General features: G+C 34.7%; 3 protein-coding genes across 4 annotated transcripts in view; 2 read left to right on the forward strand and 1 right to left on the reverse strand.

Moving 5' to 3' along the window:
* The first annotated feature begins 4,239 nt into the window (after positions 1–4,239).
* On the forward strand, positions 4,240–5,205 carry LOC148949451 (mechanosensitive cation channel Tmem63-like). Its single transcript, XM_089092703.1, has one exon. The coding sequence runs from the start codon at positions 4,240–4,242 to the stop codon at positions 5,203–5,205; it is 966 nt and encodes a 321-aa protein (XP_088948829.1).
* Positions 5,206–19,333: 14,128 nt separating this feature from the next.
* Positions 19,334–115,758, forward strand: LOC148949452 (ubiquitin carboxyl-terminal hydrolase 25-like). 2 transcript variants are annotated; one of them, XM_089093485.1, is made up of 17 exons: positions 19,334–19,462; positions 40,358–40,587; positions 49,089–49,335; positions 56,505–56,666; positions 59,729–59,915; positions 67,009–67,336; positions 73,955–74,182; positions 76,741–76,798; positions 81,725–81,910; positions 90,619–90,850; positions 93,178–93,284; positions 95,125–95,343; positions 98,040–98,230; positions 99,529–99,696; positions 103,184–103,307; positions 108,478–108,658; positions 114,208–115,758. In XM_089093485.1, exons 1-17 carry the CDS (start codon positions 19,406–19,408, stop codon positions 114,360–114,362), a joined length of 3,060 nt encoding a protein of 1,019 aa, XP_088949611.1. In that variant the 5' UTR covers positions 19,334–19,405; the 3' UTR covers positions 114,363–115,758. The 2 variants fall into 2 exon arrangements, with proteins under 2 accessions (XP_088949611.1, XP_088949612.1); XM_089093486.1 differs by having other exon boundaries at positions 49,098–49,335.
* Positions 115,759–126,801: 11,043 nt separating this feature from the next.
* LOC148949453 (pikachurin-like) overlaps positions 126,802–144,179 on the reverse strand; it is a 293,057-nt gene continuing 275,679 nt past the window's right edge. Inside the window, exons 12-13 of the mRNA XM_089093487.1 lie at positions 137,230–137,333; positions 126,802–132,895 (exon numbers count right to left, since the gene is read on the reverse strand). Of these exons, the coding sequence (XP_088949613.1) occupies positions 132,747–132,895; positions 137,230–137,333 (253 nt within the window). The 3' untranslated portion in view covers positions 126,802–132,746. The remainder of the gene's footprint in view (positions 132,896–137,229; positions 137,334–144,179) is intronic.

Here is a 144,179-nt window from a genome sequence, read left to right on the forward strand (position 1 = left end):
GAATCCTCAATGATGTAGAGAATTTTATTTTGTTATTTATTGTCGGCTGATAGGAGGGTCGCTGTTTCGTGTGGACGGTCGGTGAGTTGACTTCTTTTCCTTATAGATTTATAAATTAGACATTGTTTAGTATTGTTTATGCCATGTTTTAATATTAGTCTTTTTTTTCTATGTCGTTTCCCAAATAATACATAAGGGATCGATTAGTTATAACTGGGAATTACGCAAGTTTCATTGGTATCATGACTGCAGAGATAGCTGAAACCTAGTAGAGAACAAACCATGGCACATACTTGACTTAGTTAAATGCCTCTTTCTCTCACCCGCGTTGCAATGGTAGCTAGTCCGGGTTGCAGCGGTAACTAGCAACCTAGTAAGAGATGATCCTGTCCCATATTAGTTAAGAACTAGTGTAACCCATAACTCCTAAAAATAGAGTCAGATCAAAACAAAGAGTGCAATATTAGAACTGCCTTGCCGTAAACCTCTATATAGTCGTCCAATGGCTTGAACAACAAGAAAAATATATTGGCTTGAAGAAAAGAAAAGTGGCTGAAACCACGATATTTTCCATATATGTTATCGTTTTTTCTTTCCGTTTTTTTCCTCCTCTGCTAGCTGGGCACTGGAAAATCATAGAGAGCTGTATAATAGCTCATTTTATAGGAAATAGCAACATCTAGTGTATTTTATAATCCGGGTTGCAGCGGTAGCTAGCAACCTAGTAAGAGACGATCATGTCCAATGTTAAGAAATAAAAAAACCCATAACTCCTAAAAAAAAGTCAGATCAAAACAAAAAAATACACCATTAAAACCACCTTGTCCGAAACCCCTGTATAGTAAACTTTCTGTTATTTGGCTTGAACAGCAAGGGAAATATATTGGCTTGAAAATCAAGAAAAGTGGCGGTTACTACCACGTTCTGCCTAAACGGCATATTATTTTCTTTCTTAATTCTCTTCCACAGAAAGCTTGGCACTGGAACATCGTAGAGAGTTGTTCAATGGCTCATTTTAAAGGAAATCTCTAGATCTAGTGTCATTTGTACTTAATTTTTTTTTAATTAATCATTTTTTTACGAAAAACATGATTTTTTGTATACAACATTGATCAATGACGTCATAGTCGTTGGATGTAGTTAGTACATAAAGGCTCGGTCATCGAATTTAAGCTGAAACTAGGTAAAGGACAATTACGCCTCCATGTATTCACAGTGATGTATAAGATTTCCCATTACATCTGTAAACTGTTCCACAGTTGACGGTCCATACCTTGGAAACTTTTCATTAAACATGCAACATTTCTTTTGGATATTACTATTAAGTTTTGCGAAAGCATCTCTAGCCGACTTTTCAACAAAATCCATTCTTTCAGAGATAATTTTAATCTTTAATTTTTAATATTTTTTCGTAATCTCGGTAAAACATTCGTAAAATTTTTCTCAATTTACAAAGATGAGCCTGCATTGTTGTCATCTTTTTGGACTTCTGAATATAATTTTTAATTTTGTCTTTATGCGTTCTTTGCAGCTTGTGTAAACTGCAAAAATATCCATGGTATCCGATCAATAGTTTGAATATTTCAATTCAAGCTAGAAAAATACCTTGAAATGCTAAAATTAGTTTTATTTTTGGTTAGGTTCTAACTACCCGATGTGGGATTTAATATGTATTTTCAGACCGAAAATTCAATTTTTTAATATATTTTTTTTTTACAATACGCGAGAAAGATCTCTCGCCCATAGTAACTGATACATGGTGGTTCCAGGGGTAGTTACATAAATTATTAGGGTTGCAGCGGTATCTGGGTTGCAGTGGTAGCTAGCAATCTGTGTTGCAGCGGTAGCTAGCAGCCTAGTGAGAGACGATCACGCCCCCTTGTAAAAACTAAAGTAACCCATAACTCCTGAAAAAAGATTCTGATCCAAACAAGAAGTACACTATTAGAACCGTCTTTACCAAAACTTCTATTTAGCAAACTTACCGTCCTTTGGCTTGAATAACAAAGAAAATAAATTGGCTTGAAAATCAAGAAAATTGACTTTAACCACGATATTCTTCACAAACGGCATCTTTTTTTCCCGCTTTTTCTTTCTCCTCAGCTAGCTGGGCGCTAGAAAATCTTAGAGAGCTGTATAATAGCTCATTTTAAAGAAGATTGCTACATCTAGTGCCTTTGTAATTAAAAATAAAATATTTTAGAAAGTAGAATCAATTTTGTCAAAAAACCGCATTTTTGATGTATTTTCATACTGCAGTCTTTTCAAAGATGTTTGATTTTTGTTTACATAAAGTTTATAATAAAGAACGAATGTTCTACCGAGTGTCTACTAATATCCATATATGACGTAATAAGGGACAAGACGGATTATCTAACTCCAATTGTGTACTAATAACCATATATGACGTAATGAGTGACGTAAAACTTGAAAAAATCAATTTTTATTTTATTTTAGTGTTCAGTTCAGAATCGCTAAGGTTATAAACTGCAGAAATATTTATGGTATCTGAGCAACAACTTTAATCTTTTAATCTAAACTAGAAAAATACTTGAAAATTTTTAGACTAGTTTTATTTTTTGTTAGGTTTTTGTTACTTGATACGGAACTAAACACGAATTGATTATGTTAGGTGTATAAAACATGAACAAAAGTATTTTAGAACACCCTTCTAGTATGAATAATACTCTAAATAATTCAACTATAGCAAGAACGTCACAAGCACTTGGTCATACCTTTAATAGTGAAGTGATCAGTGATTATTCATGTGGAGTATTGGTAAGCAATCGTGCACTGACCCTATTTGATCGGGGATACCAGGGAATCCCAGAAAATACAATTATAAATTTTATAACGTGGACTGCTTTAATTCTTCTATTTTGCTGGTTGAGAAACATATACAAATCTTTCTATATATGTGCTGACAAAAGAAAAACAGAAAACGAAACTGATACGTGTGTCTTGAAAAATACTCTAAGCACGGCATCAAACACTGAAGGTATGAAACCCTCAGAGAGTAGTAACTTGGAAGATACATGGTTTGCCTGGCTGCTCAGATCCTTTTCTTGGATTGGGTCTACTATCAAACTCAGCGAAAATGAAATATTGTCTCGTTGTGGCGAAGACGCTATTAACTATCTCAGATTCAAAAAAATGTTGATTCTATATTTGTTTTATTATATGGCTATAAGTATGCTTGTCATATTACCCCTGAACTCCTCGGGTGAAAGGCATGACAGAGCTAAAAATCCGTTTGCGGTGACGACAATTAGCAACATTGAAGACAAATATATTGGTGCACAAATAGGTTTATCTATTATTTTCTCGGCGATTGGCCTTTTTTTAATACGAAAGCTTTCGAATCATATAAAGTTACGGAAATCGGAAGAGCAAGTAGCTAATAAGTTAATGGTGACGAATATACCAGTGGATGAATGTAATGAAGAAGCATTACAGCAGCACTTTAGAGAGGCTTATCCCGAGATTTCTGTACATATTAAAGCACCACGTAATAAAGTAAAAGTCTATGAGCTAAAATCGAAAATAAAGCGAGTTGAAAAAGCTATTCAAAATGTACAGGAGCATAATACTCAAACGAAAGAGCGAATGAAGCTATGGCCCCACAAATTTGGCTATTTGTGGTCTATCGTCGATTATTTTAATATATCTACAAAGGTTTATGCTCTTACCCATTAAGCAAATAAATCCGCGGATATCACAGAAAGTCTTAAAAAATAAATAGAGAGAGCTAAAAATAATTCACTAGGGATGTTTTCTGTTACACTTGAACGTTTGGGAGATGCGAAAAATGTTGAGTATGATTATACATTTGGAAAACTTTGTGATAGAAAATCAAAAACAGAACCAAGAAAATAAAGTAAATCAATAGTGTTAAACTCAGACAACTGGAAAGTCCGTTTCGCCCCTCTTTCTAATAGAAATATTTACTGGGAAAATATTAGAGTGAGTTCGACAAACCGGCGTCTTCGTCATATGGTAGTTCACATTATTCTTTTTTTTATTTTTATGTTCATTTCCACTCCCCCCTTGGTTGTTAGATACCTCGGGTATAAATGGACGGACCACCTGAAAAATGAGCTAGCAAAGGTAGACCCCATCCTCTCTGAGTCCCTCCGTAGCCTTTTCTCGCTGGGAGCTGCTGCATTGCTGCCTTCGCTGATATTGTTATCGGACAAATTTTTAAATCATTGGACCCGCTCAGAAGCACACATAGCTTTGATGATCAAGACGTTTGTTTGGCTTCTTTTCATGGTTCTTCTTCTACCATCACTTGGACTATTAAGTATAAATGCGTTGGTGTTCGGCAACACACTTCAATTCGGTGACACACTCCACAAAACTACGGATTTTCTCCAAAGATGGAAAAATTGTGTTTTCTTGTCAGACAACAGCGCCTTCTTTGTCAATTACATTGTTACTGCTTCTCTCATTGGAACTGTAATGGATTTATTTAGAATTGGTACATGGATTTATTACATCTGGTGTTTAGCTTATGCAAAATCAAAAGCTGAGCATTCGGAGGTATTTAAATATATAATTGGGTTTGAATTTGATTACGGGACTCAGTACGCTTGGATTTTGTTGAAATTCTGCATCATTATCTTTTACGGCCTTTCCTCCCCATTTATCACGATACCAGGTTTCGTTTTCATCGTACTAAAATACTATGTTGATAAATACAATGTTTACCATGTATATCCTGAATCTCGAGTCACAAAGAAAGTTCATTACGTTGCCATCTACATGATGATAGCCACATTAGTGTTGATTCAACTTAGCTTCTTTTCATTGTCATTTTCACGACAAGGAATGAATGGTGTCACTCAGTTTTCACTTGTTGGTTTAGTGCTTACAACACTTTATTTGTGCTTAGTATTTTTCTCCAAAATATTCAAGAAATTTGGACCAATTTTCTACACTGATTCAAGAAATCAGAGTTTAGAAGAACCACAAATAGTATTGGCAAAACCAGAGAATGTCAACCAATCTGATGAAACTGAAGGAATTACTAACACCAATGGAGCTTCTTCTGTTATCGATGAGTCGAGTTGTTCCTTTGTGTCCGATTATGATCTTGAAGATTGTCAAAGCGTCTTATCAGACGGAGATAATGTGTCCAAAAGCTCAGATTGTGGTAGCTATTATTACAGTCTTGAATCAATTAAGTCTCGTCTAAGTGACTAGACAGAAACTGAAGAAGTCAAACCCAAAACCATGCAGAGATGGCCTATGGGTTTAATTCAAAAATAGTTTTGATCATTTTTATGTGTTATAGGTGTTAGTATTTTTATGTGTTATAATTATTAGTATTTTATTTCTTATAGTTGCTATTATCTTATGTTATGTAGAATTTTGAAAGCAAGGAATATATTCTGTTCTAGAATTTATAGTTGCTATTGTTTTATAGTTGCTAGTATTTCTCTGTGCTACAGTTGTATTGTTGTAGCATTGTTGTGTGTTATAGCTGTTTGCATTGCTATGTGTTATAGTTGTTAGCATTTTTATACGTAAAAGTTGCTAGCATTTTAATTTGTTACAGACATTGGCCTTTTTGTATGTTATTAATTAAAAAAAACTTTCCGAAAAATAAGTTTTTCAAACAAAAGTAAAGGAAATTTTAAACTTAATATATGGAGAAAAAATAACCTGTATAAATTCAAGAAAAACACGACACGAAATTGCTATTCAAGAATAACTAAAACCTAAAGTGAAGAGAAACTAAACAAACAATCATGGCAAAAAACATACAACAATCGATAACATAAATGAACAAACAGATCTTAAAGAGAGTAATGCTTAGATTGAATATGAAAATCTAGCTTAAAACGAAAACAAATATTTTGCTATTAAAGTATAAATGAAACTTAAAACGAACCTTAAAACAAATTGTAAATCAAGTTTGAATCGAATAAAAATAACTACAAACAAGAGTTTGGGTATCGTCTCACTGCAGAAGCCTAAAACCTACTGCGTCATTGGAGCTTTACTTAAAACAATTCTTTGAAATATTCTTACTTTTGTAAATTGAAAAAATGCAAAATTAATTAAGATTTTACGGAATAAATATCTGCATATGTATATTAAATTGACATTTCAAATTTTTTTTCAGTAAACTCAGTTGAATTTTTTTTCAGTGAAGTACAAATTATATTCTGGCTTTTAGAAAGCATAGGGGTTTTGAACCCTACTCACATTAATTTATGCTCGTTTTGAGTTTGACTCTAATATTTATTTTAATTTTTGTTTGTTTTGGGTTTCATTTATTTATTGATACTGATTTGGGGTAGTTGTATGCTTGGTAGATTATATGATAGTCCGGACGCCAGGTGTTGAAAATGTGAACCGTACCACGACGGAATCGGGCTGCTACGAGAATAAGCCTACCTTCCACCCCCTAAATTGACCATGTGGATTCAAAAATACCAATGGCACTTGCTTGCGAGTGGTGGAACACTCTGAAACTTGACATTTTATTATATTTTGGTGTTTCATGCAAGAAAATACATGTTTCACAAAGTTTGAGGTGCAGTTTTCTGCTCAAATAGAAATGCCTAGAAGCCATAAAATGTTTTCATAACAAACTAACACGATTAGTTAAAAAAGAATGGTACATTTAAAAAAAAAAATGGCAAAACTTTATGAGTCTTGAACAGTCTTGGAAAGTATAAACAAAATCAAATTGAATATTAGATATATAATGATATTAATTGTTGAAAGATCAATCAGTTCAAGTTTTTTTTTCACTGTAATTTTTATTTGCATTTTCAATGCTGTAAGAACTAAAAATAATAAATTTGTAATATACGAGTAATTCGTTTTCGGTGAAGCACCAATGACGCAGAAGGCTTTAGGTTTTTACAGTTAAAGAAGGGGGCAGTACCCAAATTTAGCTTGTAGTGAAACTATATTTGTCTTGACCAATCTTGAAAAGAACTAATAAATTAAACTGAATATTTGATGCATAATGATATTAATTGCTAAAAGCTCATCAGTTCAAAATTTTACTGCAATTATAATATTTATTTTCAATATTAAGTACAAAAGAAAACATTTGTAATATAATTCGTTTTCATTAAAGTGCCAATGTCGCAGTAGGTTTTAGGCTTCTGCAGTGAGACGATACCCAAACTCTTGTTTGTAGTTATTTTTATTCGATTCAAACTTGATTTGCATATTCAATTTAAGTTTCACTCGTTTTAAGATTTATTTATTCATTTAAATTAATATATATTGTATATTAATGTAATTAATATAAAGTGATTGGAGGGCAACTAGCCCCCCCCCCTCCCTACGCCCATTATTCCCATAAACACATCCAATCAAAATTTTGAGATAGTCATTTTTGTTCAGCGTAGTTGATTTCCAGATGGAAAATATATTTTTGAGGAGGCCACTCCCCCACAACCCTCAGGGCAAGGGTTTTAAGTTATGCCTTGGGGGCATATAAGGTTTATATAGAAGGCGGTGTCGTAGAAACAATTTAAGTTTCACTCTTTTAAAGATTTATTTTTCCATTTACATTAATATGTATTGCACGTTTTATTTGCATCAATTTTTCATATAATTTCTTCATGTTTTAAATCTCATTTATACTTTAATGGAAAAGCATTTGTTTTCCCTTTAAGCTTTATCTCGTCATTCAGAATACGAGTTAATCGATTTAAGATCTATTTATTAATTTATATTATTACTTGTTGTATGTTTTTTGCTATGATTGTTTATTTAATTTCTGTTCGTTTTGGGTTTCATTTATTCTTTAATGATAATTTCTGGTCGTTTTGAGTTTGAATTTTAACAGGTATTTGTATCTCCTGAGCTTAATTTTAAAATGGCCTTTACTTTTCTTTGAAAAACTTATGTTTCGGAAATTTTTTTTAATTAATTTTTGTTCGTTTTTATTGCAAAAATTTTCAAGTTTTTTTTGGCATGGGGGGGGGGGGGGTGCGTACCGTCCGATTATTCTTGACTTTAAAAACGTATCTAGAACTTTCAATTTAAATCGAATGAGGCTTTTTTCAAAGTCTATACCATTATCTCTTTGAAAAAAACCTTATATATGACCAATAGACAGCTTGCATAACTTGTGGACAGCGATTGACAACAATGAATGTATTGAAAAAATAGCTTCAATAAGGGAGTTTAGACCATTTCACTTGCTGACACAAAGGGTATCACGGCTGTTTGGAATTGACCTTAATAGGAATTTGTGTGCCAAAGTAATTTTGCATCTATCACGGAGAATGTTATTTAAGCTTATATTTGGATAATTATGACAGTTTTCCTATGCGTTCCTCCATGCAAAACCCCTTCCCATAAGTTGAAAGACCCCCTTAATAGGTTATGCCCCAGGGCATTACTTCCAATGCCGACCCCCGGGTCCGGGTGGGCTGTGTCGACACCGGAGTTTTTGTTATCAGAACTTTGAACAACTTTAATAAAATGTCCATCTCAAAATTTTTATCTGATGCATTGAGGGGGTGTAGGAGGGAGAGGGGATAGCTGCCCTTCAATCTCTTTTGACTCTTAAAAAGTGAACAAGAACTTTCAATTTCCAATCAAACGAGCCCTCTCTAAAGTTTATACGAGCATCCTTCCATAAGAAATAATATGAAGGATTCGGAGAGTCCTTAAATTACAACCCTTGCCCTGAGGGCTTTGGAGGAGTTGTAATCCTCAAAGACCTAATTTCCAGAACTTAAAACTACGTTTAAAAAAATGGCTGTCTTAAAATTTTGATTGGATGTGTTTGGGGAAATGGTGGGCGTGAGTGGGGGGTTAGTTGCCCTCAAATCACTTTCGACTATTATAAAGGGCACTAGCCCTCGGAATTTCCAATCGAATGAGCCTTTATTAAAGTTTCTACGACACCGCCATCTATAAAAACCTTATATGCCCCCAGGGCATAACTTAAAACCCTTGCCCTGAGGTTTTTGGGGGATTGTCCTCCTCAAAAACATATTTTCTATCTGGAAATCAACTACGCTGAACAAAATGGCTATCTCAAAATTTTGATTGGATGTGTTTGGGGGACTGCTGGGCGAAAGGGGGGGGCGAGTTTCCCTCCAATCGCTTTCAACTATTACACAGGGCAGTAGCACTTTGAATTTCCGGTTGAATGATCCTATTTCGAAGTTTCTATGATAACACCTTCAATAAAAACATTATATGTCCCCAGGGCAAAACTTAAAACTCTTGCTGAGAGTTGTGGCGGAGTGTCTTCCTCAAAAACATAATTTCTCTCTGGAAATCAGCTAGACTGAACAAAATGGCTATCTCCAAAGTTTGATCGGATGTGTTTGGGTAAATGATGGGCGTAGGGGGTAGTTGCCCTCCAATCACTTTCGACTATTAAAAACGGCACTATCCCTTTGAATTTCCAATGGAGTAAGCCTTTTTTGAAGTTTCTACGGCAACGTCTTCTATAAAACCTTATATGCCCCCAGGGCATATCTTATTGCCATCAAATCACTTTCGACTATTAAAAAGGCCACTAGCCCTTTGAATTTCCAATTGAATATGCCTGATTTTAAGTTTCTACGACAACGCCTTTTATAAAAACCTTATATGCCCCCAGGGCATAACTTAAAACTCTTGCCAAGGGTTGTGGGGGAGTGTCTTCCTCAAAGACATATTTTCTATCTGGAAATCAGCTAGATTGAACAAAATGGCTATCTTAAAATTTTGATTGGATGTGTTTGGGGGAATGATTGGCGTAGGGGGGGGCTAGTTGCCCTCCAATCACTTTCGACTATTAAAAAGGGCAGTAGCCCTTTGAATTTCCAATTGAATGTGCCTGTTTTGAAGTTTTTTGACAACGCCTACTATAAAAACCTTATATGCCCCCAGGGCATAACTTATAACCCTTGCCCTGAGGGTTGTGGGGGAGTGTCCTCCTCAAAAACATATGTTCTATCTGGAAATCAACTACGCTGAACAAAATGGCTGGCTCAAAATTGTGATGGGAGGGGTTGGGGGGACGGCGGGGCGGGGGGGGGAGCTAGTTGCCCTCAAATCACTTTAGACTATTAAAAAGGGCACTAGCCCTTTGAATTTCCAATTGATTGTGCCTGTTTTGAAGTTTCTATGACAACGCCTTCTAAATATACCTTATATGCCCCCAGGGCATAACTTAAACGTCTTGCCGAGGGTTGTGGGGGAGTGTCTTCCTCAAAAACATATTTTCTATCTGGAAATCAGCTAGGCTGAACAAAATGGCTATCTCAAAAGTTTGATTGGATGTGTTTGGGGGAATGATGGGCGTAGGGGGGGGGGGCTAGTTGCCTTCCAATCACTTTTGACTATTAAAAAGGGCACTATCCCTTTGAATTTCCAATCGAATGAACCTTTTTTGAAGTTTCTACGACAACGCCTTCTATAAAACCTTATGTACCCCCAGGGTATATCTTAAAACCCTTGCCCTGAAGGTTCTTGGGGAGTGTCCTCCTCAAAAACATATTTTCTATATGGAAATCAACTACGCTGAATAAAATGGCTATCTCAAAATTTTGATTGGATGTGTTTGGGGAAATAATGGGCGTGGGGGGGGGTGCTACGGGCACGCCAACCACTTTCAAACGTTGCAAATTGTAGTATCCTTTTAATTTCAAAACGAATGGGTCGGTTTTTAAGATTCTAAGACAATACCTTCCATATAAACCTTGTATAACCCAGGGCTAAAGTTAAAACCCTTGCCTTTAGAGTTCTGGGGGATTGTCCTTCTCAAAAACATATTTTCTATCTGGAAATCAACTACGCTGAACAAAATGGCTATCTCAAAATTGTGATTGGATGTGTTTGGGGGAATGATGGGCGTGGAGGGGGGGGGGGGCTAGTTGCCCTCCAATCAGTTTCGACTATTAAAATGGGCACTAGAACTCTTGATTTCCAATCGAATGATCCCCCTTTGAAGTTTCTACGAACACCCCTTCCATATGAAGTGCCTCTGGTAAAAAAAAATAATAAATAATAAATAATAAACCATTGGAGCCGTATGGCCTTTACTATAGGTATCGCTACAGCGTTGCCTCTGATAGTTGTGAGTATTTTTTTGTTATAGCTGATGGCAATTTTATGCAGTATAGTTCTTAGCATGTTTATGTTGTTTAGAATTTCAAAAGCAATGAAGAAACTCTGCTATAGGAGTTATAGTTGTTACAGTATTATAGTTGTTAGAACTTTTATGTGCTATAGTTGTTAGCAATGTTATGAGTTATAATTGTTAGCATTTTTATGTGCTTTAGTTGTTAGCATTTTTATGTGCTATAATTGATTACGTTTTAATTTGTTATGGTTGTTAGTATTATATATGTGAAAGTTGTTATTATTTTTATTATTTTTACGTGTTATAGTTGTTAACATTTTGATGTGTTATATATGGACGAATGGATGATAGAATTATCTATAAACAAGTGAAATGACATGGTTTTTTTTTATACAATCCTAAAATGGGCTTATGCCAGATTTGCCTCTCATTCACTCGGACTATCTGTCTTGGCTTTTTCTACAATTAGCCATGGCTTGATGCCCCCAACTTCTTGATTTTAATTTAAAATGAACGGACTTTCGTATTTCAATTGTTATAATTTTTATGTATTATTGTTGTTTGCACTTTTATATACTAAAGTTGTTATAATTTTGTCGTTGTTACAGTTGGTTAACGTTGTTTGCTTTCTTATGTGTTATAATTGTTAGCAATGTTATGTGGTATTGTCGTTTGCATTGTTACTAGTTATAATTGCAATTTTATGTTTTACAGTTGCTCGTATTTTATGTAATGTAGTTGCTAGCATTTTTATGTGTTATAGTTGTTAGTGTTTTTATGTGTAATAGTTGTTAGCATTTATATGTTATGTAGAAATCAAATGCAATGAAAATTATACTTATTATTATTTTTTAGTTATTAGAGTTTTTATGTACTATGGCTGTTAGCATGTTCAAACAGTTCGTGGTAACGAAATGTATAGTAAGAGTGACTCGTCTCGATAGTAACCGAAACTCTAAAAAGTGGAATTTTAATATCAATAGATACATCAAAAGAATTGGATTATTATTCTAATTTTAAATATATAAGTTTCGTCAAGTTTACTCATATTCATCAAAAGTTACGAGCCTGAGAAAATTTGCCTTATTTTCAAAAAAAGGGAAATACACCCCCTAAAAGTCATAGAATCTTAATGAATCACACCATCAGATTCAGCGTAACAGAGGGCCTTACAGTATAGGTTTCAAGCTCCTATCTGCAAAAATGTGGAATTTGGTATTTTTGTCAGAAGAAAGATCACGAATGCGTGTTTATTTGTTTGCCTTTTTTTACCTGGGACCTCTGGGTCGTATCGACCCAGAGGTCCTAGAATTCTCTGCCTGTACGGAATCTTTTTTTTCTTTTTTCTTCTGTTTCTGTCAGATGGCTTGGCACTGGAACATCGTAGGGAGCTGTTTAATGGCTCGTTTTAAAGGAAATTGATAGGGTTAAAATTTTTCTAATTAAAAAAACTAATTTTTAAACTAAAATCAATATTTTACGAAAAACTGCATTTTTCATGTACAAGATTCATCAATGATGTCATAATCATAGATTGTAGCCAGGTCGTCTCTTACATTTCCACTTAAGAAAAAGCCATAGGCTTTTCCTGTTTGTAATTTTACTATCAGAGGCAACGCTGTAGCGTTGCCTATAGTAAAGGCCATACGGCTCCAATGTTTTACTATTTATTATTTTTTTCCCCAGAGGCACTTCATATAGAAGGGGTCGTCGTAGAAACTTCACAGGGGGCTCACTCGATTGGAAATCGAGAGTTCAAGTGCCCATTTTAATAGTCAAAAATGATTGGAGGGCAACTAGCCCCCCCCCGCGCCCCTCATTCCCCCAAACACATCCGATCAAAATTTTGAGATAGCCATTGTGTTCAGCGTAGTTGATTTACAGATAGAAAATATGTTTTTGAGGATGATACTCTCCCACAACCCTAAGGGCAAGGGTTTTAAGTTATGCCCTGGGGGCATATAAGGTTTTTATAGAAGGCGTTGTCGTAGAAACTTCAAAACCGGCTCATTCCATTGGAGATTAAAGGGCTAGTGCCCTTTTTAATAGTCGAAAAAGATTGGAGGACAACTAGCAACCCCCCTCCTCCCACGCCCATCATTCCCCCAAACACATCCAATCAAAATTTTGAGATAGCCATTTTGTTCAGCATAGTTGATTTCCAGATAGAAAATATATTTTTGAGGAGGACACTCCCCCACAACCCTCAGGGCAAGGGTTTTAAGTTATACCCTGGGGGTATATGAGGTTTTTATAGAAGGCGTTGTCGTAGAAACTTCAAAACAGGCTCATTCGATTGGAAATTAGTTAAAGGGCTAGTGCCCTTTTTAATAGTCGAAAGTGATTGGAGTGCAATTAGCCCCCCCCCCCCCCTACGCCCATCATTTCCTCAAACACATCCAATCAAAATTTTGAGATGGCCATTTTGTTCAGCGTGGTTGATTTCCAGACAGAAAACATTTTTTTGAGGAGGACACTCCCCCAGAACCTTCAGGGCGAGGGTTTTCAGATGTGCCCTGGGGGCATATAAGGTTTTTATAGAAGGCGTTGTCGTGGAAACTTCAAAACAGGCTCATTGGATTGGAATTTCAAAGGCCTAGTGCCCTCTTTAATAGTCGAAAGTGGTTGGAGGGCAACTAGCCCCCCCCCCCCGCCCCTCAATCCCCCAAACACATCCAAAAAAAATTTTGAGATAGCCATTTTGTTCAGTGTAGTTGATTTTCAGATAGAAAACATGTTTTTGAGGAGGACAATCCCCGACAACTCTCAGAGCAAGGGTTTTAAATTATGCCCTGGGGGCATATAAGGTTTTTACAGAAGGCGTTGTCATAGAAACTTCAAAAAAGGCTCATTCGATTGGAAATTCAAAGGAATAGTGCCCTTTTTAATAGTCAAAAGTGATTGGAGGGCACCTAGGCCCCCCCCCCCTCTAGGCCCATCATTCCCCCAAACACATCCAATCATAATTTTGAGATAGTCATTTTTGTTCAGCGTAGTTATTTCCAGATTGAAAATATATTTTTGAGGAGGACACTCCCCCACAACCCTCAGGGCAAGGGTTTTAAGTTATGCCCTTGGGGCATATAAGGTTTTTTATAGAAGGCGTTGTTGTAGAAACTTCAAAACAGGCTCATTCGATTGGAAATTAAAGGGCTAGTGCCCTTTTTAATAGACTAAAATGGCTGGAGGGCAACTAGCCCCCCCCCACGCCCATCATTTCCCCAAACACATCCAATCAAACTTTTGAGATAGCCAATTTGTTCAGTGTAGTTGATTTCCAGAAAGAAAATATGTTTTTGAGGAAGACACTCCCCCACAACCCTCAGGACAAGCGTTTTAAGGTAGGCCGTGGGGGCATATAAGGCTTTTATAGAAGGCGTTGTCGTAAAAACTTCAAAACAGGGACATTCAAATGGAAATTCAAAGGGCTACTATCCCTTTTCATAGTCAAAAGGGATTGGAGGGTAACTAGCCCCCCCCCTCCCCCCCACGCCCATCATTCCCCCAAACACATCCAATCAAAATTTTAAGACAGCCATTTTATAAAACGTAGTTTTAAGTTCTGGAAATTAGGTCTTTGAGGATTACAACTCCCCTGAAGCCCTCATGGCAAGGGTTGTAATTTAAGGATTCTCCGAATCCTTTATATTATTTCTTATGTAAGGGATGCTCGTATAAACTTTAGAGAGTGCTCATTTGATTGAAGATTGAAAGTTTTTGTTCACTTTTTAAGAGTCAAAAGAGATTGAAGGACAACTAGCCCCTCTCCCTCTTCCGCGCCCCAAATGCATCAGATAAAAATTTTGAGATAGACATTTTGTTTAAATAGTTGAAAGTTCTGATAACGAAAAACTCCGGTGTCGACACAGCTCACCAGGGCCCAGGGGTTGGTGTTGTAAGTTATGCCCTGGGGCATAACTTATTAAGGTGGGTTTATAACTTATGGGAAGGGGTTTTGTATGGGAAGAACACATAGGAAATCTATTATATTTATCCAATTATAAGGTTAAAATACATACTCTGTGATAGATGCAAAATTGCTTTGGCACACAAATTCCTATTAATGTCAATTCCAAACAGTCGTGATCCCTTTGTGTCAGCAAGTGAAATGGTCTAAACCCCCCTATTGGATCTATTTTTTCAATCCATTCATTGTTGTCAATCGCTGTCCACAAGTTACGCAAGCTGTCTATTGTTCATATATAAGGTTTTTATCAAAGAGGTAATAGTATAGACTTTGAAAAAAGCCTCATTCGATTTAAATTGAAAGTTCTAGATACGTTTTTTAAAGTCAAGAATAATCAGACAGTAAGTAACCCCCCCCATGCCATAAAAAGTTGAAAACTTTTTGCAATCAAAAACGAACAAAAATTAATTAAAAAAAAACTTTCCGAAAAAAAAGTTTTCCAAAGAAAAGTAAAGGCCATTTTAAACTTAAGCTCAGGAGATAGAAATACCTGTTAAAATTCAAACTCAAAACGATCAGAGATTACTATTAAACAATAAATGAAACCCAAAACGAACAAAATTAATTAAACAATCATAGCTAAAAACATACAACAAGTAATAATATAAATGAATGAATAGATCTTAAAGTGAGTAATGCTTCGATTGAATATGAAAATCAAGCTTAAAACGAAAAAAAATATTTTGCTATTGAAGTATAAATGAAACTTAAAACGAACAGAAATTAAATAAACAATCAATGTGAACAAACATACAATATATATTAATGTAAATGAATAAATAAATCTTAAAACGAGTGAAACTTAAATTGAATATGCAAACCAAGTTTGAATCGAATAAAATTAACTAAAAATAAGAGTTTGGGTATCGTCTCACTGCAGAAGCCTAAAACCTACTACGTCATTGGCGCTTTACTGAAAACTAATTATATTACAAATGTTTTCTTTTGTACTTAATATTGAAAATAAATATTAAAATTACAGTAAAATTATGAACTGATGAGCTTTTAGCAATTAATATCATTATGCATCAAATATTCAGTTTAATTTATTAGTTCTTTTCAAGATTGGTCAAGACAAATATAGTTTCACTGCAAAGCAAAATTTGGATACTGCCCCCTTTTTTAACTGTAAAAACCTAAAGCCTTTTGAGTCATTGGTGCTTCACACAAAACGAATTACTCATATATTACAAATTTATTATTTTCCAGTTCTTACAGCATTGAAAATGAAAATAAAAATTACAGTGAAAAAAAAAATCTGGAACTGATGGATCTTTCAACAATTAATATCATTATATATCTAATATTCAGTTTTATTTTGTTTATACTTTCCAAAACTTTTCAAGACTCAAATAGTTTTGCCATTTTTTTAACTCTGCCATTTTTTGGAACTAATCGTGTTAGTTTGTTATGAAAACGTTCTATGGCTTCTAGGCAATTCTATTTGAGCGGAAAACTGCACCTCAAACTTAGTGGAATAAGCATTTTCTTGCATGAAACACCAAAATGTAATAAAATGTCAAGTTTCAGAGTGTTTCACCACTCGCAAGCAAGTGCCATCGGTATTTTTGAATCTGCATGGTCAATTTAGGGGGTGGAGGGTAGGCTAATTCTCGTAGCAGCCCCATTCCGTCGTGGTATGGTTCACATTTTCAACACCTGGCGTCTGAACTATCGTATAATCTACCAAGCATACAACTACCCCAAATAAGTATCAATAAATAAATGAACCCCAAAACGAACAAAAAATAAAATAAATATTAGAGTCAAACTCAAAACGAGCATAAATTAATGTGAGTAGGGTTCAAAACCCACAAGTTTTCTATAAGCCAGAATAAAATTTGTACTTTACTGAAAAAAAAAATTCAAATGAATTTACTGAAAAAAAATGTGCATTGTCAATTTAATATACATATGCTGATATTTATTCCCTAAAATCTTAGTTAATTTTTTATTTCTTAAAGTTACAGAAGTGGAAATATTTCAAAGAATTGTTTTCAGTAAAGCACCAATGACGCAGTAGGTTTTAGGCTTCTGCAGTGAGGCGATACCCAAACTCTTGTTTGTAGTTATTTTTATTCGATTCAAACTTGATTTGCATATTCAATTTAAGTTTCACTCGTTTTAAGATTTATTTATTTATTTACAGTAGTATATATTGTATGTTTGTTCGCATTGATTGTTTATTTAATTTCTGTTCGTTTTAAGTTTCACTTATACTTTAATAGCAAAATATTTGTTTTCGTTTTAAGCTTGATTTTCATATTCAGTCTAAGCATTAATCGCTTTAAGATCTATTTATTCATTTATATTATTACTTGTAGTATGTTTTTTGCTATGATTGTTTATTTAATTTATGTTCGTTTTGGGTTTCATTTTTTCTTTAATAGTAATTCCTGGTCGTTTTGAGTTTGAATTTTAACAGGTATTTGTATCACCTGAGCTTAAGTTTAAAATGGCCTTTACTTTTCTTTAAAAAACCTTTTTTTCGGAAAGTTTTTTTTTAATTAATATTTATTAAAAGACGATGAAAAATGCAATGGTTTTTTCCCTTTCTCCTTACATAGCTAGGCACTGGAACATTGTAGAGAGCTGTTTAATGGTTCATTTTAAAGGAAGTTTTACATAAAGGTTTGATATATTTCATTATAAATGGGGAGTATTTAAATTTTATCAGATATAGCTGAAACCTAGTCAGGGTAGCAGCAGTACCTAGCAACCTAGTAAGAGACGATCATGTCCCATTGTAAAAGCTACAATACCCATTAATTCCTAAAAATAGTGTCCGATCAAAACAAGAAGTGCACTATTAGAACCGGTTTGTTCAAAACCCCTATATAGGAAATTTACCGTCCTTTGGTTTAAATAAGGAGGGAAATCTATTGGCTTGAAAATGTAGTAAAGAACGACATCTAGCCCATGTTAACTGAAATAATATACTGACAAGATAACTTGGAACAAAATTCTTTTGAAAGCTGCTTCAATAAAATACAAGTTCAAAATAGGGATAAAATCCTTTTTAAATGACAGTGTATAGAAAATTCACCAAAAATACCAGATATTTCGGTCACATATACAGTGACCGTCATCAGTAGTAAAACTACTGATGACGGTCATTGTATATGTGACCGAAATATCTGGTATTTTTGTGATTTTCTATACACTGTCTATACGGTCACTGTATATGTGACCGAAATATCTGGTATTTTTTGTGAATTTTCTATACACTGTCTATTAAAAAGGATTTTATCCCTATTTTTAACTTTTATTTTATCGTCATGGAAAGGCAGTGTGGTCTCCGAAATTATCTACAAAAGCTGCTTCTCTAAGGAATGTTATACAAAGGATCAGTCTAGTTAATCATAAATAGGGATTATGTAAGTTTATCAGTATCATGGGTATAAAGTTGGCTGAAACCTCGGAAAGGAAAACCATGACGCATATTGGACTTAGTTAGCTGCCTGATTCTCTGCAATTTTACATAAATGATTGATAATGTATACCACAATATCTATTGAAAAGTTTTATAATAAAAAAAGAACGCTAGCTCATAGTAACTGCAATATGTAGTAGCCTCAGCTTTGTTGGCAGCATTATCATCGGTAAACTTTTTTTGGGTATGGTGCTAAGTTTGATTGTTTAGCTGCTTGATTCTCTGAAATTAGTCTCTTACTATTGAAACTAAAAAAAAACTGTAGGCTTTTTCCTGTTTGTAGTTTTTACATAAAGGATCGATATGGTCCATAATAAATGGAGAATATTTAAGATATAGGCTAAAATTATTAAATAACAAACCACGGCACATAGTAACTAAAAGTAATTGGGGAACAGGTAGTTGTTGACCAAAGACAAAAAGTATAGGATACAAATGTCGATTTGCCCTATTCTACAATATTAAAAAAAAGGCCGGTTATATGGGTGCCTTTTGGCGATGTGGGAGACATTGATGCACGCTAGAAGTCTAGAACGATAGAAGGAAGCTAAACGGATATGTGAGCACAAGCACTAAATTGATGGGTACCATAATATTATTTGATTTGGACGTCAGTATTACATACATTTTGTCTGTGTTATTGACTTAAATTGGTTGGTATGAGACAAGCAAACCTTACAAAAACTGCTGAGTGAATTCGCTCCTCCTATTTTTTCTATTTCTTTTATTGTTTTTTTCATTTTTAAAATTGAACTAACCAACATAATTATTTCACTTTTCCTAAACATAAAATGAGCAAGATAAAAAACTGCCGAAAATATTCTGGTGGTAAACTTTGACATTCACGGTCTACTACTTTTTCATCATCAGTCGTAAACAAAATTTGCTAAGTAATTTAAAAATATGAAAAAAAGACTAAGATCTCTAGGTACTCGTTTATAGTATGGTCCCTAAGCCTGCGATTCCTGCACGTATTTCTAGTTCAGACGGAGAAGACAGAGTATGTATTCGTTTTGTTTCCTCTTAGTTTTGCAGTATAATAAAACTTGACTGCAGGTCAAAGTAGGGCCTATTTTGAAGTAGAGTTGTAGCCCTATGCAAAATAACCAATACAAAATTAAGCTTGCATTTAACAGATTTAACTTCAATGACTTTTTGAGTAGGAAAGTTCTAGTCTAGGGGCTAAATTTCTTATCAAGAATTCCAGTTTAGGTTTATTTTGCTATCTTTGAAAGTTCTTGATTTACATGAAATATATGTAATTTTTCTATAGACTTTTTTTTTTTTAGCTAGATTTCATTTATAAATTAAAAAGGAGATAATTTTTTTGCAGTTCATATTATTGACTTATGAATAAAGTAAACATAATGCTTGATGCCTTTTTTATACTCTTTCCAAATATAGGCTAGGGTAAGACACCCAGTAGTTGGACACTTTAATCACTTTGAAAATTTTTTGACATTTAAACTACTCTAATTACTGTATTATACCACCTAGAAACTTAATTTTTGTATCAACAAATTTCTGAAGAATTTCTGAACAAGTAGGTTACTAATTCAAATAGTTTCACTTGTACAGCACCTCCTATTTTTGAATTTACTAACAAATGACCATTCTGCCTAAACTCGGACACACAAACGGCTCATTGTAAATTAGTTATTAAAATAGTATAAAAGATTATGTCCGAGAATAGGCAGGTGGCCGACTACTGGGTGTCTTACCCTAATAATAATTTTTGTCAGAAATGGATTTTACCTCCACCCCTATATATACCAATTCAGGGTATATATTTACACATTAGGGGGAGGGGGATGGGGGTAAATTGTATTTCTGATGTAAATGAGAGGTAGGCTAAGTTTAAACTTTACCCCCACCCCCTAATATGCAAATATATACTCTGAATTGGTGTATATAGGGGTAAGGGTAAAATTTATTTTTGACAAAAATGATTATTATATTTAGAAAGAGCATAAAAAAAGGCATCAAGTGGTATGTTTACTTTATTCATAAGTAAATAATATGAACTGCAAAAGATTTACCAAAAAGGAAAAGCATCTCTGCTGCATAGTCATCATAATTTTGCTTGTTTTTTTTCAATTTTGCTTATTATTTTTTTTAACTTGTTTGAAGTGTCAAAACAGTTTATGGTAAATATGCAGTTTATAACATGAATTAGATAGGATGAAACTGAATACATCATTTGATGCCTTTTTAAGCTCTTTCATAGGCTAGTTCATAATTACTTCTGGGGCAAATTGCATCTTGAGCCCTTAAAGGGGCCCCAAAGGTACCTTATTTTTGTAACCACAAAATGAAGCTATCAACACTAGTAAAGGCTTTGGAAAGTGGTTAAATACATAGCCTACCATTATTCTAGAAATAAATTGTCCAAAACTACTATGCTCCAAAGATACTTCAATAGGTTTATCATTGCCTTCATAATTAAAATGTTTTTTGTTTTTTTTTTCTCTCTGAAGCCTTTTATATCAAAGTTCTGTTGATATATCCAAATCTTCTGCAAGAGTTTTTGTCTGAACTACTACTTGTTTGAATCCAGTACTTCTGAAGTTGCTTGATCATTTTAAAAGTTTCAAATGAAGATATTACAATGGATACATCTAAAGATTCACTTTGAAGTGTATATAGCTAACATAATCAACTTGGAGCAGTAAATCATATCAAAACACCAGTGATGCTAAAATTTTTTAGTCTTTCATTAGATTTCCCAGATATCCTGTTTTACTACTACTACTACTGCTAACAACTTGCCACAGCACAAAGCCACCTGAGGCCAACACAGCTACACACACTCTTCCTTCCCAATCTATTCAAAGCCCCCTGTTTACACCCTCACAGGAAGTTCCAATTTCCTTGAAATGTTCCTTTATTACATCCTCCTACCCCAGACAAGGACAACCTGCTTTCTGTTTAGCCCTAGACAGTGGGCCAAAAAGGACAAGTCTGGCATCCTCCATCCACCCAACATGTCTTAGCCATCTCAGCCTTTCTTTTCTTAGAGCCCTAGAAAGTGGGATTAAACCACATTTTTTGTACAGCCTACTGTTACTGTAAATACAGTCAGTCAGCTGGATATCCAGAACAATCTGTAGGCAGTTTCTCTAGCAAATTATCATCTGATTTTTGGAGCACCTATGCTTCATTTGACCACTGTCATTGATGTAGCTTCTAATATTCTATTCTTTGTTCTTTTTTACTTATCTTCCTAGTCTTCTAAACTTATTTTAACTGTGAAAAAACACCATGAGCTTTGACTATTCTACTTTTAACATCTGCACTGCATCCACTGTTTTTACTAATGATACTACCAAGGTAAGTGAAGCTGCCCACCTGATCAATATTTTTGTTACCCAACATCACATTTTCATCTTGACTTATTTCTAGGCTTAGTCACTTAGTCTTCCTAACAAATATTTGCAAACCTTTTCTAGCATCCTGAACTTGCAAAACCTTTAAAAGCAATTATTTTGCTCACACTTTCATCTAGGATGCTTAAATCATCAGTATAATATTAGTTCAGGAGAGTTTTCCTCCACACTTGATTCCTTGGTCTCCCATTGCCTTTCCTGTGCTCCTTAAGACAAAGTCCATTAAAATGATCCATATAAAGGGGGGTAGAAAACAACCCTGCTTAACTCTGGATTTAGTACAAAACCAGTTGCTAACCTCATTTCTTACCTTAACTCCAGCAGTGTTATTCTTGTATATAGCACTAATCACTTTAATGTATTTGTCTGGTATACCATACAAGGATAACACCTTTACTAAAGCTCATCTATCAACAGAATCAAATGCTTGCTCATAATCTATAAACCTGAGGACTAAAGGTGTTTGACAACTCAGGCCCTTCTCAATTATTAACCTAAGAATGAACATTTGGTCAACACATCCTCTAGCTTTTCTAAAACCCACTGTTCTTCTCTTAAAACTTTGTCTACAGCATCTCTCAGTCTAAAAAGTATCATATTACTAAGTAATTTGCTATCTGCAGAGACCAGACTAATGCCTTGGTAATTAACACACTCACCCCTATCATCATTCTTATACAGTGGTTTAATAAAGGTTTTCCTAAAATCTCTTAGATATTTCCCCTTTTTCAAAAAATCATATTCATAATCTTCAGTAACATATTTCTAACCTCAGAGCCACCATAATTAAGAAACCCATTTACCACACTAACAGCACCTTGAGCCTTATTATTTTTAATCATTTTAGTATTTTTTGCTAATTCTTATTTCACATCCAAGGTATCACAAACTTTTTGATATCTTTTCCTGCAACTCTATGTTGGTTTAGCACATTCTCAATATGTTCTGCCAATCTCTCTTTAACTCTTTCCTTATCACTTATTGTGGCCCTGTTCCTTTCTTTAACTGGTACAAACCCAGATTTACTACTCCCTCTCAATTTGTTAACATGCCAGTACTATATTTTACTATTATCCCATCTAGCTGCATCTTCCAGATCCTTGACAATTTTATCCTTGGCCTCCACTTCATGCCTCTATAGTTCATATTTTAATGCTCTCTCCACTTTCTTTACATTCCTTTTGTTTTCATATGATCTATCACTCAGATAATTCTTGTACAAGACCCTTCTCTTTATTAAACATAAAGCTTTTTCACTAATATTCCTTGCTGCAGTCCTAACTTTTTTCCCTAAGACACCATCAGAAACAAATTGTTTTTCTGAAATTATTCCAACTATCTTCCACATTGTCAAATTTTAAACTCTGAAGCTTTGTATTCAACTGTTCCTGGAAAGTTTCTCTTAAGTTCTCATCCTGGAATCTATCAACATCATAACTTCCTGGGAGGTAGCTACCCTTCCAAAATTTCAGCTTTAAATTAACCCTAGACACTATTAGAGGGTGATCTTTACTTTATTATCAATAACAGCACTCCTATATACCCTAGTATCTTGTATTGATCCTGCCAGTCTTTGGTTTACTATAAAATTATCAATAAGGTCTGCTGTCTTACCATCACATGAATACCATGTTAACTTATGGTCCATTGTATGACTAACCACCATATTGGTTATAATTAGATTGTTATATGTACAAAATTGCAAAACTCTGTAGCCATTAATGTTTTCTTCTCCTACACCAAATTTACTTAGGCTAGGATATCATATATCCCTATTTCTACTGACATGGGTGTTAAAATCTCCTAGTAAAAACATCATATCTCTACATGGGACCCTGTGTATTTGTTCCTGTAACTGTAAGTTAAAGTCACTAGTATCTCTGTCAGTTGATTCTACAGAGGCATATACTACTATAACTGATACCCTGAACTTTTTAGTCATAAAGGGAGCAAATAGTATTCTATTATTACTACCTTCCCAGCCTAAATAAGACTTAATAGCTTCCTTATTCATCATGAGCCCTAACCCCTGTCTATGTACCCCATCCTTCCTGCCTAAGAATACAAATTCTATATTATCTAATTTCATGCTTCTTATCCCTGGGATATGAGTTTTTGAAACTCCTAGTAAGTTGAGCTCAAATTGTCTGAATTTGTCAGTCAAAATGTTGATACAATAGTCATTTTTTAATGGTTAACATTCCAAGTTCCAATTTTCATGTTCTTTAAATCATTAAAATTATTTTGGCCTCAGAAAAGCAATGCTCCCAAATACTAGTGCAGGACAGGGATCACATATCTTGTCAAGTCTACACCAAAGCATTTAAGAAGGCTTAGAACCATACAGCAAGAAGTCCCTGGGACCTCCAGTATGAATGGAGGCTTTTTGCAATCCTAGGCCCATCTTGGTCACAACATGGTTTTCAGCTCTTGGTGATTATCTTACCTTAAATTGCAGCTAGGAGCAATCTAAGGATTTATCCTTGTAGAGCTCTGGAATGATGACTAGTTGTATGCAAGAATCACTGGTGACCAGGTGCTGCTCCATCTTTGATAGCATCCCAATTGAATTTACACTCTTTGGAGGACCACCCAGGATCTAGCCTTTGTTTAGATTTATCAATGGATTCAGCAGCAACAGTTTCATTAGATAATTTGTTCCAAATGTTGACAATACATGTTGAGATGAATTGAGTATGGACTCTTGATGTTGTAGACTGCTTGACAAGTTTCAGTTTATGACCTCTAGTTCTAGAATTGGTGCTAACAGTAGGGAATAATGCTGGGACAATGTTAGCCCTCAATAACTTAAAGGCTAAACTGGCATCTCCTCTATTTCTCCTGCATACAAGTGTAGGGAGATTCAACTTTGATAGTATTACAGGATAGGAAAGCTCTTGTATGTCAGATATCACTTTACTGGCACGTCTCTGCACATCTTGAAGAACTTTTTATATCTTTTTTAAAATATAGAGAGGCAAGTGACATTCCAACTTCAAGCTTAGGATGCACAAGTCCCTTTTTAAAGAAGACTGATGACTTTAGAAGAATGAGTGGAAATGGTATGCTTAATCAAACCCAAGGTTGAACTAGCCCCAGCAGCAGACCTCTTAGCATGTGTAATGACTTTTAATTCATTGTCAATAGTGACACTAAGATCTTGATCATTATTTACAGAGGAGAGTGGGTGGCCTAAGAAAAAATAAGAGCAGCATGGATTATGTTTGCCAAAGAGAATGATATGGCACTTGGCAACATTGAATTCAAGAAGCCAAGCCTCAGCCCATTGACCCAGCAGTTGAAGATTATTTTGTAGAAGGGCATGATCTTCACAGGACAAGGCTGGTCCAAGAATCTTCAGGTCATCTACATAAAGAGTTGAATTACTGCTGTTAATGGAAGGAACATCATTGATGAAAATATTTAATAATGCTTGTTGATAGTGATGCTCTTCTATCAACATGAGTTGATATCCTGCATAGACAGTCTCAAGCCTATTACCTCCAACTCACTATATATTCATGCCTACAAATATTATGCTGCTACAGGGAGGCAGCCTATAGTAGATAGCAGGAAGTAGTAGGAAGAGGTTTTTCAGCCCAAAAATGTCAATAAAAACAGACCAGGCCCAGAAGAATTATCGATTAATAAGAATCCCATGCAAATGCTGTGTTGTTTACTAGGCTATAATATCCTCAAGGGGATCTGCTCCTCAAGTGGGAATAGAGGTGACTGCAAGGTCCCCAGTCTTGCAGGTATGCTGAAAGGGTTGAGGCAGCCCTTTGCAGAGGTCATTGTCCATAGATTTGGATCTTATGCCCTGCCACAATTGTCCTCCTATAGAGGATCCTCCTGCAATGGTGTTCTGCATCACCATGCAATTTAACCCATTACTGGGAGAAGGTTTGTAACTCACAGGATGCGTGAACATGCCAGGAGGCCCTGTTGAGTGTACATTTGAGGGTTGTTCTTCCTCTTCCAGCTGTATTTATGGCCTGGGAAAGGGTGCCCCTGTTTCTATAATGGACCCCCAGGGACAAGGTCCCCCCTTGGCCTGTGCCTCTTATGGAGGTACCCTATATATCTGTAGGGCATTCCCCTATCACCATCTGGGGACATGCTGAGTGGTCTAGGGGAGGCTCTTAAAGCTGGCAAATGGTAAATACATTTTCTTATAATTACAATTTAGCTGTCCCAAATAGTAATCAAATATTAATGTTGCTCTGTAATCAGGGAAACAAAACCAAACAATATGCATATTTCAAAATAGATTTATCTCTGGAAAGGCATGAGATCAAGGGGGGGGGAATCTCTAAATAAAATATCTATCTTATTGTCTTTGCTAGAAAAATAATATTAGATAATTAACTTTATAAGCTAATAATAAAAATAATGTATTGAAAACTGACAATAATATTAGATAAATTTATTATTTCTCTGTTTTTACTATTTTTAAAATTAATCTTTACTCATCATCTTTTATATTCCTTCAAAGCAATTTACTTATAATATTAATACAAAGAAAGGATAAAAAAAAAAAGCAAAGTGGTAATGAGATGAAAAAAGAGCCAAAACAAAAATAGGGCTAAACATTTACAAATCCTAAACATTGAAATTCAGCAACTACAAAATTAAATTCAAAGTCACAAAAAAACGCATTACATTTACTATTTTAAAAGGAATCACCATGGATGTCCCATCTTTTTGAAGATGCCAAAAACAAAACATATTTGTCTTGGAGAATACAAAAGAAGGTTAATGTCAAGTCCTAAACTTTGGATTTCTTTTTTTCTACACAACAAATAGATCTTTCTCCTGTGCTGCTACCTTTATAGATTTGATGAATTTTTTGTATATAGCAATGTCTAACCCTGGTAATGTTCCATCAAAAGGAAATTTGATGCTAAGAGACATTTGTCCATGATAACTGACATTTAGAGTATAACCAAGAACCATGGCAAAATATTTTCAATATTTTTTACTATCAATAATTTTTTTGTTGTTGTTGCCTTTTAAGTTTATTATTTCATTTTGTATTGTTTTGCTTAAATAACTTAGGAGTAGTTGTTTTATTGCAGTTCTTTGTATATGATGCTTTGTATAGGATCAAATTTTCCAAGTAATTCAAGTATATCTTGTGCATTACCTTAAATTGTAGCTTGGAGCAAATCTAAGGATTTTCCATCCTTGTATTGCTTTGTTATGACTTCTGTAAGTTGTTTGATGTGGTTGCCTAGGTTTTCAATGGATCCTCTGAACACAATATTACATTCTGCTAAAAACCAAACTAATCTTTCAAATATCTTATACAAATGAATTTTTTCTTGGCTCAACAACTTCTGTTGAATGTTATCTTTTGTTTGCTCAGCAGAAAATTTATTTGAAGCTTTGTACATTTAAGCATAGCTAGCAAATTATTTTTGTATTTTTCACGCGTCTTTAATTTATTGTATATATTTAGTCAGTTATTATAATTCTATAGTGTCTGGCTAGTGGGATTAAGGCATCCATACTCAATGACCAACAATAAAAACAAAATATTCTGTCTTTTGATTCAGAATATATTAACCAAAGACAGATTATTATTTCACAATTTGTAAGCTCTCTATTACTGTTGTAAAATTACCATAAATAAAAACCCAGTCAGTTAAATTGGTATAATGGGTAAAATAAGATACTCCCTCGGAAATATAGGGTAATAATATAGGAAATATAGGGTTGCCGTTTTAGAGTTGCCCTGTAGCTAGAAGATCAATTGAGCAATTTTTTTTGTGTATCATTTTTTGAGCTCTTAATGAAAATTTTTAGAGATTTTGATTTTCCTATGCCTAAAAAGGTAATACCTCTCATCTGTTTTGAAAACCAATCAGTAGAAATTTTGTATTGTAAATGAATCTAAATTTTATTAAAATACTATTTAGTTTAGGGCACATAAATTGGATTAACACTCATTTGATTTATTTATAATAAATAGGCTTTAATTTGCTTAGGGTTGGAGGCAGGGGCTAATTTGGGCCTAATCCCCTGATGCTTCAATTTTCTTTGAGTTTCTGGACACTGCCTAATCAAATTGTCTAGCTTCTTTTTTTTTGTACAATTGTCCTCTCCCATCCCTGGGAAAAAAAAAAAAAAAATCATTTACAACTTCCAATCTATTTTTTTATATGATACACCCTCTGCAAACACATGCATTCATAAGCAGCAAAAAAAATTGCTGGTGTCATTGTTTGTTTTGCCAAGTGTGTGTGTGTTTTATATATATATATATATATATATATATATATATATATATATATATATATATATATATATATATATATATATATATATATATATATATATATATATATATATATATATATATATATATATATATATATATATTTTTTTTTTTTTTTTTTTATATTTTTATATATATATATAGATATATATATATATATATATATATATATATATATATATATATATATATATATATATATATATATATATATATATATATATATATATATATATATATATATATATATATATATATATATATATATATATATATATATACTGCCCTATGAGTCCATTGCAATACTATCCTCTACACAATTCTAGGCATTTACCCTCCCCCTCGGAAAGTATTTCCCCCGGTGATTACCCCTCCCCCCCCCCATGGAAAATAAGGCTTTTCAAATTTGGTAATTTAACCAGTTTCTTCTTGAGTTTTACACAGCACAAACTTGAGTGAGTGGCCTATACAGCAAGTATGAAATATGTCAGGGGATTGGGCCCAAATTAGGCCCTGCCTTTAACTCTAAGCAAATTAAAGCCTATTTATCACAAATAAATAAAATTAGTGTTAATTCAATTTATGTTACCTAATTTAAACAGTATTGTAATAAACCTTTTGATTCATTTATGTTAAGAAAATTTCTATTTGTTGGTTTTCAGAATAGTTTCTAGTTTAACTGCTGCCCCCTCCCAATGCCTGTACATGTAGCCTAATTATTTTTTCCAAATATAGAGGTGGGATGTACAATGTATTTTATAATGAGTAGGGGAGAGGGGAATTGTCTTTTCAATTGTTTTCAATGAAAATACAAAAAGGCTTATTATTCTTTCATAATTAAATATTTAACTATTGTTATTATGATTCAGATCTTTGATTCAGGCTTTGTTTTTTGGCACTGCTTTTAGCAGCTCAGTGGGCAAATAAAAGTGCCCTTTACATAAGATGTTCAAAACTAAAAATCATGGACACCATTAGTCAACTGCAGATTATCTATAGTTGCATATTTGTCTCAACTTATTATTTAGTTCTGTTGTTTTTATAATTATAAAGTTATTTTATTACTAAATTTTTTATTATTTTTAAGTATTTCTTTCATTAAAAAGATTTAATTAAATATCAAATTCTTTCATAATTAAATATTTAACTATTGTTATTATGATTCAGATCTTTTGATTTTCATGCTGAAGAGAAAGAAACAATTGAGGATTTATTTTGTTATGATGATCACAATGAAATTCTGTGCTGTTTTTGCAAATCAGCACCAAAAACTAGAAATTTCTGAAGCTCAAATTGGGATCGTTTTCTTTGCAAATTGGCACCAATTTGCCAAACTCATGCCAAAAAGAAGCTATTTATGTTCTAGGCTAGAGCCTGGGTAACATTGCTACAGATCTAGAGGTTGCTGATGATATTGCAGCCTCTGATATGCTTTCTGAATTTGATATTGCTTTTTAATTTTTTTTTTTGTGGAAATATTACTTGAACTGTTCATAAAAAGAGAATAAGCATATGTCAATAAGGTGATATGCTGTAAGAGAAGGGTTTGTTGATCATAAACACTTCACAATGGAGTTAATGAGTGCAATTAGCAATTATATTGCTTTCTTTTGCCCTGCTGTGTATCCAGTAAAAATCACAATAACAATATCATATCCAACGCTGTTCCTCCCAGCCTTTGGGTAGTTTTGCTTGATAATAACAACAAGGTGCTGTAAAATATGCCGTAAAATATATTAAATATCAGTAAAATAGGTAAAATACTAATTTTATGGGGGTCTTTAAAATTACAGTAAAATATATAAAATACCCATTTTTACTATTTACAACACTACTCTTTATGCAAATGCATGTTTAAAAAATGTGTTCCATCCTCTTTGCAAGGAAAATCATTTAAGGTAATTTTTGCAAGACCTTTTATGACTAAACAATCTCTTATTTTTTTTTGTAATAATCTATGGCCAAGATGTTGGAATATCAATTATACTCTGTGGTTCCAATTTCATTCCAAAATTTTCTTCTTCCTGTTCCAGCTATGGTCTGTGTAATTGTGTTTCTTGTTAATTTTTACTTGTTCTTCTCAATGTTTATCATCAACTTCTTCAATTATGTCATTTTCTTCTTCATGTTTGTCAGTACTTTTTTCTTCAACTTTGTCATTAGTTTTTTCTTCACCTTTGTCATCATATTTTCCTTTTTGTACTTAATTTCATTTTTAGACTACCACTATTATATTTTCTCCCACAACTCTTTCTTGTTTCAGTGGATTCAACATCTAATGATAAAATTATAAGTTGGGTATTCATTTTTAATCAAATAATATACTTAAATTTTTAATTTTCAAAATAATTGCTTGTTAATCAAGATTATGTATTATTACTTCCCTTACTCAACTATTAGTAATTGTAGTCACAAACACAACTCTAATAATTATAACAATTTGAAGAATGCAAACTACAAATGCAAGAAACAATTGACATTTGATTCTAGCTGTACATCCACCACTGGCTGGTATGGTTGAACAACTAGTTGCATGTGCATATACCTCCATAGTAGTTTACATATGTAAAGGTGTTCACTTACATAGGCTAGTACAAAATCTCTCTCTAATGCAGGACTATCCTGATTAAATTCAATACACTTGACATGAACTTTTATGGGTATCAGTTTTCTACATTATAAAGTGTATATTATATAATAATAAGCACAATGTAAATTTGAAATAAATGTGTTGTTAATTATTTTAATAATTGATAATTATCTATTATTGTCAAAAGTAGTTTGCTTTAAATTCTGAATTTTTGTTTTCATTTTGAAGGTAATGTGGGAACCTTTCAAATGTTGGCTCCAATTGCTCTAATTGCCCTTTATCTGGCCCTGTTTGCAATAGACAATCTTTTATGATTTTTTCCAACAGCAGAGGTGATAGTGATTGGCCAATAATTTGAACTTTTGCTCTTGTCTTCTCCTTAATGTATAGGGTTGATTTGTGCTGCTTTTAAGTCTATTGACATGACTTTGGTGTCATTTGATTTTTGGAAGCGCTTTGATAGTGGCAGTGATAGTTGAGTTTGGACTTCCTTTGAAAGTTGTGGGTGCATGCCATTGGGCCCACTATATTTATTTGGATAATTTTTTTATGACTATTATAGGAGACATTTGAGAGTTAATTTTTTAGTGTGGTGAATTTGGGCGAGAGAGTATTATCAGAGGGTGTGAATAGAGAAAGGTCAATTGGTTGTTCAAGGCATCAACAATGGTTTTGGAGTCATTTGATTGGATTCTATTACAAGCTTGCTCTGTAACTGTGTGTCTGCCAGGGTAACCATGACTCTACTAGGACACTGCTTTTAAACAAATATGGTGTGACTGTTTAGTTCACTGAATATTTATCCATCAGGTGGAGGTGGTGAGTGATGCCATTTACTTCAAGGAATGAGATGAGAAAGTGTCTATGACTAGTTTAAAGTAGTTTTAAGAATGTTTTAAGGTTACATTGAAATGACCCCTGTTTAAATTTTACCTATATTTCCTAAATATGTACTGTTTAGTAAAATTAATTTGGGTATGCTATATGGCTAGATACTTTTAGATAAGGCTAAGCTAGGCCTAGATGGAAGGGACTGACCACAACCTTGGAAAACTTCTTTCTTCAATATATATATATATATATATATATATATATATATATATGTATGTATGTATATATATATATATATATATATATATATATATATATATATATATATATATATATATATATATATATATATATATATATATATATATATATATATATATATATATATATATATATATATATATATATATATATATATATATATATATATATATATATATATATATGAGAGAGAGAGAGAGAGAGAGAGAGAGAGTATGAGAGTAGTAGTAGTAGTAGTAGTAGTAGTAGTAGTAGTAGTAGTAGTAGTATATATATATATATATATATATATATATATATATATATATATATATATATATATATATATATATATATATATATATATATATATATATATATATATATATATATATATATATATATATATATATATATATATATATATATATATATATATATATATATATATATATATATATATATATATATATATATATATATATATATATATATATATATATATATATATATATATATATATATATATATATATATATATAATGTATATATATATATATATATATATATATATATATATATATATATATATATATATATATATATATATATATATATATATATATATATATATATATTATAATAATAATGATAATAATAATAATAATAACATTTATTCATCCCCTATCTAGAAAAATAAATTTTTGTCGATCACTACAAAAAGAAAAGAAAGAGAAACCAGTTTTATAAAGATAAAGATAAAACACTCAATGTAGTTCATGACCCACAAATAAATGCAGGTGAGAAATGTTGTCTGTCCAATTCAACTTTTTGCACTGAATTATTTTGAATCCGAGACCGTTGCTTGGCTTGCTCTTTAAGACCATATTTTTCAAGGCTGGAATTCATGTAACGCGTGGGTACGTACAGTAAAATTTTGCAAATTTATAGCATCACTTATTGATGTTTTCAGTTTCTTTCACTGACAGCATGTGGGATACCTCAGCAAATTAGATTGTGTGTGGTGTGCACAAAGAACAAAAAATTCAGGTCAGAGATTTCCTGGAGTAGTATCTAAAATTCAGTACTACAGGCGTATAAGCATATTTATTAACTTTAGTTTGTTGCTGATCAATTGCTTATCTATTTTAATAATTGCTTCCGCAATCGTTATACCAAGATATCTCAGCTCCGATACTGTACGGACAACATGATTTCCGATAGTGACAGAATCACTTTGCGGTGCATTGAAGGACAAAAATTCGCACTTATCAATATTGATGGAAAGCCCAGTAGATTGAAAGTCACTTAAGAGTCGATTCAGGTTCTCTTGTAAGTCTGCTTTGGATCTATTGAGCAGAAGGACGTCATCAGCGTATGTCAAGTAAGATAGGTAAGTGTCATACAATAGGAGAGAAGGTGAGATGCGGTGCAGAATCTTGGAGATGGCACGTTTGAAAATTAGAGGACTTAGAACACTGCCTTGCCTCATACCTTTTCTGATTTTTACAAGATCTGAGATTTTACCTTTCCACTTGACCAGCACACTCGAATTTTCGTACCAAAGTTTCAGAGTACTCACTATACATAAACTTACTCTATTGTGCAGTAGAGCATTCATTGATTGCATGTGATTGACGCTATCGAGTGATTTCGATATATCAATAGTGCACACATACAGAGGCGACTTTCCTTCCGAGTCCATAAGTACGTTAGCCAGAAGGCGGTTAGCCTCTGGGTACCCAAAACCTTCTGGATTCCAAGGTGATTTTCTCTAAAGTGTCCAACATGAAGCCCAGAGAAGATCATATTTTCACACACTTTGTTCGAGGTACACGAGACAGTTATGGGTCTATAGGGTTGATACTTGCTTTGATATTTTGCTGTCTTGGCGACAGATAAGATGACTCCATTTAGGAAAAAACTGAAAACAAAACCCCTGGTGGCATACACTTGGAAAATAAGCTGAAACAGAGGCATTCAGCTATGCACCTGAGGCGTCTTATTAAAAGATCGTCTCTGTCCATCCCATTCTTTGCTTTGGAAAGAACTTTTCTGACAGCTAACTTGGTTTTTTCAAGGGAAATGGGAACAATGGAATGCTGGCCTGAGAAACGTGCGACCAGCTGGAAACTTTCATTTCATATTGTGTTGTTATAGTAAGATTTTCATCTCCATGCATCAAAGCATAGTCAGGGTGCCAATCACGTAATGTCAAGGAAGTATTAGATCGAGTATCGTCTGGTCTGATTAGCCTTTGCCACGATTTTTTATCTCCAGTGAATGGTCGCCTGATAATTTCCCACCTTTCAGTTCAGTTTTATATCTTCGTTTTGTGCCCATTTTTGGCTCTAATACAGTCCCGCATAGCGGTCTACCATAGGTAATCTATGAGTATGATCAGGAGTTTTCATGTCGTTGGACTGGCTGGAGTTCGGCGGATGCGAACCACGCTAGTTTTTCTGTTCCGATTGCTGCTCATTCTGCAGTAACTACTTTCGATTCGACCAATTTCAGATTATGAGCGACTTGATTAGAATAACAGGTAAAATCAACCATGACTGTGACATTGGAAGGGCCAGAGCAGAGTAGATGAAACGGAGCTTTGATGGAACTCAGGACCGAAACAATAGTGGCGACGTAAAGGGTAATATGGCATTTATCCCAATTTCGCTTGTTGACCCACTTTCTGGAACAAGAGTAAATAGGGCTCGGTGTTGGCTGTATCTGAAACGAAAGTCCGGAATGGTCACTAGTCGGATTGTCTGTGCAAACTTTAACGAGAAGACTAGAAATGAATGCACATGAAGGTATCAGGTGAACATTGGAGGTATGACCACTAGTATGGGTTTATATAAAATCCAGGGACTTCGGCCAAATCTTAAAAGTGGTGGAGAGACAATTCATAAAAATATCGGATAAACTTTGGTCCTTGTATGGGTCACAGTTGAGGTCCCTGGCAATTAGCCACTTACACCCACGAAGCTCAAGAGACTCCAAATGTTGTCTTAGGACATCCGCTGCTTTTGAGAACTTTTTCAGAGAGACAGTATTGTTGTAATTAGTAGGCATGTATATGTTTATGAACTCAATTCCTTCAACAGAGACACACAAAAGACTACTGTTTCTAATTGTTGGCTTAGCCAAAAGTTCCTTCCTAGCGTATATTGCCAAGCCTCTGGACGGACGCCCTGCCGTAGATCTCGCTGGCTCTAAAAAGACATCGTGTGAGCGGGATCTGTTCAGGAAGTTTATATTCGTCCCAGGAAGCATATGCTCCTGGATAAATAGCACGTCATAAATTTGAAGGAGATCATCTATGTCTTCTTCTTTGTTGCGACAACCATTGATATTCAGACTGAAAACTTTAAGAGATCTATTTATTGATTATTTTTTTGTTTCCCAGAATCTCTCTCAATTTTGGGCATCATAGGCTGAAGCAGACATGAGGTCTATTGCAAGAAGTGCATTTGAGATCTCCGTTACAGGGTATATCTTTGTTACTAGAGTGTGGTTCGGAACATCTTGCACATCTTGGACTGTTTCTGCAGTTTTCAATAAGATGATCGAAGCTCTGGCATTTGAAACACCTACAAGGGGCCTCCATGTACTTATCTACCCGGAAAAATTCGTATCCAAGCTTGATTCCGTTAGACATTACAAAGCTCATGGTCTGTCTATTTGCTGCTGCCACTTGGCAAATTTGCCGAAAGGACACTAGGAGCTTCAACACAAGACGCTTTAGCTTTTACAACATTGCTGAATTTAACTTGTAGTTTATTGTTTCTTAATTGCCTGACCTCCTGAATCCCATCGTTGGAATGAAGTTGACTAAGTGTTTGTAGTCTAGTCAGGGGATCCATTGGCGGAGCGTTTTCTATAATTACAGTACAAGTTGGAAGCTTGTTGTTCGCTAAAGCTGTAGCTCCAGTATCTGGGCAAGTTGTCAATTTAACACCCGTCGTATACTGCTTTATCACGGACACTGCTCCGTATACTGTTATATATATATATATATATATATATATATATATATATATATATATATATATATATATATATATATATATATATATATATATATATATATATATATATATATATATATATATATATATATATATATATATATATATACTTCAGTAAAAGTTACCCTTTTGCCCAGCCTATTTAAATTTTCTTTTTCTTTTTCACAGTAAGTATATATATATATATATATATATATATATATATATATATATATATATATATATATATATATATATATATATATATATATATATATATATATATATACTTCAGTAAAAGTTACCCTTTTGCCCAGCCTATTTAAATTTTGTTTTTCTTTTTCACAGTACTTGTCAATGATTTAAAGGTTTTTATCAAACTTTAAGATCCTTTGTCCAAGATTAGGCAATGTTTTAAAGATTATGCTAAAATATTCAATTTTGTCGTGCTTATTAAATGAATATCAACAAATCCAATTCCAAAACAGCGTATCTTCTAGGTGGTTTAATAAAGTTTTTTTTCTATAGTAATTTAACCATTGGAATGGTGATTAGCTCTCCAACTACTGAGTATTTTACCCTACTAAGACAGCTGAATCCCCTCCCCCCACCTCCAAAAATAGCCAGATATAAGAACAACTACTTAAATATTTTATCTAAAATGATGGAAAATGTGGATTAGAATCTAAGGAACTAAAAAAATCTGATTAATAAAGTTTCTACATGGGGCACAATTGCCATGGTAGATACCATTATATTTGGAAAGAGTTGAATAGGAATAGCACCAATCTTTGTTTTTATAGTGTTTGTTTCCTTCTTGGACCTAGTCTTCATGCAGGATTATCAAAAATACTATATATATTAGAGGTTCCTGTATTCTAAAGAAGTCCTAGATAAAGCTCTGAAACTATTGTAACCTTAAACTGTTTTTGCCTATAATATTAATGCATCTTGTATGAGAATCAAAATTATTAATATTCTAAAAACTGGGGATTACCAAGCTAGTACTTTCATATTTAGTTCTTGGAGTAATCTGCTTCCCTCTTCTTTTTTTTCTCTATTAGTTGCAATGTTCTTGGGTTATGATCAAACAGTTTATTCTAACAAACTGTAATTAAGGAGTAGCCCTATAGTAACCATAACTCTAAAAAAAGGAAGTTTTATAACAATTGATACATCAAAAGAATTGGCTTTTTATGCAGATTCCAAATATATGAAGTTTATTAAGTTTCATGTTACCTGTCAAAAGCTACAAGCTTTAAAATTTGCCTGGTTTTCGGAAAAGGGGCGAAACAGCCCTAAAAAGCCAAGCAATCCTAACGAAAATCACACCATCAGATTCACCATATCAGAAAACCTACCATAATGTTTCAAGCTCCTATCTACAAAAATGTGGTATTTTCTATTTTTGGCAGAAGAAAGATCATAGATGCATGTTTAGGGCTATTAGTTTGCTGTTTTTTTTTTCATGGGTAATTTTATTAGTCCAATGGTCCTAGAAGATCAAAAAAGAGCTCATTGAAAAGGAAATCGAAAGTTCTAGTGCTCTTTAAGTAACCAAAAAGATTGGAGGGCACCTAACCCCTCCCTCTCATGCCTATTTTTTCCTCAGAGACATCTGATCGAAATTCCAAGATAGCCGTTTAATTCACCATGGTTGAAAGGTCCAATAACCACGCTTTTGATGACATAACCCTGTATAATCTTTGGGGAAAGGGCTGGAAGCTATGGAATTTGCCCATATTGTTCACATACAGATTTGTTATTGGGAAATATACGTAATTTTTTTGGGGTGATTTTCTGCTGGGAGTGGAGGGGGGAGAATTTTTCATGGGGAGGAAAGCTTCTTTGAGAATTTTCTAGGAAAATGTTGCATAGGGGCAGAGGGAGGGGATTTCCTGGCATGATGTGAAAAAAAGTCAGAAATTGAATAAAAAACGAGTTTTTAAACCAAAAATAAGGACCAACATTAAAACTTTAAACAAACAGAAATTATTCTGTATATGAAGGAGGCTGCCCCTTCCTCAACCCCTTGCTCCTTAAACTAAAGTTTGAATTGTGTCCTGATTCTCTAAGAAAGACTACTCAAACACAAGTTGATTTTGAATGAGAAGTATTTTGAAATAGCTTTAAAATTGAAGCATTAAGAGCAAGGGCTGAGGAAGGGGCAGCTCTGCTCATATACAGAATAATTTCTGTTCGTTTTTTAGTTTTAATGTTGCTCTTTACTTTCAGTTGAAAAAAACATTTTTTTTAAATTACATCAGGAGCCTCAAATCTGCCATACACATTGAGTTCCAGATTAAATTAGAAATTCAAGTCATTTGGCATCGTTCAAGGCTAAAGGAACAAGATTTTCCTTACGAAAGATTAACCTTGTAGAGGTGCTTGTGTCCTTTGTTTTATTTAAGAATTTTGTGCAAAGATAATGTGTTCCAACTAGAATGCTCAGTGTTTATGCATTAATCTAGTAGTAATGGGAAGTGGGCTAGTCTAAAAATAGTTTTGGAGCTGAGAAGACTGCTACCCACTATCAACAAGTCCTTTAGGGATTTCTTAGTTGGTGTTGCATAATCTTTTGTATATGTTAGACAAGGTGATGTACCACATACCAGCAGACCAACATAAACACATGATTCTGACTTCAAATAAGGATAGGCTGATTTAATTCGGCTAATTTAATTAGTAACAGTATAGTTTGTTCCCCACTAAACAGAACACTAAAAACACTATTCTTGTTTTAGTGCATTCAAAAAAATTTGTATTAATTGGTTTTTGCAGTTGCTCCCAGTCTAAGTGTAAAAGTTAAAGAAAATCATCATTCACATGTCTCTCTGTACCAAGGTATTTTCCTCATAAATTTCAAAACAAATTTGGAAAAAAATTTCTATCTTTCCGCTGAAAAGTTGTATTAGGTGTTAATGCTGGTGGGGCTTTAGGCCCGCTTTAAGCTTTGGTCATAGGTATTGAAAAAAACTGGTAATATTCTACTTCAAACAAATTACAACCCTTTAGGCATGCAATTGTAAATTGAAGTGGATCAGAATATGTATTTAAGTATTGAACTGCTTGTGTTCTATTGGAAAGGATAGATAACTTTTCTAGTTAAATAGGTGTAAACGTGAAATTCGTTTTAGAGTTTTCTATCAGTATATCATGATTAATTAAATCAAAAGTGTTTTGTAAGTCTATTGCTGTGAGGTACTTCTTCTTTATAAGGCATGAGATCGATGAATGCCAAAGCCAGATAGAGCCAGATATAATGTTTTTAAGCTTATTAAATGGTGTTTCTATAAGATGAAGAAGGAGATAGTGGGTGGAGAATGTAGGTTTTCAAATTGCCCGAGCTTTATATTTGGGGTTATCCTTGCTTTCAAGTCATCTAGAAAGCTCTTAAATACTTTAGACAAAACAGAATTAGTGCAATGGGTTCCACCTTGTAAAGATTTTATTATACCGTGACTGCGACTGAAACTCACTGATACTATTAATAAAAATGTGGTCATGTCCCATACCAATGTTGAATTAAAACTCACTTTATCTGTTTCACTAAGTGGCTGTATTTGCAATAAGAAAGTGGTTGAATCTGAAAAAGAAATGATTTGTCCTGAAACGTGTGGAAAGCATTTATGCTAATGGAATTCGTATTCTGTTTTTTTTTTTTTTTTTTTTTTCAATTTAAAAATCCGAGAGGATTCCTCTGCCCTCTCCTTAAGTCTGCTATAATCTAATCAAGCATGTGACCTGTGGCTTACAGACATCAATGTATTTTTACAGACATAATATACTATTGTATGTATTGTAGGCATTAACCCATGTAAGGGATACTCCGATTTGTGTTAATTGAGTGAATTCAGTCATTGTTTTGTCAGGCTATAGAAAATAAGTGCATTTTTTATTTTAGCAATTTATTGTTTCCAATAAAGTGCAAGCTAAATAATAGCAAAAGGAGCTGAGTTGGCATTTTCCCTAATTTGTGGGGCAATTTTTTTAATCTTTAATGTCAGATTAGTAATTAATTTGTATAGACGTTTTAAGCTTTACATTGTTCCTTACTTTAGTGAAAAAATGTTTGATACAGTTTTAACTTAATGATTTTATGTGTAATAACCCCAGCAAAATACTGGCAGTGCTTGCCCCCCCCCCTCCCCCCATAAGGACAAATTCCTGTGGAAGTCAATCATTGTTATTGTGGCTCACAGTAGACAGAATATACCAGTAAGCTTATCGCAGATCATTTCTGGTCTTCGTGAACAAAAAGCTCCTCCCACTTATTTCTGCCTTATTTCTGCATTAGCTTGTTTCTGCATTAGCTTTATTTACGTTTGTTTAAATGCATTTTGATGTAAACATTCGGAAACAGACTAACCTGCATTCCCGCTAATCTGACTTCGCCTATGTTTATATCTGCCAAAACGGAAATAAAGCTAATGCAGAAACAAGCTAACCCCGGTCCGGGTTTTTATAATGGGTGAGATAGAGAATGATCATACTGCTAATTATATAAACTGTGTTGTGGCTCAACAAGGGGTTTTCATTTTTATTACCTATTAAATTCTAGGGCACCAACATTACAGCCACAGAGTTAACTGGTGGGATGGTGCCAAACTTACAGGTTGCTGAGCCTGTTGGTACCAAGGCCCATGGACCCCAGATTGATCCCAATAAACAAGTAATCGATTTGACTGATGAACCAGATGAAGATTTGCAAAAAGCACTAGCCCTAAGCTTACAAGAGGAACATGAAAGAAATACTGGATTCATATCCCAAGAGCAGGCAGACATTGATAGGTAGTATTTTCCAGAAATTTATCTTTCTCATCTTCAGATTTGTAAGCAGAAATTCAAATATGGTTTATACATATATATTTTTTCATATTAAAATTTACGAATTTGTACAAAACTACAACTTTTGCTTATAAGTACATGGAAGATTTAGTTGTAAATAATTTAATACGTTTATTTCGTAACTATTACAGTTTTGTTCAAAGCTTGATTGCAGCTGAATTTAGCCTCCACTATCTTAGGTATAACCTAGATGTGCCATGCAAGAATTTTAAAATAGTGTTCATCACTTTGATCTGGCGTGGTCGATTAGAAGTTTGGATTCTACTTTTTAAATTTTCAGGAAATTGATCTCGACAAAAAATGAGACAAAATTCACGTTAAATAGCACGTTTGCAGCTATTATATGATAAATAATCTGGGCTCATCTACTGCAGTTTTCTAAAGATCTTAATAGTCTAGAGAGACCAGAAACTTAAGCTTATTTGATCAAACACCTCCCAAGCATTTAACAGCCCTAACTGTACCAGATCACCCATTAAAAGACTATTGGGGTCTAATAGAAATGTAACCAAAACGCAGAACATATTCCAATACACCTACTAATTATGAAAATTGCTTACATTGTTTAAATTGCTCTCTTGGAGTAATCTCTGTAAATCTTTCTGAATCTAGTCTGCTAAAATTCCAAAAGAAACAACATGCCTCTCTTGATAGCGCAAATATTTATCATATTCAGGGTTCGGACTCGCCTATAAATTCAAATAAATTCCTATATTTTAATGCACTCCTATAAAGTGCCTTTATTTTGGCTAAAATCCAATTATTCGTATATTTTCGGCTGAAGAGCACCAAGAACATTGCTCATGATTTGCAATTTTCACCGCTCGTTAACTAAGCCAAGATGTGCTTTTCTTTGCTTTTGACTCTGCTTGGAGACTGTGCTGTCTTTCGGTGTAGATCGATAATTAATTACAACTGTTGAGCTGTTTGAACTTAACTAATGCTTTGTGTTGGGATTAGTAAGCTGCTTCTGCCTGGGCTATGCTGTTGTGTTGACTTAGTAGCCTATGTTTTGTTTTTTGTCATGTTGGGCCTGTCCGAAATGAGCAAAGATCAGTATATAGGCTCTACTTAATGAGACTGTGAGTTCTTGCGACTTATGCGTTTCCTGGCTGAACTCTATAAAAGGCTGATACGAATACAGCCCAGTTTTGGACATATCCACATTTTTTCTTTTTATGGCCTTTTAATTGCGGGATGCTATTTGGCAGGTGATGCTTGGTAATCAAGTATGGGGCCTACCAAGTGCAATAGTTCATGGCTTGCTCAGACGGATTGCAGCGGTAGAAAAATTGGCGAATGGTGTAAGACTGGTAACGACCAGTACTCGTTCTTTTACAAACTCTGCTTGAAAAATCTTGGTTGCACAGCTGGGGTTGCTCAGCTAAACCAACATGTGCGATCTGCAGAACACAAAGCCGCAGTTACTGCTCAACTACATCCACTACAGCTTCACCTGATTGGACAATCTCGAGTTGGATGAAACAACCAAGGATATACCATTAGTTGGTACAAGCATGTTTTGTGAGCGTGATGCCGTTTATAAAGCTGAGTTAATATGGGCACTTCGGACGGTTCAGAGTTCCATGTCTGCTAACTCTTCAGACCATATTGTCGCAACCTTCCATGCGATGTTCCCCGGTAAGATCCCCGACGGAATGTCCCTATGTGCGAAGAAACTCACGTATCTGATCACCGATGCGCTGCATCCTTACTGTAAGCAAATGCTTGTGACGGACATTCACTCATATTTTGTACTAAAATATGACGAGACAACCAACAACGCTGGTATGAAAGAGTTACAGATACGTGTTCGATATTGGTCCTCATACGTAAACGAAATCCAGAGGAGAAATTTATGCACAAGTTTTATGGGCCACTCGACAAGTGACGACCTGTATAGGAAGATTATGTCAGCCATTGAACTGTTCATGAGTGTTCATGAGTTTCACAAACTCAAGAACAGCAGAACTATTCATGAGTTTCACCCAACTGTTCCAGAAAGAAGAGCCTCTCATTCATGTTCTGCACTCAGAGATCAAAAGACTAGTTTTGACGCTTTGCGGACGGGTCTCTACTCCAGATTTTGTGACCGAGACTGAAAATTTCTCACCAGAAATGTTAAACCTTGCTGAAAAATTTGCAGAACAGCCCATAGTTTCAGAAAATGTGGAACGAGCTTTCGGTGAGAAAGCAACACTGAAAGACAAGGCCATTTTCTATGTCAATGTGCGAAAACATTTTATTGTGGGTATTCGCCGTATTTTGAACAAATGTCCTCTGGAAAAGGATGGTTTTCTAGAGGCTTTACGCTGTTTGAGTCCGATCAACATGAAGAATTCAAGAAGACATAGCGGTTGTGGCACGCGAGATTGCGATTGAAGTAAGCTTAGACGTCGCCCAGGCTGAGTGGCTGCTTTTGCGAACGGAAACTGGACCCCGTTAGGACATTACTCGGATTGATCATTTTTGGAGTCATTATTTTGGACTGGTGAATGAGCGCGGGGACACCAAGTACCCGGAACTTACCAAGCTTATCAAAGCGGTGCTGACGTTGTCGCATGGCAACGTATATGTTGAGCGTTGGTTCTCGCGTTCTGGTAGGATTCTTGGTGAAGACCAGGCCTTGATGTCTGAACGCGTTCGGGATGCGAGAATTATGGTATATGACACGTTGAGGCTTTATTGAGGAAAACCAGATCGGTTTGTTATTACAAGAGAGCTGTTGAATCTTGCACGTTCTGCACGGTCTTGGTATCAAGAATATCTGGATGAAAAGAAAATAGAAGAGCTATCCAAGAAGGAGAAAGCAGCTTTCGAAGAGGACAGCAAGCGAAGTTGCAAGAGGTCCACGACAAAAAGAAAGAAATAGAAGACCTGGAAAGCAAAAGGAAAAAACTAAGAGCATCAGAGCAAGAAAAGAGAACCGTAGCAGATACTCTACTTCAGGAAGCGACCGGCAGAATGAAGAAGGCTGCCTAGTCCAAGAGTTCCATAGACATTGCCCTAGCTGTTCTTTGCTCGAAGGAGCTGTGAAGTTCAGAACAAGTGAAAGTGAGCAGATGGTGGAATCTGCGAGAATGGAGCAGTCTCTTGCAAAGAGAAAAACTGACATCGTATCGAAATTGATGCCCAAGAAGCAGCAAGAGTGATTCCAAATATTTTACCTGTATCAGTCAATTGTTCGCACATTATGTGTATCTGATTTTTTACTGTTTTTACAATTTGTACAGTTTGTATTGGAAATAAAAAAAATAAAAAACAATAAATAAATGCAAAAACTCGGGAAATGACGAATTTATGTGACCAGGCATCCCACGCCATCTACCACAGATCTGATCCCGAGGACTTCCGAATCCTATATTGGGCCTATATTTGGGCCCGGTAAATCCTATAAAAATAGGACAGAGCCTATAATTTGAAACGAACCGACCTGTCCGAAACCTGCATATGCAAATTAGGTTAACTATACTTTCAGCGTTCATATCCACAATGTATTTAGATGTTTTACCAGAAAGATGAGAATATTGCGCAGGCTTTTAATTCCCCCCCCCCCCCTTTGGGATGATATTGCTTAATTAAAGTTTCGTAAGAATTATTTTAGATCTGAAATTGTCTAAGGTCTCAGAGCTTTTGAAGCTTATATGAAAAGATCTATTCCATAAAATGGAAACAACTAAAAATCCTATCGTTCGCCTTAGGTGTAGCATAAAAAAAGTTAACTGAACAACTTTCCTCTGAAGTGAGTGGTCTTTCTGTAGCTATTTATTGTTGCAATATTGTGTGACAATTTGGCAGTCAACATTCAAATCATACCCAAAGAGACTTGATTCCATCCATAGACGTGCACTGAAAATAATTGGAAGTATAGATGACTGTCTCTCTCTTGTTTCACTCTGCTGTCTGTCATGCTCAGTTTATGTTTTTAAGTTCTTCTCTGGGTCACTTCCATCTCCTTTCTGCAATCTTTTTAGGTTGACATCTGAACAACATGATCAAAACACATCATCTGCTGTCGACATTCGGTTGAGGCGAACATCAACGGTGCGCTCGGATTTTTCCCCGGATGTGACTTGCGCTATAGAGTGGAACGTGCTTCCGCAAGAGCTGAGTTGTAAGAGCTCACTTGGGTCCTTCAAAGATAATTTAAAGAATTACTTAGTGAAAGGTCAAATAATTAGAAGTTAATTTGGATTAAAATAAGTTTAGTATTTAAGATTATTTCTATTTTTTTACTTTTATGTTTGTTTAGTTAATTAGGTGAGGTGATTGTGCTTCCGGGGAGGGAGGGAGGAACCCGATAGTTGAAGTAATAATAATTAATTTTGGAGGAGGATTGTGGTTGTCTTGGGAGTGAAGTGAGAGCTGTTCTGCGTGATATTGATGAATCTTTATATTTATGGGTCTCAATGTTGATTGTGTGACTGAGCAGTATCTTTTATGTTATTTTATTTCGTTTTCTTTTCAAAATAAAACCGGTTGAACTTGAAAACTTGAAAGTTATGGAAAGAAGGGGTTTCCTTAATAGTATTGTTGAAACATGTCAATAAAATCAAAACTAACAGATTGTATTCGTTATAAGATTGGTTTAGAAACCAGATTGCTTCCAGAAACCTAACTCTTGAAGCTCCCAATATTTACATGAGTTCCCATCTCCTTCCTGCATAATTCTGGTATAACAAAATGTTTTTAAACTATTGACCTCTTGACTAAATGTATCTGAGGTGCAATTATAAGTGTGAGTGCTTGTCATTGTTGGGAATGATTTATTGAATGATCCTGTTTTGAAAGAGGTCAAAAATGCCTAAATATATAGAGATGGGACCGCTGCACCCCAAATGAGGTTCTCAGATTGTACATATTTTCTCTGCTGGTATGATTCTAATCTCAACAAGATGTAGGTTGTTCACCTCTTTACTACTTGTATCTATGAAGTGTGACTGTCAAGGGCCACTCCCTGAACGAGCTTGACTCAAAAGAGTGCTGTGTTGTACCCTATGCGGGTCCCACTAGTTAAACAAGACTAGTTAAATAAGACCCCAATAGAGGTCCTCAAATTATATATATTTTCCATCCTGGTATGATTCTAATTTCAGTAAGGTGTAGATTGTCCACCTGTTTACTGCATGTTTCTATGAAGTGTGAGTCTCTAAGAGGGTGTGATTGCCAAGGGCCACTTCCTAAACAATCTAGGCTCAAAAGAGTGCTGTACATGTGCCCTAGCTGGGTCTCACTAGCTAAACAGGACCCCATATGGGGTCCTCAGATTGTATATGTTTTCCATCCTGGTATGATTCTAATTTCAGCAAGTTCTAGATTTCTCACCTATTTCACCTATTTTTGAGTGATAGTGATTGTCAACTGACCCTCCTTGAACGATCTTGACTCAAAAGGATGCTGTGTTAGTGCCCAAACGGGGTCCTGCTAGTCAACCAGATTTTCCAGCTTGGTTCTAACTTCAAAAAGGTTTAACAAATCCATCTGTCTACTAAATGCATGTATGGAGCTTTATTTTTCAAATACAGGAGCCTATTGTTGTCACAATTTTTTTCCAGGGGGAGGGGAAGCACACACTTTTCATTTACCTAATAAAATGTCGCTAATAAAATTTGCCCTTTTATTAGGTAAATTTCATTTACCTAATAAAATGACGGTAAAATTTATACTTTTACCGTCCAACCTCCTCCAGGGGAAAAGGCTTCAAATTTTGAGGATCTCTTCGGATTTATAGTTTTGGATATCGGAAGCTAGTCAATTCTTTCTGCCGTTTCTTGAAGGATTTTATTTATTTCAAAAGTATAGCTATCATCATGAATGATATAACATTTCAGGTTCAGGTTCAGGTTCATACATTTTTATAAAAAAAAAAACAACTCATTGTTACAACAAGTCGCACTAAACCAAGAAGATGCTTGAAAAAGCGACCGGTTGGATATCATGCATGCCAAATCATCAAACCAATTAAAATTAAAAAAGGGGAAAACAATAATAATAACAGAAAATAATGATAAATATAAAATGGCACAAAAAATAAAAAAAAAAAAAAAAAAATATCTACAAAAAAAAAAGAAAAAAAAGCCTTCTCTCGAACCATTAACACTACCAAATTCCTGAAAAGAAATGATTTTTAATACAGGTTTTAAGTTGCGGCACACTTTCAGCTTGGCGAACGGAATCTGGGAACGAATTCCAAACTGACAGGCCCATGTGTCTGGTCACTTGACTCGCTCTCGTTGTGTTCCGTGGCTCAGATACAAGACTTTCCGCACTCCTAGTCGAATAATCGTGATAAAACGAATTAGGCTTAAAAATATTCATACAAAAATCCGGTGCAAAACCATTCAGACACTGAAATACAAAAACTCCAATTTGATAATCCCTTATTTCACCAACCTTTAAAATTTTAAACTTTCTAAAAAGTGATTCAGTGCTATCAACACCACGATCATACCTTCCAATCAACCTTATAGCCTTATTCTGCAGAACTTGAACTCTTCTAAAATTGCAACTAAAATTACTCGCCCAAATCAAACAACCATAATTTATACAAGGCGCTATTATGGAAAAATACAATAAAAGCAGAATTTTCAAAGGTAAAAAATTTTGAAAACGGTTCAGAACTCCAAGGCCTCGCGCCAGCTTGCATGCTATGATGTCGCAGTGTTTTCTCCAACTCAAGTTTCGATCCAGGATGAATCCCAGATATGGGATCTCTTCAACTTGTGATAGCGGTAGGCCATTGTAAATAATGACACCAGGGAGAGTGGGAGCAGAACCAGTCCTCGTAAACATCATAAAATTAGTTTTTGATGCATTGACGCTAAGTAGGCTAGCACAAACAAATTCATGTAGGCCATTCAGCGCCTTATTAGCCTTGAACAAGAGCTCTTGCAGCGACTTTGCTGCAATCACTAAAGCCGTGTTGTCAGCAAAAGAAGTAACTGAAGCTCCGGGAATGTAGAATCTCATTGTGTCTACAAATATCAGGTACAGGAGAGGACCAAGAACTGAGCCCTGTGGAACACCACACTTTATGGGAAACGGCTGAGAAGAATTGTTACTCAAAGTCACTCGTAGCTTCCTTTCACTTAAATACGATTCAAACCAATTTAAAACACTACCCTTTATGCCTAAATAGCACAGACTTTCCAATAAAATCTTAAAATCAACAGTGTCTAAAGCTTTTCTAAAATCAATAAAAACGCCCATGCACTGCTCGCCATTCTCAAGTGCTGAGTTAATATTTTCCAGGAGATGCTGGACTGCCTGCGTCGTCGAATGTCCTTTCCGGAAGCCAAATTTACCATCGTGTAAAACACCAATTTTCATCAGATACTCGTAAAGCCGGTGATGAACAATCTTTTCATAAACTTTTGAATAAATCGGGAGAATTGATATTGGTCTCCAATTAGATATATCAGTTTTGACTCCACCTTTGTGCAACGGTACAACTTTAGCTATTTTAAGCGCACTCGGAAACATCCCCTTTTCCATAGAAATATTGATAAGGTATACGAGGACAGGAAGCAAATAAACCAGAACCGACTTGAGCGTTCTAAGGTTCATTCCATCAACTCCTGCACTGTTTGACTTAATCGTGCTAACAATTCTGCGTACCTCCAATTTGGAGGTACGCAGTTATACCTCCAATTTGGAGAAGGCTGTTATAAGCTGCCATAAAGACCGCTTTAGACCTAAACTACCTGCATTTTAAAGAAGATGATGGACCTTTGTTTCTTCAGAGGGGACTCCCCTTTTGTGTGGGTAGACAAGGCTATCATGATTAGCTAAGGGTTTAAAATCTTACTAGAAGACAAAATATTGTACGTTTAAACAAGTTTTCTAGAAGATTCCTCCTTGACCATAACATTGCTTTGCATCTGCAATGCAAAGGACAGATTGTTGAAACGAGAGAAAAACCTGGCTTTTTTTCTTCTTTTTTTTATGCAGGTTTCAGCAACTTGACTAGTCTAGCAGTTGCAGTGTCAGGAAAACCAAAATGTTCAAAAACCAGGAGATTGTTCAGTTTTACTCTACTTTCATATTATGAAGTTACTCTTTGACCTTGTTAATGACTGGGTCTCATAATACCAGAATACGCCGTGAGATTTTCCCTTAATTTTGAACATTGCCCTGTTTCCTGGATGCTACAACTACTGAACTAACGTTGAATGAAACATGCAAACTGCCTGCTAAACTACTGTAGCAAAACTTGCAAAGAACTGCTTTATTTTCCATCCTTTTGGTACCAGTTTTAACAATTTAACTTACGGGTGATATGCCTGCACACAGTGGAATATAGAAGAACCCGCCTCCCCTAAGACAGGTTCCAAAGATTTTTTTTTTCTCTTATTCATTTATTTGCCTGATGGAAGTATTTTATTCGGGGTTTACAAAATGAAAATTGTTTTTGTAGAGGTTTATCTTCCTTATTAATTATATAGTAATTTTAGGGCTGTTGCAGCAAGTATGTCTGATGGCACAATCTCAAGACGAACTGTTGCTTTTCGAGAGGCTGAAAACCCAAGGGATAAAATTCGAATCGACAACTGGCCTGTTGGACTGAAAAATGTTGGCAACACTTGCTGGTTTTCTGCTGTTATCCAGTCCTTGTTCTATATTCCCGAGTTTCGTAGACTGGTTTTGGAATTTACACCGCATAAAATGGAAAGCAAGGATTTGGAATCTAGGGTAAAGTAGTAACTTTTCCTATGTAAGTTCAGGTCAATATTGAGGTTAATTTTCCTTTTTTTTTCTGTTTTTTTTTTTTAAATATTTAATGCAGAGTTAAAAGAACTAGTAAAGGAACTTTTTGGTACTGTCTATTGTTTCTTCTATTGTTTCTGTGGTTTTGTATAATACGTTGATCATGTCCCTTTTTCAGCATTATTATATTGGATATAGATGCATCGAAAGAGAAAATTTTGAGTGATTTATAAAAAGTAACTTGAATAAAGCAAGTATATTGGTCTACTTTTCTACTGTCATATGAAGTATATGAAGTTAGCAAGGAAATTTCTGAAGACAGTGAATAAAATATTATATACAACCTATACAAATGTTTCGACCATATATTCAATGCCGTCCTAAGCAAAACAAAAAGTAAAATAAAGGTAAAATTCAACTTGCACTAAAAACGAGAAAACTAAAATTAAAACCATATATAAAATAATTCTAACATCTTTATTTAGCTCAAGTTTAACATTGTTCAAGGTGAGGACAACCATTGTGTGTATGGCCGAAATTTTCGTCTAGGTTGCATATTATATTTTATTCACATTCTTCAGAAAATTCTTGATTAACTACGGTGTATTTTGTCTGATGGAAAGACAGAGTGGTCTTCGTCATTATTTATTTCAACTCTCACTTCCCTTCTTTTTACTATGCATCTTCTGTATCACTGCCTTCAATGTTGGATACCAACGAATAGCAAAGCTAGTATTGACTGACCCTTATTTAAAGTCGATGAAAAATAAAAACTATTGTTTAAAATGTGGCTTGAATTTGTTCGACCAATTTCTGGATATTTGGCTAATCTTAGACGTAAAACTAAAAATGAATGAACGTAATGGAGCACACTGCCGCATGATGGATTTTACTGTTAGTAGGAAGGATGACAAAAATTTATTATTTCTGATACCTTAAACAAGTATATTATGGTTAGTAATTGTCTTCCGCCATCTGCTTGATTTTTTTTGTCCATGAATAAACGCTGGCCCTCTTACCATTCTTGTCAGTACTCTCCTTTCACAGCCCCATATGATACCTGTATTCTCTTCCTTTGTTACTGACGCTGTACGAAATTGAAAGCCTGGGTCAATAAAAAGTGATGATACTTTTAAGTTTAATCTGTCGACTGATTACAACTCACTTATGTTTTACCTTCAGCTTTTATTTCAAGTGTGTCTTATATGCTTCGAACATACCTGAGAATTTTCGGAGGTGGCACAGTTTGTTGATTTTGAAAAAGGTAAATTACATTTTATTATTCTTTATTTAGATCTTCAATTACTTCTTACAATATTAGCAAGGTTTTCCAGTGTATCCTTCTATCTTTTAAAACCAAAAATGTAAATTTAGGTGAGAACCAGTGTGGCTTTTGGGATTTTGGTGGATGTAACCGTAAGCGTAGATCTTCTTGACTTCTTGATAATTCTTCCATGGAAAATTTTCTTTAGTATTTGTTGTTAAGATTTTTCTTAAAAAATTACAAAGAATAGACTACCAAAACGGTAGTTTGGTCTATAGTCAGCTTATTTTTTGTCCTTATGGTTCTGGGATTGATCTTGCTGCCTAGTATAGGTTTGGTCTTCCAATTAATTTCTTCAACTAAAACGTGCGCCAGGTACAAGTGCGAAGAAGAGTAATTCAGAGTAGATCCCATCTACTACATATTCAAGATTTTTATTTCTGGTGTTTTGGTTAAGATTTTCGGTGATTGATTTTGTTTTGCTGATGGCCTTGCAAAAGCTAGCAACCTGCTTCAGATTAGCCGTTTCCATGATAGTCTCCTCCATCTGGTTTCCAATGTTTCTGCTGCTTTTTTTTTATTTGAGTGTCTTCACTATAACTGCGCTTCTGTTACTCCCTTTTATTGTACCAATTTCAAAATCTCTCTTGTAGATTGTACTCGGTGGCTTAGTGTCTCTATTACTGACAGTCTTCCGAGTTTGTGTCACTTGACTGATTCTCATATTAGTATAAAAAAAAGTAAAAAAAATATTCATATTGGTGATGGAAGGATTGTTGCAAACTAAAGATAGTATAGCAGACATGCGCTGGCCAAACCCGAAATTGGTCTTCTGTAACAGTATGTCCTTTCTGCTCTATTATTAAGAATAGTAACTTAAGTAAAATTATCATCATACCCAGGGGCTTCACTAGCCTTTTACTTTGGGGGGAGGGGGCTCAAAATGTGCCGACGGATTTGAGTAGGTGCCGACGACAACCGACATTTGCTACTAGGTATTAAAATAACGTTTATTAGTTGCAGAAAATTGTCATATATTGTAGAGAAATAACTCAGGTATAAAAGCAAAATCAAGGCAAAGAAAATACGCTAAACTTTAAGGCTGGGTGGCTTTTCATTTTCCACTTTTCTACAAGTAAGGTAAGGTCAATTTTTTCCAGTAGGTATTCTTCGGACATCATGAGCGTAAGATAGTCAAGTCAATTGTTTCCAGTGGTTAACCTTAATCTGTTCTTGACGATTTTTATCTTGCTAAATATTCGTTCACCTTCAGCCAATGTCACTGCAATAGTTTCTGCAAAAGTGCATGAAAGTGCTCTATAAACTAAAGGCAAGCATCGTTTGTTCTTTTTCGCTTGAGAGAACAACACGGCAAACTCAATGATACATCTAGTGCTTTTTAATCTCTGCAAAAGTCTCTTGCAAATCTCTGCAGAAGGAACGATAATCTTCCCTCTGTGGACTAATCAGAATGTGGACTAATGCGAATAGCTCAATAATCAGATTCAATTCATGATACCTTTCATCTTTCTGTCTTTGAAACAAACTTCACACACAAGCTTTATTCTAGTTCTGAATCAGTTCATTTGTTCTGCAAACATTTTCATGTACTGATGATCTAAACAAATAAAACAGTGCTCCAAGCTTCATTTTAGGTTTAAATGCAGAATCGCACTAATTCAAATTGCAATTCCTAGATCACTGAAAAACTTGACTCCCTGTAAACTTTCCTTGCGCTTGACAAACCGGTGTGATTTGAATTTATTTCGACGGTTGTATGTATTAAAGAATATTCTTTTGGGAATAGTAGTACAACCCAGGTTAGCGGGCTTGCTTTTTTCTTTTTTTTTCTTTTTTTCTGTTAAATATAGTCTAAAAATAAGTATAATGCCGCAAAGCAAAAAAAAATTTCGAATCTAGACTTAAAAACTGCTTTCCCTTGCAGTTTTAGTTATTCAAACCCTTAGTTATATGTTTGTTATAGGGCTATTGAGAATAAGCTAAAGAGGTCTTGTTCTAAATAAGCTTAGTATAAAGCAGTAAATTTCGGAGTCCTTCGCCCGACGGAAGTTTAATGATATTAGATTAACAAGTTTTGTAGGACTCTGCTCTACTAGTCGTTTTTTAAGGGGCCAAAAGGTTTCTGTCAACTTCGCGCTCATGAAGTAGTAATTTTCGTCGGGCTTCGCCCGACAAAATCCCTTCCAGAAGCTTCACTTTGTGCCGAAAGATAGCGACTTTTGTCGGGCATCGCCCGATTTCGTCGGGCTTTGCCCGACAAAAGTCCTTTCTGAGGTCCTTTAGGAGGGGGAGTTCCTCCCCTCCCCCCCGTAGTGACGCCCCTAATCATACCTTAGTATCAGCTTCGGATGTAAATTCCTTTTTTGCCGATATATGCACCACTTTTTCATTAAACGACAATCCAGAAACTAAGGGTCGCATTGCTGAGGCAGGTTATGATGTAGATTTAGTGGAAATTTCTGAGCCTGGAGTCTGAAGCGTTTCAAAACTGTAGTGCAATTATGCGTCCGACTCTGTCAAGCTTGCTTTAAAGCTATTACGTGAATACACCATTTTCCTTGCCAAGCCGATCTCCTCCCATATTAATCAGTGCTTCTTGAAGTAAGTGTACCCTAGTGTTCTGGAAGAGACCGTTAGTTCGTTTTATTCCCGAAGTAAAGCATTCCAAACCTTGTGACCAGCTCCAACCTGTTTCAGTAAATCTGAACCTTTTTAAGATCACAAAAATTTCTATATCGTGAACTCATGTCATAGGTATGATTGCGATTGTCTAACTTCTTCTAATCGACGTCTGAAAGGCCTTTGATCAAACAGTTCGTGGTAACCAACTGTAAGTAAGGAGCGACCCGGCTCAATAGTAACCGAAACTCTAAAATACGGAATTTTGATACCAATAGATACATCAAAAGAATCAGATTTTAATTCTGATTTCAAATATATAAGTTTCATCAAGTTTAGTCTTACCTATCAAAAGTTACGCGCCTGAGAAAATTTGGCTGATTTTTGAAAAAAGGCGGAAAGACCCCCTAAAAGTTATAGAACCTTAATGAAAATCACACCATCATATTCAGCGTATCAGAGAACTCTGCTGTAGAGGTCCTTTCAAGCTCCTATCTACAAAAATGTGGAATTTTCCATTTTTTGCCAGAAGAAAGATCACAGATGCGTTTTTTTTTTTTTTTTTTTTTTTTTTTTTTTTTTTTTTTCAGGGGTGATCGTATCGACCCAGTGGTCCTAGAATATCGTAGGAGGGCTCATTGGAAAGGAAATTAAAAGTTCTAGTGTCCTTTTTAAGTGACCAAAAAAACGGAGGGCAACTAGGCCCCCTCCCACGCTCATTTTTTTCCCAAGGTCACCCGATCAAAATTTTGAGATAGCCATTTTGTTCCGCATGGTCGAAAATATTATATCTATGTCTTTTAGGATGACTTAATCCCTCGAAGCCCCCAGGGGGAGGGCTGAAAGTTAAATATAGTATTGGTTATTGGGACCCGGCTCAATGGTAACCGAAACTCTAGAAAACGGTATTTGATACAAAAAGATACATCAAAAGAATCAAATTTTAATGCTGATTTTAAATATATAAATTTCATTATGTTTAATCTTATAAATCAAAAGTTAGGTGCCTGAGAAAATTTGGCTTATTTTCGAAAAAAGGGGAAAAGACCCCCTAAAAGCTATAGAACCTGAATGAAATTCACACCATCATATTCCGTGTATCAGAGAACCCTACTGTAGAGGTTTCAAGCTTCTATCTGCAAAAATGTGGAATTTTGCATTTTTGCCAGAAGAAAGATCACGGGTGCGTGTTTATTTTTTTTTTTTTCCCAGGGGTGATCGTATCGACCCAGTGGTCCTAGAATATCGTGGGAGGGCTCATTGGAATGGAAATTAAAAGTTCTAGTGCCCTTTTAAAGTGACCAAAAAAAAATGGAGGGCAACTAGGCCCCCTCCCACGCTCATTTTTCCCAGTCACCTGATCAAAATTTTGAGATAGCCATTTTGTTCAGCATGTTCGAAAATATTATAAGTATGTCTTTTAGGATGATTTAATCCCCCGAAGTTCCCGGGAGGAGGGCTGAAAGTTATGAACTTTACCCAATGTTAACATATAGTATTGGTTATTGGGAAGTATACAGTACAGACGTTTTCAGAGGAGATTTTTCCTGGTTGTGGGGGGGGGGGGGGCCTTGGGGGGCGGATCTTTCCATGAAGGAAGTTTTCATGGGGGAAGGGGACGCCGGACTTCCCAGCATTATTTAAAAAAAGATCAGAAATTAAATATAAAAAAAACAAGTTTTATAACTGCAACAGCAGCAACATCAAAACTTTAAACGAACAGAAAATATTACATATATGATTGGGTTCACCCCCTAGTCAATACCTCACTCTTTAAGCCAGAGATTTTTTAGTACTTTCATAAAAGCTATTTATTCTAATTAACGGCATGTGTTGATTAAGCGGTCAGTTTTATAGAATTGGAACAAAATTCGAACTTTCCCTTAAAGAGCAAGGTATTGAATAAGGGGCGAGCCTCCTAATACACGTATTTAATATATATGCACATAGAAGTTCGTTACGTAAGTTAATTCTTAAGTTACGTATATATATTATTAATATAGACACTCGTAAATAAAATGAAACAAGTTTCGAGGAAGCTATTTAACAAAAAAAAGTAAATTAAAGTGAAAATTTTGTTTGAGTTATTCATTCAAGGTGATCCGAGATCAAAGCCATCATTCATTCACAAACGTTCAAAAAATAAATAAAAAAAACAAGTTTTTTTAACTGAAAGTAAGGAGCGACATTAAAACTTAAAACAAACAGAAATTATTTCGTATATGAAAGGGGCTGTCTCTTCAACGCCTTGCTCTTTACGCTAAAGTTTGACTTTCTCACAACTCTATTTTTTTAAACAATAAAAAACTTTAGCGTAAAGAGCAAGGCGTTGAGGAGGAGAGAGCCCCTTTCATATACGGAATAATTTCTGTTCGTTTTAAGTTTTAATGTCGCTCCTTACTTTCAGTTAAAAAAACTTGTTTTTTTTTATTTAATCATTACGTATAAGTCAGGAATTTACACACTGTGGGTGTACACAAGCTTATTCTCGTTTTAGTGATTAATGTTTTGCTACACCGATACCAGTGCATCAATAGTTTTTTTTAGAAGATAATGACCGAGAATGGGCTGAGCTTCTTTGTGGCACCCCACAGGAAATGGGGCACTAAATGAATAACCCAGGTTTTTTAAGTGACGAACTTCACTAATTATAGAACAGCTCTGTCAGAGTAATTCTGTGCGACGCTTATGCAGGTTATGAATTGGCATTATTTGCCTTTCTACTGGTCTTACTTCACGAGCGTCGACTTAGTTTGATCTGTAAATTTGGCCGATTTCTTCTAAGCAGGGATAAACATATAAACATATTACCACCACTTAAGACGAAATAAGTAAGCACGACATAAAAGCACAAAATGCTTCTCAAATCTTAAGTACAAAATGCTTTTCAAATTGATTTTTGCCTTGTTATATGTCAGTGTCTAATAAGTGCTAGTCAGGTGTTTTTATTTATGTATTTATTTTCCAAGTATGAGTGCCATTTAGTGAGAATTTATTCGTGAGTACGACAGTTTGTGTCAATAAACTGATTCTAATAAATTGTTGTGAATTTTGTAATATGCGCTTATGTTGTTTTTAAATTCTTGTAAGAGCCATGATAATTTGTTGAAGATCCTACTCTCTTTAGTTTCGAATGTCCTTTTCCTAGAGTCTTGAAGAGTTGATTAATCATGGGAAAAACGTGAAACAAATTCCTTTTTCTTCTCGTATGGTTACTCAATGGATTTTATTAACTTGGCTTAATATTTAGGAATTACGAAATGTTTCTTTGGTTACAAATTTAAGAAGACTCTTTGCACTCATGCTTCGCGGCAGAAGAAAATATTTAGATCCATCCGAATGTATCTCTATTCTAAGAAGTGGTCTTGGAGATACTTTTAGTCAGCATGATGTTTCAGAAACTACCCATTTGGTAAGTCATAAACATTTACTGTTTAAAAGATCAGTGAGAAGTCTTTCTTTATTAAACGATTATTCTTATTTGACTTTTATGTTTTATGTGTGGGCTTCTTGAAATGGAGGGGGGCGGGGGCAGGTGTATTTGCTTTTCAAAATGAAATATAATTTTTATAAATAAGAGAAGTGTTCGCCCCCGTCTAGCCCTCAATCTTTACATTTAAGCTCAGCTTTTTATCACAACACTTCGAATTTAGAAAACTAATGTTTTCTGTTAAAACTGTTGTTTCCCCAATACGAGGGAAAATCACCTCAGCGCCCATTGATTTTGCTTACTCCAAATATATTCCTAAAAATAAATTATCTTAAATTATGGTTCACTTTTTACAGACTTTTAATATTTAGGAACGAATGCACCACCGCTCTCTCTGAGAGTAAAGGGCTAGATGATTGACTATTTCATTTTAATTGTAATTAACGGATATCAAGTAATTAGAAGTGACAGTTCTTTTTTGTATTCTCCGCAACCACATAAAAGATTGAATAATTTTAAATAATCAAGAATGAACCGTAAAAAGTGGTTGGATAACTACAGAGCAATTCACTTTGTTTTTACATTGTTCGCAACGGTTTACCTGTAGATAACGTATGTACATATATCTTGTTACACTTACGTGCATGTTTTGGAAAAACATGCACAAAAGTGGTTGGATAACTACAGAGCAATTCACTTTGTTTTTACATTGTTCGCAACGGTTTACCTGTAGATAACGTATGTACATATATCTTGTTACACTTACGTGCATGTTTTGGAAGCCAATGGGGTATATATCCGACACTCTCAATTAAGATCTTTTTATGTCCCCTTTTCTCAAGGCATAGGGCTATTTCCATCCATGAATTTTTATACTCATGTCGTTGGGGTTCCATCCCTTTTTCTTTTGTTTTTTCAGGTAAATGACCTGTTTTCTTTTCTGTAATTACATTTACTTATTTTTGCCTATAGTGTAATTTTCAATGATAAGTTAAAGTCTCGTTGCTAAGCTATAGTTGTTTTGCAACAAATAAGCTTTCAAGCTAAATTTTATTTTGGTCTTCCTGTTCTGGGCCATTGAAAGATAATATTATTCAAAAGAAGCTAGGGATTTGAACTTTAATTTAGCGGATTGGCCAGGGCCAATCTAAGGTCCACCCCTACGCGAAGTTCGTTGTAGAGAACTAGTGATTTAGTTTTTAGTCTGTATTGAGAGTGTACATTGAGACCCCGTTTAGCGAGTCTATCTTGAGAGTTTATAAATGTATGTTTTGTGACCTTTGGAAGAATACAAGTGAGCTATTTTCTACAGCCGTGTGAGATTATTTTTCCAGGAACCCAGGCAGGGTAGGAAAAGAGTTTGCCAGAAATACCGTCATTTAGTATATCGACAGGGGGCCCGTTTACCCTCCAAAGAGATAACTAGAAATATTAGTGGTGACCCGGGTTGGACCCTTGGCCTAGAGAGTGACCGTTTGACCGTTCGATCACGTTACCGTACCCTGGAACAGAGTATACCGTAATAGTTTATTAACATATCCTATATCTATATTACGGTAGTGATAGCCGCGAGGCATTCCATTACAATATTTGGCGCCAGCGAGGCTTTCCCCTCCAATAAGTGGTGCAGAACCATTTCCGCGCCAATACATGTGATTTTAGACCTCGTGTAACAATTTAGTAAGTTGATTTACCAATGTTTTTATTTAGAAGTGAAGTGGGTTAATGATATTCTTACGATTTTGAAAGCCCTGTGTTTTCAGATTAGGGTGTCCAATTGCCAAATATGTAGTTATTCTAGTTAAATAAGTGCAATTTTACCCGAGTATTTGGATAAGGCCCAGAACTTCTTAAATAGTTGAACGTTTATTATTAATCTTTGGTGTATGAACTGAGTAAAGAGGCATTGACAATGAAGGCATTACAATGCTTTTTTTTTATTTTTATGTTTTTGCAATGGTGCAAATGTGATAGAAAACCTATTTTCGACATAAATTAAGCTGTTCAATTAGAAATCAACTCGAAATCTATTTGAGTTGTTTAGAGCTCATTGTAAAAACTTTAGTTTGAATTTTTTGAAATTTAAACGCAAAATCATTTTATATTTAAAATTTTTTAGTTTATTAATCAAAGAAACAAAATGCGAAAAAGAAGTTTTTCAAAGAATAGTGAAGAGTAAAAGAAAAGCAAAAACGAGCGGGCGGTAAGTCCCTTGAAAGGGTATAAACACCCACTTTGCAACTATTCCTTGTGCCTAACTGACGTATAAAAATGTAATAAAAGAATAAGCAAAGGCCTTTTTTAATGTTTTTGTAATTCTTTCGTGACTCGGAAAAATTTTTCTGCAGCCCGGTGCATTCGCCCAAGTTTTTAGAAGCCGTCAACATCTCCATCCATCTAGTTTGAGTTATCGAGGATAAAAATTATATTCTCCTATTATTACCATCTAGTAAGTACAACCTACGACTTTAATCCCCATAAATGTCGACGGGTCGACAGATTCGACTGACTGTACAACTTTCTTTCACTCAAGGGACCTGACTACTAACAAAAATTCCCACAATAATTCAGTATTTAATCACCAGACGACCTTATCCTAAATCTAGCGCTAGAAACATTATGAACCTTCTTCCTCCTCTCCATCAAGTAGTAATCTTTCAAACAAAACTAAGCGTGCCAGAAATCGTTCGGAAGACCAGCAATGCTACATTTATTATCAGTGCTGAAGTAATTGTATCCGCTTGAAAATTGGGCATCGCTAATGTTCAAGTGAATCGCGTAATTGAGTCCTGCACAGCAAATAGGAGTTTGAGGTCCAATTGTGTCTGCATGCAGAATAGACGTGGGGTAATCGCTCAGCTAGCTTTTAGCAATCAATAAAGCTTAATTAGTGTTGATCGCGGAAGTTATTTTGTGTCAGAAATACAAGATCAAGTCGTCATAAATCCCTGTCCATCTGACCCTCTACACATGTTTATTATTTCAATGGTTTGGACCGGTAACTGTTAGTATTTTTGAATTAAATTATGAGTATTTTCTTCCAGTTACTTCAGTGGTTGGAAGAAGCTTTTAGCCTATTGAATAAAAAACTTCTTGAAGAAGAAGGAAAAGAAAAAGGGCAAATGGAGCTGGAAATGGAAATAGAAAGAAAGGGCGAAAATTCTTTTTGCATTCAAAACCCGCTGATTGGTTTGTTTTATGGCCAGTTAGCCGTTGAAACTGTGAATGGTAGTAAGTAATGTTGACAATGTATTTTTCAGCAAGCATGTAGACAATAATAAGGTTTCTGAACGTGGAGGTAATATTTTTGACGTTAAAAGGTTTACAACTTGTTCAAAGTATTCTCATATGGAAGAAATATCTCCGAAATAAATAATATGTCTTCTTTCTTTCAATGATGTGCTTCTCTCTCTCTCTCTCTCTCTCTCTTTGCATCGCACTAGGGTCATTTCCCACTTAATTCCGAGGACTTTCCTATTCCCATAGGAATGAAATTTTTTTAAGAGATAACATATTTTCTCTTACTTTCGAATCTAGTACTATCACTTTCTTGAAACTACTCTCTTATTCCAATGCGAAAGAAATTTTTTCTCCACAAGTAATGAATTTCTTCTCTTACAAAGGATTTGATTTTTTTTTTTTTTTTTTTTTTTTTTTTTTTTTTTTTGAAGTGAAATTGGTTAGAATTGCCATTTGATCGATCTTATTCCCGTGTGAAATTTTTTTTTCCTCAAAAGATAGTATATTCTTTTTTGCAAATAGTTTGCTTCTATGAATGTTTCTTGTAATGGGGGAGGGCCAGAATTGGCACTTTCTTAAAAAAAAAAATCCCCATTACGGTCACCGAAACAGTGTGATTAGAACAAAATCTGAGCTTCATTGGGTTCAACTATTCCTCCAACTATCTTCTCTTGGGGAATGAAAGGAAATATTGAGAATGTTAGGACATGAGGAATATATATTCATCCCCAATAATATGTAGTGTGAATAAAATCGTGTTTCATCTTTTTTATGAGCATAAAACATTGAAGGATTAATTAACATGTTTGGGCATTGGAAAGTTATGGTACTATTAGGCGGCTGGAAAGATTCCTTAGTTTAAGCGTGAAGTACATTTAAAATTTTAGGGTATTTCTGGCTGGGCTTATGTTCTTTTTTTTGCTCCCATGGCTCTGTGTTTTTACTTATAATATATTTTATATGAACATCCAGGTCCTGCAGTTCGCTATGCTGTCCAACTATCTTGTTACTAACTAAAGTATTGATATATCTTACACAAAAACAAGAAACCAAAGTTTTATTTTAAAAAAATGTCCTCCTTCTCCTTCTGTTCAAAAAGATGAATTCTTGGAGATTTATATTTACGGTTCTGCAAGGCCTACTGGAGGCCGCCCAAGTGGGTGCTGTTGCTACATTTGTTCCTATAGTGCTATTTTATCTTGCGCTGATGAATCTTTTCTTGCTTGCAAAGTTTTTTTTTTGTTGTGTTTTAGTCAGTTGCTATTTGCCTACACACTATCGCGATGATTTGTTTTTCGAAGCATTTATATTTGCTTGCCATAGACTTAGTAATTTTATTGCTCCATTAGATTTCGAGCTCAAGTATTTTTTTTTGTGGTTTTATACTATAATCTTGAAAATGTAAGTGAGCGTAGTACAGTTTTATTTTCGTCCAAATTTTAATATTTGCTGCAAGTCACTGCATTTACTTATTCTTGTTGGAATGGGAGTACGAATAATATTGGTCACGTTCCTTTTAATTTGGTTCATCTTTTATGGTAAAGTTTATGAGTAATGACCGCTCAAATAGGCCAGTATGGGGTAATCGATCGCAGAAGTTCCGAGTATGAACGTAAATCTAAGTTTTACCGTAGTGTTCCTATGCGCTTCATATTCAAGATGGCGGTCGAAAAATACAAGTTTTGTTAGAACAAGAAGTAATGACTTCAAATGGGCGGATTAGGAGTAATCGATAATTCAGATTCTGAAAACGCACGTATATACACATAAATATACCTTGGTTGTACCGTTGATCCACTTGGGGTATAAAATTAGTTGACCCGTTGATCCGTTTGGGATCTAAAATCGAAGATGGAGGAAGAAAAGTCATTTTTTCCGAATCGCGCGAGGTTCATGATCCCGATATAATAGGCTGGAGTGGAGTAATTAATGCAACATTTTTAAATATCGTTCTGTTATTCCGACATACGCCTAATAGTAGTACAGGACAAATTGCCTAAGTATGAGACCAAAACGCGTCCAATTTATGGCCTTTGTTTACATTTGCTAAACCAAAATCAGTTAAATACTTGTTAACTCTTCATCTATTTATTTATTGTAAATGAATCAACAGAAGGTGAACGGACGGATCAAAGCATTTAAGGATTATAATTTTATCTCGAACACAAAGAGATCAATCGAATCTTCTGGTAAAAAAAAAATAATCACATGTTTAACAATTAAAGCAGTTTGATTTGCACCAGCATAGTGGGCTACAGTTAAGGTCAAATTTCCTGCAGCGGCACCTTCTTTCACACCCTTTTTTGCAACCACAACGCACTGTCTCGCGACAAACTTTTGACGCTGGCGGAAGGGAGTCTAACCAATTGGGAAGCCACTTTCCATCGGTACCTCTGACCCAGCCAAAGTCAGAAGAACTGGGAAGGGTGGGTATTGATTCCAGGCTGTGACTCCACACATGACCTGACTGCAGTGCAGCTCTCAGGGTATGTTGTCCGCCATTTTGGATTTGAGGCACCTAGTGGCACTATGGTACAGCTTAAGTTTTCTTAAGCTCATATTCAGAACCTATGGCATCAATTACCCCATACTAGCCTATTTGAACGGCCATGTCTTCTCATTTTGACAAATTCGTATTTTTCTCCGCCATCCTGGATTCCAAGCCACCTAGCAGTGTTCTGAGGAAAAATTTCGCTTGCGTAATCGAGCCCTATTAAAGAGCATGCTCGAAAATGCATCTTAACCAATTTTGGTGCTTTCCTCAACACGGAAGCCTTCTAGTGTTTTTCGACGCTTTTCGCCCGCACTACTATCCTTTCAAAGGAAAGCTAAACCTCCTTAAGCTTTTTGGTGCCATGTATTTTTACCTTAATTTTGATGATTTATCGCCTACATTTTTTTCTTATTCTTTTTTTTTTAATTTGGCACCCGCTACTGCCAAAAATTGCAGAAGTTCATATGGAAGTCTTTTCAACAAAAATGGATTTGAGGTTTTTTTCCTAAGTTCTTAAGATACTTGTGGTGTGTAAATTCCTCTTTTTCCTTTTCCTTAGCACTTTTCAGTGAAACTAAAAATAAAATTCAAATTAAATTCTCAAATTTTTAAAACCTTATTTTCCGCGGGGAGGGGGGGGGGGGGCGATATTTTCTGGGTGGGTAAACGCCTAGAACCTTATTTTCAATTATTAGATTGATTAAAATATTTTGCTAGAGAAAAGTTTGGAGTAAAAGAGTGTAAACCAAATAAATAAAAAACTTTTCGGTCGTCAAATCCGTTTCTTGTACATCGCAATCTTGCATCTAAATTGGCTTTTCGTTTTCGGAAAAACTGCGGAAAGCTGCAGGATGGTCACCCGGCTTTTCTGTGCATAAAGGAAAAGAAAGCGATTTTTACCGTCGGAACTTCGTCGTCATAATAGAATTTTTAAAATGGACGCCTCGTATATAAGTTTGACGTGAATACAAAGAAAATTTTGAAAGCTCTATTTTTACCAAAAAAAAAAAAAAAAAAAAAAAATGAATGAACTTTCCAATAACAGAAGACCTTCACTTGTTGAGCGGGAGACTCATTTTTGGTGACCTTTCGAATTCTTGTGCTGATCTTAAACAACTTTTGCATGTTGGTAAAATTTTGAATAGTTCTTTCAATTTGCATGATTTTTCTATTGGGTTTGTTTCTTTATTGGGTGCATGTCGCAAATTAAAACCACGCTCTTTAAAATATGGGGATCCACTCAAATCATCTAAAATCGACTCCCACTTCTTTTCTTCTTCTTCTCTTGACTTTGTTTTAATATTATCCTGAAGCCTGGTAATGTTCCTTCATCTTTTAAAGTTGGGATGGTAATTCCTGTCCCAAAATGTGGTAAAAGAGATATCCGATCTTGTGATTCTTATAGACTGATAACGAAGGTTTCTATAACTGGTAAGCTTTTTGAATTGTGTATAAAAATCTTTTTGAACATTTGGATGATAGTCTTAATCAAGTAGGCTTCAAAAAAGCAATGGGTTGTGACCATGCCTATGCAACATTTGATACAATAATCAATGAATCAAGGTCTTCTGGCTCCCCGCTTTCTAAACTTTTAATCTATATAAAAGGAGTCTTTGATAATATTTCACGTGTTTCTGCTCATTCAGCTCTAGTTAGTGGTGGTATTCCCCTTTCTTTGGTTAGAGTTCTTAGATCCTAATATCCCGGTTGCTTAGAATAAAAGTTGCTGCTTATGATTCTTTTTCTAATCCAATTTCTGTTGGTCATGGAGTTAGAGAAGGTGGAGTTTTATCCCCTTGTATTTTTACTATATGTTTGGCGAAGTGTCTTTGTACACTTTCTACAACCCTTATATCGAGCTGAACTATAATCAACAATAATCGAGCTGAACTAATTTGCGACAAGAGTGCTTAATTTCGAGTTTCTGATACTGTTCTTTATCTGGGGTTACGTTATTGAGCTTCAACTTGATTCGAAATCAATACTAATTTTAAATATTCAAAAAAAAAATTCGAAAAGCATTTGGCTCAATAGTACGGCTACGTGGTGTCTATCGTCGTGATATTTCAGGTTCTCTTTCTGATGCAGTTGCCCTTCCCCATATTCTTTATTCTACCCCTCCTTTTCGAGATTTAAAATCTGCGATTTGTCTTCAATTCGCTTTTGTTATTTTTAATATTGTAAATTTTTCTTGGTTTTTCTAATTTGTTTTAGTAGCACTGAATTAGTTTTGAAATTTAAAAGGAAAGAGCCGTTGAAATTAGCTAGGATTAAGAAGGATAATTTTACCGTAAGTTTAAAAATTGTTTCTTTATGCATAATATTTTCCCTTTTTTTCCAGAATTTAAACAATATTTTTGAAATTTTGTTGTTTTTTCTTACGTATTATATTCAGTTATGTCATTAAACCTATTTTAAATCAATGCTTTGTTTCTTTTGTTGATATTTTTTTGGCAATTTCATTTGTGTGTATTGTATACTCCTTGATTTTGAGAGAAATAAACAAATAAATTATTGAAACATATAGACTTCCGCAGTCAGTTGTGAATGAGCTAGATTTTCGGTGTGATTTCAGATCTTTTCTAGCAGATAAGCTTAAACTAAACTCTAGATTCCAAAAATTAATTTGACGCTCTCTTTAAAAGCAAAAAAAGAATAACAAAAAATGTTATTTTTCATTGGTGACTGGTTCAACTTATGCTAAAAAAAAATTTGTACAGTATGTTGTGAATTTGACCGGCTGGGGCAGCCTATTTTTCCCTATGTCCCTTTCCTGTCCTACGTTGCCGTGTTTCGAGGTTTGTTTTTTCCACCTGTTTTTGTGTTGTTTTTTTGGGCCGTTGGTAAATATAAATTTTTATATAATAGCCTTCATTTTAAGTGTAGCTCCCTGATAGTCCTTTTTGAATATTTTAGTTTGTCTGTTTTGTTTGCGAATTAAAAATCTGGAATGTTGAAAAAGGCTTTTAGCGGCCTAATATACAGTTCCCCCTATACATTCTTGTTTAGCCAATGGATTTTTCTATAAATTTGAAATGCATGGATCTAACAGGAATAAGACTGACTAAAATAATGTCTTTCTAAAATAGTAACGCTGAACTAGTGTAACTAATGTGTTTTGTCAAGAAACTTTCACCAAAAATAAGTACCGTGTTGCCGCCCTTCAGACCTCCCAACGGCTAGTATTTGCTTCAACAAAAACTAAAGTAATAGTATAAATGATTGATAATACTACAATCAAGTAAATATATTACCGATGGCTGGATTATTCCGTTTTTATAATGCTCTTGTTATGTTTAAATATACACACGCGTTATTACCTGAGTGTTTTAGGGAAATGTTTACAAGTGGTGTTAATTTTCATAACTATTCGACTAGAGCATCAACACTAGTTCGGCGACCTCAGGCTATTACAAAGCGATCCGTTTTTTCCATAAGACATGTTGGCCCTCGGGTGTGGGAACCATTACTTCAGGCAATTTCAACAATTGATGAGCTAAATGAATTTCGCAATAAATTAAAAGGACAGTGTTTGTCTACATATGAGTTTTAATCCTTGCTGGGCGAATTTTCTCTCAAGTGATTGTGACATTTTTTTTGGAGGGTGACGAGGAGGTAGAAAAGAAGAATGATTTTTAGTTTTGTGTCTTCGGTATCCAATCAGGTCGGGAAATTTATAAAAATTAATTTATTTTCGTCTATTTTTATTTATTTATTTTATTATTATTATTTTTTGCCCTTTTTTTTTGGGGAGGGGACTAAGGAGGGCTGGTAGTAATTGTGTATGTAGGGTTTTGTAAAGGGTGATGTCTGCCCATACAAGTTTAATAAACTTCGGATTTTGTTGTCAATGTGTTTTATTTTTTTTTAATAAAACCCTTTTTCTCTCTCTCAATGGCAAATTTAAAAGAATGGATTAGAAGGAAGATACTATTCATGGAAATATAGTGTGTCTTAAACTGAAAAAGCTAAATTGGTTGTTACTAATATGCTACAAAAAAAAAGAGAAAGATTTCTGGACATTTAAGCTGGACTTAATTCTTAACGAGTGAAATGCTCTATAGTTTTTTTTGTTTTTTTTTTATCTCAAGTACAGACGACATTCTGGCCTTTGGGAGAAGGGGGGTGGTGTGACCATCCTTATCTAACAAATGTGAAAAATGTTTGCGATTTTGTTTCTCACTAAAACACAGTGGACATTCTAGCCTTTGGAAGGTGAATAGGTGGTTGAGTGGTGGCAAAACCATATTTCTCAGTGATTATTTTCGTTTGTTTTGGTTCTGGCTTCATTTTTTGTTTTTGGGTTTCATCAAGTTTGTTTTCGGTTTTATTTCTTTATTCATTATAATTTTTGCTCGTTTAACTTTTGACGTATCATATGTATAATCTGAACTGCTTGGTTCAATTTTCAAATTTGCTCTTTTTAATTTTCATGGAAAAACTTTTTGTTTCAACGTATAATATATTCGCTGTTTAATCAATAAAATTTTGTTTATATTTCTATTTTGCCCATGTATTTCCATTAGCTATATATCTTTCATTCTGTGCTATATTTTGTTCATTTGCTTTAAATCTTGTCAAACTTTTCAGATCTTATTGACGGACGAACAGAGCAGTACAGCCAGTGTATCATACAAGTCAGCGGAATGTCAGATTTACATCAAGGGATCGAAGCTTTCACGAAGGGATCTGTAGAATCCAGTCCTATGGTTGAGGCCAATCTAAACTCTCCCAAACTTAATTCTAGTCAAAGCTATCGTACATTAAGATCTTTAGGGCTAATTCGGGAAAGATGGTTTCAAGATCTACCGCCAGTTCTTACTTTTGAGTTGAAAAGGTTTCTTTTCAATAGTGTTAGCAAACGACCTGAGAAAATTCATGATCGAGTGCTATTCCCAAGGAGAATATATATGGATAGGTATGTTCAAATGTTATTTTTTTTAGTGCAACTTAAGTTTTTTTGTAGTACTAAACCAAGTTTTCCCAATCCAGGTTGCATCTGTTAATCCGAAGGTCAATATTCATATTGTCAATAAAAAAATACGTTATAAAATTTTCGATAGATAAAGTTAAGTCTTTTCAATTTATGACCATTTATTTATTTCCCTCAAAATCAAGGAGTATATAAAATACATACATTAAGTCTTAAATATACTTCAACAAAGCGCCAATATACAGTGGTTGTAGAATTATAAAGGAACGCCATATGTGAAGTAAAAAAAGAAAAAAAAAGATAATTAATATCTCAGGTGCTTTTTAAATTCTGGAAGGGTAAAAGATATGGATACAGAGAATGTTTACAAATTTACGGTAAAAGTTATCAATTTTAATTTTAGCTGATTCCAACGGCTCTTTAATTTTAAATCTCGAAATCAATTCAGCTTTACTAAAACAAATTGGATAACCAAATAAAAATTTACAGTATTGACTTTATGTATCAACTAACCAAATTAATTGTTTCATCAATGAAAGTTCTGTTTTTTCTTGTGTTATTTCTTGGAAATAGCTTGTGGGGTTACATTTTTGAAAATTTTTTTTTGTAATTTCGGTAAAAATTTGAGCTCAATGGACATCCAATTTAATAATCTGGCTTGGCAGAGTAAGATTGTCGATACAAGAATAAAAAAAATAACTAATTATACGATTGTCACTAAAAATCATATTCGCCCAATCAAACTGTCAGTGAAACTGGAAATGCTTCAATTCCGTTGTCAACCTGACAATAGGATTGTCAGTGAGAAAAGCCTCCCTTTCAACCGTCTTATTTTTTTCAGTAAATTTTTAGAACCAAAACTTTTAGTTTTGAAAGTTTTTGTCTGTGCCATGCCTATAAGCTATTCTAATATGGCATAGAAACACTTTCAAAACTGCAAGTGACGAAATAAAACAGACCAAAAAGAAGAAAAAAAAAATTCAGTGTCAATGTTGTTATTACTAAATCATCCAGTTTGCATGTAATGAACACCTTAATACCCCTAAATGTGAGTTTAAATGTTTTTATATAAAATCAATGTAACCTCATCAGTGGTGGTTCCGGCCTCTCTCGCGTGCAAAATCTTGATTAGCTCCGCACCCTGTCTCCCAAAACTTTAGACCAAATTTTTATTTATTAAAAAAATTCCATTTATTTAAGTTTGACTTCTTACTTTAACCTCTACAAAATAGTTGGTTATCTCATCCCATTAGATTGAATCTAATTCTTTGCGTTCTATGATCATTAACGATACAGGGCTTTGAATAAGTGCTGACATCCCAGCACCGAAGAAGTGACGACAGCTGTGAAAAAGTTGAAAAATGTGTGTGCATCTGGAGTCAATGGGATCATGGCAGAAATAATGAAGATATCCCTTCGAGCCTGCATAACTGTTTGGACTGTTCTCTTAGTGGTCAACTGGAATAACGAAAAAGTCTCAAAAGATTGGACCAGGGGCTTACTGTCAAACTTTTGAAGAAGAGCGATGCGCTAATCTGGGACAACTGGAGGGGCATCAACTTAACGTCTGTGCCTAGTAAAATGCCAGCCAGAGACATATTACAATGCCTAAGGACAACCCAAGAATCACACTTCAGGGAAGAGCATTACGGCTTTAGACCTGGTAGGTCTTGCTCTGATCTTATTTTCATTCTTAAACTAATGGTCGAAGAGTCGAGGGAATGGGACAAAAGCACAACATAAATGCTCTTCATTGATTTTGAAAAGGCATTCGATCCTGGTGATCGAAAGATTTTAGGGAAACTTCTGAATTATCACGGAGTGCCTGATAAACTTGTCAAAATTATAATGCTGTTGTGAATATTGTTTGCGCAAAGAATATTACGATTCGCGTTTCTTCAAAATAATGTCTGGTATCAAACAGTGATATGTCCCATTCCCATTCCTGTTTGTTAATGTCATGGACTACATTCTAAGGCAGTCTATAGGCTCTGGAGTGAAGATTTGCAGCTGATAAGTCTCTGATCTGGACTTCGCTGGCGACGCTGTTCTTCTCGAAGAAGCGAAACACCGATTGCTGCTACTCCTCGACGCCATAGATGAAAAGGCCGAAAAAGTTGGACTTCTAGCCAATGTCAGTAGGATAATGAGCATGGCTACATCTGACTCTCCACTGACAATGAAATGCAAAGATAAACCAATTGAACAAATCAATGAACTTAAGTATGTCGGGACGTGGATTGATTATAGTGGTGAAATAGCCCATGAAATCAAGAGGAGGATTGGACAAGCTACATCGGTTTTTAATAAGTGGAAACCAATCTGACGCAATAGGAAAAACTATGCGCTGGAAGTATCTCAGTATAGTAAACTATCCTCATGAATAGCAATGTGAGGTCCCTTCTTCTCTATGCTAGTGAATGTTGGAAACTAGATATCCAACTGGAGAAACGTGTCCTAGCCTTTGAAAACATGTACCTTAGTATGAACAGGATCTGATGTCTGCGATGGCTCCGTAATGTCTGACGAAGTTTCGTAGATGCCCTATGCGCCATTTCTGGCTCTGGAGAATTTAAGGTTTAAGGTAAACGACTGCTCATTACTGGCCACTGACACTGTAATCGCTAATAATATTTGATATGCAACCTTTATGTTTTTGGAGACCCCTTCATCTCCATATTGCACAATTAATTATAGCACACCTATAGGTTCCTTTAAGGAAATGCGTCGGTGTTGAATCATTTTTTTTTCGTATCTTGGGGTTCATGGAACAACTGAATGGGATCTAAATCATCTTAATATTTTTACTTTTATTGCTACTTAATTTTATTTTCAAGAAGTGGTGCTGAAGGTATGGAAAAAATGAAAATTTTGGATTCAATTTACTTATACTTACCGCCAACTGCGCCCTCTGCATAGAAGTAGAATTTCAAAGATTACAAAATGATTATAACCGTTATATTATTTATTTGAAATTTTTCGGCCCTAAAATTTCTGCGCACAGGGCAAGTGCCCCCTCGGCCCCCCCCCCAAAAACCGCCTCTGACTCTTATGATTTACAATCAAGAAGAATGTGTATCGCCATGCAATTCGATTATATTTACCATGATAAATATTGCCGGATATTTTCTATCGGAGGACCTGAACCCTCACAAAGAACATTTTGAGAGACAATTTTTTCACATCTTGAGAGGTCCTTTGGCTAAATATTGCGAGTAAAGGGGGGAGGGACAATCCACCCCTGAGTAGTCCTGCATTTGAAAGATTATATTGAGATTAAGCGCCGAGAATGGTTGCTAAGGATGCTCTAGCTCTCTTCATATTTCGAAATGGTTATGAGTGTAAAAATGAAGCAATCAAGGCGTTGTTGAGTTTCTATCATAATCTGTAAATTGACAATATTGAGAAGCATAGAATCTTTGTAATGAGAAAATATTCAGCCTCATTTATGCCCAAATAACACAACATAGTGTTTAAAACCGGCACATAGGTCGTAACTAAAAAAGAAGATTAAGAAAAAAAGCTGCAATTTGTCAATTATTATATATGTATGACCATAATGTATTGTTTGTTTGTAGCCCCTTGTGTAGTTCAGGCCTATAAATTTTCTGATATTGTAAAAGGTCTCCCGACTTGTATCCATCATATCAGAAACGGTCATTAAATTATACTCAGTCGTTTTCCAATTTATTCTGTTTCATTTTGTTATGGTTTAAGAACACCTTCAACAGTGGACAAGACAAAACAAAACTGATCAAAAAGTAGAAAAAAAACAAATAAAAACTAAAATTGAAACAATACGTCAACGAAAAGAAAGAAATAAAAAAGCTGCAATGTTTCTAGTTTTTATAACCAATGATGTATATAATATACAGTCATGTTATTTTCTGCCGCTCTATTGCTTATAGTTTTGTACCTTTCTAATTCAATTTGATAACGCAGCGTTATGAAGAGTTTTCACATCGGCAAGTAACAAAGTTGTGTTATCTGCCTTAGCTTAAATATCTTCAGCTTTCATATTAGTATGTGTCTTTACATAATAGTACATCCCTTTCACGTACAATCCCATAGACCGGTTACACCGGCAATGGTTATAACGGCAATATTTATGAACATGCAAACTGTGGAACGTTCAACGCTGCAGCAGCTTTGATGATGAGATTTTGATGGTTTCTACTACATATGTGGGAGATTGCAAGAGAAAATACAATTTATAAAAATAATGAAAAGGAAGAAGAAAAGACTCCAATGGGTCATCATAATCTTTTCTTCTGAAAACATAGCTTTGCTCGGGCAACTTAACCTGCAGCAGGGCATGGCGCTTTGTCACGATCTAAAAAAGGCGTAGAAAGAGCGTGCAAAATTGAAGATATAACTCTCTATTTGAAAGATTAATTTCGAAAAATTTTCTTCTCCTTTTGTATAAAATTGAGAACTTATAAACGTAATTTGACGTAAAATAAAATACAGTCTATTTTCTAAGTTTTTAAAGTTAAGTATATATGTTGTCGGTTTTATAAACGTTGGTTCTTATAAACAAAAAAGACACCATGTCGTAGCGAAATTGCTTGACCTGAAAGGCCAGATAAAGCATCTAAGGCAATATGAAAGGCTTGGCTTAACACTGTGAAAGTGTCGACAGTTTTAGTGCATTTAAGCACCATATTCGGGTGCCAAAGATCCACCGTTTTTCAGTTTCCTATTTCTCTGAACCCGGGCTTATTCCTGTGTGTCCGAAATTATAAATCAGGTTGTTCTTGTTAACATGCTTCTCAACTGCGAATATTGGTATTCTCATTGTTATTTTAAGAACTGTTTATTACGGTTATCTTCAGCCCTCCCATAATTATGCTTTTCTTGTTCTGAAACGTCAATCCTTTTAAGACAAATCCTACCGTAGACTTAAAGCATGGAAACTTCACATTGTTTTATTTTGGCCCAAAAAGAATTGAAAACAACTGACAATGGTGAAAACCTACAACCGAAAAACGACAGCACGTGATCCTCGTGCGCACAGACTTTGTGTTTCATATTTCGGTGAAATTTCATGAAATAATTTCCAAATGCATTATTTAAAATGTGTCTAATAGTATAACCAAAAGAATCACATTGAATCATATAAAATGTATTGCCAAAAAGAATGAACTCTGCTTAAATCTAATTAACCCTTTTGGTTGTTCCATGAAATCTTTTACAAATTGTCAAACTTTTTGGGTTAGCTCTCAAAAAAGTTTTCTTTTTTTCTCGTTGCATTATATATATTCGCCTGCTGAACACTTCACCTGCAATATGTCTGTTAGTTCTTCTGAACTGCGATGCAGAGCATAAACTTTTTAGACAGATTATCCAAAATTCACGAAGAAATTCAATATCCCTCGATTCCAAACAATTGCGTCTAAGAGCGTTCTGTTAGGAACCCAACTTGTGCTGTTGCTTATGGAAAACAGTGATGCCTTGTGGGAAAGACCTATAATAAGGTCCTAAAGGGTAACCAATGATAAAATATCTATCATTGAAAAGATACAGAAAGAGCTTTAGAAAAGATTTTCGGATTTTTTTTCTTCACTACTTACAAGACCAGTTTCAATCACATTCATTCAATTTCTTTGTAAATAAATCCTTTTCCGTCATTTTAGCCAGCTATTGTTGTTCTATATATAATGCCTATTTTGAATGGAAACACCTTTGATAATTTTTAGTTTTGCAGTTATAGATATGATTAAAACATGTTGAAAGTGAAACGGATAGAGATTTGTAGGATTCGAATTTTGTTCATAACACAGAAGGATTTTGGCGATTGATATTAATCTGTTTTAACTTCAGTAGTTTTCTCGTTCATCAGACAGTTCCTAAAGTCTCAGAACGCTTGAGCTTCCCCTGCTAATTAGGGAAAACGAGTATCTGTATACTTACTGTCTTTATTATTGTAGCCAATGAACGTTTTCTGTCCTAATGTTGCTATTGTAGGTCTGATAAAGATTTTTTTTAAGCAATGCAACTTCTATGAGACCACATGTTTCACAAGTTGTGCTACAGCATATTATATGAGTAAATAGCTGATATTTTGCCCTTTATTGTACTCCAGCACCTTCATTCGTTTAAAGACAAAAATGTGACTTGTACTTTATTGACTTATCGGTGGATCTTCATTAGGAAATAAAAATGAAGAGAAATGGAGAAATTTGGATTCTTCATAATAGAATAGATCTGTATCTAATAATAAAAAGGTAGATTTTAACAATAGATCATTTGTTGAACAAGAACATGTACTTCGACATTTTGCCTTTTAAAGACCAAGAACAAACAATTATGAATAAATAATCTGCATAATATAATATATATGAATCATATGACTAAAAAAATAGATATGCAAAAAAATACAAACTTTAATACAAGAGAATAGATAAGCGAAAAAGAAACGTGAAAGTTCAAGCCAATTGCTTTCTATTTTAAAACTTGATCATTCCTAGCAATCAGCTTTTTTTAACTGTAAATTTTCAATAGGAAAGATAAAAGCTATATGTACACAAACAGTCTTTCTGTGAATTGAGCTCGACATGAATGACTTGGTGCTCTCCCTGAGATGTTTTACAATGTTTGCAGGTATTTGCAAAGTAATCGTGAAAAGGTAGTTGAGCTTCGTACGATTGCTGACGAGCTACTGAGCCGAAAGCACCAATTAGAAGAAAGAATCCTACGTATTGATGAATTTGGAAACGAGACCGAAAAGTATTCACTACCTCGTGTTCTTCGATACACTAGGCGGTTTATAGAGAGTAGACGAAGAAGAACTACATTGTTTTCATCACAACCAGCCGAAAACACCCGTCTGTAAGAGATTTTCACTTATTTTCTCTTTAGTAGCCGTTTTAGTTTAGCAAAACTGATACATAAAATCAAGATCAATTTAGATGAGGAATAGTGATAACTTCTAGGTAAAATGCTAAATACAATAAACCAAATCATAACCGGTATTGCGGTTGCCTCTGAAAAGGCATTGCGTATTTTCAATACGTAATGCCTTTACAGCATCTGTTCAGAATCTCCGCTAATGTGTGAACTTTCATTTTGGTTATTTATGCTTTGATAAACAGCTACATGGTGCCTTTGGTGCTTTTTGCCCTTTTTTTTTTTTTTTTGCCACTGACAAAAATATCTAGGGCCATTTTGAGGGCTGAAAGCGGTCTAAGCGCAATCTGACGTACCCTCACCGTACCCTGTGTCCTTATGCTCCTCAGTAGCCCTACTTGGCATCAGATCAAAACTGCAGGACAGTAATTTTTTATCAAAACGGTTTAAAATCAGAAACCATTTTGGTTATTTATGCTTTGACAAACAGCTACATGGGGCCTTTGGTGCTTTCCCCCCTTTTTTTTTTGCCACTGACAAAAATATCTAGGGCCATTTTGAGGGCTGAAAGCGGTCTAAGCGCAATCTGACGTACCCTCACCGTACCCTGTGTCCTTATGCTCCTCAGTAGCCCTACTTGGCATCAGATCAAAACTGCAGGACAGTAATTTTTTATCAAAACGGTTTAAAATTTTAGAAAACCGACTCCTGGATTGACATGATTAATGTAGTCCAAGTGTAAGGGCCATAAATTAGATAGATAGCCGATGTACGACAAAACTTTGAGATCAGAGTAATATAAGGACTGTTGCTGTGTAATATTGAAGGCCCAAAGTGAGACTCTGGGCCCGAACCCCCTTCAATTCCTCCACTCCCAGATTTGCAAATAAAAGTATTTTACGCCTCTTTTGACTCACAATCATTGAAGGATTTCAAAATGAATGATCCTAACTGAATAAACGGCATTTATTAAGCATCATTAAGATAGACACTTTGATCAGAACAGTTGTAAGGTCAAAAAACGTAATTTTGGAGATGATTTGATACGTGTACTCCTAGGGACAAGAGCTCCAAATTATGAATAATAGAAAGGCGGACAAGTTACATCTTGTTAAAAAAAAGAGTTCCAATCTGTGTCAATAAAGCGCTTAAAATGAGGCTTTTAGTTGTTGCCCAAAATCAAACTATTTTTACACATAGAAAGAGAGGGGGGGGGGGGGGCACACGAAAGAAGTGAATTTTTAGGTTATGATTTTCAATCTGTCTTTGGGCCTTTGCACCAATTTGGACTGTAAGCTGGGGTGGGGGATCAGTGAACAGGGTTGCCAACCCTAGTGATCTATCACTATTTCTAGTGATTTTTTATATTAAAAAAAAACAATAAATCAGCAAATACATTACTAGATTATTGAGGGAAATCAATAAATCAACCAAAAGATCACTGAAATCTAGTGATTGCCTTTTTCGTCGAGTGGCAACCCTGTCAGTTAAACTTCTGTATCTTCCGCCCCCTATTTTTATGTATTTCGATAGGATGCATAATTCTTAAAGGGAAAAGGGGCTGTTTTATCTATATTTTTATTAATCTGTTGGCAAGATTTTATTGGTATATTCTGATGCTGTATTACCATGTTTTGAAGGAAATTTTGAACTCATTTGCCATTACTAGTTAGGATTGCAAATATAAACACATTTTTGTTAGCTAAGGAAGAAGTAAAGGTGACAAAATTACATGAATGAATAAAAAGTAAATTCAGTGAAAGAGATATCGAATTATGGCTCGTGAATTTAGATAGGCGAGTTAAGAGACGAATAAAGTTTAATGGAAAAAAGTAGATATGAATTTTCCTTGTTTTGTGTCTTGCTTAAAGGAGCTCAATATAAAACACTTGTATTTACAATAGAGGAATACGTAACTTAAAAAGCCGGCTATCTCTAGTTCCATGGGAGCTGGAATTATGTTTAGAGTATTGCGTTAAACAAGAATTGGTCAAAATACAGGAATCAGTAAAGGAAACGTAGATAACCGAAACCAGGCACGCACGCAGGATTTGTTTCCGGATGGAGGAGGGGGGTTGGAGTGAAACTAACGTAGCTATGAATGCTTTGCTGGAGGATTCAATAAATTCTCGTCAGGTTAAAAAGGAGAGTAGCTGAAAAACATTCTTTAAAAAGAATTGGAAAAACCTCAAACACAAGGAAATTAAAACAGCACAATAAAAAAAAAGAAAATAAATCCAAGTGCAAAAGAAAACAATAAGAAATGGTGTTTTTATGGTTTACTGTTTTTTATTCTTCTACTTTGCACACACAGACATACCCCCCCCCCCCTGATTAATATATTTTTCAATTAGTTTTCATATGTTTTTCCAATTTTTAGTGATTTTACTGGCTTTTTCAAGTCAACACTGCTTGTTTTATACTTGAATTTTATACTAAAAAACAAATGGCGTCTAAACCATGGAATGCATAACATAAAAATTCGACATCAATTAAAGTCTTGTTTTTTTGGTCTTTATTAATAATTCGCACTTCCACAGGAGAACAGTTGCTTCTACTAGCTCGCCACATAGAAGAAGGTCCTTAAGCGCAACAGACGTAAGTTATTTATTGCCCTTGTAAAAGCTTATTCTCGCTATGACATAAGAGCTTGTTTAGATGACACAAAACATGTTGATAACTTGTGTGCATTGGCTAGGGAGATAAAACGAGAAACAAGTCTTTCAGTTAGTTTCTATAAAATGCCTGTACTTTATCAATATTTGTTGCCAAAAAAACTGACAATGATATTGCAAACAATGTTATTGCATTACTGTTTATCAAGAAATAAACGCTGATTAACAACCTATTGCAAGTATAATAATTGGGAGAGTAATCTATTTTTGAGTGACCTAGTTCAAAAGCCAAGATGTCTCTTTATAAGAAAGAAAAATGAGATTATAAGAACAAAAACCGCTGAATACAAACCGAAGAGTCGAGCATAAAATTTTGAAAAGACTGGGAAGCAATGCTTTAAAAAAGCTAATTACTCGATAAGGTGAATCCGAGTTACATGTTAAGCTCTGGTCGTTTTTTTTCTTGATGAACTAGTACTTTGATCAAGTATCTACGAATTTGGAATACTTTTTCGAAAATTCGGAGAGAGAAATAAAAGGAAAGGTAAACGATTTTTTAAGAATAAAAATGTACAACACGAGTTGGGTTCGATAAACAATGAAATCACAGGTTTTCATTAAGGTACTATTACCTTTTAGACATCCTGTATTTAGATTAGTTCTCAAGATCAGTTGCCTGTTGTTTAGACTATACTTAGAGGCTTTGTTTATTTTAGAGCGTCGTTAACACAAGCTGTTATATCTAATGCTGTTCTCTTGCTCATAGGTCCTAAAATGCCTGAAAACGCTAATTATTTCAGATAACGGTCTCAGTTAAGTTTATTCCTGACACATCGATTCACCCTTTTTTCGTCTCAAAATGTCGTTTCCCTCTAAAAAAAAAAACTCCAATGTACATATCTTAGCAAGCATGTACACATTGGACCTTTCCCCCTTTTAAATATCAAGATTGCTATGATTTCCATCATGGTTTTTGTTATTTTTCAAATTTCATCAGTAGTACCCCCTCCCTTCGAAATTTGAGTAAATCCTGTAAAATAAATTCATACGCACGTGCCTGATCCATATAAAAGTTAAAATTTCGTCATATAATCTAGAAAACGTAAAATCAATTGAATTTATTCCAAAAACTTTTCAAGTCTTGATTTTTAGACATGCAATGTTAAATGTCTCTAGATAAAAGGATTTAGTTAAATACTTACTTGTTTTGCCGTGCAGAATTTACTTGATTTTTTTTTTAATGGAGTGTATAAGATATCACATGCTGCGAAAGGTGAAATAGAATTAGCTTTTTGACTTAGTAAAAAGTGGTAAAAATCGCACAAACCCTAAAGTTTTTTGACAACTTCCCAATCTATATCTTTTGTTTCTTGTATGTTTTTTCTCTTCTATTTATTTCCTTTTGCTATTCATTTTGTCTAAATTTATTTATTTTTATTTTTTGTGGTTTGTAATAATTTAAGAATCAGATATTTCCTAATCTTTATAAAATAATTGTACATAAAATATTGTGAATTAGTCCAGTGCCTAGCACTGCGATAGAGAATAGATCATTAGGTTTATACTTGTCTTAAACAAGAGTGTTTAAGGATGTTGAGGACTTATAAATTGTGCATTCTCAATCTTGGATATTACAAATTGTAAAGGGAAATTAGCTGTTTGAAAAACCGTTTTTCTTTATAGACTAGAGAAAGAGTTTTTGGTTTTGTCCTTTTATGTCTGATGAAGCTTTTTTTACTCCTGAATTTGCAGCACAAGATATAATTATATATCTGATTTGCCGCTAGTCTTTTGTCCAGGATTTTAGATGACTATTGAATCATCTTTTGAAAGAGTCAACAGAGATATTTTAGGGATGACTTTCTCAGGAAGATCGTTCCAGATCGAAGTGCAATGTCGGATGTAGCTGTTCTTCATCTCCAAGTACTCTGTCCTCAGCTTGCCAGCCTCGAGATAATTGGACTGATCTGTGTGCCTTCGTGTTTGTCTTGTTGGTTGGACAATTATAGGCACAATACAAGAAAGCTCTAGAAACGGAAGTGAATTTAAGTACTTGTAGAAAACAAACCTCTCACTAACAGACTGGAGAGAGTTGTGGAGAACGACTAAACTTGCCATATTTATCCTATTCTGGGTCTGTTGAAGTGGTGCCAGTAATATTTTCAGAGCTCCAGCATGCAGCAGTCATCCATACTCGGTATTGGATCTGATGCGAGACTTGTAAAGTGTGATGATCGAGCTGATCATTTTAACTTAAATTTTAGTGGAAGGTAGCTGGAGCTTGGAGATAGCAAGGCAAAAACATCGAAACAGTTCTTGGAAGGGGGGGGGGGGTGGGGGTTAGGCTGTAAAATACAAAAATTATAATACAATGTGCTTAAACATTGAATCTAAGTAATTACGTATGAGTTGAAACCAAATGCTAATATTTTCTGGGAATGTATTTAGTTTGAAATATGCCTTAAAACTAAGTAAATATTAAAGTTATTAATGAAAATTCCACAGTATCCCAGAAATTCTAATTGATTTTTGTTATATTTGACAAAATTTCGTCAATATTGTCACAGTATGGCCAAGAGCTGTGAAATATGCTAATAAAATAAAAAAAAATACAAGGGGTTGCTTTTTCGGAACGATTTTCTTCACCGCCAAACAAAAAGCAAAGTAAGTACGAATTTGGTCAAGTCCACTATGTATGGTCAAAGATATTAAATAAGCTTTTAAAATAAGAAACAAAAAGAAGTAGTAGTTATTATGGAATAATAATGATCGCCGCTGCAGAAATAAAAAGAATCAAACAGTTCGTGGTAACGAAGTGTAAGTAAGGAGCGACCCGGCTCAATAGTAACCGAAACTTAAAAAAAACGGGATTTTGACACCAATAGATGCATCAAAAGAATCAGATTTTAATACTTATTTCAGATATGTAAGTTTCATCAAGTTTAGTCCTACCCATCAAAAGTTACGCGCCTGAGAAAATTTGGTTGATTTTCGAAAAAAGGGGGAAAGGCCCACTAAAACCTATAGGACCTTAATGAAAATCACACCATTAGGTTCAGCGTATCAGAGAGCCCTACTCTAGAGGTTTCAAGCTCCTCTATACAACAAAGTTAAATTGTGTTTTTTTTTGTCAGAAGAAAGATTAGGGATGCGTGTTAATTTTTTTTTCCAGGGGTAATTACATCGTTCCTATAGTCCTATAATATTGCGGGAGGGCTCATTCTAACGGAAGTTAAAAGTTCTAGTGCCCTTATTAAGTGACAAAAAATGGAGGGCAACTAGGCCCCCTCCCATGCTCTTTTTTTCCCAAAGTTACCCGATCAAAATTTTGAGATAGCCATTTCGTTCAGCATGGTCAAAAATATAATATATATGTCTTTTAAGAGGATTCGATCACCCGCAGTTCCTGGGGGAAGGGTTAGAATTTATGAGTAGGACCTAATACTTAAATATTGCAGTGTATACCGGGAAGTAAGCCGACTTTTCCAGTGGGGATATTTTTTCTGGAAGTGGGAGGGGGGTTGGGAGCAATGTGGCAGGATCCTTCAATGGAGGATGTTTTCATGGGGGAAGGGACATTGCTATGAAGGGGGCACCGGATATCCCAGCACAATTTGAAAAAACGATCAGAAATTAAATAAAAAATAAATAAGTTTTTCAACTGAAAGTAAGGAGCAACATCAAAACTTAAAACGAACAGAAATTATTAAGTATATGATTGGGTTCGCCCCCTAGTCAATACCTCGCTCTTTAAGCCACAGATTTTTTAGTACTTTCATAAGAGCTATTTATTCTAATTAACGGCCTTTGTTATTAAGGGGTAATTTTTCAAGAATTGGAACAAAATTTGAACTTTAGCTTAAAGAGCGAGGTATTGACTAGGGGGCGAATCCCCTAATATACGTATTAAAAATATATAGATATAGAAGTTCGTTACGTAAGTTAATTCGCAAGTAACGTATATTCATTGCTAATAAAAATGTCCGTAAATAAAATTAAACAACTTCCGAGAAAGCCATTTAACCAAATAAAAGTAAAATTAATATGCAATTTTTTTTTTAATTATTCATGTACGTGGAGCCAAAATCAAAACCTCCATTAATTCAAAAACGTTCAAAAATTAAATAAAAAAACAAGTTTTTTTTAACTGAAAGTAAGGAGCACAATTAAAATTTAAAACGAACAGAAATTATTCTGTATATGAAGTGGGCTGTCCCCTCCTCAACGCCTCGCTCTTTACACTAAAGTTTTTTATTGTTTTAAAAAATAGAATTGTTAGAAAAAGTCTAACTTTAGTGTAAAAATCGAGGCGTTGAGGAGGGGACAGCCCCTTTTATAAATGGATTAATTTTTGTTCGTTTTAAGTTTTAATGTTGCTCCTTACTTTCAGTTAAAAAAAACTTGTTTTTTTTTATTTAATAAAATACAGAAGACTGGTTATAAAACTAAATTTTAGTTTGGTTTTGATGTTAATTTTGCTTTTTTTATGAGTTCTTTAATTGTCTTCAACTTATTGTTGATTTCTTCACCACTTCAGATACTTATTTATATTGTATTATAATATATTGTATTTTGTAATATGTTTTTATTATTGTAATTTAGCGGTAATTTAATCTGCATATTTATTTTTAGTTTACTGGGCAGGTTTTACTAGAATACGTAAGCGGGATGAAAAAAAATAAATACCAACGAGGAATTTTTTTTGTATATTAGCATTCGAGCACTCAAAATTTTACTGAAAACCATTTATCCTGTTTAGCGTACACAATATTTCCGTTAACACTTAATATTTAAGACAAAAGAAAAGACGTACCTAGTCCGTTTAAGTAGGATATTACTCAGAAACACTAGATGACGGGGCGTATTATTGTAATTTAATGTTCTTTTATCCTTTATATCTATTTTTCAGTTTGCTGGACAGGAGAGTGACCCAAAACGATGTAGAGTTTTGACCAATGAGGAATTTCAAGTGATTGATACTTGTCTTGATGAATTGCATGAGGAAATCTGTAAAGATTTGGAACAACTCGGAAAAGATGTGGCTAAAATTGACGCCAAAGTAGATAAGCTGTATGATAAGCCAGATTTACAAACGGTAAAGTTGAACGTATTTTGTTTGTTTCGTTTCTATGCTAATATTTTTTTTCATAGATGGTAGATTGATAAATATTTATTCACACACATGTACATAATTTTGGTCATACCTTTAAACAGTGGACAAATGAAAAATTTCCTCCAAGATCCGTCTTACCGGTCGTTTGATAAATATTTGGCCTTGAGAAGAAAATAAATATTTCAGGGAAAAATTCAATTAGGTTTTAACATAGTCTCATTTTAGCTCTATACATTTAGTTCAACGCTAGTAAAAAATTTGGATACCTTCTGAGAATGAAGGTTCTTTAGGCTTTCAAAATTGGCGTTTGTTTCATTAATGGATTCGCCAAATAAATTTTAAATTTGGAAGCGAGAAGTAATCAGGAGACTAAACCTAGAAAATATGGTAAACGTAGGAGCCATGTATATCCTAATTTATGCAATTCTATCATGGTGTCAACACATTTGGGCATCTTCACTTTAACCTGATGAAAAAGGCTTTTTCTTTGCGGAACGCGTACGTTCCCTTCTAAGTTAGAAACATCATCAAACGGACTAATTGGTCGGAGTAATACTCAACGGTAATTGTTCTTTTCTGTATAAGGTAGTCAACGTGGATTATTCCATGCTTATTAAAAAAACTGGCATGAGCTTGATATCTGATAAAGTTGCTATTGTCTTGTTAGGCGCTGATTTCGACGAGAACTCCATTATTTGAATTGTCTTTTGTCACTGGTGTACTGTGATGGATCCTTTTTTCATTTATAGCTAGGAATTGATGCAAGAAGTCCTAAGGATTGTGGGTTGATATCTCTTAATACTTTTGAAATTGTCACACGTGTGTGAGTTTGCCAAATTATGAACAATTACGGCGAACCATTACGCTTTGAACTCTCTAGAGATAATCTCCATTCTGCTGGATCATGATAAGTAACACACAATACAGCAAATAGGCCCTGGCTCTTGACGATATACAAATTGATTGTTCTCTGTGGAAAGGGAAGGGGAATTTCTAGTCGTCTACAGAAAGAAGTTCTTGTGCATCCATCCAATAAGATTTCTTCTTTCAATCTTGATTTGGAGTCTGGTTTGATATTTTGCCACTGCTACGCCTAAAAGCCGTGTCTGACATTTTCAAACGTCTGAATAATCGCCAACAACTATCTTCTATTTGCTATTTTGCCATTTTCTCAGAGGGAGAGTCAACAGGGCAAAGTGTGCTCAGTGACATTTTGGTTGTTCAATGACACATTGCCCTGCAGATCCTCCCTTTGAGAACAGCCTTTTAACTTTCCTTTAGTCCAGTCGCGTTATCTCTTTACAGTTGTGGTATAAAACATAAGAGACTCATACCTTGTCTTGATCGCCAAGAGGAATTTCAAAATTAACATTGTAAATAAGTGACAAAAATAGTGATGTTTGGTCTGTGGCGAGCAAATGATCATTATGATAATGCTGAAATGTCATTATCAAATTCAAAATGGAACAAAATCACACTCAAAAAAAAAATCATTGGTCAGAGTGTGAAAAAAGAAAATGAGTGTGAAAAGTGTGAAAAAAAGAAAAAGAATTTACTTGCTCAGTCATGGATGCTGCTCAGGGTTCGTTTTCTATTAATCATGTAATTTTGTTATTAAACAGTGTATAATGCATGGGCTTGTATAAAACACATACTAAACCCCAATCATAGTTCTTCTCCTGTACGAGAAGAAGCAGGGGTGACTATGTTTTTCCCCCATATTTTGAAGATTTTTGGAACAAAACTTTGAGTTTGGGAATAGAATTTCTGATTGAAGAAAAATCTTGTGGTAGAAATTGAAATACGGAATAAATTGCGTGGTTAATAAACCAGATTAAAAAAAACGAATTTATGAAGATTCTACGTTACTAAAAAAGTATAGTTAAAATTTTGCGTTCCCAAAAACAAGAATAGTTGAAAATTTCATATTCAGAAAAGTAATAAATTATAATCAAGAATGAGTTGAAAAATCAGTTATATATGGTTGTCTCGCTAAAAAAAATCTATTCGTTCATGTTGAGGCTACAGAGTCTCACTTGGTGCTGTACCGGAAAGCGGGGTGGAGTTTAAAATAGGTAACGACTGTAAGTCAAATCTGGAGAAGACTACCCCTCCAATCTCCAATTTAGATAAAGCCCCGAACTTCTCGTGACTCGAGAGTGTCAAACTTTAGAAGTGCATACAGCAGCTGTTATCTAACAGCCAAGGGTGTGTCCAGGTATTTTGTTCGAGGAGGGGTGTATTTAGATTAGTTTTTTTTTTTGGGGGGGGGGCAAAAGAAGACTTAAAAACAAATCAGAATTTGTTGAATGCATTTTTCTTACGTTTCTAGGAGTCAGACGAAAATTTCAGGCGGGGGGGGGGGGGTTCAAACCTGGTAACACCTCCACCCCCTGGATACGGCCTTGCTAACAGCATCTACTCTTTTAACGCTTTAGGGAAAATGGTAAGCATATATAAATATAAAAATCATAGGTATAGCGTTCCAGCTCATAACAAGGAATGAAAGAAATGAACTTTGCGGGAAGTCTAGACCAGGCCGTAATGAAGAGGCGTGGTGTACCTAGCACAATCGCCTTTTCCCTTGAAGCTAAACAGACATTATTTATACCCGTCGCTAAAATAAGGGAATCAATTACATACAATCAATTTACAACATGGTTTGGGTGTCATAAATGATAATGGTGTGCGATTGACTCATATGTGTGTTGGCCGAGGCCTGATTGTTGATGGCTCGAGGTTTCCCCATCGGGAAATCCACAAGTATTCTTAGACTTCTCCTGATGGAGTTACAAGAAGCCAAATTGACCATCTCTTGGTCAGGAAGCAACACAGACGATGTTTGGAGGACTAGCGTTCCTTTCGTGGTGCTGGTTCGTTCTCCAATAAGTTTTCTAGCCTTATTTCTGAGGAGAGGGCAGCATCTGTTCGTGAAACATGGACCCAGATCTTGGAAAATGTGCAAAGTGTAGCTCAATACTTTTGATATTTCTAAAAAAAAGGGAACAGTGGATAAGTGATTCTTCTTGGAAGCTCATGTCGGTGAGGAAAGAAGTGAAAATTCAACTAGACTCTTGTGACCTTAGTGCCACCTCTTAAAATAAGGACTATCTTAAGAATAAGTATAAAGAAGCCCACAAGGCTGTAAAAAGATTAACTAGAGCAGATAGATGTTGCTTCCTCGAGGCAAAAGCTATTGAAATCGAGGCTACTGCTAGTAAAGGTGATACCAGGACAGTTTATCGCATAACAAAAAAAACTCACAAAAGATTTCAAAAAGCCTGCTACTGTTATTGAGTAAGCCGGGACGACTACTACACGCAAAGAAGAAATCGATAATAGATGGAATGAGTATTTCCACGAAATATTAAACTTTGCCCCTCCTGCAGACCCTGTAGACGCCCCAGATGATCGACCTTTTTTCTAATTGGATATAAGTACAGAGCCAATTAGTTCACATGAAGTAGAGACAGTACTACGTAAACTAAAGAATGAAAAAGCAGCTGGCATATACGGTATACAGCTTGAACTATTGAAATACGGTGCTGGAATGCTGGCTGAGACGCTACACCAAGTGTTAATACAGATATTGGACACTGAAGATATGCCCACAGATTGGAAGAAAGGGGTTATAGTGAAACTATTTAAGAAGGGTTGAACCGCTTATATGCAACAATAGGCGAGCCATCGCCCTACAGTCTGCAGGAAGCAAAGTCCTCTGCTGAGTACTTTTGAATCGCATCCAGACGAAAGTTGACGCCATACTCAGAGATGAACAGTATGGCTTCCGACCAATCAGGTAAAGTGCTGACTTGATCTTCCGTCTTAGAACACTTATTGAAGAATCAAATGAATGGCTGACTGAAATCATAATGACTTTCATCGATTTCTTGACGGCTTTCGACTTTGTTCTTAGAGATTCAATGTGGAAAATACTCCGCTACTGTGGCTTCCCTGATAAAATTGTCAGGATTGTAATAACGTTATATGATGAACAAATGTGTGCTGTTCGGACTGATGAAGGGGACCTGACTGAGTGGTTCTAAATCAACTCTGACGTTCGACAGGGGTGCATTCTGTCCCCAGTGCTGTTTACACTGCTTGTTGACTTCATCCTGCGTGAAACTTCATAGGTGGCATCCAGTTGAATGAAAATCGCACTTCATTTGATGCAGACTTCGCAGACGATATAACGCTCCTTTCTCACTTAAGAGAGGAGCTTCAGTACAACATAAATGAGATCTCGAAACTAGGTGAACGAATAGGTTTGGCAATAAGCACGCAAAAGACGAAAACCGTGCGCAAGAATGTGAATAAACGAACTACGTACTGAGCCGCTGACAGTTAAAGCAAAGGAAATGGAAGAGATAGAGATGTTTAGATATCTTGGGAGTTTGGTGAGCACCGATGGAAGCCCTGAGCATGAAATTGCCATACATATCGTGTACGCAGGAAGCGCCTTTGATAAGTTAAGAAACGATTAGAGAAGTGCCACTTTCTCTTTTAAGCTGAAACTGAGGCTCTTTAGTAGTAATGTCATGTTATCATTAATGTCTGATTCTTAAACCGGGGCACTGGCAAAAAAGATAAAGAAAAAAAATCAAAGGTTTTGAAAATAATGGTCTTCCACGGATTTTCGGAAGCAACTGGACGTACAAAACTACCAACTCATTCATTAGAGAAAAGACTAAACAGCCACTCGTTACTGATGAAGTCATAATTAGTCGGTGGCGATATTGGGGACACGTGGATAGAATTGGGTGCAATCGCCTGCCTCATGATGTTTGATGTTGGACTCCTCTAGGAGTTTGACGGCGCGGACGACAGAAGGCTACAATTGGACGATGCCTAGAAAAGACGCAGCGTTCTCAAGAACATCCCTTGATAATCTTTGGCTGAAGACGCTGGAGAGGTCATTGTGGATAGGCATCGTTATTGCATCATGCGCTGTCCGGCGTGGTAAGTTCTAAGTCTAAGTAACCTGTTAAAGTTCAACAATTTGACTGGGAAATTACCCAACGCTTTATTTTAGATGTTAGTAATGAAATGCAAATTGCAAAAAATACTGGAGCTCCCATTTCAAAATTGGGTTTCCTCAAAATTGGGTTGCCTGTCCGAAGGAGACTGGGAGGGGGAAAGGGCGACGCCCTTAGAAAAAGGGCGACCGCCCCCTTAGTAAGTGGGTGACGATAATGGTTAGAATTGGATGCAATCGCCTGCCTCATGATGTTTGATGTTGCACTCCTCCAGGAGTTTGACGGCGCGGACGACAGAAGGCTACAATTGGACGATGCCTAGAAAAGACGCAGCGGTTTGGGTTTCAACATGGTTTTAGTGTCATAAATGATAATGGTGTGCGATTGATTGATATGTGTGCTGGCCGAGGCCTAATTGTTGATGGCTCGTGGCTTCCCCATCGGGAAATCCTCAAGTATACTTGGACTTCCCCTGATGGAGTTACAAGAAGCCAAATTGACCATCTCTTGGTCAGGAAGCAACACAGACGATGTTTGGAGGACTAGCGTTCCTTTCATGGTGCTTATTCGTTCTCCAATAAGTTTTCTAGATTTGTTTGTGAGGAGAGGGCAACATCTCTTGGTGAAACATGGACCCAGATCTTGGAAAATATGCAAAGTGTAGCTGAATGCTTTTGATATTTCTAAAAAGAAAAGGGAACAGGGCATAAGTGATTCTTCTTGGAAGCTCAGGTCGGTGAGGAAAGAAGTGAAAATTTGACTAGACTCTTGTGACCTCAGTGCCACCTCTGAAAATAAAGACTATCTTAAGAATAAGTACAAAGAAGCCCACATTGCTGTAAAAAGGTTAACTAGAGCAGATACACGTTGCTTCCTCGTGGCAAAAGCTATTGAAGTCAAGGCTGCTGCTAGTGAAGGTGATACCAGGACAGTTTATCCCATAACCAAAAAAAAATCACAGGAGATTTTAAAAGCCTGCTACTGCTATTGAGTAAACCGGGACGACTACTACATGCAAAGAAGAAATCGATAGTAGATGGAATGAGTATTTACACGAAATATTAAACTTTGCCCCTCCTGTAGACCCTATAGACGCCCCAGATGGTCGACCTCTTTTCTAATTGGATATAAGTACAGAACCAATTAGTTCACTTGAAGTAGAGACAGTACTACGTAAACTAAAGAATGAAAAAGCAGCTGGCATAGACGGTATTCATCCTGAACTATTGAAATACGGTGCTTGAGTGCTGGCTGAGACGCTACATCAAGTGTTAATACAGATATTGGACACTGAAGATATGCCCACAGATTGGAAGAAATGGGTTATAGTGTAACTATTTAAGTAGGGTTGAACTGCTGATTGCAACAATTGGCGGGGCATCACCCTACAGTCTGCAGGAAGCAAAGTCCTCTGCCAAGTACTTTTGAATCGCATCCAGACGAAAGTTGACGCCATACTCAGAGATGAACAGTATGGCTTCCGACCAATCAGGTAAAGTGCTGACTTGATCTTCCGTCTTAGAACACTTATTGAAGAATCAAATGAATGGCTGACTGAAATCATAATGACTTTCATCGATTTCTTGAAGGCTTTCGACTTTGTTCTTAGAGATTCAATGTGGAAAATACTGCGCTACTGTGGCTTCCCTGATAAAATTGTCAGAATTATAATGGCGTTATATGATCAACAAATGTGTGCTGTTCGGACTGATGAAGGGGACCTGACTGAGTGGTTCTAAATCAACTCAGGCGTTCGACAGGGGTGCATTCTGTCCCCAGTGTTGTTTACAATACTCATTGACTTCATCCTACGGGCGTGCAACTTCATAGGTGGCATCCAGTTGAATGAAAGTCGTACTTCATTTGATGCAGACTTCACAGACGATATAACGCTCCTTTCTCACTTAATAGAGGATCTTCAGCAAATCATAAATGAGCTCTCGAAAGTAGGTGAACGAATAGGTTTGGCAATAAGCACGCAAAAGACGAAAATCATACGCAACAATGTGAACAAACCACCTGCTGAGCCACTGACAGTTAAAGCAAAGGAAATGGAAGAGATAGAGATGTTTAGATATCTTGGGAGTCTAGTGAGCACCGATGGAAGAAGCCCTGAGCATGAAATTGCCACACATATCGTGTACGCAGGAAGCGCCTCTGATAAGTTAAGAAACGATTAGAGAGGTGCCACTTTCACTTTGAAGGTGAAATTGAGGCTCTTCAATAGGAATGACCTTTTATTACTAATGTATGGTTCTGAAAGCTGGGCACGGACAAAACAGCTAGAGAAAAGAATCAGAAGTTTTGAAAATAATTGTCTTCAACGGATTTTCGGAAGCAACTGGACGTACAAAACTACCAATTCTTTCTTTAGAGAGAAGACAAAACAGCCACTCGTTACTGATGAAGTCATAAGCAGTCGGTGGCGATATTGGGGATATGTGGTTAGAATTGGGTGCAATCGCCTGCCTCATGATGTTTGATGTTGGACTCCTCCAGGAGCTTGACGGCGCGGACGACAGAAGGCTACAATTGGACGATGCCTAGAAAAGACGCAGCGTTCTCAAAAACATCCCTTGATGATCTTTGGCCGAAGACGCTGGAGAGTTCATTGTGGATAGGCATTGTTGTTGCCTTATGTGCTGTCCGGCGTGGTAAGTTCTAAGTCTAAGTAACCTGTTAAAGTTCAACAATTTGACTGGGAAATTACCCAACGCTTTACTTTAGATGTTAGTAATGAAATGCAAATTGCAAAAAATACTGGAGCTCCCAGTTCAAAATTGGGTTTCCTCAAAATTAGGTTGCCTGTCCGAAGGTGACTGGGAGGAAAAAACGTGACGCCCTTAGAAAAAGAGCGACCGCCCCCTTAGTAAAAGGACGACGATAATGCACTTTCCTATGAGACCTAGTCCTCTATTTATTTGTTCTCCTTTGTCCTCAGGTCTGTTTAAAACTAAGTATTTTCATTTTAATGAATATATTGCTACCTGTTAACACATTTTAAAATGCTTCAGTTTATTCTTCCATCGCACCATTTTCATTCAAAGTTTGCCCCTCCCCTCCGAAAAGCTATCCTGGAGGCATCCTTGCTAACTGCAAAAGATATCTCTGAAACTATTTGATTTCATGTCGAAGACATATCTTGGCGAAAACCTTATATTGTCCGGAATCTCTATGAATAATTTTATACAAATAACAATTCAACAGGGACAAATCCTTTCATTTGACAGTGAAACAGCAAAAATCGCCGGATATTTCGGTCACATATACAGGGGCCGTCATCAGTAGATAAACTCTTTTGCACGTCATTGTTATTTGTACGTCATGGAAAGGCAGTGCGGTCTTCGAAAATAATTTTATAGGATAATGTTAATGAAGAGTAAACAATTAGGGCATGTAGATTATATAACGTAGTTTTTGCCTTGATGTAGTTTTAATGTGTAGTAAATCTTTATAAATACCGATATTTGTTTTGAGACTTTTTACTTTGATGCTATTTTTGGGCCTAATCATGTAACCCAGATGCCAGTCTTCCAGCATGCTGCTGCATCCCAGTGGCAAAGAAAGTGGATCCGTATTCCAAAGGTTGCTGGTACGTATCTCCCTGAAGACGGATTTTAATAACAATTTTCATTTTTAATGTTATGCTTGTATCTACCTGTTTGTTTTTTATAGATTAATTGGTGTCATAAGTATATTAATGTAATATTACAGGTAGCATATGACCTTCACGCAGTTATGGTTCATGGTGGGGAAGCTGCTTCTGGTCACTACTGGTCTTATATTTGGGACCAAAACAGAGATACTTGGTTGAAATTCAATGACCACCTTGTTACTGAAGCCTCTTGGACTGAGCTGGAGAAAGATGCTTACGGTGGCCCTCATACCAAGGCTAGTGCCTACTGCTTAATATATGTAGATGAAAAGAAGAGAGACAATTTATTAGGTAAAAAGGTTGTATAATGTAACACTGCCATAGACATATTAAGTTGTAATAGGCGAAAGACAGTTGGAGTTATTGCAATGGTACGTGTCAGCAAAAAAAAAAAGCAAAAAGTTGTTTGAAAATGTGATTCTCAAGGTCACTTATATTTAACCTTCATTAGTGACAATAATACAATGATTTTCTCTATTTATATAGTTTCCTTGAAAAATTGTACAATGTTAATTTAATTAACAGTCTTTACATGAAATTCGTTAATCATATTGTCGTTGCCTATCCTTTTTAATGGAAAATTTTTATTTAGTTTAATCTTAGGCTGGGTATGGACTCTGGGTTTTGGTTGGGATAGACTCAAAACTGAAAATTCCATACGACGTTTACGTATGTGACAGTACTATCTGGAATAAGCTTTGTAAAGTATGGTATAAGAGAAGGTTTATATCTATAGTATGGCTTAACTAAAATACATTAGTTTTAGCTGGTTCGCTGTGCAACTAATATATACAAAATTAATATGCCAAATAAGCATTTATTATTCATAATTATTAGTTTTATGAACTACGAATCAAAGAAGAAAAATCCTTATCCTTCATCACTTTACCTAACTAGTTGCTGGATGTTCCAAATAATTCCTTTTTAAATATTTCCAAGGTGCTGGAAATAGCCCTGGGATTGGTATCCATAGTCTCTTGACCTGACACTGTTGGATCATTTTTCTATGGCCATATGAATAAGAGGATCTACGCTGTTAAAATCCAGGACCTTAGAATCCCTTTATCCGAATTATAAAATCCCTTTATTCCGTCCCCCTAGACGAGTAGGAGCAGACTTTGATAAAATCCAACAGAAACGTCCTTTGTGTCACCATAGGGGTTCACTAAATAGGCAGATAATTTTTTCGTTTTTTCTTGAAATTTTCGTTGTTCATATTTTGTATAACATACCATCTTATGGGAATTAGCACGGCAGAAATAGCTTAAATTTTGCTGTTCCTTTGCTCAAACGAATTGTTAGATTTATTCCATCCGTTGGACCTTCTTTTAAAGGAATCAACATATGATTTTAATGGAATGCCCCCCCCCCCACCGCAGAAAAACCGTTGCAGTTGAACGTACAGTGCCGAAAAAAGCTGGTTTCAAAGTTCTTTTTCGTAGTCTTTCTCTGCTTCAAGTACTCAGAGTGAGCTGTGTGCCTAGGTATTCGTTCTGTCTCCTTTGTTTGCTGTTTTTGGTGGTGCCACGGACTGTCCTGCTATCCCAGATCTCCTGGAGTATTGCCATTTGGGTGTAGGATGCCCCGACGTGGATAACCATACCGCCAATAAGATTTTGGCAAGGGTAAAATAAAAATTAGAGGATTTCAGTGTAGAATACCGTTATTATCGATACAGAGTAGGCTCAGATGAGAGACAACAGTATTAGCAAATGCTTACATAAAGAGGCAGTTATTTGGTGATGAGGCAAGACTTTTGAGCTAGTATAAATAAACATTGGTTCTAAAAAGTGAACAAAAAAAATGAGGATCTTCTCTTCGCTTATCTCGCTTTGCCTATTAATTAATGGAGTAGCTAATGGAGATATAAAGCTTGATTGACATCAATCAAGTCTTTCAAGGCTAACGGTTAATATTTCGGGGAATTTTATTTGTTCGCTTATAATAAAAGACTCTGCGGTCTTCATAGTTACATTGGTCCAATTCTACTTTGTAATATATTTTCTATTATGTGCTTGGTTTTTCAGATGCAAAATTAAAGAAAAATTGGTTCTTGTGGAAATAATTCTATTTAAAACAATATATATAAGAAGAGTATCATCAGTATAAATGTGTTAAAATAGGAGATTTTTGAAGAGTCAAAAATGTAAATATGAAACCGTAATCATTTGCGTGTCTGTCGGCCCATCATTAAAATAGACAAAAAAAGAAGGTGGGTGGAGAGGAGGTATATTATTAACTGCCTGATCTTTTTTTGCTTTTCTTTTCTCCTTCAAGAATTATAATAGTCCTGATTTTGATTTTATCTAAAAATTTTGTGGACAGATATTATTCTACCATTTTAAACTAAGTATTTAGTGAAGAATGCAATTTAAAAAAATAAATATCAACGTATAGCCTTTGGACAAAAAGGCTTCAATTTTTAAAAAAGGATGAAGCGACAATTATTGTAACGTGCTGTTTACTTGGGAGTTAAAAGCCATAAACCTAACAAAACTGAAAAGGAGGAGGAGCCTAGTTTTAATAATAAAATAACAACAATAAATAGGTAACACATATATATATGTTCTTTACTAGGTTGAAACAGCCACCATACATGTATATGTGTATTTTTATAGGGTCTAATTTTGAAGATAACTTACCTTTGGATTTAATGCAATTCGTCGAAGAAGATTCGAAAAAGCTAGAGGAAGAGTGCCAAGCATGGGATGAGAAGCAGAGGGAGGTTAGTTTTATACGTTTTTTTTTTAAATTTTGTCCTTAGAGATTGGCTTCAACTTACTTGGAAGGCTACTAGGGTACATGAACGACATTTCGATGAATAGACCTACAACCCGAATTATAGTCTGGGAAGGCTTTAAAGTTCCTACCTCCGTCCCTTCCCTATTTAATCATTAAAAGAGTGTGCAAAGGCAACTATACCTATAGTAGCCTAGATTTTTTATTTATTTTTTCTTAAGTTTGTATTTGTCGTCTTGTATGGACTGCAAGAACTGTTATATGCCCTGCTCATGGACTGCTAAATTGCCTTGTCTTTGCTAGACGGTCCCCAGGATTTGAGCTGGATTGCAAGCCAGTATTTCTTCGATTTTTATTTATGACGTTTTAAGCTCTATCTAATCTGTAATCCTTATAAATAGGGACGTAATGGAGTAAATAGGTTGAAATCGTATTTTGATGGCATCTTTTCGAGTTAATGAAAGGCCACTCTCCTTGTTTTGAATTGTTTCCTTCTTTTTTTGTGCGGTGCTGAAGCTATTGGAAATAATGCTTTAAGCAGGTTCAGTTTCTTCTGCCCGCCTCGAATCTTGTGTCCGTTTGAGTGTCCAATAAATTTGAACCTGTTAAGTAGACTATGTTTGAAATCCTGGACACAACAAATTGTTACAGCTTTAGATCGGAACTTTCTTCGTCAAAATTTAGCAATTTTAAATTATAACAAATATTAAACAAAAGATGCTGTAGGAGAATTGTTTTAATACATATCTCTTTCTTGAGGCTTCCGAGTGATTTTCTTATTGTTTTGTCGTTGCATCCTCTAATAACAGTTATGATAAAATGGATAGCTAGTCGAAGGATACCAGTCGAACGTCTGAGACGAACAAGGAAAACTGACTCTAGTAATAGAGCATATCCTTGATAAATAATTTCTTAGACTACACTGTCTTACTATTTATAGATAAAATAAAGTTAAAACGGAAATGACGGTAAAACTTTTAATTAAGATAGTGAAAAAAAGGTGTCTTGAGACACCTTTGAGGTAGACACCTTTGAGGTGTCCTTCATGATAATGTAGATCAGCATGGTGGAAGTGTAATTGAACGTAAATTGACATGCTTATACTCCCTTGTAATGCTTTGAGGCAATTAATTCAGAAGTATGAAAATGTCGGGTACGACCTCTAGGTGTTACAATGACGATATATTATGGTCTAAATGTATTTAGTTCTAATTGTAATGCTTATGAATTGTTACTAGAATATGAATTTTGACGTCAATCCAATAAAAATTGAAGCTCGAGGAAAATAATGATATGATAGTCTATGCTTGAAAACTGCATGCGGATTACCCTAGAAAAACACTTAGCCCTTCAACTCATTAAATGTAATTTTAGCTAATTGAAGTCGACTAGATATCCACTGTTGATGCAGGGTGACTTATCAAGTTGCCCAACTGGGATACGCCTATTTTTGGATTTTTTATTTTTTTTTTCAATTGTCCAATTAAGTCGGATAATGCCGAAAATAATTGGTGAAATAGTTGTTAAAATACTATTTTCGCTTTCTTGGGAAATTTTCGACTTTATAATGAAACTTTTAGTATTGAATCCAGACACTAAATTTTGTACCTTTGGAATACGTTTACAACTCCTATATTTGGTCCTTTCTTATTTTAGGGTTTAGACAATAGCAGAGACAGGTTTAGGTAGCAGTTCAGTTTAAACCTTCTTTTAAACTGATTACTATAATAACAAAATTCTTACTTCGTCATATTCAGGGAATTTTTATTTACTTGATTTTCAATTATTCTTTCACTTTTATTTGTAAATTATGCTTGTAATTGTAGCCAATGGAAGTTGATGAAACGTCCACTGTTAATGCAAGCAACGCCGAAGTATCCAATTCAGTCTTAGTATCCCTTCCACCTCAACCAGCAGAGCCTCAAATTGATTTCAATAAGTGGGAATTGGCTCCTTCTGGTTCGAATTTTAGCATCGAGCAAAGTAGTTTGGAGAAAGTTCAGGAACATCAAAAATACGAATCTGCAAGTGACATGTTTAATGCGGTAATATTTATGTTCATTTATAAATTTGTTCTTTGTTTCTATGTTGTTGTTTTTTATGTCGAATTAGAATATTAGACCTATGTTGGGTTTCACATGAAAACAAGATTTTAAAGTGCAAGCTAGTGCTTGGGAGTTGAGAACTGTTTTGATATACTTTATGGGTGCTGAATCCAAATATGCCATTAATTTTTGTTTTGTAAGGTATAGTTATTATGGAATTGAGTTCAAAATTCGAGTCATATTTCTTTTTTTAGCACTCGAACTTTTTTCAAAAAAGAAAAACTTTCAGAAAATCATTACGGGAAACCTGAACGTGTAAAAAAAAAGAAAAATCTGAACACAATTTTGGAGTTTACATGTAAAAAATATGAGATATTGTGCAACAATTAGGGCTTTTTTAAAGTCCAAAACACAAAAGAAAAATTGGAAGACTAATACGCAAAACTGTGAGTGACGCGAGGAGTGTGAACTCAGGTTTGAAATCAACAGACAAAATTCCGCAAGAATCAGTCCAGTCAATGGAAGTCGCTAGATTAAAGAGCTAATTTCTATCGAACAGTGGCATTAGGATTGAGAAGATGATAATGAACAAGATATATATATATATATATATATATATATATATATATATATATATATATATATATATATATATAAATGCTAATAATTTCACTGAAATATTTCGAGTAACTAATGATAAAGTCAATTTAAAAGTGGTAAAAAATGAGATTGGTAGTGTAAGTTTAAAAGGAAAGCCCAAAGGGTACCTTAAAGAATTTAGGATGGTCAAAAATACGTATCTAAAACTAAATTCTTTGTGTGGTAATTTACATTATGACTTAGCCTCATATTTTTAATGAACTGAAAAAGTGATTAACTGAAAAGATAATATGATAAGAGGGGCACGGAAGAAATACATCTAGAGAAAATTAGTTAGTTTGTTTTGGAATTAGATTTTCTATTATTGCTTAAAATAATAAGTTGAGAAAAGAAATCAAAATTTTCTATTTAATAAAAAAAATGACGCTGGTGCTAAGATTATAACTGTGAAAACAAACTAAAACGCAAAATTATCAGCTAGTAAAAGCTATTAAAAGCGAGCTATTTGGCCGAAGATTCCTGCTTTGCCATCATGGCCAGGAGAAGCATGTAAAAGGATAAAAAGACAAAGAAAATAGAAGCTGTGACCTCCAGAAGAAAGCTAGGTAAAATTAAAATAAAAATACGAATCAAACGAAATAAAAGAAGCCTTGGATAAATTATGTCAATTAAAATTGCTAAAAAGTGATATTTGCGAGCTGGCTAGCGAAGTTGACCTTCGCTAAATATTAAAATAGTCCCCTGGTGATTATTTAAAATCTTTACTCCCTTATTGACAATTGATTCACTCTTTAGAAGGTTATCATAAATTGGGTCAATATTTCCATAAATAGGGACACGGGTAATTTAAATATTGACCCAATTTATGATAACCTTCTAAAGAGTGAATCAATTGTCAATAAGGGAGTAAAGATTTTAAATAATCACCAGGGGACTATTTTACCTGTTAGACCAAAACGATTTGCTTCAGTAATAGCTAACAAAAGGATTATTTCGCAACTGAATAATTAAAGTAATTTACAGTTTTTTTATTTTTCTTCATTTAATCGGGTGTACATACTTAATTAAATATGTATTAGCAATTTTTCCCTACTTGTATCTTTTTGCGCCGTGTTGACATTTTTTTTTTTTTTTTTTGGTGGTGGTTTTATGGGGGGTTTTGGGCTTCTTGTTTTTTTTTTTGTGTCTTTCGTTCTTTATAAGCCTTTTTGGTATAAATGTGAAAAATCTACGGTTCTTTTTTTCTTTTGTTTTCCTTTTCTCTCCAATGGCAACATTATTGTTTGTTTTTTTTGTTTTTTTTAGAGATTTTTCTCTGTTTTTGTTTTTTGTTAATTAATATTATATTTGGAAACTTTGATGAATGTGCTAAAATATGGAAATTATAATAAAATCATTTTATTTTATTTTTTAGTCGACGGTGTTTAGTATATTTTTGCAAAGTTAGTATTACAATTGAACTAAAAGTGGTTATTGGGCTTCTACCATTTTGAAGTTGTTGTAATGAAAAAAAAATGCCTAAATTTCTATCTAGCGTGAAATAACATTTATACTTGTAGACATACGAAGAGCTTCGATAATTTCTTAAAGAGTTCAGCGCTACTAGCGGATATTAATCTTTCGTCACCTATCCCGTGAACGTAATCATTTTTTATGACACGTAATACAATCTTGCGCTTTACTGCATACTGAGAAAAAAAAACACATTGTTTTCCTTTCAAGAAAGATTGGTTTTGCATGTTTTAGACATAGAGTTCGTCCTTGGTAATGTTAATTGAATTTGACAGTGGTGTTACCTGTTTTTATTCGTGAGGAAAGTGGGGCTAATTGTAGTTAATCCGAATGGCGGTACTAATTTGAATATCTTACGTATCTGCATGAAGAAGCCTGGAGGGTGGGTTCTTTTTCTCCACGAAAATTTGTCTAAAGCCCTCCCATAGAGAAACTGGAAAAATACATCCTTTCTCACGTTTTGTAAACCCTACTATCCCCAGTTTAGATCCTCTTCATAAACCCAACCCTGAAACTTGGAATTGTTTCCCCCTACGTGCTTATAGATTCCATGTTGAACCTAAGTTTGTGTGTTCTTTATTTAGTTTTTCCAATGTGAACTTTCTGTTTACGAAAGTGTTGCTTCATCATCATCTTCACAAAGTCAAGAAGATCGACGTGTGGATAATTTTGCCTGTTACTTGGTGGCTAACGGATTTATGAAGTACATTCAGCTGGCGTGTTTAGTCATCATGAATAGATTTTTGGCATTGATATCCGCTGACGGCAACGGAGAGTGAGTTCTTAATTATTGTTTTTAGTTATTGTTTTTTAGTGAGTTCTTAATATATATATATATATATATATATATATATATATATATATATATATATATATATATATATATATATATATATATATATATATATATATATATATATATATATATATAGCCTTTTCATTTAGCTTTCTAACAATATGCAGTATGACAAAGTTTGTCTAGATTATAAAACCATAAGGCTATTTTTAAGTAGACTCGGGTGATAATAATGATGAAAAAATGTCAGGTCCAAACTTTCGAATTCCGAGCTCAGTTTACCTGTTATTTGGAATATTGAACATTTTTTTCCAACATTAATGTATGTAGCTTATTTTTTAAAGTGGCTTTTTCATTACTATTGTAAAGTCAGTTTAAAAGTTTTTCACTTAGATTCAAACAGCAGCGTTGAGGGCACCTATTTTGTGCATAGGGGACAATTGCCCCCCCATGAAATATTCAAGAGAGTGAAATAAGTCAAAGTTAAGAATTTGTTTGTTTCTCGTTGACATCTGATCCAATTTGATAGAATTTTCATTTGAGAGCCAATACTTTGGTAGCTAATGGTTTTTATGATTCTATTTTTGGATTTCTCTTAACTACAGCATATACCATTTGAATTGAAAATTTAGTGTTTTTGAGGGTCACTTTATTTTGCCACCGTCTGTGGCACATTGCAAGTGTGTATCCCTGTGTTTTGCTCTTTTTAATAGTGCTTGATAGTCCCGAAGAACTTGATATTATGCAAATCATAGTAGTTGGGTTGGGCTTTTAATGTGCAAATGTTTCAAAATTGCAAATTTGTAGCTTTTAAAATAGGTATTTTCTTCTAGGGTAGTGTGTTGCACCGCTTTTTGGCCGTATTTGGCAATAGAAGAGCTCATTTCTTTTGACGCCAGTGACATCTGTGTTTGCCACATGCACAAACTTTAAACATTTTATCTTAGAAAAAATAATATGTTTAATTGTTCAGATGGAAATAAGTTGGGAAGCTACTTAAATGATTTTTTTTAAACAAGTAATGATAACAATTGAAAGATATACGTTAATTGATAGGTGAAGGGCTAAAGTGCATTCTGCATATGCTTTTGTTGCTCTCTACGTTAAAATAAAATTCTTTGAAGTTAAAGAGCTAAAATTTACCAGTCCTAAAAGTAGTGCCTTACCCTGCATCCATAGTTTGAAAAGAAAAACCACTTCAAAACTTCTTTGACATTGACCATTATTCTGTGTCTTCTATGTTTCGTTGTATTTGCATCGTACCTTTTTTATTCTAGGCATCTTTTGTTGCTAGAAATTACAACTAATGAGTTGAGTACCCGACTGAAAGTACTTGCACCAGAAGAGGCCGACGAATTAATGTCGTTGAATAACTCTTACAAGGGATTTTTGATCGATGTTTATGCCTTTATCTATGCTGTTGAGTGTATTCAGAAATTGAGCAGGCAAGTTTTTGATAAGTGTGTTGTTTAGCGTATTAGCGCAGCTGGTGAACGTCGAAATAGCCATTTGAGTTAAAACCCTTTAATTAAAAACTTTTAAAAACTTGATTGAAGTTTACCTTGAGGATCAGTATTGTGAGTGTCAATAGATACTGCATCTCTTCCTCTGTAAATAGATTTGGTTTTCTGTTTTGTTGGGTGGGGAAACGGGATCGTATACAAGGGTAAGCGTTGTCAGTTTTTGGAAGATTCTCTTTCTTTTGGTTAGCTGAACTGTAAGAATTAGGTTCGTAACCCTTCTTTTGACTGTAGACCTAAGCAAAAGGCGAGATAGGTAATGTACGTTTTTAAATAGGTAATCTGCTTGCTTGTACGTTATTCATAGCCTCTCATCGTGATCACTTCCAGTGACTAGCAAGTTTCATGCAATCCATTGCAGTTGCTTGTTGTAAGTTCCATGATTTCTAGCCAATGGTTGTGTTAACGTCGCCCGTTAGTAACATACAACATTGTCCTGATTGTTCTTGACTGTAGAAAAGTGTTCACGGGCTAAGCATGATATTTGAACGATTTTTTCAGCACGATTATAAAACCATAAATCACACATCCAACCCAGATTTTGACATTATTGATACTTCTTCTTGATAAAAGACACTAAAGTAGAAAAATTTGAACAATCCCTTTACGTTTTATCGTTGTACGTAGCACAAAACTATTTTCGAATTTTTGAAGTATTTCGACTTTATTGCACAAGAAGCACTCTGGTGCCACACTCTAGACGGAAATAAAAAAAAACGTTTTAATTACTAATATTAACTTTACCATCGTATTAACCGTAATCTCTTATTTCGAGGCTGGTAATTCCGTGTTTTTTTTCATTTCTTTACATGGAATTAATTGAAGTTGTCTTCTCTTAACGGCTCCATAGTTTTTTTTTTCAGGAGATAACAATAAGATCAAAAATGAACGAATTGTAAAAAGTATTGTTTGCCAAATATACCAAAGTCTGTCAACAAGTAGAACCCGTTAGTTTTTCTTTTTTAATTTAGAACGGAGCAATTATCATTAAAAGAAACTAAAGGGCTTAAAATTGCTGTCTGAAGGGAGGGGGGGGGCTAAGAGGTTACTGTTCCCATGGGATTGACTTCTTTAAGAGGTGATTTTTGGGATTGCTTTGAAGAGCGGCCATCGTAAAAGTGCTGACAGTGTGATTCGTTCTTTACAAGGACTTACTAAAAAAAGAAAAAAAGAAATATTTTTTTCCTGTGTGTGATTTCATCGTGGTTGTAGCATAAAGAACGATCTTTAGATCATAGTACCCGAAAACTTAAAAACCTGTTTTGAAAAAAAAATGGCATTTAAGAGCGTCATTTTAAGTTGATTCAAGAATGGTAATTGTTATTTATGGTTGTAGCCGTAAGGTAAGTTCCTCTATAGGATTTTCGGCCATGATGGTTCCAATAGTGTACATTTTGAATTGATCTGATACCATTTTTTTTTTAGAGAGAGATTTCAGAATATTTTTTTTAGATTCCCATTTAGTTTTCATAAGAACGTTTTACTATTGAGACTAATCGAGATAGTCGTTACCATTCCTAAATCAGCTTGAAATGGCAATTTGTTCTAACTTGCCAGTTGTTGTTTTTTATGAGCTATGAACTTTTGGTTACTATTGGCCGTAGTTTGTCCAACCACGATATGTTGTTTTATCTTTGATATGACCATTTATTTTAACTGTTCGTTATAGCGTTATAGAGAGACGCCACAAGAGAGACGTAAAAGTGAATCTGTATATCTGTAGAATGAGCTTCGTGTGGCCTGTTTTCCAATGTTTTCGAAAATATTTATTATTTAACGAATAAATCTATATATCACACACAGAAAAAGTCTTCGCCTTTTTGCTAGTTGAAACCTAGTAAAGAATACGCCAAAGGGAGTAAGGTAGCAAAATCACTTAAATCTGACTTCACGCCCCAAAAAAAGCAAATTTTCAAAATATACGTGTGTTATATTATTCCTTGTCTAAAAATGCTTGTGTTGTATTCTTGTATATGAAAGTGCAGTTTTGTTAAAAATTGTATTTTATTTTAATATATTATGTTTGTTAATAACGTTATTTGTGGCTGTAATCTACCATATATGGCGTCATCTGAAAAGTATACTTGATGACCTTTCAGACAATCATCAGGTAACAAAATCAATTAATGATGATTTCACATCCCTCGTCTCTAAAGAAGATACGCGTGTTCTATCATATTGTATATGAAGATGCCGTTTTTTTTTCAAAAAATGGATTTGATTTTATTGTTATCTTTTGGGTACTCACAAAAGCACGTACATATAGCGATTTCCTTTCAAAAGAGCTTTTAAACAGCTCTCTATGAAGTTCCAGTGCCCCGCTAGTAATGGAGAAAAGGAAAAAAGAGGACATATCAGTGCTACCCATGCAAAAAAGTGATTCTCCTTGTTGTTAAAGCCAGGAGACTGTAAGTTTCCTGTTCAGGGTTTCCGGCCATGGCGATTCCAAAGGTGTACTTTTGTTTCGATTCGACTCTGTTTTTTTTTGGGTTTCAGGGTATTTTTCAAAATTGTCATAAATCTGTTTTCGGAATAACATTTTACTATTAAGACTAATCGAGATAATAGTTAACATTCCTGAATCACCTACAAATGGCAGTTTTTTCGCACTAGCCAGTTGTTTTTCACGTGATTTTTAATTTTTGGTTTCTATGGGCTATAGTTCGTTCTTTACTAGTTTACAGTTGCTGTTGTAGCCATGATAGCCATATTTTCACTTGGGTAACTCATCGCTTTTTTCAAGCTCGAAGGGGACTTGAATTTGATTATTAATTTCCCCAACTTATTTTTTCCGGCCATAGAGCCTTGTTTAGACAATGCTTTAGTCTGTTTCTCTATATTAATTTTTGAAATTAATTAACTGGTTGATCTTACTGATTTGTTGCTTCAAGAACACATGCTCATTTCAATGAGCGATTGATTGGACAAGGGTTCCTGCAACCAATTTATGCGTCGTGTCTTTTTAAGGTGATGATAGTTACTCGATTCACAACTTCCATACGTCTAGAAATAGTTGTGGTTTCACATTACCCAGAACTTGCCTGAGTTTTCTTTTTTCTGAATTTTTAATTATTTTTTTTACGATTTTTTCATGAAGGTAGAGACTCGGTGTATATAATTTTCAAAACAAAAGTAAATTCAATTTGAGCTTTAACAGAAACAAATCAAGAAAGGGATCGAAATTAAATTAAAAATGAGCAGTCCAAATCTAAAGTTCATAATCGTCCTTCAAAAAAAAGTATTCCAAACTGATCAAAAAAAGGCTAAGAATCACTGCACCATGTAATTTGATCCAGTGATTTTTCTGTCTTGATCCCAGCTTGATTTTGTAGTATTTCTAGTTTCCTATAGTCTTTTGGCTAGTTGCTCAAATAATTTGCTTGAATATCCAATTCTATGGTTTTCTTTTTAGATACGATGAGTGCATTCCCGTTTTATCGAGAGTTTACTTCGATGGGAGAGCCGATCGAGAGCTGGGAGCAAACCGACGGATACATACATCTGTGATATTTGCGTGTCTTAGAAAATCTTTACAGGTAATCTATAATTCGCCCAAGATTAGCTCAGTGTCCTTTGTGGATTAGTTTTGATGAATCCCTCATTTCATCACCTTCATTAGTAAAAAAAAAAAAATAGTAAAAAAGCACCTAAGTCTGTCGCCAATGAGCAATCAGGCTCAAGTAGCGCCCTGGAAGGAATAAATCAATTGACACCGTCAATGGCCGTAGAACTTCTAAAGAGCACAGAAGAGAATTTACAGAAGGACTTGGAGAAAACAAAAGAGAGAAAAAAAAGGCAAAACAACCCTGAAGAGAAAAATGAAAAGAATTCACCAAAGAAACAAGAGGAAACCCAAAAGAGAACCATGAGATCACCTACCGTCCAAAAACCCACTGAAGAAACTCAGAAAGAAGGAGGAAAGATAGCAACACCACAAAGGACCCTCAGTGAAGCATCCATAGGAAGCAGCAATGGAAACAACCAAGCAAAGGAAAGAAAAACAGAAGGAATAGACAACGAGGCCAACTCAAACAAAGGAAAAAGGAAAGAAATAAGAAAAAGTTTAAAATAAACATAAAATATTGATGGGCGATTTCAACTACGTAATCAGAGAAGAGGATGTACAAACGGGAAAGGGAGTGAATCTGAAAAGCAAAGTCAGTGAAGATCTAAAATTTTGATAAAAGCATATGATTTAGGAGACGCATGGATAGTAAAGAAAAAGAAAGAAAATTCTTTCACCAAAATTGGAAACCAAGGAGCAAGCAGAATTGACATGATTTATATATCAAAGGAGATAAAAAAGACTGTAAATTCTACTCAGTATGAGCATGTTTTTTTCTCTGATCCTTATGCTGTCCGAGTACTGGTAGGTGATGTAATTATGAAAACAAGCTTTGTCAGGGCTCCGTATTGGAAACTACATCCAGATACGCTCAACGACAAAGGAAATGGAGAAATAATACGAGGAAAAATCAGACAAATACTTCCTGGAAGAAAACAGAAAGAAAGCCACCTCACAACATGGATCAACTTTAAACAGGAAGTCACAAGTTTTCAAAAAGACCTACAGAAGGAAAGGGAAAGAGAACAGTTAGCCCACGAACGTTTTTTACGAAAAATCCTAAGCCAACTGAAAGATGAAATAGACCAGAAGACAGGAGATCTGTTTTTCGAATACCATGAAATAAGACGACAGTTGAAAGAAATTGAACAAGAAAAGTTTGAAAACTGGACGATAAAAATCGTTTAAACGATCTGTATGAAGATGAGCAAATAAGCCTGGTGACCATTTTGAAAGCCAAAAGGAATCGAGAAGAAAGCAGAATTGAAAAAAATCAAAAAATGCGATAGAAGGATAACAAAAAATCATGAAGAAAAAAAAGGCGGTTTATCGCTTTTTCTCCGAGATCTATAAAAGAAAAGAAGGAGGAGAGGCAAATGCTTTTGATGATTTTGAAGTAAAAAAAAATTTCTAGTGACGAAAATAAAATGTTGAGTCAGCCCATAACTGAACAAGAGCTTAAGAAAGCGTCGGGTTCTGCTAAAACAAGAAAGGCCAAGGCCGTACCCAGGATTTTTTTTTTTGGAGGGGGTTTTACTAAAAAAAAATTCGGGGGGAGGGGGGGGGGGTTACACAAAAAAACCTCAAAAAACGCATACGAAATTTGTTTATATCCATTTTTGTTATGTTTTTTACGAGTCAGACAAAAATTTCGGTGGGGGAGGGGTTCAAACCGGGTAACCCCCTCGCCCCTGGATACTGCCCTGAGAAAGGCCCCAGGAGGAGACGGTTTAAGTTATGATTTTTACAAAGTTATTTTAGTGAAATTTCGGAAATTCTGTTACTAGCAATGAACGAAATGATTCGTGAGGGAGCTATACCAGAACAGACTCTGGGGATTATCACATTAGGGCCAAAAAAGGGAGATAAACAAGGTATTGAGAACTAAAGGCCCATCTCTACTCTCCTGTGATACCCGATTATGTTCAAAAGTCCTAATGAACAGACTCAAAACCTGATAGGAGAGGTCCTGGGTGAGACCCAACACGGGGGATTAAAGGGTCGGAAAGTCCAGCATATTCTTGCTATTTTAAGGGACTTGCTCTTTTTTATTATTATTATTATTATTATTTGTTTTAATCCCAGCTCCTCTCCTCTCGGTGACATAATAATCTTTTTCACATAATTTCAAAACTTTAGTGTCACCTACACTGATTTAAAAATGACATTTATTTTTTTAATTTGTTATCCAAACAATATTGATGAAAACACACTCTGCTACTATAAATATTTAACATGATCAAAGTTTTTAAAAAGGATTATTAGCTTTCATTATCCTTTTCTGTATTTTTATCCTATATTTTCTTTTTTCCCCTTCCTTTTTTCCATTTTTTCCCCCTTTTCCCTTTTAACCCTCAACTTCATTTTACACCTATTAAAAAATAAATTCAACAAAACTACAAACTTCAAGGACTTGAAGTCCTTGCATTCTCTTTTAAGGACTTGCTCCTTAAAAGAGAAGAGCTATCAGAAAGTGATCTCAAATGGGTGTTAATAGGTGTGGATTTTATCAAAGCTTTCGATTTAGTGGTCCGTGATTTGCTTTGGAAATTGATGACGGATTCGTTTGTAGTAAATTTGTGGAATTTATTTGTGGAAGTACGTTTTGTAGTGAATTTGTGGAATTTTACAAGAATCTATACCGTCATGCAGCAGCAAAAGTTTTAGTTAACGGCAGCCTTATTGAACAACTTCCCGTCGAAATATCTCTTCGACAAGGAGGCCCAATTTCTTCGTTTTTATTCGAGATATATCTCGACCTGCTAATAAAATACATAGAAGCTAGAATAACGGATGTCAGAGTACTGACAACTGTAGTTCTCAAGTCAGAAGCTTTTATGGATGATGCCAATTTCTTTGGTGATGGAGTAAGTGACGTTAAAACAGTAATGCGAGGTCTAGAACGGTAAGAGAAAAACTATGCTGTAAGGATTCATAAAAAAAAGAGCAAGATCCTCCCTTTAGCTGAAAACCCAGAGACTTGCTGGACCAGGGACTTGGAAAAAGAGACTTGGCTAGAAGTCAGTCCATCAGTGAAGATGCTTGGAATTGAATTATCAGTTAGAGGGAACTGATGGCAAAATGCATAGGGCCCCTCCCGGAATCTATAGCAAACTAAATCGAAACTTGTATGTGGTGTTTCAGATGGGGCGGTAAGCTAGAAAAACTGAGTAAGAAGATGCGCTTTCGCCCAAAGAAATTGGGGGGTCTTTGTGTTCTGATTTTCTAAAAATTTGCTTACCCGGATGACACTCGAATTTTTAAATGGATCCCAAGTTCACTTTGAAATGACAAAGAATTGGTTGCTTCCCATACTAAACGAGCCTGCTCAACCTGATTCGGAAACAAATGCCCCAGCTTTCATAAAAGATTCAGTCCAAATATTGAAGTAACTGCAACAGAAAGGGCTTCTCATGGCACATAAGCAAGGAAATAAAAATGGAGATAACCAGACTATTAACTCCCGAAGAGGAAATTGGTTGGTATTACGCAAAAGAAAAAGGACCATTTGTAAATTTTGAAAATGCATTCAGGAATCTGCATTCATTCCTTATGTAGCCAAAAGCAAGGGAGCTTATGTTTCAAGTGACAAATATGATTTTACCACATCGAAATAGAATGTCACGTTTCTTGAAAAACGAAGATAAAAATGCTCCTTTTGTGTGGAAGTATTGGATGATGGTTTAGACCACGGGTTTGTCAAATCTAAAGAAAATAAAGGAATTTTTCAGTTTATTTTTATTTTGAGTGAAAGGTACATGATTAAGGTTCAAAGTGATGAAGAAAAGAAGAAGCTGGTGAAATTTGATATAAATTTGGAGTTATCGGTAAAAAAGAGGAATTCTCTATGTTATATTATTGGAAACATGTGCCATTGTGTGTCGAGCAGAAGAAAAAGAAAGAAAGCAGTGAGTTTGGAATATTTTAAGAGTCAAATTGAAAGGAAAATTGTATCATTAAATTCTAGTGAAGAGTGGAAAAAGGAGTGATAAAGAGAGCTTGAGTTTCTGAGTGGGGATACTGTGTGTATGAGTGAGAACAGCGTTGCCAGTTTGGTAAATGGAAATTAGATAAAAAAAATTATAGCAGCCGAAAATCCAGAATGGAGAAAATGGAAAGAAAAGGAAAAGAATGAAAATTGAATTTGGGGAAGTGTCGTCATTTCAGCTTATTTGATTCGTATATAATAGTGTGTTTATTTTATGTAATGTAAAAATAAGCTGAAATGATACTGTAATACTTTACAAAAAGGAGAAAAAAATTACTTTTTATATAAAAAAAATGACTTTCAAAGTTTTACGTGTAAGCTTTGGCAATAGTGTCGTGAATATGAAATAAAAGCTCTGCACCGAGTGACAACAAGACAAAGGAAGGTTTTTGTGAATTAATCTGTAGGGCTGCGTTGAACTTGAATATGGGTAATTCTTCTACAGTTGTAGATAATCAAGCTTTTTAATTATAATTTTGGTATATATGTCTAAACCATCTGCCGTCAATTGACAGGGGGGATACTTTTTTGGTATTTTCATTGGAAAAAAATTCATCCTTCTTAAAATTTGCATTTCTGAAGAAAAAAAAATGAGAAAAACACCATTACCATCTTGACAACTTGAGAACAACATAATGTAAATGACAACAGATTTTACTAATCGACCAAGCGTGTTGAGTTTAAGAGGGTGGACTGAGCGGAAGAAAGAAAAGAAAGAATACAGTTCAAAATTACTTTGGGGTCAGCTAGTTCAAAAATTAGAATTTGTTTCACCTTTTATTCAACTTCCCCATTCCTATTAGGTACACTAAATTTGAGTTACAACCAAAGACATTATGACACTGTTGACAGCAAATAACATTGTATTGAGCTATCTCTACGCGTCCTTTTTTTGGGCCAAATGCACTGTTTGCCATTGTACCCGGTTTACACACTAAGAAACACAAAATTCAAATGAACACCGCGTCATTATTTTCAGGATTCTCATTGGTTGTCAAAATAGTCAAAGGCATTTACATTGCTGTTATGGGAAATTTAAATTAGCTATGGTTTCTCCATGTAATTTTACTTATATTTGTAGTCTATTTAATATAATATTATTAATAATAACTAAAAAAAAAACATCGGTTGTCTTTACGAAGCATAATTTTAGGAGCTGAATGCCATCTACATTTCCAAATTTCGTGTCGGTAAAGGGTCAGATCTGCTGGCTGGGGAAATTCAGTGGTCATTAGTACCTGGTCTGGTTGTATTATCTCAGTCAAAAGCTGAAGAAGATGAAGCGGTGGTTGAACGACTTCGCGGTAGCTGGTGTGCTCTTTTGGATGGAATAGGTAAATTATTTCTTACTTAGCAAAATATTTTAAGCTTTGTGTGAAGAGAAAAAGAGTATGCAGAGCTAAACCCCTTCAGAAATGAATTCTTACCCTCTGTCCTCCTCCTTTAAAAGGAATCCTTCATTTGCGTTTGTCCTGATTTGTGCTTTGTTCGTAATTAAATAAAAAAAACAAGTTCGTTAAACTGAAAGTAAGGAGCGACATTAAAACTTAAAACGAGCAGAAATTATTTCGTATATGAAAGGGGCTGTCCCCTCTTCAGCACCTCGCTCTTTACGCTAAAGTTTTTTATTGTTTTAAAAAATTAAGTTGTGAGACAGAGTCAAACTTTAGCGTAAAGAGTGATGTGTTGTGGAGGGGATAGCCCCTTTTATATACGGAAAAATTTCTGTTCGTTCTGTAAGTTTTAATGTCGCTCCTTACTTTCAGTTGAAAAAATTGTTTTTTTATTTAATTTCTGGTTGTTTTTGAGTTAATGCAGCTTTTATTTTGGCTCGCCGTCATTGAATAAGTAAACAAAATTTGCATAAAAAATTTACTTTTCTTTTGCTTGTCTAAATGGCTGTCTCTAAATTTGGTTCTGACGTAATTTACGAATTAACTTACGTAACGAACTTCTATATTCGTATATTTTTCTTCTGGCAAAAAATACAAAGTTGCAGATTTTTGCAGAATGAGCTTGAAACCTATGTTACAGGGTTTTCTGATACGCTGAATCTGAAGGTGTGATTTTCATTAAAATTCTTTTACTTTTAGGGGATGTTTCCACCTCTTTAAAAAATCAGGTAAATTTTATCGGGCTCGTATCCTTTGATGAGTAATATTAAACTTAATAAAATTCATATATTTAGAATCAGCATTATAAACCCATTCTTTTTATACATTTATTGATATCAAAGTTCCGTTTTTAAAAGTTTCGCTAACTATTTAGCCGGATCACTTGTTTTTTTTGTAATATGTTTGTTTTATATTTTTTTTTTTTTTATTATTATGTATATGTTATTACGTATATGATGGGGTTCTCCCCTTAGTCAATACCACGCTCTTTACGTTAAAAGTTAAAAAATTGTTTCATTCACAAAGGCCGTTTAATTAGAATAGATAGCTCTCTTGAAAGCACTAAAAAAAACTGTAGCGTAAAGAGCGAGGTATTGACTTGGGGGAGAACCCCCTCATATACGTAATAATTTCTGTTCATTTTAAGTTCTAATGTTGCTCTTCACTTTCAGTTGAAAAAACTTGTTTTTTTTATTTAATTTCTGATCGTTTTTTAAATAATGCTTGGAAATACGGCGCCCCCTTCATAGAAATGTCCCTTATCCCGAAGAAACATCCTCCACGGAAAGATTCTCCCGAGTAATTCCCTCCTCCAGCCCCCCCCCCCACCAGAAAAAAAATTCTTGCTGAAAATGTCTATAGTTACCAATAAACAATACAATATTTAAGCAATGAGCAAAGTTCATAACTTTCATCCCTTCCCCTGGGAACTGGGAGAGATGAAGTCATCTTAAAAGACATATTTATTAGATTTTCGAACATGTTGAACAAAATGGCTATCTCATAATTTTAATCGGGTGATTTTGGAGAAAAAATGGGCTTGAGAGGGGGCTAAGTTGTCTTAGATTTTTTTGGTCATTTTAATTGGAAGCTAAACATTTTAATTTCAGTTCCTATAAGCCTTCTTAAAATACTCTAGGACCACTGGGGCGATACAATCACCTCTGGGGGCCGGAAAACACACACAAATAAACACGCACCCGTGATCTTTCTTCTGGCAAAAAATGCAAAAGTCCGCATTTTTGTAGATAGGAGCTTGAAACCTCTTCAGTAGGGTTCTCTGATACGCTGAATATGATGGTGTGATTTTCATTAAGGTTCTATAGCTTTTAGGGGGTCTTTCCCCCTTTTTTCGAAAATCAGCCAAATTTTCTCAGGCACGTAACTTTTGATGGGTAAGATTAAACTTGATGAAACTTATATATTTGAAATCAGAATTAAAATCTGATTCTTTTGATGTATCTATTGGTATAAAAATTTCGTATTTTAGAGTTTCGGTTACCATTGAGCCGGGTCGCTCCTTACTTACAGTTCGTTACCACGAACTGTTTGACAAGGCTACTGAAAAAAACTACCTGAAGCAACAGTTTAACAGTTCCCAATTTGAAACAAATAAAATAAATATTAAATGAACCTTGCTAGAAATGAAAAGAAATAAAAGATGAAATTAGGATAATAAAGAGGTTGTACCCCCATTTACATTTTTTTTTTTTATCGTTGGCATCAATTCAGGGGGTGGAGGGGGGGGTGGAGGGCAAGTGTATTTTTCAATATCTAGGATGGCAATTTTGTCGTTTCTTCAATGAAATATTTCCAAAAAAATATATAACCCAAAACTTTTTTTTAATAAAATCCCCCCCCCCCCCCAAAAAAAGAGCGGGCAAAATGAATTAGGAGGCAATGTCCTCTCCCTATCCCCATTGACACTGCATTTTTTTATGAGAGGAAAAGCAAGTTACCTTATCTTTTTTTATTGATATCTTTTTTTGTTAAACTAGGAATGCACAACATGATCTACGGGCTGCACACTTATGAATGATTTTTTATGGGGGGGGGGGATTAACTGGAAATAAAAGGCTGATTTTGCGGAGAACTTGGCAAATTATGAGGTACAATGAAAGGATTAACATCCTCTGATCCCAATTTGAAACAAATAAAATAAATCTTAAATGAACCTTGCTAGAAATGAAAAGAAATAAAAGATGAAATTAGGAGAATAAAGAGGTTGTACCCCCCTTTACATTTTTTTATTTTATCGTTGGCATCAATTCAGGGGGGGGAGGTGGGGGTGGAGGGCAAGTGTATTTTTCAATATCTAGGATGGCAATTTTGTCGTTTCTTCAATGAAATATTTCCAAAAAAATATATAACCCAAAACTTTTTTTTAATGAGACCCCCCCCCAAAAAAAAAAAAATGGGCAAAATGAATTAGGAGGCAATGTCCTCTCCCTATCCCCATTGACGCTGCATTTTTTTATGAGAGGAAAAGCAAGCTACCTTATCTTTTTTTATTGATATCTTTTTTTGTTAAACTAGGAATGCACAACATGATCTACGGGCTGCACCCTTATGAAGGATTTTTTATGGGGGGGGGGATTAACTTGAAATAAAAGGCTGATTTTCGAATTGAGAGGAATTTTATTGTTATTTGACTTACCAAGAGGATAAGAAAATTGATCAGCAGCAAAAAAAAAAAAAAAAAAAAAAAATGAAGTACATCTGAGGGAGGACCTTTAGAATATTACCCACAATTATAAAATAACACGTACATAGGTTTAATTACTTTTGCAGTAAGTTATATAATAATACTTAGTGAGAAATACTATGTTCACATAAGTTCTAGTTATTGTTTTTGGATAAATATGTTTTGTTTACTATTTGTGTTTTGTTGTATTTGTAGTTACGAATATGTATAATACAACAAATGTTGCATTTGTTTTTGGCCCGTGGAAGCTTTATCTAGTGAAGTTCGGCTGTCGGCCTGTGATATACAATTGGAAAAATTTAACCATATATGTCGTAAAAACTGAACCAGTTTAGCTATTTCAGGTGGTAATTTGTAACTAGATTACAGACGAATTGTTTTTCCCTGCTCCAGAAGACGGCATTTAGACATAGTTACCACTTGTCGAATGTTTGTGGGAACGATCATCCATGTTTTGGTTATCTTGTATTGAATGCGTACCTACACATCGTCAAGCCCAAATCATATTGGCATCATGGTTATAGTTAGATCATTTTCAGGCTTTTGTACTAATTGTCTTTTAGAAAGGCAATGAGTCTGAAATGCTAGAAATATATGGTCTATAGGGCTCAAAAGTTTCGATGATTTTAAATATACATTAATTGTAAAACCGCCATCTTTTAATTCATCATCACTTCATTGGAAAAAATATGGTGGTTCCAAACAGATAGGCCTATATGATTTTATCTCATGAGCGGCGATGGCTCTCTATTTCCTGTTGTTAAAACGACACCTTTGAAGGATTGAAATAATTCAAGGGTTGAAAGAATGTGAGCATCTCCCAATACCTGTTAAAACATCTATATAGAAATAAGGAGGCATGATTTAGATAGCATCGCTATAAAAAAAAAACCTTCCTCTTCCACAAAAAACCCTTCCTCTACTTTACAACGGACTTCTGAAACCTCATCTCCAATATTGTGCAACAGTTTGACAGTCAACGTTCAAATCCCACTTGAAGAGCCTTGATTCAATCCATAGGCGTGCACGGAAAATAATTGGAAGTATAGTTGACTGTCTTTCTCTTGGTTCTCTCTACCATCTGTCGTGCTCAGTTTATGTTTCTAGGTTCTTTTCCGGGTCACTTCCATCTCCTTTCCGCTATCTCTTTAGGTTGACATCTGAACAACATAATCAAAACACCCGATCTGCTTTTGACATCCGGGTGAGACGAACACCAACGGTATGCTCGGATTTTCCCCCAGATGTGACTTGCGCTATAGAGTGGAACATGATCCCGCAAGAGCTGACATGTAAGAGCTCACTTGGGTTCTTCAAAAATAATTTAACGAAATATTTAGTGAAAGGTTAATTAATTAGAAGTTAATTTGGATTAAAACAAGTTTAGTATTTAAGATTATTTTTATTATTTTATAGTATATTAGGTGAGGTGATTTTGCTTCCGGGGGGGGGGACCCAATAGTTGGGGAAATAGTAAGTAATTGTGGAGGAGGCGTTTGGTTGTCTTGGGAGTAAAGTGAGAGCCGTTCTACATGATAGTGATGACTACTTTGCTTCGTTTTCTTTTTAAAATAAACCCCGATTGAATGAATGAATAAGCTATAGTAATATTGCCATTAGTATTACATTGCCATTAGTAATATTGAATTTGAGCTCTGTTTATATTCCAGCGGTCCATTTATAAAAATGTCAAAATTTTTGCTGTCGTGAGTAGGCGTGGTGGCTGCACATCCTATTGTACGATTGTACATTCTATTTACAATAATAAATGATTCCTAAGACCGCATTGGCTATGCATGAAAAACGGAAGAAAATTGTGACGAAAAAAACGAGGATATTCTCAGCCAGTGAAACAAGAAAGATATAAAGAAAGATTATAAATCTGCAAACATCTTGGTCGAGATCTCTGCTCGACCGTCCTCAGTGCGCTAATAAAATAATGAGGAATAAAGATAAAGAACAAAAAATTCACCGATAAAAGTCTTAAGGATAAACAATAACAAATGAACCTCAAAAAACAAAACACTAAATTTAATTTTGCTTTTTATTCTTTTTGCACTTTTGTACACTGAGGACGGTCGAGCAGAGGTCTTGACCAAAATATCCGCATACTATAATCTTTCTTTATATCTTTCTTTTTGCACTGGCTGGGAATATCCCCTTCTTTTTCTTTTTTTTTTACAAGTTCCTTCATTTTATGATACAATAATGCAGCATAAAATAACAGTTCAGCATCCAAAGTTTGAGTAGACATGTATAGAAACTTACACAATTTGTTTTGCAGGTGATGTAGCCCTTGAGAAGATATTGACGTTGATATTAGATTGTCGAGAAAGTCAGGATTTGTTAAGTCACCTTCCAAGCACACCAATAAACCGGATTGATAACCTACCCAATGTATATAAAGAAGCCCTAAATATTGTTGGTGATAAGTCATAGTACATTACAAAGACGTTTATATTTGTTTTCTTGGTTATGAGCTATATGTGAGCTATTTTGTGGAAACTGCTTAATTAGCTTCTTAATTTATAGAAAGAGTTGAGGCAGGTATGTACCTTGTTTTGTGTCTGGGCTGCACTGAATATGCAAACTACGTTCTTTTGTTGAAAATATCATGTCAATGCGTTACTTGGGCTGCAATAGTCCTACATGCGTTGTGTAACATTTTTATTAAGCTGAGGTTTATGCCCTTGCCCCTAAATTAGGTACGCTCCGTTGATTTGTGCAGTCTGGTTTTCTGTATCTCAGTTGATACTTAATATGGTGAGAGGTTTGGTCAAAACGATGATCACATTTTCTCAGCTTCGAATGCTTTAAAAACTATTTTCTTCAAAAATTATATGTTCTTAAGAGTGGATGCAAAAAAAAAAGATTTTTATTTCAGTTTTCATTCTCTTATATAAAACTTGTGTGCTGTTGTCTCAATCTTTTACATTGTTGCAGCAGATTTAAATGGGATTTTCATTCACTTTATCATGAGAATGCTAAATACCTAAGGAAAAAGAAGTATGTCTGGGGGTCATTTTGAATTGTTCGAATTTCGGCCCACAAAAAGATTTGGTGTGCATCTTGTGAGACATTTATTCTATTTGCTATGGAACTTGTTTATGAGTCATCCAATTGCTTTAACACACTGAGCCTGTCGGGACTTTTATAGATTGTATAGCTCACGTTCTGCATATAATCCCTTTTCAGGTAATGCACGTATCTTTACTTTTTGTAAATTTTAGAGGCCGTCCATTCTTATTCTGTCCGTTGTTAAATATAGGATTTTCATTAATTTTAATTTAAAAGTACTAGGAATCTCAATAAACGAAGTATTTTGGGGGATCTTTTTGAATTGCATGAAGTGGGCCCAGAGGGAAGTAGTTTGTCAATATTTTGTGTCATGTAGTCTGGTTATTAGCGAGTTTCTTTATGAACATTTAAAATTTAGAGTCATCCAACTGCTTTAATACTAAAATCTAAATATTTAATTTAGATGCAAGTGAACGAAAATATGACAATCCTTTTCAGTAAACCCTCAATGTAGGAAATGAATCCTGAACATGTGCTGATATTTATATCCTGTATTTCTGTAAACTACCTATGCTACCCACTAGATTTTACAATTTATACTGTAATAATTCGAAAGGTATTTTTTTTATATATTTAGGGGTACTAATATTTACATTTCTAACCTAAGCATTCTGCACCCGTTAGTCAGATCTGTTTTCTGTTAAAAAAAAAAATAGTGAAACACTTCTCTACTATCTTTTTTCCAACAGTACGACTAATTAAGCAAGTGTATTTATAGCCCGCAATATTACAAAAATGAATGCGGAGTGAAGAACAAATATAATATATATATATATATATATATATATATATATATATATATATATATATATATATATATATATATATATATATATATATATATATATATATATATATATATATATATATATATATATATATATATATATATATATATATATATATATAGCCTGCATAGATTACAAACAAAGTCCAGCATAAACAATATCACTATTTCCATCGATTACAAGTCGGGGAAAAAATAACCGAGAGGATCCCTGGCGCTCTCTTTTTCGAAGTATCCAAGTAAAATTCTTAGAGGTTTTGAGTTTCTCTGGATGTGTGATGTCTCTTTTTTTAAGTCGTTAAAATATTAGGAAATGTGAGTGTTGATTATTAACTTCATTTTCTCTACGTCTTGGGATTTTGAAAACAAACTCACCTCTACAAATAGGTGGCTGTTAATAGCTTTAAATAAAATAAAATATTTCCCAGATTTTTTTTTGCTCTTTGAAATTTACATCTTGTAATGTATCGCCTTTTGAACTGACGCAACGGACCAGGAAGGTATATTTAGTAAAATTTCTTAATTTTCTAATTGGTCTGATTAAAAAATTGTCAAATGTTAACAAAGTTTGAACTACTATTATTCAGTTTTAGATTTGTTTGTTTTTTACCTGTATTATTTGGAAAGTCTCAAAAGTAGTTATAGAGAGATGGATACACAGTACTAGCAATAGTAGTACAAAAATGTATTGTAAATTAGTCAGTACGACACCAAAAGGTCCCATGTGAGGGTATGCTGAAAACAATGATAACAAAACTAAAAAAGAACTATAAATAGCATTGAATTTATATAACAAAGTCTATTTTTTAAATTGTGTTTAGGGTCACGAATTAGAGGGATGATGCCATGTGCCCAATTTAATAAAGTCTGCAAGGCCATTTACAAAACTATCAAAAATATTTAAAAAAGTAAAATATATAAAGAAAGATAAGAACAAAATTACGGTGTGCAACTCACGAAGGTACCTGGATTTGATGATGCCCATTTATCTCAAAGTCAATGTAATTGCTTATAGACAAACATCACTATTCTCATGGTATATATAATCATAATAGTCATTGTATCAATTGTCATATATTTATATAATCATTTGTAATTCCCTAATAATCATTCGTAAATTACTTAAAATTAATCAAAAGTAAAAACAAATAAAGCATTAATAATATTTTTTTTCTGTGTAAAAGCAAAAAAAATTCACACAAGAGAGATACGCTAAGACTGAAAAATAAAAGAGCAACAATAGAGAAACATTAAGAGTTTCCTCGCATCCAATCTGATATGCTTAAGACCCAGACTTAAGGAATAAGTCTTTTTATAAAGTCATGTACTTGTAAATTTACGTAATTACTATTGATTTGTGGCTTATTTATTTGGTAATGAGGTCAACTGACTTCTAGATGGTTTCAAAGTGAAAACAGTCTTAGTGAAGAGGATAATAGTATTTATGTAGCCTTGGCATCACTAATGGATTATCATGCAGTCTCTGGAAAATCAGGACTCAAATAACTTTTTTCAAGCCTAAGCCTTATTTTTAGAGTGCCACTAAATATTCTAAAAGCAAAAAAGTACTAATTTTTATTCTGGTGCCGAACTTCATTGGGCGATTCTTCTTCTTTCTCTCTTTTCGTTTATAATCCACAAGGTTGTAAAAAATCATGAGAGGCGTGGCAAATTAACTGACGCAAGTCTAATTTTTAAGTACAGGAGGAGAGTTATCAGAAGATAATCAAACTTTTGATTTAAGAAACTAGGTTTTGACGTAGCTAAAATTTCAAATTAAAAATTGGTTGTTGTGTTTTTGTGTCGATTAAAAATGTAAAGTAACTATATGTTATTCAGAAATTGGTATTTATTTTGTTTAAACTGATTTTATTATATTTTCTTTTTCTTTTCTTTTTCTAATGTCTTTTTTTTCTCTTTCTTTTAAAAAACCCGAAATTATTTTCATCTTAAGTAACTTAAATGTTGTTAATAGTTTTGTACTAATATTAAATATTTAATCATCTTGACAAAGATCAAAGAGTGTATCTAAGAATCGTGGGATGATGTAAGAGAGCAAAAATAAAGTTTGAATTTTTTCACAGGAAGACTTACTCAGCAGGGGGGGGGGGGGGGTGAATCGTATAAATGTTTGTTTAGCTGAATAATGTGGCTTATTTTGTGAGGGAAATAACATTTTATTTAGGATTAATAATGTCAGATACTCCTTGTGCCGGATGTTTTCGAATATCTATTTTATCAGTTATTGCTGATTACTCTGAAACTTTTGTAAAACAAGCGAAATTTCTATAAATCACCGCTTTTTAGGAAATAAAATTCACTTGAGGACTTTAGGGGGGCACTGTTACTTATTTCTGGGAAATATGTTAGATTTTGTATTTGTCACGACTATGTGTTAGTTTCAGCTTACTGGTATTGCTGTTATAAATTCATCTTATTATTCTTATCATCATATTTTTTTTATTTTTTTTTTGTACAGTAACTTGTTTGTTAATATTCCTCTTTCTTTTCTTTAGTACCAACTATATTTTTTTTACTGTCTGATATTTGATTTTATTCTTTGTGCTCTAATTTGTTTGTCAAAAAATAAAGCTGAATTGTTGACACAGCTTCAGAGATTAGCTACTTTACAATGTTGTATTTTTATTATAATATTTGGATTAATACATTATTTCTTTTTCCGTTTTTATTGAAGTACTGATTTGTAATGAATAGAAGATTAATATGTCAAGCATTTTTTGAGGAATAAGTAGGAAATTTAATATTTTTGCCCGATAATTGCCTATCTCCCCAACCTCCTATGAAGTAAAAAATCGCTAGGATAACCTACAACTAATAGCCGTACATTTTTTATTAATGTTTGACTGGCGTTTTGAGAATATTCATTCTTCAACTATCATTAATGTTTAAGTCTTCTATCATTAGTGCATTATGTGAAGCCAAAATAGCCGGAAGCCAAACTCGCAATACACTAATAGATTCGTTCTTTGGTCGTACATTTAAAAGAAGACGTGTGGTGTAAGACGAATTTTTCTCTAAATTCGCCCTTTTAACAAGAAAGGCAATGGATCTCTGCTTTTAAGGTATTGCTTATGATGTCCACTGTTACTGCTACTACTACTAACAACTTGTTGCAGCACCATACCACCTGAGGCCAACATACGAGGGCAATTCAGAAACTAACCTCCGGTTGATTGAAAAAAATACATCAAGTTAAGTAAAAATATTTTAATATATACATCTTACAACTACATCTTTGCACTATTTTTCGACATAGTCTCCATAACGATTGAGGCACTTATCGTATCTCTTCACAAGCTTTGAAATTGCTTCTGCATAAAAATCACCCACTTGTGCCTTGAGCCAGCCTGTGACCGCATCTTTGAGCTCTTCGTCGTCATCAAACCGCTGGGACCTGAGCCATTTCTTCATATGCATGAAGAGGTGATAATCGCTTGGCGCCAGATCTGGACTATAAGGTGGATGGTTGAAAACGTCCCACTTGAAGGACTCAAGAAGGGCTGTTTTTCTGCGAGCAGAGTGAGGACGGGCGTTATCGTGGAAAATAACGATACCAGAAGTCAGCATACCACGGCGTTTGTTCTGTATAGCCCGTCGTAATGTTTTTAGTGTTTCACAGTACACGTCTTGATTAATGGTCGTCCCACGTTCCATGAATTCAACCAACAACACCCCTTTGGCATCCCAAAACACCGTTGCCATCAGTTTTCTGGCAGAAAAATCTTGCCGGGCTTTTTTTGGTTTGGTAGGTGAATCTGAATGTGCCCACATCTTTGACTGTTCTTTTGTCTCAGGGTTCACGTACTTAATCCAGGTTTCGTCACCAGTCACGATTCTTTTTAACAATGGTTCTCCTTCATCCCCATAACGTGACAGAAAGTCTGTGGAAAATGCAGAGGCCATTATTTGAGTTTTGTGGTGGTCGGTAAGAATTTTGGGCACCCATCATGCACAGAACTTACGGTAACTCAATCTTGCTGTCACTAATTTGCACAAAAGATTCTTAGAAATCTGTGGACAATCAGTAGGCAACTCCACCATTGTGAAACGTTGATTTTCACGAACTTTTGCATCAACTGTCTGAACGAGTTTGTCAGTCACCAAGGATGGTCTACCACTCCTCTCTTCATCATGAACGTCTTCTCGTCCTCTTTTAAATAAACGTACCCATTCACGGACAACTCCTTCACTCATAACTTTTGGTCCGTACACGGCACAAAGCTCACGATGAATAGCTGCTGCAGAGTATCCTTTGGCTGTAAAAAACCTTATAACAGCACGCACTTCACATTTGGTGGGATTTTCTATTGCAGCACACATTTCAAACTACCACAATAACTAAACTAGCGCAGGTACGATGTTCACTCGACTACGGCTTGATGCCGACTGACCTGCTGAGCGCGTGAATGCACAGATGGCGCGCTACTCCCCCCACTACACGCACTGTGACCAATCGGAGGTTAGTTTCTGAATTGCCCTCGTAGTTACAACGCTCCTCCTCCATCCCAATCTATTTAGAGCTTCCCTCTTTACACTCTCTCCTAAGAAGTTCTAATTCCTCTTAAATCCTTCCTTACGACCTTCTCTCATCCAATCCGGGTCAACTTGCTTTTCGTTTTGCCTTAGATGGCTGGCCAAAAAGGACGATCTTTGGTAATCTGTCACCCTTCATCTGCAGAACGTGTCGTAGCCATCTGAACCTCTCTTCCATTATAGCCCCAGAAAGCGGGTTAAAATCATATTTTTAATCCAGCTTACCGTTTGAAATAAAGTCAGTCAGTTGGGTACTCAAAACAATCTGTAGACAATTCCTTGGGGAAACGTCTCATAAACCCTCCTCCGTTTTTCGGAGCGCTAACATTTCAAGAATTGTACTTGATCACTATCGTTACTGTAGCTTCTAATATTCTAATCTGGGTTCGCAGACTTATCTTCCTATTTTTCCAAACTTTTTTCAACTGTGCAAAAACACCCTTTGCTTTGGCTATTCTACTTTTAGCATCTTCACTACGTACAACATCTTTACTAATGATTCCTACCTAGGTAAGTGGAGCTTTCCACTTGATCGCTTTTCTCGTTACCAAACATCACTTCTTCACCTTCGCTTTTTTCCCAGTCTATGTGACTGGATCTTCTTAATATGAATTTTCAACCCTATTCTTGCGCTCTGAGCTCTCAAAATATCCAAAAAATCATTCGTTTTGCTAACATTTTCATCGAGTACGCTCAAATAAGTCTAAAAAGTATCATCATACTATGCAATTTATTTCCTACAGAAATCAAGGTAATGCCTCTATAATTACCACACACTCCTTTATTACCTTTCTTGTAGAGAGTTTAATTAAAAAAATTCTGAAATCCCTAGGTAGGCCACTTTTCTTTTTCAAGAATCATATTCGTTGCCTTTAGTAATTTATCTCTGACTTCATAACTACCATATTAAAAAAAAAACTCATTTACCATACGTCAATATCTGTAGTCTTGTTATTTTTTAACCTTCTTAGCACTATCACTAATTCTTCTTCAGAGAATAAATCTTCCTTCACATCCAAAGTGTCACAAGGTTTTTCATTCTTTCTTCCATCTTTTCCTGCAACTCTACCACGGTTTAGCATATTCTCAAAATGCTCTTCCCATTGCTTTTTAATTCTTTCCTTATCACTAATTGTGGTCCCGTTCTTATCTTTAACTAGGACAAGTCCAGATTGAATATTCCCTCTCAATTTATTAACATACTTGTACAATATTTCATTTTTATGCCGCATGGCTGCATTTTTCACATCTTCAGCAATTGTATCCATGGCACTTACTTCACACCTCCTGAATTCATACTTTAATGCTTTCTCCACTTTCTTTACTTTCCTCTTATTTTCATATGATCTATCGCTCAAATAATTCTTGTATAAGCCCCTCCTCATCTCTGTTAAGCATAAAGCGTTTTAACTAATATTCCTAGCTGCATTTCTAACTTTCTTCCCTAAAACACCATCAGCGACTTAACAAACTATTTTGCTAAAGTTATTTCATCCATCTACTACACTATCAAATTTAGACTCTCCAGTTAGGTATTCCACTGTTCCTGCAAAATCTCTCTCAAATTCTCATCCTGGAGTCTACCAACGTCATAGCTTCCCGGAAGATAGTTACTCTTCTTAAATTTCGGCTTTAGATTAACACTAGGCACTACTAGATCGTTATCTTTACTTTTAACAGTATTAACAGAAGTCCTATATACCCTAGTATCTTGTATTGATCCAGTCAGTCTTTGATTTACAATAACCTAATCAATAAGGTTAGCTGTCTTACCATCATGTGAATACTTTGTTAACTTAGGGGCCATTTTATGACCAAATACTGTATGGGTTATAACTTGACTGTTATACCTACAGAATTGCAGCGGTCTGTATCCATCACTGTTTTCTTTTCCTACACTAATTTTATGTAGGCTAGGGCACCATTAATTTCAGTGTCTACCAACCATTTGCTCCTGTAGATGTAAGTCAAATTTGTCTGAGTCACTACTATCTCCATCAGTCGGCTCTACAGGGGACTGATTACTACTATGACTGATACCCGCACTTTCTCGTCCGAAGTCTAGGTCATGTTATTATTTTGCTAATCTATCAGTTTTCACTATACAGCTAAGAATTGGTAATAAGTTCTATAATTGCCTACACTTTAGTAAATTTTAGATAAATGGAATTTGGATAAATCCAGTTATAGACACTGAATCATGCATTAAATAAATCTTGGTATTAAATTCTATCCATGATTGCGGTATCTGCCGCAGCCTTATAAATAACTGACTATCCCCTAATAACCAAAAATGTAAGAATGTTTTAAGAAAAACTGCTATTATGAATTATATGATTTAAGAAATTTTTTTTAAAACATGCTTTCCATGAAAACACTAGCGCTGGGATATCAGTACGGCTGCATCTCTTGGAGTGCCTTTGGCTTTGCCACTTTTAGCCCTTTTCAACATCTGACAGCTCAAAGTGCCGATACTATTCATTGCATGTTTACACTGCAAGGGTCCAGCAGTTATTTGCTGCTCAAAACAGTTGCGATGGCTTGTGTGGATGTTTTTGAACTCCTTGAATAGTCTCAACCACAACATTATTGAATGGAAGAGCCAGGACCATTATCTTGAAAATGCTATAATGCTTGTCTCAAGCATCATTCTCAAGGTTTATATCCTCAGTATGTTTTAGCTGACGTAATGTCAGGATTAAGATTTTCTCGGAGGTCGAGTATGAATTGGCCTCACCAGTCTGCATTCTTTTCGTTTTATCCCATCCAGGGTTGCTGATTTTGTTAAGATAAGTTGATAGGGTTTTAAATAGACCCCGGCGTCACGTCGGTGCATCGACCGAATGCCGCCAACGAGAGGCCCGGTTGAACGCCGCCGAAGTGTCGCAACGCCGCCGGTGCGCCACCGCCAGCAGAGACGGCGGCGTTCGGCTGACTTTGAGGCAATTTTTTTTTACTTTGGGGCAATTCTTTATTGCATCAACAACAAAGTTGGAGGTTTTCTTTTCTCGTGTGGTTAAGTATTTTGATTTTCCTGATTAGAAATCAAGCAGGGCTTGTACTATCCCCGAATTTTCAGGGATTTCCCCGAAAATCTATGTGTCACCCCGAAAAAAAAATTTGGTTCCCCGAAAATCACCCAATCACGGTGCCATCCCTTGTGATTTATCACTAGTGACTATCCCTGCCAAATATTACTTTGTATACCACAATTCTTCACTACCCTCTTGTTCGTAAATTTTCGTCTCTTGTGTTACTTTGCATATAAACCAGACAGATACAATTGTAATATACAGTGTTCTTCATATGTTGACAAAAATATCGTCTTTATGAAATTAAATTTAAAAAAAGAAGTTTTTTAACTGAAAGCAAGGAGCGACATTAATACTGAAAGCGAACAGCAATTATTCCGTATATGAAAGGGGCTGTCCCCTCCTCAACGTCTCGCTCTTTACGCTAAAGTTTTTTAAAAGTAGAGTGGTGAAAAAGAGTCAAACCTTAGTGTAAAGAGTGAGGTGTTGAGGAGGGGACAGCTCCTTTCATATAAGGAATAATTGCTGTTCGTTTTAAGTTTTAATGTCGCTCCTTACTTTCAGCTAAAAAAAACTTGTTTTTATTTAATTTTTGATCGTTTTTCAACTAATATAGGCTCGATTTTGGCTCACGGTGCATGATAAATTAAAATACGATTTGCATATTAATTTTGGCATATTTATTCCGGATATGAAGGGTCGTCCCCTTCTCAATACCTTGCTATTTACGCTAAAGCTGTTGGCCCTTTTAAAAAAGCTTCCTATTCTGATTAAACAGCCCCTGTGTTTCAATTTTAATAAACGGTCAAAATTTAGCGTAAAGAATAAGGTATTGAGGAGGGAGCAACCTTTCATATATGGCATAATTTCTGTCTGTTTTTTAAATAATTTCGGTAAATCTGGCTTACCCTCTATGAAATATACCCCTCCTTCTCACGGAAAAAACTCCTTAAAGAAATTTCAACCAACGTAAAGTGCCCCCCCCCCCGTGTCAAAGTCCCTCCAGACAGTTCCTTCCTCGCTGAGAATCCCTCTAATCTGTAAAATGGATTGTGGATGATTCACCCTGAAAAATTCTCCTCAGAAATTTTTCATTGGATTAACACTTTAATCTATAATTGGTTGTCGATCACTCCATAAATGCCCCCTTTCGTGTAATTATTTCCCAGAAAACAAAATGCGTGCATAAAAGCCCCCGGATAATTCCCCTGGAACATCTCCATATAAAAAATTTGGCAAAGAGAATGTAAGACAATTAAAAAGATTTTCTTATAGTAATTCTGTCAAAACTCCTCATTTCCCCTGTAACATTTCCCCTAGAATATTCACTCATCAGAAATTTCCCTACCTAAGGAAGATTCTTCGCTTAGAAATCCACCCCAAGCACACCCCCCTCCCCAAAACAGGCTGTATACTTCCCAATAACAAATACTATATGTAAACAATGGACAAAGTTCACAACTTGCAGCCCTTCCCCCGGGGACTGTGGCGGGTCATTTTACACCTAAAAACATACTTATTAGATTTTTCGACTATACTGAACAAAATGACTATCTCAAAATTTCAATCCGGTGACTTTGGGGGAAAACATGAGCGTGGGAGAGGGCCTAGTTGCCCTCAATTTTTTTTGGTCATTAAAAAAGGGCACTAAAACTTTCTATTTCCGTTCGAATGAGCCCTCTCGCGATATTTTGGGACCACTGGGTAGATACTATCACCCCTGGGGAAAAAAAAACAAACAAATAAGCACACATCCTTGATTTTTCGTCTGGCAAAAAAAAACGAAATTCCACATTTTTGCATGTAGGAGCTTTGAATCCTTAGAATAGGGTTATCTAATACGCTGAATCTGATGGTGTGATTTTCATTAAGATTCTATGACTTTAGGGGGTGTTTTCCCTCTTTTTCGAAAATACGGCAAATGTTCTCAGGCTCGTAACTTTTGATGGATAGCACTTACCTTGATGAAATTTATATATTTGAAATCGGCATAAAAATCCGATTCTTTTGATATATCGATTGGGATCAAAATTGGTATACGTTTTTTAGAGTTTTGGTTACTATTGAGCTGGGTCGCTCCTTACCTACAGTTTGTTACGATAAACTGTTTGATTGAGGTTAAACCATGTCGAATGCAGTTTCCCAATTGCTATAAGATTTTTACATCAATCGTAGTCAAGAATTTTATTTTTAAGTTGAACAGAACGCATACACTATACTGGTCCAGTTGGACTTTGAAATTGATTGCCAATAGATTATTGTGACAGCTTAATCGTAAGTTTGCAGAATTTTGTTTTCTTTTGCTATTTTATATACATTTTCTTAATGTTTAATACACAATTATTGAACGCCTAATAGATTAAAGAAAATACAATTTTCTTTCTGAGAAATTTTTACCCCCCCCCTCCCCCTCCAAAAAAACCTTCTATTGAGACACAATTTAGCTATAGACTATGTAAAAGGTTGGGGAATTGAACATTGGAACGGAAGTGACCCCAAATAATATGATTTATAAGAAAATTGTATGTTATTGCCTTTAGGGGGGGGGGGGGGATATGGGGCTATAATTTTTAAATTATAATACCTTATTTTTTTTTTATTGAAAGAAGGGATGCCAAAAAGTTAATTTTTTTTTTTTTAACTTAAAGCGGAGACGGAAGAAAATGATATTGAAAATATTGAGAAGATTGAAAGATTGAAAATAAAACCCTTCTTTGAGACTCAAACATCCTAAATGTCTCTATTACAAGAACACATGTCAAAAAAGTCTTTAAGCATGTCAACTATTCATGGTAAATATAATAGCTCTTTCAAGGCTGTCTCACATGCAGTATGGAAATTCCACAAAAATGAACAAATTCTTTAAAATGGAAAGATTGCGCTAATGAAATCCAAGAGCCAAATAACACACATCAAAGACCACAGAAAAAAACAAGATCAATCGTGGCACTGGCCAACTATGGATTTTACACTTTTCAGACCTTCGAAACCGATCTCAAGAAGCCGATTTATCATTAATGCTTGTGAGTTTTTTTCAACTGATCATTGAAAATGATGGACAACTACACATACAGTCTCTTATATTTTAGTCTTTTCTACATAGATTTTTTTTTGGCCGGTGGGGGGGGGGGTAAGGATGGCTGTCGCCTGATCCTAGGTGAGTAATTGAGGTTTTGTAAAAGGCTTATGTTTACTGAGATAAGTTCATAAACTTCGGGTTTCTTGTTAATTTGTTTATTTAATAAAACCCTTTTTCTATGATTAAAACTCACAAATAAAAAAAATCGTAGTCTTTCTTCTGTTATAATAATGGATCAAAGGCTTCTATTACCAAGCGTTTTGACGGTATTAATAATTAATGTGTATAATCATTATATGAGTTTCTCAGCGCATCCATTGAAACAGAGTCAGAAACGATAAATTACATGGAAATTGCAGTTTATTTGTTTAAAGCATATACAGTATACTGTTTTGTTGACACACACATAAAGATAGGCGTATATGTAAATATATGTGAACTAGGCACGTGCTATAAGGGTCACTTTTGTGACAAACAATACTATCGCTATATCGATAGTTGTACTCGATATGTATAACAGAACATTTTATTTAAAATACACACATGCATAAGTGTTATCAACTTGGTGTAAAATATACTTTCTAAGTTGATGTAAATCTTAAACAAAGAATTACTACTTTACAGAGTATAAGTTCAGCCCAAATAAATTATAATGAGCCAAATTATAAGGATTGACATATACGTTTGTAGAAGAAGAATTTTAAATTCCCCTGTTCAGCTCTTCCTCTGCCACAGCGTCAAGATTAAAATTTCTTCTTTTTCCTTTCAAGTTTTAGGCTCATTTTGTTACACGATAACGATTTGTAATTTAGCTCATGCTTGTTTTTTCTCATTAGTGGGCTGTGGATAGTATACGTGAGCAGTGGCGCCAATCGAGGACAGGGAGAGGCGTTTGCCTCCCTAGAATCCGGAAAATACCTGTTTTTGGTATCTTCAGTGAAAAGTACCCTTTCTTGTATTTTCACAGGAAAATTTAAAAACTCAAAAATGCCCCCACCCCCAGATTTCAAAAAATACGTTTAGCCCTATTCTCAACATATTCATGAACTAGCACCACTAGACATGAGTTGATCCTGCCCCTTTTGTTTCAGCAGGATATGCACGAGACGGAAAATCATGAGCTTAGCAAATATACAACACAATTTAAACGACAGATGAATCTCTATGTACATTGCCTAAAGGGACTAATTAGGAACCAAAAACAAGAAACTATTCAGAGAAAAATAAAGGGCAGTTTAGAGCTACAAAATACATCAGATCAAGATCAGTTGATCCTTGTCAGGATTAAGGTCAAGATAAAAAGTTCAATGTAGTAAGGTGCATATGAGCCTATTCCTTAATATTATAAAAGAAAACTGACGAATCCGTGGCGGTTTTAAGTACAGTTTTACAAAATTTCGTTACGTAAAGATAGCTCACTGATTGAAACGATTTTAAGGTGAGGAATGTGCAAAAAAAGATTTCAAATTTATGCAAAGGATTTTACGGAAAATATTCAGAGTATAATCTATTTTTCTGAGTTTTTTTTTTTTTTTACATTGTGTTTAAGCATCTTCAAAAACTGGATGGCCAGTTTTAGAACCTGGAATCTGGCAACTATGACATCAAAAACGTCTTTGGATTATAAAGTATTTCAGATTTTTACAACAAACTATGTTTGGTTAAATAAGAAATAAAGGTGAGCAAAACATCATTTTTTGCAAGTGTTTCCACTTTACTTATTTCAATTATCCCTGCTGAACAAGATATGCTCACTTGATCCCTAGTGGGGTTAAAGTATGATAAGAGATTTAATGTAATAAGGTGCCTATTGCTTGATATTTCAAAACAAACCACTAGCCTTTCATCTAATAATAGCAAAATTTAATTAGCTATTATTAGAATTTCCAACTGATAAGTGTCCCAGATAAGAGTTTTATTTTAATTTGTTATTTATTGTACTTTTTTTCTTTATACTGTATATTATTCTTTTCCCGCTGCACCATCATATTAAAAAAGATCTTTTGGGATTGAGGTTACAATACCAAGAAACTAGGGCGTATCTTCAGGTCATAAGTTATAAATATCGTATTTCAAAATTCTTTTTCACGCTTTAGATTAAAATCTATGTTGTAGAATAGCCAAGCATTTTATTTGCTCAATCTTATAGAACTTTATCCAGATAAACAGATTTGATGGATAGTTGGTATTGGTTTTAGAAATTTCTATTTGGACAGGTCCAGTTAAGAAATTTATTTACGTGTGCAATAAGCTGTAAAAGGAAATCTCTACAAGCATACCACTTAAATAAAGGTTTAGCAAAACAAAAATACGGCTACGATTTTGTTGATCCTCACTAAATTCGAATCGTTGGTACCCAGGTCAGTGCACTTCGGGATTTAAAATCGGATAGCAATTTTCAAATTTTGGGACCCAAAGGCATCTAAAGCTGGAATAGGAGATTGCTAATTCTGGTAACCCAAGAATCCTGATAAACTGGATTTTAGTTCTGACAGTTGTTCAATTGGGTTTTGAGGGGAGGGGCAAAATTGTTTTCCACATTTTCCTCTTTTAGAGCGACCAGTGATACTTCGTTGCACGTTTCTGGCTCTTAGGGAAGAGGGGCTGGGGGAAGTATTACTAAATAAATAGTCGTTGCCTCTTTTCTTCCATCTATATTATTGATCTACGTTTTCGCAAAGAAGGGGCTCTTGTTAGTAATGTTCCTATTGGCACCCGTCAGGTGTACTACAATGTTACCTATATTACGTAATTGATTTTTCTGAACACCGAGATTAGGAATCGGTATACCTGATTTTAAATACCTTTTAATCTCGTGGTTACCGAAATTAGCAAGTTGCTGCCCCGACTTTAGGTTCATGCCCAGCCCGGGTGTCGAGGAATCGAATTTAGTTTTAGCGATTTTTGTTGTTTAGGAAAAAAGCTTTTTGAGTCAAAAATGAATACAGAGTGGGCTAAAGAGCCATCATTTCTTCCTTTTTTTCTGATTTTTATACCTAGTCATGTTGAGAAAATCGAAAAAAGAAAATGTTTTGTCACAAAATGTCTTCTCCGATCTTTGAAGTACTTCTCAAAACAGAAATCTGTCTTTTTTCTATTAATAGATGTTCAAATAAAGAAGAAATACTGTTTCTTTAGCCTACTGTGCATCGGATTTGTGTTTCAAAGGTTTTCTTTAAAAAAAAAAAACATATTTCTTCAGTCTTCAAATAAAATAAATACAAAGGGAATCATTTATCCTACAGCTAATACAGTTATCTAGATAAACAGACATAATGAATAGTCAGTGCCAGTTCTAGAAGTTCTTCTTGGAGACGCCCGCTCAAGAAATGTGCTGTGTACAAAAAATCTTCAAAGAATACTTTGACAGGTATGCTACTTGACGTAGTCAATGTTTTTTTTTTTGTAGGTACAACGATACTGTGCATATGATAATTACATACTGAGGAAAATATTATTTGTATTAACCTAGTCTGTTCAATTTTATTAGTTAATTTATTTCCAGTTCTCTTTATTAGGTTTCAACATTTGTTTGCAAATTTCTTTCCTATCATCGTGTCTATTTTTAAAAAAGCATTGTCTTTTGGAAAGACCCAGGAAAAACGTTATCTTTTTATCCTCGAAGAATTGTAGAAACCCCCTTCGGAACACTGTAGATCTCTGTAGAACCAATATTTGAAATAATATACTACTTTTGATTAATGACAACCGATCATTTAGATTTTTTTACGGATATTGCCGCCGGTATTGAATCTTAAGGTTTCCAATACTACCTAGCCCAGAAAAGACTGCACAAAGAAGCTTGTTAAATTTCGCTAAGGTAAAATCTGGTAAAACTGCGGACAATTTCGGTAAATTTTCAAAGCTACAGTCCCCCTCCATTACTAAGGTTTCGAAATAATGACTCTGCCTTCAACAGTTAAGTCTGTTAAATTAAAAAATTTTAATTTTTAACAGATCAGAATTTAAAAATCTTGACATAATGCCTGCTATAAATTTCCAACTTAAACACAAGTCCTAGAAAGTCAAATAAACACGGCAGTCAAAACTCCAGATATGGTGATACCTTATATATACAAACATATAGGCTACTAAAAAAACACTTAAACTATATAGTTTATTCGCAATTAGTGTACTTATCTTGTCAGTTCATAAAGTAAATCCACATGATTAATCGTCAGTCGGTAAATGATATCTGAATTCTGAATCAAATCACAACAAATTGTTTAGATTTTTATTGCAAATTCGTGTATGTATGTATGAGAAACAGATAAGACTCTAATGTCATGTGGATTTAACGTGGAAAGATAGGAAAAACAATACAAAAACAGCAGCGTCTGGTGACTTCAATAAAAAGCGGAAAATTTCTAAGAGCATTGCGTAATAGTGATTGTTAATCAATATTTCTGCATGGTTAAAGCTTAAATTTCCTTGCAAGTAAGATTAACCAAAGTATTTTGTTTTCAAAAACTGCTATAACTCAGAATTTAGTCTACATAAAGAAGGTCTAAGTGGGCTTAAGAAGATCTTGGTCGATTAAGTGGTCTATCTGGCGTTAGTGCAAGAAATTGGGGTTTTTCATCATCCCCTGCATTTCAAGGTCCCTGAAAAGACAGATCTACAGCGGTTTAAGTTAATTAACCGCTTAAACATTTAATACGTCTGGAAACACCTCAAAACTAGCAAAATTACAAATCGGGTTTTTCAGTATCTTAAAGTGTAGTTAAGTAAGAAATCGATATGGAGCTAACAACTGCAACGTATGGCATTTTCAAGCTAAAAAAAAAAAAAATATGCGACGCTCGCAATAAATAACAAGCGCCCCAAATTGCGCTGGGGTTTATTTTTGATACTAGCGCCATTTTTCACGCTTATATGCATATGCTCTTTGATACATACGGCAATGCATCTAAACTCAAAATGGATCCAGATCAGAGGTGCCCTTAGTACATAGAGGCCCATATAAACAAATTTAAGAAATATCTGAGAATGGATTGTTTTATTCTGTTGATTTCATTTTAAAAATTTCACCCCTCTCCGCCTTATTTTACAATATATATTTAAACGACTTATTTTGAAAAGGTACTGGGGCATTGGACTTGTGGAAAGATAAGAGTTATGAGTCTAGGCCTGGATTTACCAATAGGCCCTCTAGGCCCGGGCCTAGGGAGGCGCAATAAATTATCTCTAGGTGATTATTTTCTTAACAGAAACTCGACTGTTGTGATTTATCATAAAAGTGCCAGGTGTACTCCACCGCAATGTTGCCTATTAACAGAAAAGTGATTTTAAAACAACAAATGAATTCCGTGGCCACTTGTAAACTGTCTGATGTCTTCGAAGAATGGCAGCTGAGAGTTCGGTATCAGCTCTCTCTGTCATTACTTTTGGCTCATCAGTTGCGTCCTGTTCAGTGTTTCCATTGTCTCCGAATTGTCGGGGATTTCCCCAAAAATCTCGCAAAAACGCTTGGGCCTAGAAACGTCAAAGCTTCAAATCCGGCCCTTTATGAGTTTGAGAGGGGAAGGTTCAACACTCCTCGTATTTGTCTTTCAACTGTTCTAGTTTTACTTATATTGACCATCCACATCATAATTGCTTATTTTATTATTTGCACTTGTTAAAGTTTACGTTTGTCTGTTGTCCACTAATCCGAACAAGAAATCAGAATAGGAAAAGAAGAACAATTTGGAGAAATCCTTACCGTACATAGCAGTTCTTACGTTTTCAAAGTTATCTATTTCTTTTTCTACAAAACTGTTTCGTTTTTTTTGTCAGCTTAAAATCAATCTATTGTAACTCTAATCCAAAGGATGTTGTAAAACCTCCTGAAGACGTATTTTCAATCGTCCCAGTAAACATATTTATTGTATTGACAGCAACAAGCCCTTTGTGCTTTTACCGATTTTCCACTTAAATAATTTGATACGCATATAATGTGAACAAAACGCCAAGCAGACATCTAAGATAAAACATTCTTGTTCTAACTTCCTTATGATCTGACATTGTCTTTGTTGCATATTACGGTAAACAAAAAGCACTCTTAATTCATAAATACAAAACAACGTAATATTTGTATTCACATAGCAGCTTTTTTTTATAAGTTTTACCCAATAGAACCTTGATGCCAACCTAGTAGTCAATACTGGTACTCATTTTTAGCTTTAGGATAATTTCTCAGAATAATCGTGTTCGTGTTCACTACTAGATCAGTCTGGATCATATGGAAAAATAGCTAATTTGTCACTGGGAACTGCAGATAACTATCTAGTTTGATTTCAATCCTTCTATATTTAACTGCATTGCTCGATGTTAATTCCTGTAGATGCTTGTAAAGTTATATTCACAAGATAATCGTTCGAAATTGTTAAGTCCTTTAGACACCCAATAAAACCATGATGAAGTCTACCACTGGTTGCATGGTAAATGTCACTGTGACCGCCTGAAAATAGAATAGGTTTGGACATTGTCATGTAGAACTCTTCGCTACTACCATTTAATGCTTTAGCACTACATTGTTACTCGTGTTAAAACAACATTTAAATGACTGAAAGTGGCGTCAATTTAAGGGTGAGGAAGGTGTTTTTTGGCCCCTCCCCGTAGATTTTTAAAAAATACATCGTTTCAGTATTTTAATTTAAAAAAAAGCTTTTTTCATTACTTTCATTGGAAAAATTCAAAAAAACAACACTATCCCCATCCCCCCAAGATCTCGAAAATATACTAAGCCCCTCCCCCCGCCTAATTTTCGTGAATTGACGCCACTCTTTCTTACACATTCCTCCCCACATAGTTTCTTAGTTAATGAGACTGTTTCATTAACTACACAGTTTCACTGGCTATATTGCAGCAAATAGCTCCCCACACACAAAATCACTTATGCAGAACAAAAGTATTTTCTGTGCTTAGGTCAGAAACAACCCACCAAAATATATTTACGTTACACAATCATTAATCTCATAAAGAAACACGTTCTTCATACGACGTAAGGATTCTTGAAACGACATACTATTTATAATATGCTATAAAAAGGAAGTGAAATGAAATTACGAAGCCATGTCAATTATAAAGCCTTCTTCCTAGAGAAATGATACTCTTTGAGGTAAATATAGCAGAAAAACTGAAATTGCTTTGCACTTATGATGCAGTGTTGACCTCAGGTAGCTGAAGACTGCAATAACTTATATGCAGGAGTCGTAGTATTATAATGTTAATTTTGTTCCTGGTGCATCCGGAAAAGGCCAAGTCAAATCCCAGTTTAATGATGTATTGAACTTTTAGTTAAGTGAAAATAATCATTAGTCTTATATCCATGTTATATCTGAGATGTTTCAAAATTCTTTAAAGTTATGGGGAGAGTAATTTTATACGTAGTATGGTGTATTCCTGACTGTTGCGATAGTTGTGTACTGCATTGTTGGGCTCAGGCGTTTTGTCTCTGTCTCAAATCTTCACCAGGGATATCCTGAGTGTACCTCAAAATTGTGGAAGGATAGATCTTCCTTGAATAGCCAAGCTCGGTTTGATGACACTAACGCACCGGGGAAACTGATTCAGGGACCTTCAAGTAACAAAATCATCATGTAATTCCAAAAACAAGGATCAAAAATCTAAAACCAGTGCTAGGACGTTCCCAGAAGGCTAAACGTCAAAGTTATCAGCAACCAAAGAGAAAATTCGGCTGAATAGTCCCACATTGATGGTTAAGTCGACAAAAGGAATTTAAGAGCTGCAACTTGGAATGCACGTTCTATACAGCTTTGTAAAAATATTTCAATACATATGTTGTGCCAAATCCTTTGCCTGATCATTTCTTTGTGATATAACTAAAAAAAGCTTTTTGAATCTACCCAGAGTCAGGACTTTTTAGTGACTGTCTGCAGAGTCAGGGACGCCATAAAAAAAGTTAAAAGGAAATACTCAAAGGGAGATGATGATATATACATGGTTTGTAGTTAGTGAATGGGAGTCCTAACTGAGGACTCCTATAAAGTTAGGTGTTTGAGTACCTAACTTTATTCTATCAACTGATAACTTCGTGCGATCTATTGCTTGGCTCGCTTTACTTTGATATTATCACTGCAGTTAAAAAAATATAAATGGTAAGGATGCACCTCAATGTGTTTCATGTCATCCAATTAGGCATCTCAATGTATTTCATGTAAGTCAATCATTATTGCATTGGTTCTATGTAAAATGCTTGAGTAATTAGTTATGGATGAGATAGACGGAGTGTGTTGCACGCCCATCAACTAGTCTCGTGGCTGGTCCACTAGTCCACGTAGTTTTCGTGGCTGGTGTTGAAAATTTTAAGGGAAAATTAAGGTGTGCCTGTGGAATTAGTTGAAAATTCTCTATGATATTATCCTGGTCCTTCTTAACCGTTTTAAAACAAAATGTATTGAAGGCATATAACTTTTGGGGAGGCAACGCTAAAGCACTGCCCCTTTATGAACAGTTGAAGCTCAGTATGTGGTTAAACCTAGTTTTCTGCATCTTGGTCTGGATTTGTGAGTGAAATTTAATTGATTCTTTTTCTCGCTTTGAAAAAAATTTTGCGGCGGTTAAAAAAAACAAATGAGAAAATTGACCTCTCTTTTAATGAGACCAAAACTGATTTTATTGCTTTTAATCGTTGTAGGAGCAACGCTGTCCCGAGAACAGGTCAGATGAAACCGAGCAAAATTCGGTGACAATGATATAAAACCGCCATTCAGCATAGCTTATTGTGGCCTACATATTGTTTGTGATGTTAGATCAAAACACTTTGTTAATCGATGATTTTGTTCAAAATTTCAAAAATGTTTACGGTGTGCTTGCATCTTCGGGGGTTCCTTAGAGCTGACAGATTTGAGCCCAATTGTTTTTGGCGAACAATTTTGGCAAATAATCACGATTTACAAATCGTGAATCAGGCACAATTACATACCGTAGCGAATGAGTCAAAGGGGAGCAGGTCTTTTCCAACAAATTTATTGCTCTTTAAAACCTTTAATTGCTTTTGCTTGTAAATAATACCCATCTTATGAAACAAAGAAGAAAAATAATAATATATGTAAAACAAAATCAAATAGCCGAGAAAAAACGAGGGTAGTGTCAGCAAGTGGAACAATGTGAAGCGAAAACAAGCCGATATTTTGACAAGGACCTCCGCCAAGTCGTGCTCTGTGGTAAGAAAAAAAAATCAAAAAAAAATCTAACCTTTCGAAGTAAACTACACAAGAGACAAATATACATTTGTCTCTTGTGTCGTTTACTTCAAAAGGTTAGATTTTGTTGTTTTTTTTTTGTTTTTTTTTTCTTAGCACTGAGGACGACTTGGGGGAGGTCCTTTTCGAAATATCTGCTTATTTTCGCTTCTTATTGTTCCACTTGCTGACAGTAACCTCGTTTTTTCGGCTATTTGATTTTTCTTCTTTGTTTCATACGCCATGTACAGCCAGTTTGGTCTTAAAATGTATTTAAATAATACCAATGTTTTTTGTTTATTTTTTAAAGATTATTTGGCTCCGTTAAGGCGCGTTAATAAGAGGGAAGGCCGAGTCGTGTATTTTTTGCGATTCCATTCATAATTTTCATCATAAATCCCCTGCTTTTGGCGTAAGAAAGTTAACCTCTCTTCGCCACAAATAAATTTTACGTAAGCCCTTGTATCTGCTAGTTAGACTAGTTTATATGGTTATTTTTACTCCTTATATATTTCAACTGCAGATGTATCAGTATTAATAACACCAATAATCTCCGCTTACAACTAAGATGCGGGAAATTTTGACGATCATGTAGAAATTCCTATTTAGTTTAAGCTTGAATTATAATGCACAAGTCTCGTTTATTTTTCCGATTCAAGCCCAAGTTTAAATAGTCATTAGCCCATAATGTATAATCTTCCACTTATTTTCCTAATTCAAACCCAGGTCATCCAGCCAGAAAATTGAATTCTTTGCGCTTTCTTTTCAAACCTGGAGCTGACAAGCGGACAAAGATTTAGTTAAATCTTCTTCCTCTTCTCCTACATATACAACCAAAGGACAAATTATTAGAGCTTCGTCAGTTTTGCTTCAATTGATGTTGAACTTATATAATGCGTTTGAATCCTTCCGGGACATCGCAGATGGATTTGAAGATATATTGTGATTCGTCTGAGTTTTGGTTATATCTTCTTCTTGCGGTCGATCTTCGGAGATTTCTTCTTGGAAAAAAATTCGGTTAGTTTAGGGTGCTAATAAAGAGTTTTCATTATTGAAATCGTGCATGTAAAAACATGTGGTCGAAGGTGTCTTGTCACTGATCAGGTAAGATATACAGTGTGGGTAGATATGATGCTAACCATAGGTTTATCACATTAATTTGTCTTTCTGCTAATAGGAAACGGGGGCGGCATTAGTTTTGTTTATATTGCTGCCAACTTCTTGCTTCCCCAGCTCTGGAAGAAACAAGTTTTCGAACAAAAAAGGATAAAGAGAAGGAAATGGTCGTGCACCAGCACGTCAGTTCTCTGGTAACTCGCGCTAAATTCTTGTCACTGAGAAAGTAATTTATTTGAAGTTTAATAACGGTAAATTGTACCTTTTGATTCGACTTACCACGTAAAAAACGTGAATTAAAGTTGATATTTCCTTTTTCTTTTTTTCATATGCCCCCCCCCCCCCGCGATGGTATGCAATACAATACTTTTTACATGTTTTTTAAGATCATATTTAAAAATTGGTAAATTTTTTTTGCAGAAATAAGAATTTATGAGGTTTTAATCCTAAGTATATTCATAAGGAAGAATACCTAGGTACAATCCTGTATTAACATCTAGTCTCTTTAGTTTTCCTTCAGAATATCCAGTATTTGTTTGGCCATCATCAACAATAAGCCATCCTTGCTGGTTTGTCCTGAAACAAAGAGATATCTAAACAATCAAAAATTGCCTTGTCTTCAGTTGTTTGAATATAATTTATAATTATTTTAATTGTTAATCCAGGCTCAACGTTGCATTGCGTTAAGATGTATGCTACGTATGTAAGCTAATTTGTTTTTGGCGAACATTATTTGATGTAGATCAAGAACAAGTAACCAATGTGAAGCGAACATTAAGACGAAATAAGTGGATAAATAGACATGAATTACAAATTATACCAACGCGTCTTTTTGTTAAACAATGAAAAAAGAGTAGTAACCAAGGTACTATTTTGCTTACGCCCCTGTACCAAACAGGTTTCTGGTAGGTATAATCTGGTTTGGTGGGTACAATCTGGTTTGGTGGGTATAGTCTGGTTTGATGGGTATAGTCTGGTTTGGCTTTTCGAAAATATTCAGAACTTACTCAAATCGATGTCTTGATTTGCTTGGAGGTACAGCAATTTCAATTTTATTTGACAAGGCATTACACCTTTTCAAATTTAGTGAGTATAATTTGACTGATGGTTGGGATTTGAATAAAAGGACTAGTTTTCTTTAAATTTTTTTTTTAGCATTTGCAAAAAAGGGGTAATTAGTGATTGGAAAATTTTTTAATGCTTTTACAATCGGGAAATGTTTGATTAACCTTTGCAAAAAAAGGGGTAATGGGATTTGCGAATTGGAGTAGATGGGGTAATTGTGTACTGTATAATACACAAGTGATGTTTTGGAGAGTATTGTCAATTTAAAATAGTTTTAGAAATAAAAAAAAATTTCAACAAGAAATGGCTGAAAAGTGTTTTGAGGGAGATGGGTTGCATGGAGGGTAGAGCTGCACGAGGGTTCAGTTAAAGGGGGTACAGTTACACGGGGGTTTAGTTAAATTTTCGTCTGAAAAATATGAGTTCACACTTAAAAAGTTCTATTAAGAGCTATTTTTATGGAAATGATTCATTTTTGAACCAAAACTACACTTTTCTGACTGAAGATACACATTTGAATCAGAAAAAGTGAAAATGTAGACAACTGAAACAGAGAAGTGTGTTTTGACTGTATTTTCTAGAAATGGTTCATGTCTTTAGCAAAGTTAGCCATAGCTAGTTGAAACTCTGCATAAATATTTTCATTTTTAGCCTAATTGCGTAGGTGCTAAAGGAACATTGAACATTTTTTCTGATTTTGTGTGTTTTAGCAAGAAAATATCTGTTCTTTATCAAACGGAGACATAGCTATTTAAAACTCTGCATAAATCTTTACATTTTATAGTATAAGTGCGAAGCAACTAAGGGAATATTTAGCATTTTTTCAGATTTTGTGTGTTGTAGAAAGACAATAGATTGTGTTTAGCAAACAAATCCGTGGTTAGTTGGACATCTAAACATTTATCTTCATATTTATCATAACTGCGTAGGTACTAAAGGAACATTGAACATTTTTTCTGATTTTGTGTGTTTTTGCAAGAAAATAACTGGTCTTTAGCAAACTTAGCCATAGCTAGTTGAAACTCTGCATAAATATCTTCATTTTTAACCTAATTGCGTAGGTACTAAAGGCACATTGAACATTTTTTCTGATTTTGTGTGTTTTCACAAGAAAATAGCTGGTCTTTAGCAAACTTAGCCATAGCTAGTTGAAACTCTGCATAAATATCTTCATTTTTTAGCCTTATTGCGAAGGTACTAAAGGAACATTGAACATTTTTTCTGATTTTGTGTGTTTTGGCAAGAAAATAGCTGATCTTTAGCAAACTTAGCCATAGCTAGTTGAAACTCTGCATAAATATCTTCATTTTTAGCCTAATTGCGTAGGTACTAAAGGAACATTGAACATTTTTTCTGATTTTGTGTGTTTTCGCAAGAAAATAGCTTGTCTTTAGCAAACTTAGCCATAGCTAGTTGAAACTCTGCATAAATATCTTCATTTTTAGCCTAATTGCGTAGCTACTAAAAGAACATTTTTTTTGTATCTATTGGTATCAATATTCCCTTTTTTAGAGTTTGGGTTACTATTGAGCCTTACGTGCCTGAAATCATGAATTAGAATATCTAATTAGCTGTTTGGGTTTTCAGACACAGTGTTTTAGATGTTCATTGGTGTTAGGTTCCTGGAGGTTTTTATGACTCCTCCCTCCAATGAATTCAGATGGTTTTAGGACTCATCCCCCTAGCCATAACTACATTCAACCTTGAGTGAAGATATAAAAGTTTGATGGAGTATTTTTCTACTTAACAACTACATTAATAACTTCCAAGATGATGGGACTGTATGACACAGAATTTATCAGTTACCGAGAGTTCAATGACTCCTCCCTGCAATGACTTCCAAGGGTTTTATGACTCCTCCTCACACGAGGTTACGTGCGCGCACGTAACCTCGTCTAAATTAACCTTAAAAAAATGAAATAAAGCTATGTCGACTTTGCACATTTTATTCAACGTATCCAAGACAGTGCTGGAAAGGAGCAGTCCTGTCGACGTTGGGAGGATGTTTCCCCCATTGTTCGATAATCAGGCACTTTTCTCAACCTCTTTTCTCATGGTGATAGCTTTTGACTGAAAACACTAACATCAAAACTTAAACGGTCCGAAATAGAGGCTGTTTCAAAAGATTTAGCTAAAAACCAGTCTGGTTGAAAACGTGGAGTTTTCGTACTGCTCACTTTTTTGCAATGTGTAGGAACCGGTGGGGAATCCCCGCTCATTTGGAAAGGTCCCAAGGAAAGGCAAGCAAATAGCATGTAGTTTCAAAACGTGTTTAATCACGTTTCTTGAATGAAGTATCTGTACTGTATATTCAAGAGGTGAAATCAATAAAGAGCTTGTTACTTACTTACAAATATTTTCATAATTTCTTGAATGAAATTTCCGTATTGTGTATCCAAGAGTAGACTTCAAGAAAGAAATTGTTACTTACTGAGAATTTTTTCATAATTTCTTGAATTAAATTTCTACATCGTGTAGATAAGTGAAAATTGTTTGTGATAAAGAGAAAAAGAAAAAAAAAGTTACTTGCGATTTTTTTCATAAATTATTGAATGAGGTATCTGTACTGTATATCCAAGAGGTATTGTGTATCCAAGAGTTGACTTCAAGAAAGAAATTGTTACTTACTGAGAATTTTTTCATAATTTCTTGAATTAAATTTCTACATCGTGTATCTAAGTCATGAAATTCTTGAATGAAATTTCCATATTGTGTATCCAAGAGTTGACTTCAAGAAAGAAATTGTTACTTACTGAGAATTTTCTCATAATTTCTTGAATTAAATTTCTATATTGTGTAGCTAAGTGAAAATTGTTTGTGATAAAGAGAAAAAAAAAAGTTATTTACTTGCGATTTTCATAATTTCTTGAATGAAGTATCTGTACTGTATATCCAAGAGGTGAAATCAAAAAAGAGTTTGTTACTTACTTACAAATATTTTCATACTTTCTTGAATGAAATTTCCGTATTTTGTATCCAAGAGTTGACTTCAAGAAAGAAATTGTTACTTACTGAGAATTTTTTCATAATTTCTTGAATTAAATTTCTACATCGTATATCTAAGTCGTGAAAACAATAAAGAGTTTGTTACTTACTTAGAATTTTGTCATAATTTCTTGAATGAAATGTCTTTTTTTATCCAGCAGGTGAATTCAAGAAAGAATTTGCTACTTACTTACAATTTTTTCATAATTTCTTTAATGAAATTTCTGTATTGTGTATCAAAGAGGTGACTTCAAGAAAGAATTTGTTACTTACTTACAATTTTTTCATAATTTCTTTAATGAAATTTCTGCATTGTGTATCCAAGAGGTGACTTCAAGAAAGAATTTGTTACTTACTTATAATTTTTTCATAATTTCTTAAATGAAATTTCCGTATTGTGTATCCAAGAGTTGAATTCAAGAAAGAAATTGTTACTTACTGAGAATTTTTTCATAATTTCTTGAATTAAATTTCTACATCGTGTATCTAAGTCATGAAAACAATAAAGAGTTTGTTACTTACTTGGAATTTTTTCATAATTTCTTGAACAAAATGTTTTTTTTTTGTTTATCCAGCAGGTGAATTCAAGAAAGAATTTGCTACTTACTTACAATTTTTTTTTTCGTAATTTATTTAATGAAATGCCCTTTTTATTTAACCAGAGGGCGAATTCAAGAAGGAATTTGCTACTTACTTACAATTTTTTATAATTTCTTAAATGAAATTTATGCATTGTGTATCCATGAAGTAACTTCAAGAAAGAGTTTGTTGCTTACTTAGAATTTTGTCATAATTTCTTGAATGAAATGTTTTTTTTATTTATCCAGTAGGCGAATTCAAGAAAGAATTTGCTACTTACTTACAATTTTGATAATTTCTTAAATGAAATTTTTGCATTGTGTATACAAGAGGTGACCTCAAGAATGAGTGTGTTACCTATTTACAATTCCTTCATAATTTCTTGAATGAAATTTCATTATTGTGTATCCAATATGTGAAAACAATAAAGACTTTATTACTTACTTGCGATTTTTATTATGATTTCTTGAATTAAATATCTGTATTGCGTCCAGGAAGCGAATTCAAGAAAGCTATTGTTACTTACTTACAATTTCTTCATAATTTAATGAAATGAATAAAACTATTCTAAAGAATAAAGACGGGTTAAGCTTAAAGATATTTATTTCTCAGTTCCTGACCAGTATTATTAGGTGGTGTAATCACTCTATCGTAGAATCCCAGTCTGTTTATACAACGTGATGTAGTACTCCATAAGCTTTTATCATACTCAAACATATTATAGTTCACTATCCAGTGATAACAGTCAATTTCTTCGAGATCCATAGACAATAATAAATATGCACATTCAAATATAACACCACAAGATAATTTTTCAAACCGATAAATTCTGTGTCATACAGTCCTATCATCTTGGAAGTTATTAATGTAGTTGTTAAGTAGAAAAATACTTCATCAAACATTTATATCTTCGCTCAAGGTTGAATGGAGTTATGGCTAGGGGGATGAGTCCTAAAACCATCTGAATTCATTGTGAGGAGGAGTCATAAAACCCTTGGAAGTCATTGCGGGGAGGAGTCATTGAACTCAAGGTAACTGATAAATTCTGTGTCATACAGTTCCATCATCTTGGAAGTTATTAATGTAGTTGTTAAGTAGAAAAATACTTCATCAAACTTTTATATCTTCGCTCAAGGTTGAATGGAGTTATGGCTAGGGTGATGAGTCCTAAAACCATCTGAATTCATTGGAGGGAGGAGTCATAAAACCCTCCAGGGACCTAACACCCATGAATATCTTAAAAACTATGTCTGAAAACCCAAACAGCTAATTAAATATTCTAATTCATGATTTCAGGCACGTAAGGCTCAATAGTAACCGAAACTCTAAAAAACGGAATATCGATACCAATAGATACAACAAAAATGTTCCTTTAGTACCTACGCAATTAGGCTAAAAAATGAAGATATTTATGCAGAGTTTCAACTAGCTATGGCTAAGTTTGCTAAAGACCAGCTATTTTCTTGCGAAAACACACAAAATCAGAAAAAAATGTTCAGTATTCCTTTAGTACCTACGCAATTAAGCTAAAAATGAAGATATTTATGCATAGTTTCAACTAGCTATGGCTAAGTTTGCTATAGACCAGCTATTTTCTTGCAAAAACACACAAAATCAGAAAAAAATTTTCAATTTTCCTTTAGTACCTACGCCATTATGCAAAAAAATGAATATACCTATGCAGAGTTTCAACTAGCTATGGCTAAGTTTGCTAAAGACCAACTATTTCCTTGCGAAAACACACAAAATCGGAAAAAAATTTTCAATGATACTTAAGTATCTAGGCAATTAGGCTAAAAATGAAGATATTTATGCAGAGTTTCAACTAGCTATGGCTAAGTTTGCTAAAGACCAGTTATTATCTTGCTAAAACACACAAAATCAGAAAAAATTTTCAATGTTCCTTTAGTTCCTACGAAATTATTCTAAAAATTAAGATATTTAAGAAGCTTTACTTCGATAAATGGATATTATTTCTCAATAAAATTTATTTTCTTGATAAAACACACAAAATCAGAAAAAAAATGTTCTATTCTCCTTTAGTACCTACGCATTTATACTAAAAATTAAGATATTTATGTACCGTTTCAACTAGCTATGGCTAATTTTGCTAAAGACAAGCTATTTTCTTGCGAAAACACACAAACTCAGAGAAAATGTTCAATGTTCCATTAGTACCTACGCAATTAGGCTAAAAATTAAGATATTTATGTAGAGTTTCAACTAGCTATGGCTAAGTTTGCTAAAGACCAGCTATTTTCTTGCGAAAACACACAAAATCAGAAAAAATGTTCAATGTTCCTTTAGTAGCTACGCAATTAGGCTAAAAATTAAGATATCTATGCAGAGTTTCAACAAGCTATGGCTAAGTTTCCTAAAGACCAGCTATTTTCTTGCAAAAACACACAAAATCAGAAAAAATGTTCAATGTTCCTTTAGTACCTTCGCAATTAGGCTAAAAATGAAGATATTTATGTAGAGTTTCAGCTAGCTATGGCTAAGTTTGCTAAAGACCAGTTATTATCTTGCAAAAAAACACAAAATCATAAAAAATGTTCAATGCTCCTTTATTACCTACACAACTAGGCTAAAAATGAAGATATTTATGTAGCGTTTCAACTAGCTATGGATAAGGTTGCTAAATACAAGATATTTTCTTTTAAAAACACAAAATAATAAAAGATTTTAATTGTTCCATTAGAACATACACAAATAGTCTAAAAATGAAGAAAATTATGAAGAGTTTCTAATAGATATGTATAATTTTGAGAAAGACAATCTATTTTATTGATA

Source organism: Artemia sp. Qi Xiang Cuo, chromosome 8 (assembly GCF_049724085.1).
Source record: "Artemia sp. Qi Xiang Cuo chromosome 8, ASM4972408v1, whole genome shotgun sequence".
Classification (NCBI taxonomy): domain Eukaryota; kingdom Metazoa; phylum Arthropoda; class Branchiopoda; order Anostraca; family Artemiidae; genus Artemia; species Artemia sp. Qi Xiang Cuo.

Excerpts from the sequence above, each read along its gene's own strand:
- LOC148949451 (XM_089092703.1), top strand. The coding sequence starts at position 4,240 with ATGATCAAGACGTTTGTTTGGCTTCTTTTCATGGTTCTTCTTCTACCA.
- LOC148949452 (XM_089093485.1), top strand. The coding sequence starts at position 19,406 with ATGGTCCCTAAGCCTGCGATTCCTGCACGTATTTCTAGTTCAGACGGA. Across the intron at positions 56,667-59,728 it reads TTTCAGAAACTACCCATTTG|TTACTTCAGTGGTTGGAAGA; the intron begins GTAAGTCATAAA and ends ATTTTCTTCCAG. Across the intron at positions 81,911-90,618 it reads ATAAGCCAGATTTACAAACG|GTAGCATATGACCTTCACGC; the intron begins GTAAAGTTGAAC and ends GTAATATTACAG.